Below are 144179 nucleotides of genomic sequence, written 5' to 3'. Positions count from 1 at the left end.
GAGGCACGGCCACACCTTAATAGTACAGTACTTACATAGCTGGTTCCCGTTAACGCTTAAAATGAACAGAGCTACTGTGAGTCATGTAGTCTGATGAGCAGATTAGATCAACAAATAAATTACTATTAGTTCAAGTTCTTTTGTTATCAATTCTATATTGTATATGTGCAGAAGACACAACACAATGACAACCAACTAACACAAAACAAACAGACAGTTTGTTGAATCTGAACTTGTTGCCAATGTTTTATGCTTAAATGTTGATCAGTTATGTGTTCACCTATTGGATAGTTTTGAAGAGGCTGTATCCTTCTCTGCAGGTTTGGTTGTGGCTTCTGTCACAGCAAATGAAAACTCAACAGGGTTTACCACAAATTCAACTGAATTTGATAGTGACGGAAATTATTCCACCACTGTAACACTCCTCAACACCAACGCCAATGTCACCAGAACCACCGACACCATTACCGTCACCTCCACCAGTACCTTGAACATCACCGGGGGCAACAGCACCATCCCACCTTCAACAACAAGGCAGAAAGGTGAGAGCTATTATCTGAACTATTTATTACCTGATGCATGTACCCATAAGTGTTTCAAGATTCCCCCAAACAATTCTTTTGACCCTTATAGCCAGTCCATTCATCATCATGTCTTCTTTGTTTTATGATTGTTCCTGTCTGCATCATTGTTTGCTGGTGGAGAGAAGGTCCTGGCGAAGAACCCAAAAGTACAGTTCCTTCGATCACCACACCTACACCTTCTAAAAGCAAAACATCGACCACCACAACAAAAGACAAAAGTGAGTTGAGGCTACTGATGGATGAACCATATTCTACAATTTGATAAGTCTGAGGATTTGAGAGCTTTACATTACCAAACATTGTGATACGGTGGGGATACACTCTTATTTACAATTCCAGTAAAACTTAAATTTATATGCCAGGTATATACAGCTGCATAGCCTGGAATAAGTATTTATAAAATAGCTAAAATTATATTTATCTTGAGTATAAACCCCTTTTCGCTTTATGCTCTGTAACAAGAACTAGATAATTGTAGAAACACAGTTAAACAGACCCCAAGGACAGTGAATACTAAACTTACTTCCTTAGGTGGACAGAAACATGACTTCAATTGAATGCCGGTGTTGCTCTGTTTCTTCTGAAACTGTTTGCTAACACGTTAGCTATATTAGCTTTGTTAGGTGATGTCACTGTTGTGTATTTTAGCTTATTTTTGCTGCCCCCAATTGCCCAAACAAATATCTTAATCCAGCTTTAAACCAGTTGAATATGTAATTATTACCTCCGCCAAGGAGGTTATGTTTTCGTTTCAGTTTGTCTGTTTGTTTGTTTGTCTGTCTGTCAGCAGGAATACGGAAAAACTACTGGCCCAATTTCCATGAAACTTTGAAGAATTGCAGGGCGAATACACCCAAATTATTTATATATATATATATATATAATTATATTTTTATTATTATTACACTTATTATTTTATATTATTATTACACTGCATTGCCATTATGAGATAGGGCATGCCTTGGCAAAAGTCTGCGCTCTCCAAGTCCCCTTCTAGTTTCTAGCCCTAGCCCTTCTGACTGTATTGAGAACAGAATGTGACATTTGACTATCATTAGCAGTTTTATACTGACATCCCAACTTCATATTCAAGGCATTGTTTGATGTCAACTTTATTTTTAACAGGCACCATTGCTGAGCCAAAGCCGGCAGCGAAAACAGGTGACATCACTGGTAAGTTACAAATGATACCAAACAACCTATGTTTGAGACTGTAACCGTAGCCTACTGCAAGCTTGGTCATAAACAGTAGAAATATGTCAAATTGTCTTCATCTTCGTAAACATTTCAGGGGCGGCGGGTAATGTAGGCTTGGGTAGGCCCTAATACTCCATCCTGCAAATATGGACAGGCAGCCATCCTTGGCGCCATATAGTGACAATCTGTGGGTTAATTCTCACATTATTCACAGACATTTAATGCACCCTCACTGGCCAGAAGCAATCCCCACCCAAGTCTCGGTCATGATTACACCAATGCATGTAGATAAACCTGAACACTAAATCAAACCCACAACATTAAAACCAAGGTAACATAAATGCACACGCAAAACATTAACAGAAGTTAAGTTAAAGCATACAACCCCCGTGTATTCCCTGTATTACCCTACTGCTTTTGTCGCTATGACCACTTTCTCCACCTTTAACCTTTATTTACGTCTTTTGAATGCGCCTCTGAAGCACTGTGGCTGTCGGTACATGATCCGTTCTGCCTGCACGATCCGTTCTGCACATGCGCAAAATGTTCGCGCATTCACGCGCGGTTGTACCGAGGATAAGACCTGCACGATCTGTTCCACGCTAGCCTATGGCTAGCCTCCACCGGGAAGCTAACGTTAGTTTAGCTAACAGCTAATTCGACTAAATGTCGTAAATTATATTTGTCAACACTGAGTCTGCTTCACGTGGAGAGTGACCTCACAGAAAAAGTCTAAGCAGAAGAGATAACTGATGCTTAAGATGCCAAAAACAAGCAGCGCAGATCATATCCTAGAGAGCGGAAACGAGCGCATCCTCAGAGCAGTTTTACCAAGGATCATGTGTATGCGGCCTAGGCTATCTGAATTTACCTCCCTCCCACATTAGCCTAACCAAACCTCCACTTCACCTGCCGCCTATGCATGAATTACATTACATTACATGTCATTTAGCTGACGCTTTTATCCAAAGCGACTTACATGACTTATATGTTAGAGGTCGCACGCCTTTGGAGCAACTATGGGTTAAGTGTCTTGCTCAGGGACACATTGGTTGATGCATCACAGTGGGAAACGAACCTGGGTCTCCCACACCAAAGACGTGTCATATCCACTGCGCCATCACCACCCTATCAGTCTGGTTAATTGTATTAACATTAATGTTACCCTCCTTCAGGCATTATCATCCTAGTTGTGATCATCGTCATAGCGCTTGTATGTGGAGCTGCCTGCTTCTTTGCACGGAAGAGAGGAAGGGTAAGTAGAGTAGCCGTTTGTTTCCACTACCAAATGGGAAATAGTTCGGCATTTTGGGAAAAATGCTTATACGCTTCCTTTCCGAGAGTTAAAGCAACACCAAAGATTCTTTTGTACCTTAAAATAATGTTTCCAAAATCGTTTCAGTGGTTCATCAACTCGTAACAGGGTGAACGGCACTTCTGCATTCGTTTTGTGGCCCTCTATCGGCTATAACCGCACTATGCAAGTTTGCCAGATCGGGTAGCGGATCTGTAGTTCAAATGACAGTGGTAATGGACAATTCCGCTTCCAACCTGTAGGGGGACCGAAGAGGAAAAGTGTTTTGGTGTTGCTTTAAGGTGCTGACACACCAACCCGATTATCGGACGTCGGACAGTCTGGTGAGGTTGGTGACTCGAGTCTGTTTGGTGTGTTCCGTGCCGTCGTCAGTCGGAGGAGCCATCGGCTTTAATTTGGGCCAATTTGACTTTTGTCGATCAAAAAAACAGACAGATTCAGCAACTGTATAGCCTATTTCTCGCTTAAAATGTTTTCAGAAACATGTTTCTGTGAACTATTTTTGTAAAATACGAGATCGTATTCCGAACGAGCCACTATTATGGTCTGGCTTTGAAATTCGGGAGAAGCCAGACCCACGTGATGCGTTCGTCATTTCCATCATAACCATTCATTTTTTGGGCGACAATTCAGATTAGTGCCAACTGCTGTTATGGCGCACGCGCAGAACGTACGCTCAAGTTGGCGTTGCTTCGGTGTGTTCTGAGGCACTTTTTGGACCGATGGGAGCCGAATGATCAGTCCGACCGCCTTTTCTGCCGACGGTCGGCCGTCGGGTTGGTGTGTCAGAGCCTTTAAATGAGAAGATACCACCCTCTTGTTTGTTTTCTAAATTTGAAACTACCACCAATAGACGGTTAGCATAGCTTAGCATAAAGACTGGAAACAAGGGGGAACAGCTAGCCTTAAGCTTACTAATTGTATTTTTACAGATACACAACCATGTAAAACCATGGCATTGTTGGTACAACAAGACTGTTAATTAGTGCACTATATAGGTGTTGGAAGAAAGGTTTTTTCACCTTTACACAGAGCCAGTCTTCATGCTAAGCTAAGCTTACTGGCTGCTGGCGGTAGCTTCATATTTAGCTTACAGACATGAAAGTGCTTATCAATTGTCTCATTTCCCAAAATGTCGAACAATGCCCTCAATTTTGTGGCACTAATATGCGTGTGTGTTGTGAATCCCCTTTTCCTACAGCGCTACTCTGTCGACTTCACTTCCAGACCGGATGAAGCCAACATCCCTCTCAGCACTATGGAGCCTGAGTTGCCTATTGATACTGTATCTCAGAACGGTCAGTCCAACACACCCACATTGTATATCAACTACAATGTTACACACATATATCACATTAATAAAAAGAAAAAAAGAAAAGCCTTACAAATCCAAACAGATAGTGCCATTCTGTTGTTGCAGAAATATTTTAATTCCCTATCCATGTACTCTTTTCAGGACTGCAAACCTTTGAAAGTGCAGAAACTACTACAAAAAAGGAGCAAGAACCAGAGGCAAAACCGGAAGTGCAGGAGGAGCAGAAAGGTGTGGTGTGCTAATTCTCTTCCTATTTCATCAAGATCAGTTAACCTGAATAAAAGGAAGTACAGTTTGTGAGCTCTCTATACACTAAATTAACAGTAAAGACCTGCAGGTATATGGAATATTTAAACCTGAATAGAAAATGTGTTTTGATTCAGCACAGGAATTGATTTGTCAGCCTAATACAAACATTAAATAAAATAATGTTAGATTTTTACTAAATGTCAAGTAGGGTTGGGCGGTATCCAAATTTTGATACCGTCAAACCTCCTCCCTATTTTACCACAGTATACGGTATTACCGTGACTAATTAAAAATTATGACGTAAGGCTCAGACGGCGTCACCAAACTGTTGGCTTGTGCACCGCTCAGAAACTGAATATCAAACACTAATACTGAAACAATAATAACATAACAACAACTTACAAAAAAATACTTTCTCCTCCACACTGTCACGTGATGACAACCACACATAATTACATAAATTATATTTTGTGGAGTGCAAGCGGGGCAGACGTGTGCTGGGGGGGCAGCAGCGCGTGGACAAACTGCTGCCGGTTGGCGAGGAAAATCCTGTCTGCCTCCACAGCCAGTGCCCGATAGTCTCTGGAGGAAGAGAGGGGGGAGCAGGCCAGTGCGGTGCGCACGGGTGCTGGAAGCTTCCGCAGGAAAATGTGGGCGAAGAGGAATGAGGGATCCGCCGCGCCCAGCACAGCCAGCATCCTCTCCATTAACTCGGACGGCTTGCGGTCTGCTTTCTCCAGCTCCGACAGTTCAAAGAGTTACAACAGGAATGTTTTGAGTACGTACTTGCCGTTAGCCAGAGGAGCCTCTAACAGCGCCATAGCCCTGGCTGTTGTTGAGGCATCTAAGGCCGATACCACGTGGAAATACTTTGTAACGTCCTGTGTTATTCCTCTCAGCTGGAACTGGGCCTCGATGTTTTAAAACCACGGCCGTGGGTTGTGCTGCCAAAAGTCCGGTAACTTGATGGTGGCCGCGTAGATAGCACCGACATTAGCTGCGCCGCTAGCAGCGGCCAGCGCCGCCGCAGCAACAGCATTTTCACCACCATCGTTGTTTGACATAATTCAGCCATTAACCCGGAACTCGTATATCATAACACCTCTCCCTTACAGGTACAGTACCTTGGTGAATGTCTCTTTCAGTCTTACTTGTGGGTCACCACAATTTAATATTTAATCCTTGTCTCCTATATAAGTGCATTGCATTTTTTTTAATGACGGTATTGAAACTGATACCGTTGCTATTTTTAGACCCCGTGGTATACCGTATTACCGTATTACCGTATTACCGCCCAACCCTAATGTCAAGCAACTTTGTCAAACCACAAGATGTTTATTGATTGTGAGCACAGTTGGCGTGAATTATACAAGTACATCTGAAATTATGCACAGCAGCCTGACTCACACAGGGCTTGTGCAAATTAATTCACACCACAGGAAATTTTGAAATATCTGTGACAGAAAGTGTATGCACAACTGTTGCCACACATTGTTTCCTTATTACATTGACAGGGGAGAAAATGTGACCTGCAGTACTCATGTCTACCACTTGGTGGAAATGCAAGCCAAGTTAACAAATTACCAGTTTGTCATAACTGCACCTAACACCTCCTATTACAGGGGTTGTTGAGCATTTTGTCATTTTGCCATACAAAATTCTGTGTAATTCAAATTCTGATAAAAACTAACCAAAGCATTCATATGCAGCATGTAAGAAAATGTTGAAATGATTTAAAATCAAGATATTAGGATTACTCCCTCTATAATCTGTATACGTTCTGTTACATTTGTAACTAGAAAAAGCACAAGTGCTTATTCTTGTCTTACTGTTTTGACATTTTCTTTTGTCTGAGAATGAATAAGAAAGGATTTCTAATCATGCACCTGGATTTGGTATGGCTGTTTTGATTCAACCTCGTGTCAAGAGGAAGAGTCTGATTTGGCTGATGATGACTGCTTGCCCAGTGCACTCACTTGTTTTATCTCAAGTGTTCCAATTAATGAAGCGCACGCTGAAGAAATCATCCTGACGCTTGGCAAATTGTAAATTACAAAAATCTCTGTGACGAGAATTCCCCCCAAAGCTTATCTTCTGCAGCACTGACTAGAAATGTGTGTGTGCGAGATAAGATAAGAAAACCACCACAATGCTGTTTAACACAACCTCATCTCACAACTTCGACTTCATGAAAACACTCACACTGTCTCCCTTCGTCCTAATGAGCCCTTTGGTAAAAATAATTCTTATGTATATACATTTAATGCGACTGTAGTGTATTAAGCAGCTTTTTATTTGTCATTTTGAGATATGACAGTAATGAGAAGCATGTTTAAACCACAGAATGAGATTAGCATGAAAAGAAGTGTTACTGAGGATTTGAACTTGAACTGAACTTAAAGCAACCAGTAAGTTATTAGATTCATCATCACTACCCAGAAAGGTTATAAGGTGACATTTGCTAGCTGTACATAGTAGCTACAACATGGCTGGTCTTTGACAGTTTATACCAAGGGATACAAAGGTGACAAAAGAGGCAGAACATATCAGTGGTTAGTCATCCTTTATCAGGATTGAGCGCTCTTTTGCAATTCAAAAATATTTCACTGCTGTGTCACTTTCTGTGGGTTTAGTGCAAATACATCTTACTCTTTCTATTCCTTTATTTAACCAGGCAACAGTCTCATTGAGATTATAATCCATTTTTCAAGCTATGTGCCCAAGAAGGTGGCATAAAAACAGTTACAAAATAAACAGCCAAGATAAACAGCCAATGAAAACGGACACACAGAAGAACATACAGGATATCCATTGAGGTGCACACACAGGCGTTAGTTTTCTGATGGATATTTTCATTAGTTTTGCAGGTACTTGGTCATATACCTGATGATGGCGCTCGATGAAAAGCCAGGGGATTACGTTATAAGGATACATCCTTTGGGAACTATGGACATCTGTACCAAAGGATGGATTCAAGGCAATCCATCTGATAGCTGCTGAGATATTTTAGAGAGTTCCATGGTTTAACTGACTGTGTTGAAAAACTCTGGATAGGCACTGCACCCAGCTGTTGTTCCCCAAGTGTTAATTAGTGAGCTTTAGAGGAGCAGGAAAAGCAATTTATTTTATGCTTTGAAGAGACCCAGGCTAGAAGTTTCCCTCTGCTTCCAGTCTTTAAGCTAAGGTAACTGCCACCTGGCTCTATCTCAGTACGTATGACACAGACATGAGAGTGGTATCGGAACTATTTCTTTAAATATTGTATTTTTACCAATGACCTTTTACATAACAAGTACCAACTTCACATATCCAGTGTAAGTATACTAAAGGAGAATGCTAAGCTAACAGTCAGGTCAAGAGTCCACCTGTGATAAAGCGTCTGGTCATCCGCCATAAACCAAACAGACATCATGATTTCCTGAAGATTGGAATGACACCCGAGGAGCCTTCCTTCTTACTCATGGCAGAATTATGTCTAGAACAACGGTCACCTTCCTCTCCCCTTCATCTCTGCTTTCCCTCCACCTAACCCCCCTGTCAGAAAATGATGGGGTTGCCCTACTTTCCCACAGCCTGCAACAGCTGCATGGCTGTGGCTCATTAGGAACTGGCCAGTAATCAGCCGCCTCATTACCAACATGGTGGCCCCCTGAAATGCCTTCGCCCGAGAGAAATCTCCCGCCTGACTGTCAGAGAGGGCAAAACCACTTCAGGTTATATGGGTGGAAGAATGCAGTGAACCAAATATCAAATCTGCAATGTCATAAATGTTTAAATGATGTCTCAACAACGTTGCTCAATGAATGTATTGCAACAGTCTTACCCTTTATTGAAAAGGCATGACATACATGTTGGGTTTTTCCAGTTTATTCCATTATGACTCAAATTGGGTGTTGTTTTTATTTATCCACATATTGTTTTCACTTATACAGTATGTGTCACACTATAACTGGATTCCGAGGAAGAAAAACAGTATTAATGTTCTTGAAAACCACTGAAAAAGCAATGTGGTTTGCTTTTGTTGTCCTTCACAGCTGAGGCTGATAAATCTGTTGTTGATGCCAGTGCTGAGTCTGCAGCTCCGGACAAACCCAAAGAGGACGTTGTTGAGCAAAGTCCCCCAGCACCTGTGGAGCCGAGTGTGGAGGAGAAAACTGATGACGAAGGTGTCGTCTCCAATAAGACCTCAGCGGAATCACTGAAGGAGACAAATGAGAACAACAGCAACAATGCTGACTTCAGTCAGAAGAGAGGTTGGTATTTTCTTACTATCTTTTTCACAGTCCCAGCATACACTCATCTACTGATTATACCGAATGGTCATCCTCTTAGGATTGAAAGAAGACAGCGGTACCCTATGTTAATACTGTAACGTTTGTTTACTGTGATAATTTACTGTAGACCATGCAAGGTGGTTATGTTGGCAGAATAGTAACAGAGTGACAGCTCCATTTCTATGTTCATATCTCAGTTCCAACTTGCTGCAACATCATTCATACATCACTTATTTCAACACATTTTCCGCTAATCGTGTGACAAAAAGAAGAACTTACAACTATGCAGTCATTCACACTGTTCATTTCCGGTGTATACCTTCTTCGGTTTGTTTGGAAATTTACTTTCTTGTGCAACATTTAAAGATCAGTTCAAGTTTGTCTTAATGTATTGCTGCCATACACATATTGGAGTTGTTGGTCCCTGTTTCCTCTCCATACTGGCCGTAAAATGATCTCTCCTCTAGTAAGGATCATAGACTGTAAGGATTCTTTGACTATTCTGTCTGGTTGACAGTATAGGAAAATTATCAGGCCACATTGCAGCAGTTTGTTGTTGAGTTTAACATTATGATTCGCAGCTCTAAACCAGCCACTGTTAACCCCTTGTTTAAAAAAAATATATAGATTTGAAGAGGAGCAACATCTTCTGGGACGTTCCTCTCGATTGTCCGGTGTGAGACATATCGCCTCTCTGCCCCTAAACTGTTCTTCAGGAACTCGGTAAGACCACAGTGGACAGACACTCTGCTGCAGCTGCTTCACTGCTCAACTAGCTCAGGTGTTGGTAAAGGGGAACCCCACCCTGAACTGCAGGTCCACAGACCTTGTGTACGACCACTGGAAGTGCTTACAGCTTAGTGTTACAGCTTCCCTTCCTGAATTAAGATATTAAAAATAGAGGAGCCATAACCATTAAATCTAAAATTATGAAGTGCGCTTGTCCCCAAAATTGTAAATCACATTACAGTCTGACATCCAGTAGTTTATAAATACACACTGGAAGCTGCTTCCATAAACTGAGCCTCTCTGCTGGTTGAAGAAGTCAGTATCACAACATACAGTATATCATTCACACTGTTACTACTTTTGATTGTTTCTTCTAATTGATTTTTTTAAATATATTTTTGTGCGTTAAGTAACTACAGGTCTGACAGTAATAACAGGGTCCACTTATTAGCTTTTTCCCAAACTATTAACTGCCTTTCACGGTCTCCATCTTCATTATGACGTGAACAAAGATCCACTCTTAGGTGATGACACATGATAATAATAATAATAACTTCATTTGTATAGCACTTTTCAAATCAGCGTTTTAAGTGCTAATGATGGCAACTGAGCAAACTCAATCCACTGATGGTAAAGATCATTAGTGGGCCTTGAGTTCACATCTTTATTTATTTTCTTTAACTATTTCCAGGGTCGAAAATGGATCTATTGCTCATCTATAGGTCTACATGCTAGATAATTATGAAAAAGCAGTCCCAATCCTTTATGTTATTAATGCATACCACATCCTTTCTACCAATATCACCCTTTAAACCACACTTCATTCCTTTTTTCTTTCTGGTTCCTCCTGCTCTATCTTCCACTGATGGATGAGATTCCTCTCACACGAGTACTAACATGGGCCCTCTCAGTCTAATCATCATGTGCTTCAGGATGTAAGGCCCATACCTGCACCTGCACTCCCTCTCTCTCACTATCTGCTCAGAAACACTCAGGGCCGAAGCCTGAGGCCCGAGGAATTCACACCGCTCTTAACAGCTGATGATAAGCTCACATCTGAGAGGCTAACCGCTCAGATGCTCCGTGTTAGCAGTCACGGATCATCTCCGCTCTCACAAAAACACCAGCTTCAGAAATCCCAAGCATCTCCACCTCAGCAAAGGCATTCAGTGCTAGTTCTTTATCTCTAAATACCTGTTCTCATAGAGAGTGGGTCTTCAAGATAACTAAAAAGATCACTATGACATCTAATGAGATATGCATACGTGTTCAAAAACACCCTTTTCACACATTTTATCTTGTCATAGTAGGAAAAAAAAAACAGGGGTTACCAATAACATTAGTGATTGCTCTGTTCTACAACAGTGTCTCATTATGACAGTGGATCAGTGAGCCAGGATGCACAATACAAGGACCCTGAAACTAAAGCTGCTAAATTGAATTCAGTTGTCATTAATTTGATTATTCACAACTGTGCTTTTAGTACTGTGTTAATGTCAAAATGCCCTTTGTGAAACAGGGCCTACTATCTATATTACTTACTTTAAGTCCTGTACAAGACTACATATTATAAAATATATACTATATAAACCAAAACCTTAAAAAAACATATTTACCTAACCCATACCAAAGGGCTTTTGTTGTCTAAACCTCACCACACACAGAAGGAAGTGACCCAATGTTTTCTTTCTTCATTTCAGTAAAGTTAACTATGACATACAATGATATAGATTGTATGAACTTAAAACAAATATCACAAAACACGAGGTTAGGGAAAAAAATAACCATTGTCTTTGTGATTTGTGGTCTCAAATAATACCTGTTCCTGACAGCATAGCGCAGCAAAACCTGCTGGTTAGTTGTCAAACATGCTGATGATATGGTTTCAGTTCTTTGTGCCTTATACAAAACGACTGAAGGTGAAGATGTGTAAACACTCGCTGTATTCTGAAATTCAAAGATGACACACTTTTCAATGCAAACGACCCTCAAATTCATACAAATGTATCTTTAAACCCTCATCTGAGTAAATTGTCTTCTGTGAAATTGTACAATTAGTTTTACTGGAAGTTCATTGGAATCTTCATTGGATTTTAGATTGGGATTTATTCGTCTGTAGTCCGGAGGTGATAATTAAACTAAAATTTATAATAAAATGCCTTTCATAGACAGCTGAATCGAGTCCCCGGCAGACTGGGAGACTGGGAGAAATGCTGTGGCTCTCACTATAAGTCTGCCTGTATAAGTGAACACGTGTTGTAAAACAATGAATAACACAATTTGAAAAAAAGGAGAGAAAAAGAAAATAGTGGACTCTTCACTCATTCCCACCTGGGCTGGGAAGTGATGAGCAAGCTGGAAACTGAAGTTGAAAGGCTGCTCACTATTCTGTAGTTGTGGACAATGGATATGAGCCGACAGCTCATAAACTAAACCAGCATAATTAGACCTGGGAATTCACTGTGTTATTATCCAGTCAGGGCTCAGCTTTCATGTTTGATGGCCAATGTTGGAGGAAACTGTCTGTACCGCCTAGGATGACTATTTCACAGCGAGGAGGAGGCAAGTTAAAAAGAGAGTGGCAAAGTGAGATTTAACTGTGTGAGACTAACAAGGGTAGTAGTTAGCCTGAAGCCGCTTGTTTTATTTGCACAGGCTCTTTTTGGAAAGGGGCTGCTGGTGCTGGTTCAGAGACAGATCATGGAGCCGTAGAGGGTCAAGGATCTGAAGCTGAAGATTTTATTTTGTGTGTTACTCATGTTGTGTGTGGCTGTAGGGTCATAATGAGGCCTAATACTGGATGTTCTTTAAATGCTCAAGATAAACAAAGACTTAAAATATGAATTGACTCTTTATAGCTTTTTGTCTCCTTTTCCAGCTTCACAGTAATAGCAAAAGTCATAATTTCCTTGGGCGACATTGCAGGTGTAAACACAGATTTATGGTGTGCAGGATGACAATGGTGCATGCGGTGAATGAAGGATCTTTATCTCAGTAATAACAGTGAAGGGAAGCTTCCTGCTTCTGAGGTTTGATGTGGTTCAGACTGGCAGGTCAGCCATTACACCTGGGCAGCTTTACAGGAAGGAGGGGACTGTCGGAAAATGCAGACTGAAGAAAACAGCTGGTGGAGGCTGTTTCTGCCCCTTCCTTTCTTGACTTCCTACCACAAAACATCAAGTTTGGGTCAAGAAATTTAAAACTTTGTCGTGAAGTTGTGAAGATAGCTATTAGACTTGCATCATTAAAGGGCTGCTTATACTGTATGCTGTACATGCAGTTTGGAGGCTGAAGGCTGTGTGTGTCATCACTTTTTTCATGTAAAGATTTTGTTCTTAAACGTAAAGGATTAACATTTTACAGTATTTAAATATAGTTCTCATTATAGCATTTAAAGTTTCTGGTGCATTGGATTACAAAACCTTTTCAAAAGTACAATGCTTAGTGTGAACAATGTCTTTCTTAGCTACAATATAAAATACACCCAACATGGATGACATGTAGACATGTACTTGCAGTTTGAAGTGAATAGGGGCTCTTTGATAGCACTTCATGTTAAATTATTTAAGTGTTGATGGCATGATGTCAGGGCATTAGGGGAAAATGAATGGCAACAGAACGGTGGACAATTTTTTATAAGCAATATTCATGTGTAAATATAAAGTAAATAAGACCTGATATGCTATATCCAAAACGAATGTTCAATAATTTGATAACCACTTGTTTCTTTAAAAAAAAGCATCGCCACATAGACATTTGGTTCATTCACGTCAGTGTTTTGGGATAAACAATGATACTCAGACACACCCTCATCCTGGCAAACACACAACAGCAGCCATTCATAAAGAAATATGCATTTGTTTTGGTTTATCATTGTCGACCTACAAAGTTTTGTAAAATGATATACAGGGCTCTACAGAAGCTCTGATATAAACTGTATGTAAAAAAAGATATTCTATTTATACAAGTCATAGTTACAGGAAAAAATGAAAATAACTAGAAATTAGTAGATTTTTTATTTATTTTATTTTACGCACAAATAAATAAAGAACCTAAAGCCAGTAGCCAGTTAGCTTCTTCTTCTTTTTTAGCATTCATTCTTTATTAGGGCAGATAGAGGGAAAGACATGCAAGGACCTTGGGCCAGACTCAAACCCAGCAGCCAGTTAGCTTAGCTTAGCATACAGACTGGCAGGAGACAAAAGTTGCAGAAGATCTTTGGCAAAAACAGATCTGTTGGACAAAGGTCAAGTTGAACAGAGGGCTCAGTTTCACTTAAAGCTCCAATGTATAAGTAAACAATATTTACGAGCCATTCCAGGCATAGAAGTGAGGGTTATTGGACAAAATATAAGGATAATAAATCTTTAATAAAGTCTTTGACTTCTGAGGATGCCAATCCCTTTAACTCCCCGTCAATTTATTAGAAACTCTGCACCGAACAAATTGGGGCGAGGCGACGAGCTGTTGTTTTGCAAACAATTTAGGTGAGTCTGCCCCTTATGAGGTTATGGTGTGCTTTTGTAAATAAAATAAAATAAAAGGCTCAGACAATGACACATAAGGTCAATGTGCTTGTCTCTAAACGGAAAACAATGCAGAACTTTTCAGCGCGATGTCATTAGACATGAACAACAGTCCCAGACCTTCCTTTGTGTCTGAATGCATACTGTATGTTGGCCTCACAGTTAAGCTTCATGTCCCATGCCTTTATCAAAACTAGAGTGTGTGTCCTCCTCCTGCTTCGCTTTCTTGACCTGCAGAGGCTTCTGGGTTGAAGTCTTTTCCAAAGGTCATAGGTCAGACAATCCTAATTAAAGGGTACATAGTAACTGCAGGAGAATAATGTGGCCTTGATGTCAAAGTCAACTGGCTCACATTCTTTGCCTGTCATTGAGCAAGTCTCTGCAGAATTGGATGTGTAGCGGCTGCTGTGATGTGTAGCGCAAACCAGGATACATTTCAACAAAGGCCGCTGCACATGACCGAACCTGAAGAAAATGAAAAAAACAATATTTCCGAGAAACATGGAGGGAGACGTGTAAAATTGCTTACTGGTTGGCCTCACCCAATTTTTGTAGTATTTTATATTCACGCATGCATGCAAAAGTAAGTGGTCACTTAAAATCTTACATCTACTTTCCCTGACCTACATCGTTTTATTTTAAGAGATGTCAAATTATGCTAGGCTTTGACCTTCCCTATTCACACTATGGACATTTTACAACTAGAGTCACATTTTCTAGATTCTTTCTTTTTACTCGAGTCCATACGTAGACAGGTGGCCCGCAAAACATTTATAGGTCTTAATTTAGTAGTGCATGTTTCACTTCTTTACACCACGCTGCTCTCAAAGAAGAAAAAGGAGTGAGGTGGGGGTTACATAGTGAAAACAATTTGTAGAGAACACAGAAATAGAGTTAGCACTCCAGTCACACGATGTGAAGTCACAGTTGGATAGTTCAATCAGGAGAGACAAGTGAATGAAGTAAACATGAATGTTCATTATAACAGATACGTAATATGTAGGGCTGTCAAAATAACGCGGTCATTTCGATTAATTAATCTGAGAAAAATATATGCGTTAAAAAAAATTAATTAAAGCAGATTAATCCATTCCATATTGACGTTTGACCCGGAGCCGTTCTAGCCACCATTCGACTGTAAAATGAAGGAGGGAGACGAGAATGTGCTGCCTGGATCATTAACTGGAACATTTACTTGTAAAAATCTTCTTCCTGCCAACCCTGGCTACCGAAATCTGGTGCCACTGATATGTCTGCGCTTCTCTCTGATGCTCTGAAACAGACGATACAGGCAACACAAACACCGCTGCATGTGATGCTAGTTAACACTATACTCGACAGCAGCTAACATTAGCCTACCGCTAGCTAGTAGCTGGATTAAACACGGTTAAAATGCTGACAGCTAACGCTAAACGGTGTAAAGTTTGACTGTGTTTTACTGTAGAGGATTCAACACCAGTATGTAACAATCTGCAGCTGCCGTTGGAAAAACAACACAGGCGGTGCGTTCAATGACACTGGTAAACTACAGCCTCGTGGTGCATTTGAAGTTATTCTAAATGTCCTTTTCCCATCTGGTGGTTGTTTTTGTCATTCAACAGCAATTTACTAGTGAAATAAGTTATTGTTATTGTTATACATTATTATTAAATCATTTAATTTTGACCATATGGCCTTAGCAATAAACAAGCCGTTCTTTAATGTCACTGACTGTTGTTTAGTACCCTTTTTTTTCTTTTCTTTTTTTCTTTTCTTAAAAAGTATCGGTTCAGGCACCGTTAATTATGTATGCGATTAATTTCGATTAATTAATCAAAGAGTATGTAATTCATTAGATTAAATTTTTTAATCGATTGACAGCCCTAGTAATATGTGATATTAAAGTGACTATATGTAACTTTTAAATGTTTCTGAAACTGTGTAGTGTTCCATCTGATGATCATAAATGATCTGTAACAGCAAACGAGACTAACAGTGAAAAAAACGCTATTTTTATATCGTTTTTATTAATGCCTCTGCCCGGGTCCGATTTTTCCCGCAAAGTCACAAAATGATTTACGGCAGGTAGACGGCGCTACAGAGCACACATTCTGAAGGGTCACAGATTTCGGCTGAACACCAGAAAAGCCTGTGTTAGTGAGTATGCCGGTAAAAGGTAGCAGGAGATGTCTTTATGTAGGCCTATTTGTATTTTTATTTTATTTTAGAAGTTGTTGTAGTTATGGCTGATAATGGGTGATGAGGCAGGGCTATCACAGAAAAGAAGGAAATTAAACGTAGAACAACTAAAAGCTAAAAGGGAAAATGAAAGAAGACTGGCGAAATCCGAGTCACACTCAGTCGGGCTTTCAAGAGATGGAGACAATTATGGGATTGCAAATGATTCAAACACGTCCCCAAATTGGCCCTCAGGTATGTTATATGTCTATTTCATTCATAAAATAACTTTACTATTAACCCACTATTTTTTTTCACTTGTCCCCCTGTACCTGTGTAAAGTATCCTTGGGTTTCATGAAATGCGCTATATAAATGTTAGTTATTACATTGGTTGCTACAGCAATCTCTTATTGCTTTGGCTCGTGACACAGTGACAGTGATACCCTTTTTAGCTTACATACAGTACATCCAAAGTAGGCTAAGTTACCGTATACAACACTTACAATGCAACGATGCATCTGTAACGTACTCTCTTATTGTAAATGAATAATTATCTGTCTGAGCAAAACATTCATTGCAACTATATGACCTCCCCGTAACGCTAACTCCTAGACCTTTACGACAGCAAGCGTGGTAAAAACACTACTGCTTTTGTCCAAAGGGGCCGCTGAAATCAACACAAACTGAAAGTTACATACAGCCACTTTAAAGCTAGCCTGGTCCTACCATACTCTCATGCATTTCATTTGTACAGACAGTCTGGCCACTCTCCATTGACAAGTGTTAACTTCCTTGAAGGCGGGTACTCTGTTGAAGTTTAAAACTATTGGATCTGCCCAGAGCCACTCTCTGCCATAACCAATCACTAACGTTTGGTCGTGACGTATGTCATGCGCATGTGCAACAAGAGGGTAGACCGACAATAACTATCGGCTTATATTTAGCATTAGCATCGCTAGCATTAGCCTTAGCCAACTCCTTCACCGCTAACGGAGCGAGCTGGAAAATCAAACTTTTCCTTAACCCCGTGGGGAGGAGGGTCACAACATCATGGCCACCAACAAAACTCAGCAAAGATTGTTCTTGCTCGGGCTTTAACTTCTGGATATTCAGCAGCATTGCCACAACGGACCGAATGGCTTCGCTCGCATCTTTCTAGCGCACGTCCTCAACGTCATCGTTCTCAGCCACTCCCTCTGTTCGCTGATTGGTCCGTCAAATATTTGGCCAGAGAAAACCCAAGAATATACCGCAAACCCAGATGGAGTACTGAAGGAAAATGAAAATTGAGCAGAAGTACGTAGGAGGGCAGAGCCAGGCTACTTTAAAGCTACACTGTGTAAGAATTTCTCACTTCTAGTGGTGAAATTGTATATGACAACCAACTGAATATTACTTTCTAGCCCCCCCCATTCCAAGCGCGTTTTAACTCCTACGGTGGCCATATTATTCCAAGAAGTACGACTTCGTCCGTGAGTGTTCCTTCCAGTGTAATAATAGTTTTACTTTATTTTGGTACCATTTCATTGCTAACATCAGCTATCACGTTCCCAAACATATGCAAGCTAGGGTTAGTAAAGTATCAGTGCTATCGTTATTCTGTATATTGTACGAGATTAATAGTGTATGGCAATGTTTACAGCGTAGGAGAGAAACAACGGAGGTTTGTGTTTTTAATATATATTTCTCTGAGCAGTGTGAACAATCATGTCAATGAAACAAAAATTAGCTCTTAGTATCTCCATCGTTTACACGCAGCTGTTCTAGCTGTAGCTAGTCAGTGTTACAACTCCATTATGTGAGTTGTCTGCCAGGGAAATCACGACACATATGATTACGTTGATGTTACAAAGTAGACAATCCTTTTTCATCAACGCGAGGAAAAGTATGCTAGACGTCGTTCTAGCGTTATAGTTAGTAAAGCAACTATAAAACTTAAAATTTACACAAATAGGCAGAATAATCTTTTGAGAAGAAAGCAGGCAACTTATGAGCCACTCCAATATTAACTTTGGTCTTGTTGCTTTGCCTGTCGTGTTGTCGTTTTAATAAAGCGCGAAAGGCGGAGGTATGTCCCTCTTTGGCTAATGTATTTTAAAGATGGAGGCGCAACATGGCAGCCGTCATTCGAGCGAGTCGCTCGTATGTATTCTGAATGATTCTGAATGGCAGATTCTACACGTACGAGAATACTTTGATTAGTTGGTGGAAGTAATTACACATGAATGAGCACATATTTGTAAAAGAACAAAGGGGGTTTTGCTAAGAAACAACTCAAAAAATTACACAATGGAGCTTTAAGTCTTGGCAGAAAGTCTTTGGCACTTAGACTCTACAGAAGGATTTGTAACCGAGGGGCGTCTGCCTAGTTACTAATGCTTTGTTCTTTTTTGCAACTCACATTCTGTATAGAGGAAACAGCTGTCTAGTTTATGTCGAAGTAATGACAAGTTACTTACTGAAGTTTGGAAATGTGTCATGATGATCAGTGCACAGGCCTTTTAAGCCTTGTTAATGTTGCTGATTCCCTAGGGACAGGATTAAATGAACATTAACATTAAGTTGCAGAGAATCAAGACTCATCACTTATTTCCTGTTCTGACTTCACACAAAATGTGTGTGTACAGCTTTGTAATCTCCATAATAAATCAGTTATAGGTTTATTTGTAAAATAAATTAGGTTGTAAGCTTGGATATTCATTAACAATCCTGAGTAAGCCAACAGATTTGTCATGTTTGAAATTTCAGAAATCAGAAATCACCGAAACCACTGTAAAAGTGAAAAACCACGCTGGTGGGTAGGACAGTGGGTTGTTTTTGCCAGCATGCTCAAATTGACAATGTTAAGGAAAGTCAGGTCACAAAAAGTGACTAAAGTTCACTCTCTAGGGAGCTTTAGTATCTGTACTAAATGTGGTGGCAACCTATATTTGTCAAGATATCTTAGTCTGAAAGTTGTGGACTGTTGTACGACTGATTGACCAACAAATGTTTCCGTCCTTATAGCCAGGCCACTAGTTTGCTCTAAAAAGATGAACACAGCATGAAGATGCAACAGCTTTCATGTCCCAGATCCCAATGCAGCTGCCTCTCTCAAGGACCTGCTGCGACTCCAAACCCCATGAGGTCTTCGGTAGTAGGAACAGTTTCCTTTCTCGCTGTCCTCTCCAGGCTGGTTTAAACATTCCTGGACTGGCTTTGTGCAGTTGGCAGGGCTGCTGTGATCAGGAGGCCTGCTGACAGACGGACGTTCATTCACCTGCTGGTATCGCCTCTGGCATAGACTCCACATTCCTCAGGCAGTGTCAAACTGTCGGAGCCACACCATGGCTTTCTTACATCTCTGTCTCTCATCATTCACACACAGTTTAAAGTGAACTTCTGTGAACGTTCCTAAAAATGTTAAAACTTTAGTTTCCTTTTTGTTTGATGTTGAAACATTCATGTGGACACAGTAAAGATTGTTATGAAATCTGCACGTCAAGCCTGATTGAGTATGTTCCATGCTATAATACACTACCAGGCATTCGTGGGTAGCCTACAAGGTAAAAAGCTGGCACTGGTTAAGACTTATGCAAAGCTGATATTCTAAATTCGATAGGGAAGGTCATCTCATGATCATTCGATGTTGGCACCTCGAAATTGGTCAGTGCATCCTTGAGAAATATGTGGCTCGAGCAAGTGGCAACCTCCGGTGCTGAAAAATTAAACCAATGTGGAAATGCCAAAAACTGCAGTTCATCAAGTGGCCACTTGAGGCTGGTTCCAAAAGGGAGTCAATCCCCATAGACCCCCATGTTACAGTAAAATGCCCAACTTTACAGCGGAATTGAACATGTTTACAATCTATTTAGCTAAGTTTCCCCGTTCATGACAACTGTGGGTGGAGGAGATTATTTGTTTTTATAATTTACCCCTTTAAATTATATTTAGGCTTAAAGTTCTGCATAATTAAGGGCGTTCAGAGGTCTTTCGAAATCTACTGATTGCAAAAATTGCAAACGTTTACCGTTTTAAATGCTGGTGTGACCGGTCCTTAACCCTGACCTTAGGCCCAACGTAAATTTAGGATTTAGTTTTATACATGTTTACTCTTTTCCATGAAATTCTGTGAACTAATATTCCAATCATTTACAGCTGAGCCATAAATCCTGTTTTGCTGTGAACAACATCCCTCTTTCTAGTTCAGGAAACCTAACCTGGGAGTGATCATCAATCCGTCAGGTCTGATGCATTTTATCGCTCCAGTTGTTCCGACTTCTGTTTTTGTGCACACCCCTTGTCATGTCAACACCATCAATAAAGACATTCATCACTGCACATACATACAAGTTTTAGTTCAGTTGAAACATGATGTAATGTTCAGCTGTGGAGATTTTAATGAAATTAAGATTTTAATATCTAACTTATTCTTTTCTCTTCATGAAGGGCTATTAGAAACTTTTCTTTAGATTCCAAATTAAGTACAAGACAGACAAAGAAATGTATTTAACCTCATGTATGGTTTTCACAAGGTGTCATTTGTTTTACCTGAATGACATTTGTGGATGACTAAAAAGGATGAACATCCTTGCATGGGATTCAGTTAAGCATTTTCTTCCACATGACTCAATCCCCCTTGGAATGCCAGATCTCTCAGCAGCTAGGTTTCACTATAGTGGCTAACTGGTCTCCACAGATCCCTATCTATCCCTGTGGCTCAACTCGGCATAGCTGTATAGACTAAGATCAATGCGAAGTCTTACCTGCAACCTGAACCTCAGTCGTCGCATTACTGGTATAAAACCAAACTCCTTTATATTGGATGCAATTTAGATTAACTTGGAGCATATTTTAGGGGACAAAATACAACTTTAAAATATACAATTGGTTTAGAATTTTTGTAAAAGTGCAACGGACCAATTGGCCCATATACCTATTTAAAGTATCAAAAGTATTTATAATTGAAGACTGTAAAGAGTCAAAAGTAACAGTAATAGATCCATAGATTTACCCTCCCTGTCGTGTTGTCACATAATGCTCAGGGACTACACAGTTTTTTGCAGCCACTTATTGGTTAAGCAAAAATCACACCAATACATGTGAAGTGGGATCATGTCAGCTATCCTTTCCCTCAAACAGATGTTTCTCCATATAGGTCAAAGGTCATGGCAAAGGCCACATAAACGTGGCCAAAGCAGAAGTTACAGGTGGAAAAAGCAGGTGATTGCAGGATGCGTGACTGTGGGAGAGGATACATTGTTTTCATTGTTCTGTGCCTTTTTTCTCTCTTTCAGATTGAAGAAGTAACCACAGTGGAAAAGGACACGTCAGTTCATACCGAGTGAGAAATCTAATTGGCTGTTGGCTCCTTGTTGGGAAAAAAAATTATTGTAACATAGCAGCTTTTTCAAAGTTAAACATCAGCTGAGCTCAGCTTTTTAAGTATTTTACTGACTAACTAACTAGACAGACAGACAGACAGACAGATAGACAGACAGACAGACAGAAAGACAGATAGAAGTCCCCCCTATTTTGCATGTATAAACAGTATATGAACATATACATTTTTAACAGGTTTATAACACACTATGATGTAGTTGTAAGCAGATATAAGTGTTTATAAATGTATTTATCAACTAAGGAGGGATTCCTCTCCCAGCACAGATGGGGAGACAGACAATAGAGGCAATAGATGTTGTGTGAACAGAATAGATCAACATAATACAATTACAATATAGACAATTCATATGACAAAATGATACTTAAAATGTGAACATATATGAAAAAGATGAATCCAAAAGGATGTCAAGCAGCAACCAGGTGTCACCAAACAGCCAGAGCCAGAGCCACACAACCTCCTCTCCACCATGTAACCTGGAAACTGCTTGTAAATACTATATAGGGGGACTTAAAGTCAAGTGTTACCAGTACAACTTTACAATATGGTATGGTTTTAAGTTGGTTTTAAGTTGTTATTAGCTATCTTATTAATGGTTTATAAAAATGTAAATAAATAAATCCTGTTATAATGCAATGTAAGTGTATTGTAAGTGCATTGTATATTTACTGTTAACTCCCCAACCAATACATCCTACTGTAAATGTGGACTATTTTCCCTGTTTTATGGTCACATAACTATTTTTGGTAAGCATTTGTAAAATAGTATTAAGAATAAGGCCGAGAGAAATGCTGTATTACTGTTACTGAGTATAATCTTTGACATTGAATGATTTACCATAACTCTGTGGCGTATCATCTGTTTCCTGTGTTTTGATGGAAGTTAGAGCAACTACAGGGGTCAAAGGTTATATGACGCAATTGACAGGCAACGTCTAATGCTCCATGCCATAGATTAAAATGACAGATTTCTCTGGGTTTGAACATTGTTGAAAACATTTGGGATAATGTATGTACACAACAAAACAATATAGTTATAGTCGTTTTTAGACATATTAATGCAGAAATTTTTCATATTATATCTTTAAAGTTTTTGTTATGCTGAAAAATTGCTATTATGTGAATGTCATTTGAATGTATTAAAGAAAAGTATTTTAACTGTGTCCCATATGTTTTTGGCATTATTTACTATTAGAAGGCATTTATTTCAAAGTTTTTATAGTGGTCTTGATCAATCTTTATCTCAGAACTACTTAATTAAAATAATTAGGAAAAATCCAACCTTTAAGGACACCAATTTTCTCTGAATGAATAATGTATCGTAAATAAATAAATGTTCTTCCTTAAAATACAGGGGGCATAAGTAAGTACACCCCTATGTTAAGGGAGGCAGGCAGATTTTTATTTTTAAAGGCCAGTTATTTCATGGATCCAGGATACTATGCATCCTGATAAAGTTCCCTTGGCCATTGGAATTAAAATAGCCCCACATCATCACATACCCTTCACCATACCTAGAGATTGGCATGGTTTTATTTCAGTTAGCCTAATAGCTGGTTTGATTTGCATTGAGAGATGATTTTATGGAAAGTACCCCATGCCAATCTCTAGGTATGGTGAAGGGTATGTGATGATGTGGGGCTAGTTTAATTCCAAAGGCCAAGGGAACTTTATCAGGATGCATAGTATCCTGGATCCATGAAATAACTGGCCTTTAAAAATAAAAATCTGCCTGCCTCTATGGGAATTTAACATAGGGGTGTATATACTTATGCCCCCTGTATTTTAAGGAAGAACATTTATTTATTTACGATACATTATTCATTCACAAAGAAAATTGGTGTCCTTAAAGGTTGGATTTTTCCTCTTTTTTTATTAAGGCATTAAGATCAATTTCCCAAAGATGATTTTTTTTATTCCTCTTTTTAGTCAACTTTAGCATGGGTTCATAAACTTATGAGCACCACTGTATTTATAAACAGTACATACTACCCACTAAAATGTTGGCATAACAAAACATAATTAAAAAAAATAATTATCAGGTCAATTTGCATTTTGTTTATTCCACCATGCTATCCCTGCTGCTTCCCTGCTGACTTTTACCAACTGTTCTTTTAGTTTGTCCCCGCGTCATTTCACTGTAAGTGCAAACATGAGCTCCAGGTGCAAACACATTTAGTTCAAAGTGACAGTGTTAAAAGACAGGAATCCCCCGAAACTGTGCTGCACACAATCCTGGGTCAGTAGCTGGCTTTCTGATTTTGGAACCGCTGTTGTCTAGTAGTAGTAGACGTGTAGTAAAGTCGTTATTGGTGCTAATTCAACCTTAAAGAGAGACTTGATGGAGGATAAACCATATTTTTATGATGTTATTTGTTTCATTTCTTTTTACTGTGGTTAAGATAAAACAATTATCCACTATTTAACACACAATAAAGCACAATTTACTGCTGTGGGTGGGTTGCAGCTCATCACTGAAGGACGTACCTATACATATGGATCTAGATTCCTCTTTAATTTCACAAGTCATATATTTTTATAATTTCCATCTACAGTGATGTGTTGCCCAGTGTTTGGGTCTGATCCAGCTGCTATATCCAGCCTGTTTCTAGGGGCTTCCGCTCTCCTTTAAAGACAAGTGATAGCGCTGGCCTATATCAATCTGCCCGCAGGATGCATTAACCCACCATTAAGCAGATGAAATGTTGCACTGAGCCTGCGGTGCAGCAGTGACGGCAGGAGCGGATCTAAAATTTGTGTGCATACCCCTCTAACCTGACCGCAGTCATGGACACCCTGCACCAAATCATCCAGTGCAGCAGAACACAAACCTGTTCCTCCTCGGAACTGGATCCAAATGTCTCAGGTCTCAGTATCCTCTATTTATACGCTGTGTATATTTACAACAGGCCGGATGATTAGGATGCTAGTGAGTAGTGAAGAGAATGTAGGGGCAATTTTCTTTGGCTATTCTAAGGAGACAAGAAGTATATCAGGAGTGAGCTACCTCTCTGATGTCATAGCTTGTTTTCAAAGAACCTGTCAGAGCTGCTTTCCTGAGCTATTTCACATACTGCAGTTGATCCTTCAAAAAAATATACAGCTATTTAATCTCAGTGAAATTGAGATCTCTATTGCAAGAGAGGCCAGCAAAAGGAAACATACAGAGAGAAGATCATCATCAACATCAATCGCCAATATCTCAACATATCTGCTATGTATTTCATTATATCTTGCAAAGTAGTGGAAAGCTTTCCAAATTCAGCATTAACCCGCGGGGTTTCTGAAGTTAGCCTGTGTTGAGATCTAGCCCAGTGAACAGTAGTTTTAAAATTGAATAGAAATGTAAAATATTACAGTAAATTATAAATTTCAATAAGAGTATCCTCATAAATAAAAAGCATATTACATAGTTCTCTTCTTGTTGCTTTCAAGGCATGGACTACTTTTTCAAGGACTATTACATAAATCTCTTCTTATGAAACATAAAGCACAATGATGACCTGCATCAGGAGAGCAAAATGTGAAGGTATCTATGATGGTCAACTGCAAGATGGGTTTTCTGCCCTCGAAAGAGAAAGATGCTTTATTCCAATACGAGTGAAACGTCTGATGCAGGAAGATGAGGTTTTGGTGTTTACTTGATAATGTATCAAGATAGTGGGGGAGATATAAACTAATGCAAATTCATTTCTACTGTGGTTTAAATGTATTACAGTTATTTTCCAATAGGCACGTTGGAGGTAGCAGTTTTGTCTCATTAGAATAGCTCTGATGCTGGAGAAGTTTACTGTAAGTTAACATTCTGTATTGTCTCCGGGCACAAACACACGTCTTCTAACAGTAATACACATCAAGGGTCCTGCACAGCTGGACTGAGCTGCTTATCAGCTGTGTGAAACGTTTGAGATGCTCTCAGTGATAAGCGTAATTGGCACGTTCAGAATGTGAAGAATGACGATTAAAATCGTTGCCTTTGAAACGAGAAAACAGCCATTAAAGCTTCTGTCAGTGTGCTAAAGTGTGGAACGTTGTAATGATTTAAGTTTATTGAGCCATATTTCCTGACCTATAGCTATTTTTTTTAAACATAAAGCTAAATTGACTGGTCATAATTATTTTTCATATATTCTTCTTTTCATAGTAGGCTATTGAGTATTGTTATGACTGTATAACCGACTTTCCTCTTGGTTGGCGTTGTACTATTTCTTTTCTTTTTTCTTGAGTCTGAGCAATGCTTAAAATGCGCAACGGTGCTTTGAGTTAAATGCTAACATTAGCATGCTAACATGCTATCAGTGTCAATGCTAATATGCAGATGTTTAGCAAGTATAATGTTTACGATATTCACCATCTTGGCTTCACAAGTTAGCATGCTAACATTGCAAATTAGCAGTAAACACAAGTATAGCTGGGCATAAACCAGTGATAAACCAAAATACAGTATGATGGAGCTAGATGGAAAGCTAAACTCGTAAGTTAACACACAACATTTAGATATGATTAACGTATACCTTTAAGTGGACGAGGCTAACTTGTTAGCAAACAGTTGTGTATTTAGCTACACATCCAGCAGCCGCGGAGCAACATTATCATTCATTTGTCATGTTTGTGGCCACAATGTAAGTCTAATAATCACTCAGTTTTAACTCAGCTATTGGTCTTTACCAACTCCTGAGGGAAATATCTGCCTCTTTATGCTTCACTGTTCTTCAGCTAGTTGCTATCTAGCTAATTTTGTCTGTCTAGTGTCTTACGTTTGATGAACAGGTAGTGTACAATCTGTTTTTAGAACTTTTTCAATGAAAACGGCTGGCTTCTGCGGCCAAAATAAATGCTATACCAAAACAGTTAAATTGCAGGCTAAACAGGCTAAACAATGAGTTGAAATTCTCTATACAGAACTGTATAGCCAAGTGTATTAGCCTAAGTATAAGTACTTTATTTAAAGAAAGCATCTTTCTGTGGATTTAACAAAGGTTATGGAGATGAATGTGGCTTCGTCGTGATAGACTAACAAACTGCACCAAGAGGAAAGAAAGCAAATCCTGTCTTCTCCCTGTTTGGTTAGGGATACAGGGATGATGGGATCCACTCTGGCTTTGTTTTCCATCTATCATAAGGTCATTTGGCTACTGCCTGCTGTCATCATTAGCTCCCCCCTGGATGAAAATTTTTTCCTGAGTAGCGGGGTCTGTCTTTGACCCAACTTCTCTCTCTGTTTACCTTAGATGCTCATTAAAGGCATGTAATGTCTTTGATATCTAAACTGAACAAAGTCAAACTAATGGCTTAATGAATGCCATGCCGCAGCTCGTGAACAGACACATTTCAGAAGCTGTTTTCCTTTCTGTATCAACCGATCACCTAAAGCAAGCTAGGTAGTTTCATTTCTCATATGGCTCAGGAATCAATATTAGCATTTTCTCTTTTAAAGGATTTCTTTGATTCATGATCCATACCAGACTTTTTAGTCCATTGGTCTTGATATTCTGCAGCACATGGCTTCACTATGGGAAGAATGTGGGCGAAATCCAGGAGTAACAGAGTATAAAAAGCTTGGTGTGTTTGTTTCTATAGTTACACCTCCCGGTGTGTGTGTCCCCGTTTTTATTCTTGGCTGGTCAAGTGAGGAGGGCAAGATTTATTTAGAGGATGCAATGAAAAGTGTGATACAGAATGCCTGGATGGATATGGCATCTCTGCTATTTGGCCCACACTTCAGGGAAGGTTGCTGAGTGGTTCAGTGTTGTCCTTAAAGCATTATGATGTCCAATAAACAGAGAAACTTTTACAGAATAATTATTTCAATTGTTATAGTTACAGTATCACATTAGACTGCATGTATAATTGCTTAAAGGTGTCCTTCCAAATATTTTCCCACAACAGATTTTCAATCGTGCATTATTGTACATTAGAGAGATTATTATAAGCACTTTTCATCAGCGCTGAACTTGATGAATTTACAGTTGTATTTATTTATTAAAAGTGGATATACGATTGATCATACTATGCAGTAATATACCATCACTGATTTAAGTGACAAAAAGTTTCACAAGTTTCAGAAAATGTCAACCATTGCATTTAGAAGAACTGTGTAAAAACGTTTGAGCAATGTGCACGGATCACTTCATCGAGCGTCAGGCCCAACTCAAAAGATGATCCATAAAAGGCTACTAGGTATTTTTATCTTAACATGACCTTGTGCACCATACTGAGTACACATTCTCACATTCTCACTGCATCCAGTATGACTGCTTGATTTCTATATGCTGTGCTGTGTCAGTGTCACTGCAGAAAAAAGCCTTTTCAATGGTTATCCAATCTTGGAAATCCATTCCTTTATTATGAAAGGGTCTATTCAAATGTATTTGATGCAGGCAGAAAACTTATTTTGTTTGCCAAGAAGATGTATTAGAATCAGAAATACGGTTCTAGTGACACAATAAATGTTATTTTAGCAAGGATAGGTGAAATTGAATTAATTGAAGAAAATACATTAAATAGGCTTATATTAAGCGAATGCCTTACTGCCAGGGACCAATGTGGACTTTATACAGGATTAAGAACTAAGACATAGGTAGAGAACTCAAATCTCTAAGTATCTGAGCAGTATTTTGAGCTGTGTTGTCTTTTCTCTCTGTGTGTGTGTGTGTGTGAGATCAAACAGTGTCCATGCACCTGTCCTGCCAGCTGATGTCAGGTTATTGTCCCTCTGTGTGGGACTAATGGCCACTCCGGTGCCGAGGTGTCCCACTGACATGACCTCAGACACACAAAAGCCTTTGGAGGATCATTTCACACAGGTCATGTGCATTGTCTGATTATGATGATGGTGATAATTAACTTAGCATGTTGTTGATTATTGAAACCTGGGTACAAACTCAAGTACATGCCAAGTGTATTGCATTTTGTATTGCAACAGGAAGAAATAGCCCACAATAATTGAATAACATTGTACATGTCACCCTTTAACTGACAGTAGTAAGAGTTGAGTTGTGCACTGCCAAATGATTACCCTCTACACAAGAATAGTGCTGGGATGCCAGATTTGAGCTTGACAGAGACTTTGATGGTACTGCAATTAGTAATTGCTTACTTCATTCACATATCCATCGCCCTCTGAAGCAGTGTGTGAAATCACACAGGTCAGTGATGATACATTAGATAGCTGACTTCAAAGTGACGTTTTAAACCACTTGTGGAAGTACTTGACCAGAATTTAAGTACACAGCATTTACCCATTACAATTAAATTCTTATGTGCACAGTCATTTTCAAAAGTAATGCCTGAAAAGAACAAATTACATATTGTTTTAGATGTATTTAGAAATAAAAGGGGAGATTAAGAAAATCCCACAAAAGCACTAAATCTATACTTATAGATTGTCAAATTTGTTTAAACTTAAATAAAATATACAGACAGTGACTTGAGATGTATCATCATGTACCATGTATTTGATTACACAGATTCCACTGAATTAGGTTAGTTTTGCACTGGATTTTATCCCCCACCTTTTTCAGAAGGAGGACGGGAGAAGGGTGGGTGTTGGTTGGGGGGTAGCACTTTCACAGTCTTGTCCAATGGTCTTTCTTAAATTAGCTATGGGGGCAGGAGGCTCCCTCCCTGCCCTGACAGAGGGAGGAGCCTGCGCCTGTCACTGTCTACTGTTTCATTATTACCTGCACAGCCTTGCAGCATTCACCACACTTGTGTCTCTGTGTGGCCACATAGAAACAGAGAGAGACAGAGAGTACACACTCCAAGGCCCAAACCATCACAGAGAGTTTTCTTTTTTGATGCTTTTTCCCCACTTGGGACAGGAATCTGCCTGCTACTGCTGATTTATAAAATAATTGCAAGGCAACTAGCAGTGGATATGGCTGGTTGTCTGCAAAGTTCCACACTTTGTCAAAAGTGGGAACTTTTAAGATGCCTGCTTGTGACATTTGCTCTTAGCTTCTGTTTTGCCACAGTAGACGCAGACCCGTTTGACCTAGCTCACCTTTATCACCACAGATCTGGACCTAATGAAGACAACATCATCATCGCTAACAATGGGATCAGAGTTCCTTTTGGGAGGTCTGTGTTTCTGGACCCTGTGAATGACCTTGTAACAGAAGTACAGCCTGGTGACCGCTGCCACATCACAGTTTTGGACAATGACCCACTGGCCCAGAAACCTGGGATGCTGACCCCTAAAAAATTCCCTTGTTCATTTGGACCAGATGAAGTGAAATACACTCATTTTGGATCTCGGAGCCCCAGCAAGGATCGTGTGAAGCTGCAGCTTCGTTATGACTCCCAGACAGACTCAGTTATCATCCCTTTCATGCTGGAAGTGGAGGTGGTTTTCCAGCAGCTTGAGATTTTGACCAGGAATATGCCCCTTAATGTTGAAAAGCTAAATGGTGACAGCAACCCTATTGACAAAAAAGGTCTGGAGTTTTCCTTTGAGGACGGTGTTACACAGTGTAAGACTGCCACTCTGGTCGGCGCTGGAGGTCTTCCCAGGTATGGCACTCTATTTAATAACCCCTCAAATGGCCAAATGGTTGACTGTGATGAGTTTCTGAAACAGGGCATTCGCTACAAACACACAGCTAAAACCAACTCACCTAACAGAGACTATATTCCAATGATGGCAGAGCTGCAGGATAACGAAGGCAACACCATAATGCAAGAGCATTTCCAAATGATGGTTAGAATCAGAGAGGGTGCAGAGAACACAGCTCCTAAACCCAGCTTTGTAGCCATGATGATGATGGAGGTGGATCAGTTTGTGATGACAGCTATTACAAGTGACATGCTGGCTGCTGAAGATGTTGAATCTGATCCAGATGATTTAATCTTCAACATTACTACACCGCTTAGCCCTCAGCAGGGCTATATCATCAGTACAGATGATCAAAATCTGCCAATCACCTCTTTCTATCAGAGAGACATCAAAGATCTTAAAATAGCTTATAAGCCACCCTCAGAGGACTCAGAAGTAGAGAGGATTTTCCAGCTAGAGTTTGAAATTGTAGACACTGATGGTGCTGTGTCTGATACATTTGCTTTTATGATTGTGGTGAAGCCTATGAATACCTTGGCTCCTGTAGCAACCAAAAATACAGGGCAGCTATTGTTTGAAGGGCAGTCTCGAGCTCTATCCAGTTCCCAGAATTTAGAGATTAGTGATGAGGATAACCTGGAAGATGTGAGAATAACTGTTGTTGATGGCTTAAAGCATGGAGACCTGACCGTGCTTGGCGCTCGCAGGAAATTCTTTACACCTGCCGATCTAGACGCCGGCATTGTGTTGTACCAGCATGACGGCAGCGATACCTATAGTGACAACATTATTTTTAGAATGACTGATGGCAGTAGTGAAGTGGAGTTTTTGTTCCCTATCACTATTGCTCCCACTGATGATGAGCCGCCTATTATCAATGCTAACACTGGGCTGGTGCTATTCAAGAACGAAGTCATGCAGATCTCTCCCTTCATCTTGAGTGCCTCAGATATTGATTCAGAAGACTCCACCATTAAGTTTATCTTGGAAGCGCCCTACTCAACTGTGGGGGAGCTCCTGCTAAGGCAAGTGGAGCCTCCCTCTGACCCGTCTCTCTGGAAGTTCAGCGAGACAGATGAGATGTTTGAGCAGGTGGTAACTGAATGGTTTCAGCAGGATATTCTTGATGGAAAGCTGTTCTACCGTCACATCGGACCCCATAGCACCACCACTGTGATTGATCAGTTTGTGTTCCGGGTCCAAGATGATAATGACCCTCCTAATCAATCTGGCGAACACATCTTTACCACCAAAATTCATCCTGTTGATGACCTTCCCCCAGAAATCTTTCCGGGCACCACCCTTCACATGACAGTCCAGGAGTACGAGCTAACCCACTTCAAAAAGAAATTCTTGTGTTATAGTGATCTAGATTCAGATGACAGGGACTTGAAGTACACCATCATTAAGCCCCCAACTGACACAGATGAGAACAATCCAGTCCCCTTAGGTGACATCGTACTGACTGACAGCCCAGACACGGTAATTAGAGAATTCACACAGGCCCAGGTTAATCACCACAAAGTAGCTTACAAGCCTCCAGACCAGGAGCTGGGCATCACTCCAAAAGTGGCTCAGTTCACATTCATTGTGGAAGACACTGCTGGTAACACTCTAGATGGACTATTCACCATTTTCCTACAGCCAGTGGACAACAAACCCCCACTTATCACCAACACAGGGTTCACTGTTATGGAAAGAAGTACCTATGTCATCACTAGGAAAGAGCTGCATGCCACAGACACGGATACAGATGATGAAAATATCATCTTCACTGTGACCCAGATCCCTCGGTTTGGGCAGCTGCAGTATTTGGGGATCGACATGGCAAATGGCGAAACATTCGTACTTGAAGACATTGCCAATGGTCGCCTTACTTACATACACAGTGGAGAGGAATCACTTAGTGACGTGATGAAGATTGATGTCAGTGATGGTTTTCATGAGGTACCCATCACCATTAAGATCACAATCGAGCCGGTTGATGATGAGACCCCCACAATTATGCTCCCAGCCGGTCTGCTCGGAGCATCAATCGATGTACTGGAGAATGGAGCCACGGAGATTACAAGTAGTGTCATTCAGGGCCGTGATGAAGACACAGATGACCTCATCCTCACTTTCATTGTTGAAGAGCCTCCCAGGCTGGGTGAAATCCTGGTTAATGGTGCTCCCGCTGAAAGATTCACCCAGGAAGACATCATCAATGGGGCAGTGGTGTATGCTCACACATCTGGTGAAATTGGACCGGTCAAAAAACATGACTCTTTCAACCTTACTCTGTCTGATTTGTCAGAGCAGTGGGTCGTTGGCGGCAACAAGGTCCAAGGTGTGACAGTTCACGTCACCATCCTTCCTGTTGACAGCATTCCACCTATTGTCAGTGTTGGAGAGCAGTTTGTTGGACTCGAAGGGGAGAAAAATGTCATTACTTTGGACCACATCCAAGCCGAAGATATTGACACTACCAATGACGATATCTTGTGCACCATCATCGTCCAACCAACTTCTGGTTATGTGGAGAACATCTCCCCAGCCTCAGGCTCTGAAAAATCCAGGGCAGGGACAGCCATTACTGCCTTTAGCATTAAAGACATTGCCCTCGGCCACATATACTATGTCCAAAGCATCCACAAAGGGGTTGAACCTGTGGAAGATCGTTTCACCTTCCGTTGCTCAGATGGTATTAACTTCTCTGAACGCCACTTCTTACCTATAGTCATCATTCCAGCCAATGACGAGAAGCCGGAGATTTTCATCCGTGAGTTTGTGGTAATGGAGGGCATGAGTCTGGTCATTGACACACCAATTCTGAACGCAGCTGATGCTGACATCCCTGGGGATGAGCTGCACTTTGAGATCATCAAAAAACCTAAACACGGTACAATAGTTCAGCAGCTCAGCACTGGCACTGTCCCTGTGGAAAAATTCAACCTGGAACAGATCAAAGAGGCATCCAACATTGTCTATGAACACGATGACTCAGAGACCAAAGAGGACAGCTTTGAAATCAGACTCTCAGATGGGAAACATACAGTGGAAAAAACAGTTCTTATCATGGTTATTCCTGTTGACGATGAGACACCAAGAATGGCTATAAATGATGGCCTTGATGTTGAGATTGGAGAGACAAAAGTCATCAGCAACAGTGTTTTGAAGGCCACAGATCTTGACTCTGAAGACAAAGAGCTAACATATGTTGTGCAGTACGGCCCAGGCCAAGGCTACCTTCAGCGTATCAGCAAGTTTGGTGATGTTTTAGGTAATATCACCCTTGGGATGAACTTCACACAGGACGAAATCGACAAACAGCTCATCCAATATGTACACACAGGCCAGGAGGGAATCCGTGACCTGCTGAAGTTTGATGTCACAGATGGCATCAATCCCCTTATTGACCGTTACTTTTACATTAACATTGGAAGCATTGACATGGTCTTTCCAGATGTAATCAACAAAGGTGTGACTCTAAAAGAAGGAGGGAGAGTAACTCTTACCACTGACCTCCTCAGCACCACTGACATTAACAGTCCTGATGAATTCCTTGGCTTTAGCATCACAAGAGCACCTAGTAGAGGCCACTTAGAGAGCACTGACCACCCAGGTGTTCCCATTTCCACCTTCACCCAACTGCAGCTTGCTGGCAACAAGATCTACTACATCCACACCTCTGATGATGAGATGAAAATGGACAGCTTTGAGTTTGAGGTGACAGACGGTTACAATCCTGTCTTCCGTACCTTCAGAGTGTCCATCACTGATGTAGATAATAAGAAACCCGTCTTGACAATAAGCAAACTGGTTGTGGAGGAGGGAGAAAGCAAGCTCATCACGCCATTTGAGTTGACAGCTGAGGATCGGGACACCCCAGACAACCTATTGCGATTCATAGTCACCCAGGTGCCAGTACATGGGCAACTGCTTTTCAACAATACCAAACCAGTCACAACTTTTTCCAAGCAAGACCTAAATGAGAACCTTATCAGCTATAAGCACGATGGCACTGAGACCAGCGAAGACAGCTTCTCCTTCACTGTCACAGACGGCACTCATTCTGATTTTTATGTCTTTCCTAACACTGTGTATGAGACACGCAAACCCCAGATGATGACCATTCACATTAACACTGTGGACAACGGTGTGCCCCAGATTGTAGTTAACAAAGCTGCTGCCTCACTGAAGGTCCTCCAAACAAACCACCTGGGCTTCGTGATCACCAGCAAGGCCCTTCGAGCAGAGGATCGCGACAGTTCCCAGAGGGTCCTGAAATACATTGTGTCTGAGGCTCCTCTGCATGGCTTTATCATAAACACTGCCCTGGGCAACGACAGCATCAAGACCTTCACACAAGGTAAGCCAGTGTCACACTAAAATCTCTTAACGCAGTTTTGAAAATTTAAGCTGCACTTATAAATATTTTATATTAACACTGGATTAAATCACCATATGTAATATGAAAGAGGATATTTACCACCTGACTCTGCAGTAACCCTAACTTCTACATAGCATTTTAGCTTTTTTTACTTCTTTTGGTTTCATGGCCTACAATTTAACTGTTACCACTCTCACCCCGTTCCCAGCTTTTGCAGGCAGTGATGAGAGTTTTATTAAAGCTTTAACAAGCTCTAACAAACCCAAAGTTAAGACAAGAAATTCACTGTCAAATAATCAAATAATACTTGATTGTATGAATATAATAATACTATTAATAACAGTACTAATATGACTGCAACTACTACTAATAATCATCATCATAATAACTGTAGATTATAGTTCTGTAATAGATATTTCTAACTTATAGAATATTTAGACTTTGCTTAAAACAATTATGAATGCTTCAGAACACGTCTCCTATGGCCCACTTTAATTGCAGCCTAAGGGTTGTAACTAAAACCTTGTAAAAGTGGCTTAGTCGTCACAGCTATCTTACCTAACGTTTTCAGCTAACACTCTATCTCTCATACCATATCAACAGCTGATATCGATGACATGAAGATCTGTTATGTGCTGTTGGATGGGAGCAACGCCACAAGTGATATCTTCTACTTCACAGTTGAAGACAAAGGTAGGAATCCATTAATATATCAAACTTGCAGGCATTGTCACCAAACTGAGGACCATTACTTAGGAATAATTTGCCCGAAGGCTGTCCTCAAACTTTATCTGTCTTTTAATGGCTTCTTAAAATTGAAACTTCCTGCTCTCTGTCAATCTCCCAAGTGTTTGCATCACAAAGACTTAAGGCAGTTGGCCATGACTGACACCCAGTATAGAGCCACCATCTCTTTTTACCCCACTGGAAAGGGTAGCAGGTTTAAAGGACAGGGTCAAAGGGGACCTCAGCCAAATACTGACTGTGGGTTGGTTAAAGTGAAAGAGCTGGGACTACCTCATGCTCTAAATTGTACTGTTAAGGAACAATAGGATCCTTTCCCTCAGGACACTTTTCTGAGTTTTCAACTGCCCCCCTTTCATCCTTTGCTTGAAACTTGAAATGTGTAAAGGTATGCATGATGAGCTTTCTTCTTGGAGTCAGTCACACAAAAAACATGTTTCAGTTTGGCCTTAAAAATGTAAATGTGTAAAAATTAACAATATTTTATGAATGTTGTGATTGTAGGAATACTGGGAATTTCTGCATAACCCACTCAATGCATTCAGTGGGATTCAAATGAAGAGATTATGTTTTCTAGTCGCCATTTTCTGCTTTACAAGCCATCAACATCCAATACGGTCCTTTACATTTCAGTAACTCTGCCATTTCCTGAATATTATATTTCCTAAAAATCATAAAAAACCCTGTCATAGGAGCCTAACTTTTAAAACATTATTAATATCGATAGGTATAACATGACAGGTCAGTCGTCTTCTCATTTAACATATCTGTGAACATGTTCTTATCCCGTTTATCCTAAAGAATTCTCTTAAATGCACCAGATATGCTTGGTACAGACATGACGGTATGATGTATAAGCTCTGTGGCCTGTCACCTCTAACTTTTACGTAGATTTACATGAACAGCATTATAAATATAGCAAATGCAAAGCAATAAAAATGCAACAGGTGGCCTTTGCCTTTTAAGCATCAGCTATAAAATACAAAACAAGATTTGGAAATGCAATCAATGCGGCAGGGAAAGTTTGGTCTATAATTATGCAGGATTGAGGGCCATGTTGGTGATAATACCACCATCACCATCAGGGCCATTGAGATGGCAGGATTGGGAGGATGTGTTTTTTTTCAAATTACTGTCTTTTGTCAGCAAAGTGAAGCCTCTTATTAGCCCGACTGGATCCTAGTAATTAACTTTTTCCCTAGACATAAGTGAAGTAGATAATCATTTTTTAATGAGGGTCAGTAGCTCTGACATTGATTGAAATAGCACAGCTGTTATTATTCTTAATTCTATATTGGTCCCCAGTATTGTTATTAATGTGCCTTTACATTACATTTGTGACCTATTAATCTGCCTGAAGCAAAGCTGCTTAGCTTTTCTGTCTTTAAGTGGAGGTTAAACCAACGGAAGGGAACGCAAAGGCTTCAATTAGCTCAACAGTCCTTTTTCTGTTTGCTTTCATACGTTGTTTAAGCTTCCAGCCAACTCAGCTGAACCAGGTGCAGCGGTGCAGGCTGGGACATAAAACAAAACCATGTTTCTACATGAACCCAGTTCACATGTAAAGGCCACAGACAGTTCACACCACAACAAACCACACACATACATAGCCACACATACACACAGGCAACAAATACACAGGCACACCCGAAAAAAAAGATCAAATAACAGATAAAAGCAATTTAAGCCAACCGGTGAATCACTAATGTGAAGTGTTGAGGGGGTGACTCCTGGGGGAGGTGGCATTATCCTGGACATGAAGGGACATGCAGGTGGAGAGCACGTTGTTGGTCAGCCTATCTGCTTATAAATCTAAGTAGGTGAGCTGTTTGTGTGGGAAGCAAACCTCGCGGCCATTAGAGATTTGCACCCAAGATTATCCCCTGAAACTGGTCCCTGTCAGCACACCCTTTCCTAATCCTAAAATTTGAATGGAACTGAATGACTTATTTTTAAGTTAAAGATAAATGTTTGCTCACACATAAAACATAAAACGCGATTACAATTCATAATTCAAAAGTTTGAAATAAATCCAAATAGTGGCTAATTCTTTGGTGATTTCTCTGTTGTTTAGAATATTTTTGAAAATGCACTTAGAGAAGAGTGTGACAAAGAGCAACAGAAAAGTAAAGACAGTCCTTTTTTCTACTCTAAATCATTCTGCTTCCTTGACATAGCATTTCCAAAACTATTTAGCTAAGTACATTCTTATGTTTAACACAGCTTGAGTGTCACCTCATTTTAGATAATACCCCTCCGATGTACTGATATGGGCAGCTGCTTAAGGGTCTTAGCAGTCTTTAAAAGGTACCTGCCACTACATGCACTGCGCTGATGCTTCTTCACAAGTCAAGAATACACACACACACACACACACACACACACACACACACACACACACACACACACACACACACAAATAAACACAATCCAAATCATTAATGTAACTTATCCTCTTGGAGTAGTATAGCAGTTTGGCATACCATATAAGGCTTAAATGCAGCATGTTACATTTATGTTTCTGCAATTGTGAATATGTATGTGAATGTATGTAATCAGAGGCTTGAATGTGCTGTGTGTGTGTGTGTGTGTGTGTGTTTGTGGCTAGGCACAGCTGAAGTGTGTCTATTAGTGAGAGGTCAGTAGTAGACATTTAGTTTCACACCAAGAGACCTGCTGGTCATTCCATACTCTGAGGAGAAAGTTAGTGTAGCTCTTATCAAGTCAGGAAACATTAAGCAGGCATTTTGGGTTATCGGCCCTTTGCAGAAATGTGTTGGAGGTGCATAAATCATTCACGTGACAGAAGCAGAAATAACAATGAGTGAACCTGAGGAAGCTGCAATGCGGAATGGAGCCTTTGCTCACAGATGTGTGGGTTGTGTACGAATAAATAAGTTACTGTAATTAAGTCAGACATATACTCCCATTTTACACTAGCAAATATTAGTCTATATACATCAAAAAAACTATTGCATTTAGGAAATTAATGAAATCCACAGATCCTAATTTTATATGTAATTAAACATATTTACTGTTTCATAATTTATAACACATTTAGCTTTATCTCATGAAGTCCATAATTCTAGCAGCATTTTATAATTTCCTAAGAAGCTTATACATGTGATGATCTGATGAGCCACAAAGGCCCTTATCTCAGAACTCAAACAGTTTTGGTGTACTATCTGCAGAGAGAGATGAAGGATTGACTAATGGGCCGAGAAATTCTCACAAAACAGTTAGGATGACAAACTTAACTGTCTTGTCCTGTGGCAGTGACCGTAAAAACAAACTATAGTTCAACTTGGGTAATTTTTTCTGTCTGCTGGAAATTGCTATTGGAAAAGCAATAACCTACATGCAAATGACCAGGTCAGAAACTCCCTACAGCCATTCAAAGTGTAGGCAATAAATACTTGTTTTTACAAGTGGATACACAGCTCACATATATCCTTGTCCATAAGGCATGGGCCCAGTGAGCCACAGGTTAAGTGAAGAAACCCTTATTTACTGTCAGACGTGTTGAGACGTCTGACGTCTTAGGACGAGGATAATATATTTATGTCAGATCTTTAGACTTTGGAGTGTACTGGTCTACAGAAACACTGCCTCTGCTTGCCAATCTTAGGTGCAAGATTGCCTCAGATTTCATAGCAGTACTAATCAAACTCAGCTGATTAACAGATGAGAAAAAAAGAAAGAGCAGAGCCTATACATTCAGATAAGTTGACTCGGCCTCTGTGCTCTTTCCAATAGCAACAATATAGTCTTCCAGCTCTGGAGAGGGATCATAGACCCCAGTGGGTTGAGTGTTATGTGATCATTCAGAGCCGGGAGAGGAATGCACTTCCTTGGAGACTCCAGACTCCAGGGCCACAGACAGAGCAAGGCCTGGAAGTGAAGTGGTATCCCGAGCAGACAGGTGTGTACGTGAGAGGGAAGGCTCCAGGGGGATCCCCTTTCAAAGCCCTCCATCACCCCACTCCCAGCTCCGCAGAAATCCAACCCAATCTCAGATAGCCCGATAACCTGTAGTCTTCCACTGCGGAGGTGCCTGCTCTGGAGGGGCACTTCCCCAGAGGGTGCAATGAAACCAAGAAAGGAAACATTTATTAAAAAGAGGTAGAAAATGTGAAATTTGTGTACAGTGCAGTGGGTGTACTCTGTTGTACAGTAGGACTGCATGCTGACTGACACAGCCATGTTACACCCCTACTTCCTAACTGTGTTTTGGGATCTTACATGTCACCCATGTCAACAGTCACCAGGAGATTTACTGGCTAATGGTGCCACAGTCTTGGCCCCCCTGTGACTAGAAGCTGAGGCCTCTTACTCCCCCTCCACCACAACCCACTCTGTTGTCACTCTCCTTCTTTCCCCTCCTTTAAGACCCCTTCATGGTAGTACTATTCTTTTTCTTTGGTGTGTTCCACTTTTTGACCTCTTCTCCATTTCTTTCCCTTTCTCTTTCCTCTCAGAGGTTTCCCCATATCCCTTTCAATCAACCATGGTATCACCTTGTTCTCTGTCTTTCTGTCTCTTTTTGTCTTTTTTTCTTCAGCCTTGATTTATGGTGGTTGGAGGGCTGCAGGGGTGAGGAGTTATGATGTACAGCTATTCTTATCTGCTCTCATATGGCAAAGCTGTTGCTGCTCCTAGCCAAGCTGTCATTGAGTTACTCGCTTTCCTTTCCTTGTCCTTCTTTTTAGCCATGTTAGCGGCGTGGCTCTCTTGGGATGGCAACTGTCGGATGTCAGTCCACCACTTTTGAATCAGATTTGTTAGAAACCAATCATGGTTCCATGGATGGATCCATGGTGACCATAGGATGTATCCTACTGACTTTGGTGATACCATGACTTTTCATCTTGTGCCACCAGGTTGACAGTTGTGGTTTTGACTGAAATAGCTTGACAACTATTGGATGAATTGTCATGAAGTTTGCTACAGACATTAATGTCCGCCTCAGGATGAATTCTAATATATTAGGACATCCCTGAACTTTCCACATCTGCACATTCTGCCATGGTACACATTTGGACAATGTTTATGAAAGTCTTTTTGTTTATGTCTGCCTTTTTTGCATCCTTATTTATCATTCTACACATAATAGTCTGACAAAAGATTCCCAGTACCACATCTGTTATGTTATTAGATTTCAAGTGTTGCAAGCATCTGTCACCATATCAAGTATGTGGCAAGCAAGGGTCAAAGATGTGGCTCTCAGTCCCTGTCAAATTATGATTTGTAACATCCTGCGATAACTTCACTCCTGAACTGAAGCAGCAATTGAGCCACTGGGATGTGTCAATTTACAGCACATGCTGTCGCTGTCCGGATGGAATGATAAGTTATTAATACATATAATCATGCAGCATTCCTAACATGAATTCTTTGGAACACAGAGAGAAAGCTAAGCTTTCACTATTTGAAAAATCTCTTCTTACACTTATTAAGATGTTAAACAATCAAAATAAAGAAACATTCTTCTGTTTTTATTCGCGTTTGACATCTCCATGATTTAATAGACCATACTTAAAAAAAACAGTGGCATTTAAATACCGAGCTGACTGGAACCTCCCCAGTATTTATATCAACATGATTAATGAGGAAATGTAATAATGGTGATGGTTGTCACCTGATGAGGATATTCTTAGAAGGTTGCTCTTCCTTGCATCATGCTGGTGAACGTCAAAGCCTCATACTGACCTTCCTCTTCAGTGATGTCTCCGGCCTGGCCCACTATTCACTGCATCTATGTATGGTACAGGGCAGGCAGCACTGCTGTGTAAATTTGAGCTGATAAAGAATGTGCTGTCAAAAGACGCTGCTGCAGGAAAAATCTCAGGCTATAATGTCCTATGTATGTTTTGAAGTTGTTTTGCAGATATTAGATACTTGAATTTTTCTGAAGACCACTCTTTCGCTGAGTCATTCTGCCATGCTAAAATATTTCACAATTTCACATCTTGGTGTTTTCTGACACTGACTTTTAGTTTTTTTGTTAAATACTGCACCAAAATACCTGCATGTGTCACATTGTAGCAGGCCACTATGTGACTTACTGCACTAAAATAAGTAGAGCAGCTTTTAATGAAGGTTTGAAAAGGATCCAGTTGCTCTCACTCATGCCGTAAAACAGAAAAACATTATCATACTCCTTAAATATTCATCCCCTACCCTTGTCAGTGGTTAGCATCAATCACATTGAAGCTAATTTATTAAATAGCTGCTAACAGGGACATTTAGGAACACGTGCGGCCTATAAAACTTTACATCCCAGCAGAAATTATAATGATTGTCAGTTTGAAAAGCTAATGGAAATGTGAGCTGAACCAGGCAGCTACTGTATGTATTGGATTTGATGGCCAGTTTAATATAGTATGTGTGTCATAAAAATTGTAATAAATTAGCCCATCCATCATGTCGAAAATCTATTTTGACTTTAATGTTTGCCACTATTTTTCCCGCAGGCTTTTAACTCATCTATTTTGAGCATATTTAAACCATTTTCATGTCTTTCTAGTCTAGTTGTTGGGTTTCCTGTTGGGAAGTCTGGCTTCTTGATTATTCCTTGATTTTCTTGAGACTCATGCCAGCTCCAGCCTCAGTGTCCGACAGCATGTATTAAAAAGAAGTTGGAGAAAGGGAGATTCCCCTCTCTTACACTGGTGTAAACAATGTGGAGGCAGGCAGGGAGGCATGCCATGGTGGTAGATCTGGCCCACCCAGACTGTGGCCTGCTGTCCCTCTTCGTTGTCCGTCCCCTCAGCGAACAAAGCCGACATAGGGAGGAAGGGGACCATGGAGGGGGGAGGAGGTTTGTGGAGTACAGCTGTCACTCTGCTCCACCAAATCTGGCGGGAAGGAAGAGAGAGACACATAGACGGACAAAGACAGAGAGACAGAGCAAGATCTGTGAATGAGATACATTCAATTCCCTGGGTAGGCTGAGAAAGAACTAGGAACAAAAAAGGATATTAAATTGGCAGTAGTTATTCTAGTCAAAAGTAACCACATGTACTGCTTGTACAGCAAAGAAACAGCACATGTTGACCACACAGTGTAATAAACCCACTGAGTTCAAGGAAAATGGCAGATGTTACTTATTCAGTGGTCTCCTCAGGCCTGTTGGCTAAAATGTGGTGTGGGCATTCATTAGGTTCTGAAGGTTATTTGCCTATTAACGAAAAAAGGAAACTTAATATATATACGATTGAAGGATTATTGTTTACCTTGGAAATTGCAGTTTGACAAACAATAAAGGACAAGATGAGCAAACTATCAGCTGATGCCACAAGATGTGACTGAAAGCTCTGGTGCATTTCCAGTAAGATAGGCTATATTGTGCTAATAGCTGTCTCTCAAACCAAAAGGAAATGTAATGTTTAATTATAGCAATGACAATGAGTAAATTCTGTTTTGATTACAATTAAATTACCGGCAGTTAAATTTTGTTATATGATGACCATTTGTGCATTTTCATTATGTTATTTCACATGTCATGTTACACCTTTGCCTCCAGTTCACATGCACATATCAGGTAGCACTTTTTCAGTCAAGTTTTTGACCAAGTCAGGTTCAGGAGTCCCTCATCAGTATTCATATATTCTTGACAATATGTTTGACTATTTCCAATAAAATGAACTAAACTAAAAATAGTTTTAAATCTAGGTACAGCAGTACAGAAACATACATCAACACAACTATGACAAACAAGTGCTACATTATTCTAAATCTCTTAAAATCCATTTTTGCGTTCACTGGTGTCTGTTATTCAGCACAATACCAGTGCAATAATTGTGTTCTTGTCTCATTCATAAAAACTCCATTGTTTTACTCCTTGTGGTGATGCAGAAACTAAAGCTGCCTGATTGCTCGATGCCAAAACATAGACAGCTTTTTGTCTCGGCCGTGTTCATTTGATAATCCTCACAGATAGCTACTGACTAAGCTTCTCCTCATATCAGCTCCAAATAGGGCCTGTTGCCAGGACATACTTTCTCCAGCCCAGAAACAATCTGATAATTGTAGTTCTTTTTTTTTAACTGTACATCAGGCCACAACAAGGAGTCTTCTAGTCGAGATGTGGATTTCATTCCTTCTTGGTTTAACAGGTTCATGACATGTGAAGCAGTGCAGATTGAGTCTTTATCAGTCAGGAGTTTATTCAGAATACAGTAGCTGTGTATAGTTGTTTCTGCACAGAATAAAACCAAGTCCTACTAAATGTTTTCTAAAATTGTCATTTTATGCATGTACTGTTTAAACACCTAAAGAATCTGGGGCGAGCAAAAACAGACATGATACATGTTTCCTGTATTTTTAGCCATGACAGTTGGAAACCTGAGCATGGAGCCTGGTCAAGGGTAGCTGTGCCCACTGGGCTCTGCTGCCTGCCTTTAACCAGGCGTGGGCTTCACTACTGGAGTACATGCATTCATATGTCCGTCTGTGTGTGGAAGGTGGCAGATAGAAGAAGTATTACTGCAATTATTTGAATTTAAGATCGTCTTTACTCTACTCATGCCAGAAGAGATGTGGTTGAGTACTGTCATTGTCCCAGAAAATCCACTTGTTGCTATCAGTTTCATCTGACCATGCTTCTGTGAGTGGGGTCTACCCCTGTGGTGACTCGGTCTGGTTTGGCTTCAGTGTTGACATGTGGGTTTGAGGAAGTGGCCTCCTTCCCATGATGAATACGCACTCTCAACCCCCCTGTTTTTTCATTGTCCCCAGTCACATAGCATAAAACAGCAGCCTCTTTCTTCCTAACTGAGGCAAAACTGAGCTCAATGCTGGTTTATTGTGTGGACAGGGAGAAGCTCCTTGCCATTGTTCTCTATTTACGTTTTATTCAAGCTTGAAAAATGTTCTGTTCACCTGTGTGTTTTATAATTTCTGAGACATGTATTACACTTAATTAAAAAACTATTTGCTTAAAAAAAAATAGAATACTGTCCCACCAAACTGCTGAAGGTTTCTTCTGATCCAATAAAGTTTCTTCACTTCTCTGACTGCTTTAGCAGAGTTAGGTCAGCAGGGCCGCTGCCAGTGTGACCAGCCATGCAAGACTAAAGAGAGACCGCCCGCTCTAAAATCTCTGATCCAAAGAACCACTGAGCTTGACTCATTTCACATCAGAAGTCATAGGTCACTAGGCTCTTCTCACTGAAGGAAGACATGAGGGCCTTTTGTCCCTGTTGTTAAAAAAACATTCAGATTATGTAGCAGAACCCATAATCTTACATATCTCTGAAGCAGCCAGTTTCAAGTCAATGACCAAAACTGAGCTGACAGTTTGAGGGATTACGTGAGTCATGAGATAGTATGGATTAAGGACAGGATTGGGTCTAAAATTGTGGATCAGTGGCAGGTGACTCTGAGCTTTGAGTGTTTTGTTCAGATGTGTGTTTTATGAGAACGGCTTCTTTCACAGATGATAAAGAGGTACTAAATCAAGATGATAAAGAGGTACTAAATCAAGATAAAGAGGTTCTAAATCAAGTTTATAAAGTGTTAAATGATTCAAACAGAGTTTGTCACACAATAAGCTGTAGTGGGATAACGGAAGGCTGTAGTTTAAGAAAGGGGAAAGTTGTTAGTATGTCTTTGTGGTCACTAATGGAGCAAAAAGAAGCCTCACTGCTCTCACTTAAACTTCACCTTGTTCAAGAGGGAGAGCGACAGAGCGTGGACATGATGGGGTGACACAGATTTACAAGAGGCCAGCTCATTAAAGAAACCATACTATGGCAGAAATTTTCCATAAACAGACCATATATATCTATGTTTGCACATGCCCCATTTAGAATTTAGAATACGAAACAGCACTACGCAGATGGTGGATGTGAATTGGAGGAAATGAGAAGAAAGGCAACTCTTTTTGAGGCCCGGTAAAGTGAGGTCTAGGAAAGCCCTGGCATTAAGTTATCATGTTTCCCTTCCAAAATTAAAATGCCCCTTTTGATTCCTTGTTATCCCTAAGCCCAGAGCAGATTGCAGTTTATATGCCTCACTGGCTCCTAACATGAACAAAATAGTTTCCTCATTGTACTGTGCCGTGGAGGAGGTCTGCATGAAGCATTAGGCAAGGCAAGGCAAAGCAAGGCAGCTTTATTTGTATAGCACATTTCAGCAACTTTGAATTACCCTGTTGCAATAAGCTTTTTTTCTGTCTTTAGGTGGAAACAAACTAAAGCCTCAGCCATTCCGGCTCAACTGGGCCTGGATATCTCTGGAGAGGGAATACTATTTAGTGGATGAGGACGCCAAATTCCTGGAGGTCACACTCAAACGCAGAGGCTACCTGGGAGAAACCTCCTTCGTCAGTAAGTGTTGACAGTCTTTATATTTTAAATAATGACTAATAATACTAACTATATACTTTATATGTATGTACTATCTATAGTGACTTTAACTAAGATAAGATAATTGTCAGGGTTTCAGAGGATGTAGGACCCAAATGCAGAGACGGACAGGCAGTGTGAGCTTTGAGGATTTAATGAACAAATAATAAGGTCCATACTACCAAAAGGTGTCCTGAGAACAGCAGGCAAATTCAAAAATAGGTACAAGCAGAATCCCAAAAACAGGAACAGGCAAAACACAGAACAGTGACAAGAATCCACTGACAAGGACAAACGAGAAACACCGAACAGCAAACAATAATCCGACAAGAGACAAAGACAGAACAGAGACTAAATACACAAGGTAATGAGGGAACGAGAGGCAGGTGACACAACAGGTGGAACAAATCAGGGTGGGGCAGAACAATCAAAAAAGGCGGGAAACAAACAAAGACAGGAAGTAAGCTAGACAAGACAAGGGAGACAAGACAGACTACAAAATAAAACAGGAAACAGAACATAACAGAAAATCACAATAAGACAGAACAAAATACCAAAACCCTGACAATAATATAAGATAGATAAACCTTTATTGTCATTGCACATACAATGACCCATACAACGAAAATTATGAGTGCCACAACTGTAGGTGCATTAAAGATAGTAAACAAGATACACAATAAACAGCTAAAAACAAGAATAATTTAAGACATAAAAAACACTGGACAGGAAAAATATTCCACATGGTGATGGTATGATTATTGTAATATTATTGCGGTATGATAAAGGCATGTTATTGGTTTGGATCTGTGTTAAGTGTTCTGATGGCCCATGGAAAGAAACTGTTTTTCAATCTGTTTGTTCTGGATTTTATGCTCCTGTACCTCCACCCAGAGGGAAGCAGGCTGAGCTAAGGATGTCATAGAGATAGAATTATTATATTCATGGATTAGTTATAGTAAGAGTTCTCAACAAAAAAGACATTTTATGTTTCTTATTTTTCTCTGGTTTCCTGTCAGCAATAAACTGATATGATGATGACACTACACAACATGCCCTTATTAAACTGACAGTTTAACAAAGGATTATTGCCACCTTAAACTGTTTCCTTCAACTGTATTATGTTATTTATGTGCCATTTAAAGGGCCAGCATTGCTATAAAACATCAGCATAACCCTCTCATTTAAAATCTCTGCAGATTCATGTTAATCTGCAGGATGTCCTCAGTATATCCCTACACTTAAACTGGAGATAACTCCAAACCAACACTAATAACAATGTTTTGCAAATCTTTTGTCTTCTTGTTTGACTGGTGCTCCATTTCCTTACTTGTCTGAAAGAGGTCTGATTGAGACCACATATAACCTTTCCTGGTAAAGGTCACAAGGAAATGTCAACATGCTGGTCTGTTTGGCTGTATCACGCTTGCATGTGACAGATTTATGACAACATATGTTACCAACATGTCCACTTCTGTCTTTGAAGAGGCAAGTAGATTGTAAAGGAACAAACAAGTAACATTATAGATGCAGATTGTATAAACCCAAGAAATGTGCTGGAAAAATACATGTACGTTGACTTTAGTGGTTTTTGACAGACAGAATCCATTCACCACACCTACTGGCCTAAAATAGGGTTAGGGTTAAAATAAAAGATGGTAAAATGACTTCTGTGTTTTTTTACATCAGACAGAATCCATTCACCATACTAAAATAGTGCTCGCACAACTCTCATAGCTACTTAAATCAGCAATTAAATCTCTTTTCACTTGGAGCTACACACATGTACATCTCTGTCCTTCAGGTATTGCCACCAAGGATGGGACAGCTGAGAAGGACAAAGACTTCCGTGGCAAAGCCCAGAAGCAGGTCCAGTTCAACCCCGGCCAGACTACGGCAACCTGGAAGGTGAAGATCTTCACAGACCAGGAGTTTGAGACCTCAGAGACTTTCGAGATACAACTGTCAGACCCGGTCATGGCTGTGCTGGAGTTTCCTGACACCGCAACAGTCGAGATTGTGGATCCTGGAGATGGTAGGAATCTAAGAATCAAGTTTATTTAAACAAAGCATCACCACCATAACTGCTGTCTTTTTAATTGAAAGACTTACTGTAAATAGATGTATTATTGAATGAGAGCAGTTCTTATATACGGCTTCTCATCATTTGTGTTTTCTTTTCCAAAACAGAATCCACTGTCTACATTCCTCAAGCAGAGTTCAAGATAGAGGAGGACGTTGGAGAGCTTTTAGTGCCGGTGCGGCGCTCAGGAGATGCCAGCCAGGAACTCATGGTTGTTTGTTTCACTCAGCAAGGTGAGATTAACCTGTTTGTAATTATTAGGGCTGTCAAAATAACGCGTTAATTTCGATTAATTAATCTGAGAAAAAATAACGCGTTCAAAAAAGTAACGCAGATTAATCTATTCCATATTGACGTTTGACCCGGAGCCGTTCTAGCCACCATTCGACTGTAAAATGAAGGAGGGAGACGAGAATGTGCCGCCTGGATCATTAATTGGAATTTACTTGTAAAAATCTTCTTCCTGCCAACCCTGGCTACCGAAATTTGGTGCCACTGATATGTCTGCACTTCTCTCTGATGCTCTGAAGACGATACAGGCAACACAAACACCGCTGCATGTGACGCTAGTTAACATCGAGCACTCTCATTGGAATGTACGGGGCTTCCCGCCGAACACTGTATCCAGTTCTCTTAATACATCCATGGTTAACACTATACTCGACAGCAGCTAACATTAGCCTACCGCTAGCTAGTAGCTGGATTAAACACGGTTACAATGCTGACAGCTAACGCTAAACGGTGTAAAGTTTGACTGTGTTATACTGTAGAGGAGTATGTAACAATCTGCAGCTGCCGTCGGACAAACAACACAGACGGTGCATTCAATGAAACTGGTAAACTACAGCCTCGTGGTGCATTTGAAGTTATTGTAAATGTCCATTTCCCATCTGGTGGTTGTTATTGTCGTTCAACAGCAATTTACTAGTGAAATAAGTTATTGTTATTGTTATACATTATTATTAAATCATTTAATTTTGACCATATGGCCTTAGCAAGAAACAAGCCGTTCTTTAATGTCACCGACTGTTGTTTAGTACCCTTTTTTTTCTTTTCTTTTTTTACTTTCTTAAAAAGTATCGTTTCAGCCACCGTTAATTATGTATGCGATTAATTTCGATTAATTAATCACAGAGTATGTAATTAATTAGATTAAATTTTTTAATCGATTGACAGCCCTAGTAATTATTGTTTTATAATTATATAAATTTATTTTTTATTATATTAAAGTAACATTCTCTTTATGTTTGTATAACCTTTTCTCTTTTGCATCCTATGACTTTATGCTGCTAGCAACCCAACAATGACAACTGAAGTTGAATCTCCTGTCCTCTCTCTGTTCCCATAATTCCTCAGCCACCGCCACTGGCACCATACCCAGCACTGTGCTGTCCTACTCTGACTACATCACCCGACCTGAGGACCACAACAGTGTGCTGCGTTTTGACAAGGATGAGCGGGAGAAACTCTGTCGCATCATTATCATTGATGACTCCCTGTATGAGGAGGAAGAGAGCTTCAACGTCAGCCTCAGCATGCCTATGGGCGGCCAGGTGGGCGCCAACTTCCCTACCGCCAAGATCACCATCTTGGCAGACAGCGATGATGGTGAGTGAAGTCGGTGTTGGATGAGCTTGTTCCATTCTCTCACCTCAGAAAACTTATAGATAGATGTGGTTACAGTGCTACTGACATCATGGTGGCAGCTGTGGGTGATCTTGTTGCTCAGAGCCCCTTTGATGCTCTATTTTGCCATTTTGGTATCTGCACACTATTAATCCACCAAAAGTGCACAGGCGGCGCAATAGTCGCCGAAACGAAAGCCCTGGATTCTGTACTTGCCTTAGTGGCTTTACAGTATTTTCAGGTCCATTACCCTTTCTGTGCCTGGGTCTAAAGCTTTGTTTACACACTCTGCTTCATTTATCCACCATATTCTGTCTGCCTGAGTGTTTAAAACAAGATAACAATAGACAGGTGTTGAGATGGAGAATGACGGCCTCAGTTGATGTTATGCTACGCTGTAGCCTGTCTAACAGATAAAAGGGCTTTAAAACCTCACTGTGCTCCTCAAGCGACCCCCAGTCCTCATTGGCATTCAGGGGAGCTCAGGGGAAACAGAGGGCATGCCTTTGTCTGCAGGGACCAAAAGGCAGGTGGTGGAGAGAGAGGGACTATTGTGCAGGGAATCCAATTGACTGGCATGTTTTTACTCTTTCCCCTGTTTGATGGTATTCAAGGCTACATTGCCTGTTTCTGTTAAGGCTCTGACACACCAACCAGACGGCCTAGACCTAGTAAACACAGAGCACGCTGTCGTCAGTCATTGTTTTCATCAGAGAGTGTTGATAGTAGTCAAGAAGGATTGTTGTTGTCATTACTCGCTGAACAGAAGAAAATACGATGGCTAGTAATAAGAAGATACTGGCGGTTTTCTCGTGCACTGATTTGCTAGTCAAGGGCTAGCACTCCACCAATCAGATTGGTCATTGAGTCCGAATGCCCACTGGCTGATTCAACACATTTTTTTTAATCTCGAGATTAACATTCTTTTTGGTCTAGCAAACTTTGTCGTTTTTTTCACAGGCTGTTGCAACAACTAGTAACGTTAGAAAAACTACAACACCACACCGGATCTAGCTAGACCGGAAACAAAACAACAGACACACTTGTTTGGGCTTGCGAGCCGGCCAAAGAGTAGTAGATACCTGCAAACTAGTCGCCTTTCGGCGGAAATCACCGTTTTGAATGGGAAAATGTCATCCACGTGAATCGTGTAGATCCAAAGAGTTTTTATTTGGGTGGGGGGGTCTGAGACCCGGTGCTAATATGGCACTAGTGCCTTAACGACCGTTATCTACCGGACTGAATAGCAACGTGGATTTCTGTGCCTTATTTAGGTGCCACTTAAATGCCTGCGCTTCTCTCTGATGCTCCGAAAACGGACGTTAGAGGGAACTGAAACATCGCCGCACGGGACGCTAGTCAACACTATACTTAGCAGCAGCTAACGTTAACCTACTGTGACTGTATTTCACTGTAGAGGATTCTAACACCAGACTGTAGCTGCCGTTGTCTGAAAAACAACACAGACTCAGCCTCGCATCGCCAGCCTCGTGGTGCATTCAAAGTTATTGTAAAATACGCTTTTCCCATCCAGTGGTTGTTTTCGCAGTCTTGTGCTCCTTTCTTTTTGTTTTATATTTTTGAACATACAGAACAGACAAATACAATTGAACAAGGTGCTCGTTTTTTAAATATATATATATATATATATATATATATAGACACACTAGCACTTGATAGCACTACTTTTAACTTAAGAAGGAATGCAGTTTTTTTTAAAGCTATAAATCACTAATACATCATTGATTTGATTTGATCCATCAAAGAAAATGTCTTAACAAATTTGACAATTTGTAGCCCCAAAGTTTAAAAAAAATCCTTGAGGCCCTTCTTGTCTTTCTTTTTCTACCAGTAATAGCAGTCATTTTGTCTTCCTCACCTTTCTCCTCTATATCTCCAACCTTTCACTGAGGCAAATTTTCTGGACCTGCTTGTTATAGTGACAGACGTCCTCGCGGAGAAAGCATCCCTCCCAATTTGGAACAGGAGTACAATTGAACTTTATGTAAAAATAATCAGCGTGCATTCCCAGACGTAAAGAGACAAGAGAAGACTCCTCTGTGTAAACCTCTATTGTGGTTTTACTTCTTGGTGGGTCCTGAAGTAACACCCCATCATAAATCTGGTTCAGAGAGTGTGTGTGTGTGTGTGTGTGTGTGTGTGTGTGTGTGTGTGTGTGAATCCATCTGCCTGTCTGAGTAAACTTGTGGTTTGGACTCTTGCCAACATTGAGTCTCCATTGTTACTGTATTTGTTTGGCTCTTCCTCCCACTGATATTTAAGGTTACCATGTTGGCACTCATTGCCCCATATAACCCCCCTTCTCATTCTCCCTTGTACTAAATAGCTGCCTTGGAGGCGGTGAGGCATTGAAAGAGTGCCAGAAATCCATCCTTCAGCGTCAGTTGCCTGTTGCAGCATCTGTCGAATTCTAAATCTAGATCTGCAAATTCTGATTAAGCACCAATAACTGAGAACAACTCTGTGTTTTAGCCTATGGTCATCAAACAACATTTATATAGACAAAATAAAATATATCTGTGTTTGATCGGTCTAAAGTTAAATTACAATATCCCAAACTTATTCATTGCCACACACATATATATATATATATATATATATATATATATATATATACATTATATATATATATATATATATATATATATATATATATATATATATATACATGTCAACATCAGCCACAATTCAACTTTTCATTTGTAAGAGGAATAATGTTTGTTTCTTCTTTCAATTCTGTCTAATGTGGACAACTTTGGGGTTGCCAAATTGTGAAAAAATACTCCTGAAGCTCTTTAATTCATCAGGATTGATCAGGGTGGATTATTGCAAACAGCCTTTATTAATGAATTTTAATCATTTATAACTGCAGATTTGATAGTTTATTAGAAATGAGAAACCCTGAGCATTCATTAATATATTACCAATATATAATCCTGCATAATTACCAAAAACAAAGACATTTTTACACACATTTACTAATTACTACTTACAAACCCTTTATAAAGGGTGCCTTTTTTAAAATTGGCACCATAATTTACACTGAAAATGTCTCTATCTCTCTGTCTGTCTTTTCTCTTTCTTTTCCTTAGTTTATAGTCCAAAAAGCTTCTGAGTTTGTGCTGCTATCAGTGGATCTCTAAGAGCACTGACTGAACACAGTGTGATGAAAACACGCTTTATACAGAAGTGAGAAGAGATGAATTGACAATGAGTTCCACGGGTCTGAATTCTTGCCCTCTGCCTTGCAAAGTGGAGGGTTACCTCTCTGTCTCTGCCAAACCGTCGCCATACTGCTTATCAGCTGCTCTATCATCAGAAACTGGGAACATCCCTTCACTCATGCACACACAAGCACACGCCTTATTCTTCAGGTGTATCCTTGGCCCTTTGGCGTTGAGTTCAGACAGAGCTGTCTGGATTTAGATAAGTGGGGGAGGAAGGTTGAAGGAGAACAGGATAAGAGGGATGACAGCTCTCTTCCTGTGCTGAGTCAGAAAATTAGGGAGTTTGCTCAGCCATTCATGCCAGTTTGTCCCTGAACACGGCTCGAATAAAAGCTTATGTTGCTACACTATGTCTTTCCCAAAGAGCCTTTTGGTCTGACAAACAGCAGAACTGATGGAAGTACAATATTATGACAAAATGTAGTGATGATATATGTATTTCATGTGCTGTTTTGGCACTACTGGCATGGTTATTTCATCTAAAAAACGTGCTGGCCTCTAGAAATTTTGAAACGGCAACATGTCTTAAAGCTTTAGGGGGGGTGGGACGGTCACGGAAGGATTGTATCATGTGGACGCGCTGACAGTTTTGTTGTCATTACTTACTATAGCTTTAATCATTTACCTTTTGCAATTTCCTATTATTCCCAAATCCCATAGAGCCCTCGCTGTATTTTGGGGAACCTGAGTATGTCGTGGATGAGAGTTCAGGCTACGTTGAGGTCAAGGTCTGGAGGACAGGGACCGACCTGTCTAAGACGGCTACTGTCACTGTGCGCTCCAGGAAGAGTGAGCCTGTCTCTGCAGAAGGTAAAATCAGCAGTGCCACAGAATCAACGGCATTTAGCTATGATTTTGCATTACAGTGTTAGTTCATGGTTTCCTCTCTATCTGGCAGCTGGACTGGACTATGTTGGCATTAGTCGCAACTTAGACTTTGCTCCTGGAGTGACAATGCAGACATTCAGAGTGACCATCCTGGATGATCTGGGTCAGCCGGAGCTGGAGGGGCCGGAGACCTTTGACCTCGTGTTACGGATGCCCATGAATGCTGTGCTGGGAGAACCGAGCAAGACCACCATCACCATTAATGATACAGTGACTGACGGTGAGTGTCAAGCACACATACAAAATGCCTACAGTAACTTTAAAGTAGATTCTATATGATGTGAGTCAAGTATGATTGTTGACATTAGTTTAAAATGAATACACTGAAATATGATAATTTTGGTACAATTCTAGAAAAACATATTTTATTTTGATCCCCCTAATTAGCATTACATGAACAATTAAAACATTGTTTGAAACACACAATAATGTGTTTTTTAGAGGAAATGAGAATATTTAAGTATTTATTGATTCATATAATAAAGCATTTACGAAGTGATTATACAAATCCTTAGGTGGTTTGTAAATGTCCTGGTCAATGTCCTGGTATGGGTCTAAAGTTGCTTTTATACATTTATGAATAACGGTTTAAACTTAAGATATTACAAATTAAAATATCATATATATATATAATTTAATTTTTGGAATTATTTTAGATTTTTTTAGTGCAAATCACAGTCATTTGCTTCACTCAAACGCAGTGAAACTCTGGTAACAAACCGATTGTTGTCTTTACAGTGCCAAAGGTTCAGTTTAAGGAAGGAAGCTACAAGGTGGATGAGTCTGATGGGGAGGTAACAGCCATAGTGTACCGTAGTGGAGACATTAGCATCCGGTCCACAGTACGCTGTTACACTCGCCAAGCCTCTGCCCAAGTCATGATGGACTACAGTGAAAGACCCAATACTGACGCATCAATCATAACTTTCCTACCAGGTAAGGCCTTGTCTACCCCTCTTAATCTCTCTGTCCCTCTACATCCAGCAGCACTTTTCCGAGTATGTTGACCATTTTTCTTCAGGTGAAACTGAGAAGCCGTGTGTGGTCAGCCTGATGGACGATTCCGTCCATGAAGACGATGAAGAGTTCCGTCTCGTCCTGGGAACTCCCAAGAGCAAGTCTCCTTATGGAGCTTCTATCGGGGAGCAGAAGGAAGCGCTGGTCACAGTCACGGACGGGAAAGACAGTATGTACTTTACCAACATTAAAAAAAATTAAATGAATACAAATATTTCAAATAACCAAGAGAATGGCTGTATCATATAGATAAAACCATCAGGAATAAACGGTGGGTGTGGAAAATAAAAAATACCTCCCTTAAGAACTTTTGCTGAGCTGTCCTTGAGCAAAGCACTTCACTCCTGTGAAACTCTGGAGAGAGTTTTGTACCGGGCAGGCTACAAATATGAAGCTGGATGATGCTGCAAATAAGTGCAAATTAATTTGACATTTATACATCATAAAAAAAAAAAGAATTATAGAATCTGAAAAAATTAAGTATTTTGCTGCATCTAAAAAGACGGAATTGCCAACAATGGCAACTACATTTAAGTTTTGTGTGTTCTTCTGTTCTTGTAAACTACTCTATTTGTACATTTGAGAAAATAACTATGTAGATGTTGTTTTGGCTCATTTGTAATTCAAATGTTCTTCCTGTTCTAGAGCCCATCATCCGTTTCGCTGAGATCAAATACAGTGTACGTGAACCTCAGGTCAAAGGTGACGTGGCTATTGTGAAGATTCCCATCCTGCGCGTTGGAGACACCTCAAAGGTCTCAGTGGTGAGAGTGCACACCAAGGACGGCTCTGCAACCTCCGGAGAAGACTACAACCCCCTGTCAGAAGGTAAGAACATGGTTTGGTGGCCGCAAAGTGACGCAGTAGCTTGCACAGTGCCTCTTGATATGAATTTACATTGGAGGTATTTGGAGATGTTTTGATCAATACTCACATCACTGTCTCTGTGTCTAAGATGTTGAGTTCAAAGAGGGTGAGACGGAACACTTTGTGGAGATTGAGATCCTGTATGACGGTCAGAGAGAGATGAGAGAGGCCTTCACTGTACACATGAAGCCTGATGACAACATGGTGGCTGAAATACAGGTGACACGGAGGTCACACAGCACATACACACAAACAAATATAAACCAATAGCGAGTCCTACATGTGCACATGTACTGTGCTGCATATCTACACGCGTGAGCATGCACCCCTGTCATGGCAGCCTGTGCTAAAATAGCCAGGCAGCAGCTGGCATTGCTGTCAGCAGGCCTGAACCACAGAGTCTTATAAAAAGCCTTTCCCTCTGGAATGAGATGCTGAGGGGAATGTCCCAGCAGAGCCAAACAGTAGACAAACCTATTAACAGAACTGTGAGATTCTACCCATACACTCTACATTGGGCATGTACTGCTCACGTGACAAATTCAGATATGTTAGGTACCACAATTTGAGGAATCAAATGAATGCAAAGAAAGTTACTTTATGAACTTGACTTTAAGATTTGTATTTGTTTAATATTTATTTATTTATTTATTTACTGTAAACAAAAGAAAAATGTGTGAATCTAGTCACACATTTGAATCTAGAGTCAATATAGTGTGCAGTAACTCCTAAATAATTTTGATTACTCACTGATGTCCAGTGATCACCGGTTAATGAGACAGCGTTTGCACTTTGCACCAGTTGGGCTGCTTTCTCCGTGTCATATAGGCTGTGTGCGCGTGGGGCTGCTGTCCCCCTCGACGGCAATGTATAAGACGGGTCAGAACATGGCAACCGTAGTACGTCTTTAAGACCCGAGCTCAAGCTTGACGTGCTTCGGTGATATTTTAATTCGGCTTTACACAATGTGCATATGGCTTTCGACTTGTCTACTGAGCCGTCCGCAGAATTGTGTTGCTGCTGTCTTTCTCCATCATGCCTGCAGCAGTGATGTGTTACGAGGACGTATGGCAGCTTGATGATAAGTAACGGTGCGGCAAAGGGTCAAAATAGTAGCCTGTTAGGAACAACGCGAAGCCGAGTGAAGTGTAAAATAAATTAATAAATCACCTTAATTGCATTGCGATTAACACGTTAATGCTGACAGCCCTAATTTAAAGTCCTGAGCTAATGATGCATTTCCTCTTTTTGCTAGATGAACAAGGCCATTGTGTACATTGAGGAGATGGACAGTGTGGCAGATGTTACCTTCCCTGCCGTGCCCCAGGTGGTTTCCCTGCTAATGTATGATGACACAGCTAAATCCAAAGACAAGCCCCACCCGCCGAATGGATACCCTGTTGTGTGTGTGACGGTGAGTGCAATGCATCTGCTGCTTTTGAGAGCCACACACACCTCCAAATTTCTTTAATTTTTCAGTTGCCATCTGTCTTGTCATCCCTTGCAGGCTTGCAACCCTAAGTACCACGACTTTGACAAAACCGGTTCCATCTGCTCTGCGGAGAACATCAACGACACTCTCACTCAGTATCGCTGGCTGGTCAGCGCCCCCACCGGGTCAGATGGAGTGACCAGCCCCATGAGGGAGGTGGACACTAATACTTTCTTCACCAACACCAAGTCCATCACTTTGGATTCAATCTACTTCCAGACCGGTTCAAGGGTTCAATGTGCTGCCAGAGCCTTCAATGCTAATGGAGATGCCGGTCTGGAGCTGTCCAGTCCCATTGCTGTGATCAGCAAGGAAGAGGGTGAGTGAAGGACTGATGTGACAGCCCCAAATATATATTTGGTATAGAGTTCATTGGTTGAACTGACTTCTACCTCTTTGCAGGTATGTGTCAGCCTCGTATCCCAGGCACTGTTGGAGCTGAACCTTTCTCTGCTAAGATCCGCTACACCGGTCCAGATGACCCAGATTTCCCTAACCTCGTGAAACTGACTATCAACATGCCTCACATGGATGGTGAGCAGTAAAATTGTGTTGCAACCATTTATTTATTTATTTATTATTTCAGGACAATGCACATTTGATGAACATGTACAGCAGTACACGTAAAAGTGCCAGATTGTAGCCCAAGGGTAGTCCATTAGGTAGATTGAAATTACAATAAAAAGGACAAAAAGTATACAGTAGTAACATTTGTAAGTGTTAAGTGTAAGTAAGTGTTAAAACAGAGACAATTCATTAGTATGCTCTACTGGGATAATACGGTACAGCATACAGGTAGAGGTGATTATATGTTTGGTTAGCTTTAAGCCAGCTCTAAGACAAAAGATATACAGTAGTGACATTTGCTATATAAAACAGGGAGAAACAGGATGAAAGAAAAAGAAAAACAAGATAATTCATTAGTAAGTGTTAAAACGGAGACACAATTCATTAGTATGCTCTATTGGGCTAATACGGTACAGCATGCAGTCAGAGGTGATTGCACGTTTGGTTAGCTCTAAGCCACACCTTTACCTGGCTCTTAAAGGTGGCCAGAGTGGGACCTTCCCTTATAGTTGGGGGTAGTGTGTTCCATAATGCACTACCTTTAATAGATAGTGCATTATGGCTGAAAGAGGTTTTTTTAAAAGGAACCTCACAGTCCCTGTTAACAACAGCTCTGGTGATAGATGAGTCTATCTGTATTTAATTAACTCTAGCAGTGGGGGTGGCGCCAAGCCATGTAGTACTTTATAAATTAAGCATATTGAGGAAAATTTACAAAAATTATCAAAACTCAGTAAGTTATGTTTCTCTAAGATCTTGCAATGATGATAAGAGAAGTTTTTTATCTAGAGTTCAACTGGTTTTAGCATAGTAGAACCCGACATAGACCAGCTGGTGATGCAGTAGTTCAGATGTGAAAATATCATTGAGTGCAGGAACATCAGAGCAGTTGCATCTGACAGAGATCCTCTGATTTGCTTAATATTACAAAGATTAAATTTAATTCTTTTGGATATAATTTTAACATGATTTTTGAAAGAGAGTTTGGAGTCTATAATCACGCCCAAGTATTTAAACTCATTAACAACTTCCAACTCTTCTGTGCCCAAGAACACCCCAGATTGAGAAAGTGTAGTAGTAGAAGGTTGCTTCGACAAATATAAACAGTTTTTTTTTTGCATTTAAGATAAGACATTGACATTGATATATATAGTCTTTAATGTTCAGTAACTAGACAAAGACACAATAAATGAACAGGTTTTTGACTCTCAACAGGTATGTTACCAGTGATCTCCACAAGACCTCTGTCCAACTTTGAGCTCACCCTGAGCCCAGACGGCACACGTGTGGGCAACCATCGCTGCTCCAACTTGCTGGATTTCAATGAGATCCAAACAGGCCACGGCTTCATCACAGATGCAACGAAGAACCCTGAAATCATTGGCGAGACATCACCCTACCAGTACAGCCCGGTCATGCGCTCAGCCAACTCTCTGCGCTTCTACAGGAACCTCAACTTGGAGGCCTGCCTCTGGGAGTTCACCACATACTACGACATGTCAGAGCTGCTGAATGACTGTGGCGGCTCCATAGGTACCGATGGACAGGTAGGACATACATAAATAAAAACACTACAGAAAATCAAACATCCTAAAGGCCCCGTTAGACCAGCATTTACCGATCAGTGGATTCTCTCTGGGGTTGAAGTAAATCCATTAAACTCACAAAGAGATACTACTACAGATCCTACATTATCCTTGACAATGACTAATTTATCTCTTATTTAGGTGCTGAACCTGGTCCAGTCCTACGTCACCCTGCGTGTTCCTCTGTTTGTGTCCTACGTCTTCCACTCTCCAGTGGCTGTGGGAGGCTGGCAGCACTTTGACCTGCAGTCAGAGCTCAAACTCACCTTTGTGTACGATACTGCTATTCTGTGGCAGGACGGCATCGGCAGCCCACCTGAGGCTGAGCTACAAGGTATATTCTTTTAGACCGATGCTGCTCCCTGCTGGTGCTTACAGTCCATTTGTGAAGCGCTGTAAAACTTTGTTCTCTGTTCTCATAGGAGCCATGTACCCAACCAGTATGCGTATAAATGAGGAGGGACGTCTGGTGGTCAACTTCAAGACAGAGGCTCGCTTCAGGGGACAGTTTGTTATGTCTCATTCAGGTAAGAGGGCGGCGCCCACGCACACACAAGCCCTAAAACCAACCAGTGTGGTCATTCTATACAGCGACCTCCTATTGGATTACCCTGTGGCTAAAATCCTCTCTTCATCTATTTCTGGAGTTCCACATTAGGGGTCCTTCCTGTGTGAAAGTGCCAGAGGTCATTTCAGCAAATGTCAAAATGACCCTTTACAGTTAGGAAGCAAGTGGCACAAACAATGTAAAGGGTCACTCTTTAAATACAAAAGTAGACACTAGTTCTAGTTTGGACAAAATGCAGCTTTAAAGATTTATGACTGTCTACATGTTTGTTTTCAGGAACCAGCGTGTCATCCATGGTGATGTGTGCTGACCACCCTGGGCTGACGTTCACTCTCGCCCTGGTCAGGACCGAGCCCACTTACAACCAGCCCATGCAGCAGTGGAGTTTTGTCTCAGACTTTGCTGTGAGGAATCAAAACTTACCAGCTTTGGTGAAATGATCATAAACTTTACAGACAGTCTTAACATTGTTTCTATGTATTTGTGTGACTTCTAGGTGCGAGACTACTCTGGGACCTACACAGTGAAGTTGATCGCCTGCATTGCATCACCTAATGGGGAGTTCAGCATCCCTCCTGTCTGCCACCCAAGAGAGCCACTTACGTTTGACATGGACATTCGCTTCCAGCAGGTTAGTCTTAAGATTCCGACAAAAATCCCCTGGCATTATCTAGTTCTAGATTCTGGGTCCAAAGCAAAGAACACAGATGTTTTTTTTAAAGATTACACTGCAAAAATACCATCTTAACAATCATTAAGACTTTAATAACATGTAATTATTTCCAGGGCAGTTACTTTGTCAGGAAAAGTTTACAACATTTACTACAAAATATCTCAAGATTGGTGCCATCTGCCGCTTTCATTACCACCCAGAATATGTTCTTTGTACGGTAACTCTTGTTCTGTGCTCTAGGTGAGTGACCCAGTTGCAGCTGAGTTTAGCCTCAACACTCAGATGTTCCTGCTGTCCAAGAAGGAGTTGTGGTTGTCTGACGGCTCCATGGGCTTTGGAGAAGGAACTGATGCTGCTTTTTCAGATGGTACTGCAACACTGCCACCTGGTGGATTTTAGTAAACATTACAGCTGAGAACCATTTACCTTCTAAGGATCCCATGTTATAGTGCCACTTACCATTTCATCTGTTCTTTGCTTCAGGTTCCATGATCTACGGTCGTGTGATGGTGGACCCTGTCCAGAACCTCGGTGACTCCTTCTCCTGCAGCATTGAGAAAGTCTTCCTCTGCACTGGAGCAGATGGCTACGTTCCCAAGTATAACCCAACCAACAAGGAGTACGGCTGCCTGGCAGACGCTCCTTCTCTGCTTTACAGATTCAAAATCCTGGTAAGATGCAATAAAACCACAAAGACAATACTTTAAGGTGTTGTGAAGGCCAAAAGAAAAGTAGAGGTCATTTCTGATTTCTGTGTGTTGTTCTGCAGGACAAGGCCCAGCCAGAGACTCAAGCTACAGTATTTGGTGATGTTGCTTTTAAGGCCACACTGGCTCAAGACACACCTGGAGGTCTGCCTTTGGTCAGACAACCAGGATCAGATGGCTTCTCACTCTCCTCATCTCCACTTTTCCAGGTCTGTATAATTCTCAAATTATGGTATATTCGTGCATTGCATAAACATGTACATACAGAAGAAACAGACTCAAACATGCATTTCTTCTGCAGGTGGCTGCTGGTCGGGAATGGTTCATCCACACTATTTACACAGTCCGCTCCAGAGAAAATGCCAACCGCAACATTGGCAAACGCAGTGTGGAGTACCTGCATCACAGCATGTCCTCTGTTGAGCAGCCCGAGACCTCCAACATGGCCACCCACCGCCGCCGCCGTGCCGCCCCTGCGCTTTCTGACCTTGGTGTGGCCCAGGACATCGGTGTAGAAAACAACCGGGGCACCAACATCCAGCACATCGCTCTAGACCGAGCAGACCGCATGGTGGTCAGCCAGCGCCAGCCCTGGTCCCCTAACCGTGACCCCCTCCTGGACCGCCCCCTGCTGGAAAGTTCTGGCAGAGAACTGGCTGACACCTCCACCGTGCCCATGTTAGTGGGCCTCGCAGGTCTGATCCTTCTCATCTGCCTCATTGCCACCATTGTCATTCTGCTGCTGTGGCGCAAGAAGAGGGAAAAGAAGACCCAGTTCCCTCCTTATACCACCTCCTCTTCTTCTGCCTACAATGGCTACAGCCAAGGCCCAGCTGGCATGTGGAGCAGCTCAGACAACTCTGAGGTCTAGATGTGGACCCCCCTTCACCTCAAACACCTGCCCCCTATTAAAAAGACTATGATAGTCTCCTCCACCATTGTGCCTTCAAAGCCCAACTATTGTAGCACTGAATAGAGCCCAGTACAACCTGTGGACAGCACAATATGTCAGTGCTTAGGGCCTATATGCAGAGAATGCACCAGAGTTTTGGGAGGCTTATTGATCTCTGATTATGGTTAGTTCTAGCTGTAATGTACTGTAGGTTTTTGCCTTTTTTGCTTAGAATTGCGTTAGAATCATGGATGTACGAAGAAGCCCCTCACAATGATTCACCTGCTTCATTGGTTGCCAAGTTGTAAAATATCCCACTTTATCCAGTGTTTCCAAATGCATGAAAATCCCAATTTAGTAAATACAATTATTTCACATATAAAAAGGCAAACATTTTAAATTTCATGAAAGAAAATTATTTTCTATATTCCTCCTTTAAAAATAACTAGTTTACCAAGTTTTTTTATTACTGTAATTCACTGTGTTCATTATTTTGTTTTGTGGAGAGTAGAGCAAAATGGGTTGAATGTTAGTTGAGCTGACCTTAATGAATGATGTGATACATGATTTTTAGTATTGATATTTAACTGTTGTGCTTAAAAAAAGCCTGCAGTATACCTGCCCACTGCTGAGTAACAATACCAATATGGTGTCATTGAAAGGGATTGTAAATGTCATTTTAGTCATTTGAGAATGCAGAAATCTTTTTTTTGGTCAATGTGGCTGTAATCAGATGCAAAACTATCTGTGTATATATCAATGTAAGGCTATGAAAAAAGGTATTACTACACCCTGGTGAAACTTGAAAAAATTATAAACTATACTATATTTCTGGTTTGTCGATCAAGTCCTGAAAAAACAAGCGTGGTATAAAAGTTATAATTATTCTTCTACAGGTATATTTTAATGTGCCGTGTGTTAGTAGACTTTTATGGCTTATTCATTTTGGTGTCAAGTTCAAGAGTTTGGATGTATGTACACTTCAACTGCCAAATATAAATGTCCTTTTTTGAATCAGTGTCTTATTTACCACACATTTTTAAAAAACGGGAGGTTTATTTGTGACGTTCAAAAAGACATTTTCTACTTCACATAGGAAGATAAAAGAACAAACGTTTTCCTAAAAATAAAAGGGTACATATTGTTTCAAGCAATGGAATGTGGTACAACCAACAGGCATAAATACATTTATTTCAATTAAGTACTAGTAAAAAAAGGACTAGCAAACAAAAAACTAAACCAGCACAGCTGCAGTGTTTAGGTAAGTGACAACAAGGCAGGCTTGTAAGGAGCACTTCCCAAAACGTAATACAACGAGTGTCCATCAGGTTTTTTTTACACAGTACATTATCACAGCCTGCAAAACAAACGGATATTAGGACTAACGATACTGGAGCTGGCCGCATCCCTCAAATTCTGACATTGTATGCAGTAGATTAATGTTGTGAACAGCTTCACAACTTGAGCTTTTTCCTGCGTCCACGACCATCTGGGGTTGCCTCTGACTTCCGTTTCTGGGCCTAGGTAAGAGGAGAAAATTATTAGGGAAGACTTCACAAGCGTTGGCTTACCAAAAAATACCCAGCCCTAGACAAATGTTACTTTGAATTTGAACAACCCAGGTAGCATCAATAAACAAGTGGCTTGCTTCCTGTAATATGAGATTTGTAACTTACTGAGCCACTCTTTGGGCCTCGTTTCTTCTTCTCAGCCTTCTCCCTCTCCTCCAGCTCCATGTTCTCTCTCTCTATCAGTGTAATCAGGGTGTTGCATCGCCTCTGAAGCTCCTACACAAACACACATCACCGAACATAGTTTATATTTTTAGGCAACGCTTTTATAACAGCATCCACAATATTAAAGAAAATACAGGCGAAATCCTACAAAGATGCCAACACTTACCATGGCAGTCCTGGATTTGAGGAACCAGTCAAAGCGGAACTGAGGAGAGTTGCGTATGCACTGACGCAGCTCGTCATACACGCTCTCCTTGTCGAAGCCCAGCTTGTGGAGCATACAGATAAGGAAGCGGTCCTCCTCCTCTGTGTAGTTCTTGCCTTTGTTGGTGCCATAGGAGATACGGAGCTGATGGAAGGGAGCCTTGTAGCGACCAATCTGGGCAAGGAGATAAGAAACATTGAGGGACCGTTAATTGATAAATCAGGATGAGCAGACAATGTGATGAAGAGACAGTTAAAGGATTAGAGCAAGATTTAGAGTTTAACTGATTAACACAATGCTTAATGAGATAAGCTACTGAAGTTGTTTAAACAAGAAAGGATAGCCAAATGGTCGACAGCTACCTTTGAGTCCAGTGCTTTCTTGATGCTAATCCTTCTCTGGATCCTGGCCTCTCCTCTCTCTATCTGGGCCATAATCTTCTCGATGTCCTGCAGCTCATTACAGCGCTCCCAGAATACAGCTGAAGGAACAAACACAAACATGAATTCCCTAAATATGCAAAGAAGTCAAGCGTTTTGGATTGCCTGCGGAATATAGGAGAAGTCATTACCAGAATATTCCATGACCTCCTCTGGAGTTTTTCCCTCAACTTCTCTGGCAATGTTCTCAATATCATCTCTTCCCCACTTCTCGTTGGCTTTGATGAACTGGTTGAAGTCACGTTTGTTCCAAATAGTAAATCCCTGCAATGAAGGTACAGTTGATCAAAATATGCCCAATCTAGACCCAGCAACAAAACATTTCATTTGGACTTGCGGCATATTAGCCATAAATGTATTGCATTTAGGGGGGAATGACCTGTACCTGTTGCAGCAGGTTCTCCTTCTCCTCCAGTTCCTCCTCTGCGAGAGCCTCAGCCTCATCGATTTTACCCTGCTCTTCTTTCTGGAGCTGAGCTGAATTTGGCATGTCTGGATTACGGGGAACCTAAAAGGACACAGCCACAGACTGACTCAGAGACATTTTTGAACACATTCCTACTCCAAACCAAATGCGTACAAATGATCCGTTTCTCATGTGGAACACATCTCGGTACCTTGTAGCCTATGGTCTTTCTGTAGAACAGAATTTCCTTTTCTAGAAGCTCAAAAAGACGTGGAGGGAAGAACTGGAAGTCCTGCACATTTGGCTGCTTGGGGGGACGAGGAGCCTGGGAAATGGAGTCACACAAAATGTTATGACAAATGATATGCCTCAACCAGGACAGCATGCCATCCATCATAAGAGCATTGTAATTACACATTCTCTTGCATTAATGCCTTATATCCTAAGGGTGTTGGTAGAGTGACCGGTCCCTACCTTGGGTGCTTTGGGCTCACTGACTCGCAGAGCCTCTCTGAAGTAAGCATCCACAGCGTAATTGGCTTTCCTTTCTCTCTTGGGTGGCTCGATCCAGTTGGTAATGACCTGAATGAAAAAGCAAGAAGGGAAACAAGGTTCCAAGATTCATGTTGTGGGAATTAAAGACTGCTGATTCGTTAGTCGTTTTACCTTTTTCTTCTCTCTATAATCTTCTCCTTCGAATGTGTACACACTGCTGTTCTCTGTGTCCATGGTGAAGTTTCTCAGAGTACTCTCACCCAGTGAAGACAGCTTCTCCTTCATCTCCATGGTCTAGCAAATGACAAGATCAGTGTTAATGTTGTGGTAAATATATTTATTAAAAAAAAAATAAAAAAAACTGGACACAAAAAGGCATTGATTTTCTCTAATGCATCCTGACTCACCTTTCTTTCACCTCTCTCCAGGATTGCATCAATGTCATCATCTGTGATCTCACTCTCTTTGGAGGCAAACACATGTGTGGCACCGTGGCGGATGATGGACAGCATCTCATCCTTGCCCAGCTTGTTTGCGCTTGGATCCACAAGTCTTCCTGTTAAACACATAGAAGTCAGCTTAGTCGCTTACTCCAATCTCCTTTTGGTATTTTCTGTAGAGTACCAATTTTACATTTCTCTGAGACCCATTCTGTAAAAACACCTCAATTGTGAATACTGCTGAGACAGGAAAGAGGAGCTACCTTGCTGGATCACAATGGAGTCCAGGCGCAGTTTCATCTCGGCCCTCTCCACAATCCTCTCCTCCACTGTGTTTTCGGTGATGAAACGAAAGACGCGTACCTGCTTCTGTTGACCAATCCTGTGAGCTCGGTCCTGAAATAAAAAGAACAAATTGGTCACGTCCCCTGCATCTGAAATCAAAGTTCTACAGCAACCACTGTCATTTTTCCAGGAAACACAATCAGATCCTGTGACTCCTTACTACTGGATAAAGAATGTGAAGTTCAGAGTTCTAACCATGGCCTGAAGATCGACTTGGGGGTTCCAGTCCGAGTCGTACAGGATGACCACATCCGCTGTAGCCAGGTTGATACCCAGTCCTCCAGCTCTGGTGCTCAACATGAAGATGAACTTAGAGCTGTTGGGCTCATTGTATGCGTTGATAGAGACCTGAAAACACACAAAAAGGTATATTAAAAAAAAAATTAAACTTGTTTTACTAAACTCATCTTATGGTTTCCTGAGATGAATGGCGTCAAATCGGTCTACTGAAATCTCTCATGCAACATTTTCCGATACAAGATCCAAGCACCACACCTGTCTCTCCTCGTGCGGCGTCTGGCCATCCAGGCGGCAGTAGCCATAGTTCCTCCACATGCAGTAGTCCTCCAAGATGTCCAGCACCCTGGTCATCTGACTGAAGATGAGCACACGAGAACCTGGAAGGAAGGAAAGACGGTAGAATTAGTCAGAGGAATGTAGAAAAAAAAAAAAAACAGTCCTTTCACACTTAACTTTAACTGTTTTTTTATATCACTTTTATTGGTGCAATAACATTAGTACAAGTTTAAAACCAGCATTTTGTCTTTTTTTGTGTAATTGAGTATTAAGATTGTTGTTGTATTATTTAACTTAAAGTGCTCATATTATGTTCATTTTCAGGTTCATAATTGCATTTAGAGGTTGTACCAGAATAAGTTTATGAGGTTTAATTTTCTGAAAACACCATATATTTGTTGTACTGCACACTGCTGCAGCTCCTCTTTTCACCCTGTGTGTTGAGCTCTCTGTTTTAGCTACAGAGTGAGACATCTCACTTCTGTACCATCTTTGTTGGGAGTCGCACATGCGCAGTAAGTACTGCTAGCTAGTCAGTTGCAGAGCATGAGGTCGTGCCATGCTAGCAGCTAGGTGAGCATTATAACGTGTGTTACAAAGTGACGTACGTTCGTCACGGAAGTAAAGGCTGGACTACAATAGAGCTGTTTGGAGCAGTTTGTGAACAGTGTTTTCTCTGGAAGATGGTAAGTCTCTTTGGGCTTTTTCACTTTGTAAACCTATTACATGCACAAAAAAGATATATAACAATAAAGGAAAGGGGAAAAGCCAAAAAGCATAATATGAGCACTTTAAGTAAAAACTTTGAGTACTTCTTCCACCACTTATGAATCATAAACACAGGTGTGTTTTTTCTTAATATTCTACATTTTAAAAGATTCTGTAATAGAAACACTATATCTAAAGATGACTAAAAATTACAGCATGGCCATCGACATACCCTGATCCTTCATCTTGGGTAGCAGCTTGTCCAGCACCACCATCTTGCCACTGTTCACCACCAGGTGGAGGTCAGTCGTGTATGGGGGACCCGGCTCGGCCCCGTCGAACAGGTACGGGTGGTTGCAGCATTTCCTCAGCTGCATGAGAACGTTCAGCAGACGCATCTTGTCCATCTTACCCGCCGAGTTCAGTATGTCAATGTCCTTCATCAGGATCTTTGTGTACCTGATGGGTGATGACAAATTAATCATCGCATACTAGTGTACAAGTAGAGCTGGACAATATATCAATATTATATTGATATCGCGATATGAGACTAGATATCGTCTTAGATTTTGGATATCGTAAAATGGCATAAGTGTTGTCTTTTCCTGGTTTTAAAGGCTGCATTACAGTAAAGTTATGTCATTTTCTGAATTTACCAGACTGTTCTAGCTGTTCTATTGTTTTCCTTTACCCACTTAGTCATTATATCCACATTATTGATGATTATTTATAAAAAATCTCATTGTGTAAATATTTTGTGAGAGCACCAATAGTCAACCCTACAATATCGTTGCGGTATTGATAGAGGTATTTGGTAAAAAAATATCGTGATATTTGATTTTCTCCATGTCGCCCAGCCCTATGTACAAGTTTATGGCAGTATCCAGTTTATTTTAAGCTGTGTAGAACAAAGAAGCTTGGGACAAATTAAAGCTTAACTTACCACTCTCGCTGCATCTTACTCAGACCCACATACATCTTGATCTCTTTTTTCGGAAGCAGAGTCTTCTCTACGTCAGCTTTTATACGACGAAGCAAGAAGGGACGCAGAACCTACACAAAAAAATGGCAAGTCAAAAGAGTGCTGTAAGACCACCTAAAATGTACAGAGATTTGTAGGAAGTTGACATGAAAAAAAAAAATTCAATGCTTACAGTGTGAAGACGTTCAACCAACTTTGTATCACCCAAGCAGTTGTTTGTGTCGAACCAGGAATCAAAGTCCTTTGGGAACAAAAACTGTTATTAGTACCAGAGTACAGAGCACTTTTCTTCTAAATAACAGACAAGAACCACATTGGTATTACTAAGGATTCCAGCTTGAAAGTGGGTTTATCATCTAGTGAAAGTCCCTGTTCATCTTGTGCACTTCTGGGCAATTCTTACGTCTGCTGAGTTGAAGACATCAGGTAGCAGGAAGTTCAGCAGAGCCCACAGCTCGTGAAGGTTGTTTTGGAGGGGTGTTCCAGTCAGCAACAAACGATTGGTGGTCTTAAATTCTCGCACGATCTCTGATAGCTATGGGAAATAAATTGCTTCATTAGGAAATCCTGTAAAACGCTAAGTGGTTTTTGACATATGTAAATGTCTATTTTGTTTCAGTGGCCGTCTCACCTTTGATTTCTCATTCTTGATTCTGTGGGCTTCGTCAATGACCAGGTACCTCCAGTTGAACTTCTTGAACACTGCCTTTTCAATGATGAGCATCTCGTAGGATGTGACACACACATCCCATTCTCCAGGCAACAGCACATCTCTGATCAGGGCATTCTGAAATTGATGCAATTTGTTTTTAGTGTTTTAAAAGACAACTACCAAATGCTAAATGCTAAAGTTGGCTGTATCCTTCAGTGACAGATTGTCTACCTAAAAAGGAATCTTTTGCACGCTGTTGACAACTCCTTGCTCCCCATTCTGACCTCCACACACACAGTAAGTAAAGTCAATCTTTTTTAACACAGTTTTGCTGAGATGCACATTACACACATCCAATACTCACTATCACCCACCAGCTAAACAAATCAAATAATCTAAAGTGTCCATAAATAATGCTGAAAATCAAGCTGGTTTTACTTGAAATACATGCAATTTACATCAGTTATTTGGTTTGGGTACATATCACTAAACCCAAACCAGAAGCCAAAATCACCACAAAACATTCAATCCAAGATCAAAGCGTAGCGGTCCAAGTACTGCATTGCTGTGATCACAAACGATGACTCCACACATAAACCTGACTTGCCGAATGAAAAGTAGGTCTACTATGCTAAGATGTTGTATGGTTTGCAAAATCATTCCCATTGTAAAACAAGCACATTCAAATTGAAAAAATAGGGAGCATTACAGGATGAAATATCAAATCATGGTATTTCCAGTTCCACTGAGCTTTTTAGACAATCACAATGTTCTGATGCAACTTACTCTCTCCTCTCTGTCTCCGATCAGGCAGACTGCACGGAGCGAAGGCACCCATCTCTTGAACTCATTCATCCAGTTGTAGAGGGTGGACTTGGGCACCAGCACCATGTGGGGACCAGGGATGTTTCTGTAGTGCTTCATATAACCCAGCAGGGAAATAGTCTGCAGAGTCTTCCCCAAACCCTGAGAAGCAGCAGATTGTGTGTGAGATGGAGCAGTAGATGTAAATACAACAATATTGCAAGATTAAAAAAAAAAAAAAATACAGTTTAGACTGTGAGAAAGTACTGACCATTTCGTCAGCGAGGATGCCGTTGATGCCATTCTCGTACAAAGAGATGAGCCAGTTCAGACCACGGACCTGATAGTCTCTCATTTTTCCTGACTTGACATCTAAATAAGAGACAAGGAAACGCATTATCATCGTTTCTGCACATCATATACACATATACCTTCCTCTCAAGCCTAAATCATTGCTTACAGGAGGGAGAGTCATCAAAGCGTGTGCAGACATTAGTCGTCTTGGTGCTCTCGCTTAGAAGCTCTTCGTCCTCCTCTTGCTCTGTGCGGCGATGTCGGTTGCTGTTAATGCACATAAAAAAGGAACAATAAGTCATGATCACAATGTGAGTAAACTTCCTAAAATGAAATCAATCTGTATGTACTCACTCTCCGGCAGAGAGCAGGTTCTGTTTCTCATCATTCTTGATGCGAGGACGCCCTGGCTTCATCTTCAGCGGGGAGGTGGGGGTCTTCTGTGCGGCTGGTTGGATGAAATGAGCAAACAACTCTGTTTGCTTCAACAGGTACTCAAATCTGTTGGTCCGGTCTGTTTGCTACATACACAGGAAGACAGACTTGTTAACTTATTTTTCCAAGAACCGAGTGTTGAGCCATGTGGTGATAGCTATAGTAAAAGTCTCCTTACCACTTTCTCCTCGTAGCCCGGAGCAGGTACTTTCTTGGATGACGAGGAGGAGGCATCTTGTCCATCGGGCCCAGCATCTGAAGATGACTCTTTTCCAGCATCTGAAGAATCTGACTTCTCCTGAGCAGAAAAACAGTAAACAGAAGCAGTCTTGTTTAGTGGCTATCTCATATGTATCCAACAACATCCGACAGGAACAGACTAGACAAATTGCTAGCTCTGTTCTGGTTGCTCTCTGGACCAAACAGAGGAAGTAGGAAAGAGACGAATGATAACAACAAAAAATCCTGGCTTTCAATAACAAAATCTTCCAACTTCCCCTACAGTAAACCCTAAACACTCTAGGCAGCTCTTGGCAAGTCGTTTACCTTGCTGCTATTACCACTGCTCCTGTGGGCCAAAACAACTGGATTGCAAGTCAATCGCAGTGCTCAACCTTCTGCACTACTGCCTTTGCATAATTGGGCACACTTCACACTCTTTGTTTTTACTGCATTTCACGTTGTATTTACTATTTATGTTAACATGTATAGTGTTTCGCACCCTTGGTGTTCATATTTTACTTTGTGTATAGTAGGAGATCATAATGTACTGTAGTACTCTAGATATTTATGGTTACTTATACTATGCGTATGTTCCTGTACTTCTACTGCGGTGACATTTGGATCAATAAAGTTTGTTTTATTTTATCTTATTCCAACTGTTGAGCTGCACACCTGAAAACACTTCTATTAATAAGGATATTAATCAACACCAGGTGCAGTGGAAGGAAAGTTGCAGGCATGCAGCGCTAAAGCAGCAGCATCCTCGGTTACAAAAGCCTTTGCTGCACTGTCCCACTGAAAACAAAGACGCGGACCGGACAGCTGAGCATGGGTGCGTGCTGCTCGTTACTTTTACAAGGTTTTTCACAAGCCTTATTACAGTCACAAATAATTTACGGAGTACATCTAGCCTCGAAGTAAACAAAAAGTACGCTGGGACTTTTAATGTGATGGTCGATGGGTTGCTAGCGAGGCTAAGCTAGCTAGTAGTGTGAGCGCTTATGAAACAGGCTGGCCTTGCTAGTGCTCTGTGCTGTAACGTTAGCTTCAGTCCCAAGTGAATGGGACCGAGCTGTTGTTGTCGTGAGCTAGCTAACAATAGCCCCTCCGCGGCGATCTAACTAGTTAGTTAGCTCAAACAGCCCGCGTTAACATTGACAAAGTAATAGTTTAACGTAGCCGAATTTGAGGAACAAGTGGGTAACGTCAAGGGACCGGGGTTACCAGAGTTTCAGACTTGTGTGGCTGGTCTATGATAGATGTACGCGGTGTTGAGAGGAGACAATGCCCATTTTTAAAACATCTTACCTCTGCTCCTCCGGCTTCTTCAAGTTGAGTCTGCTCTTCGCGCTGTTCCACGCAGCTCAGGAGTTCGGACATTTTTATCGAATTTCCTCTTTCGATTCAGATATAGCGTCCGTTATTTGGTGCCTTATGTGACCCCGTATAAGAGCCGTTGAAGATTTTCCGAACTTTCTCGCGGTAAATGAGAACTATCCTGCTGTTTATAATGAAAGACACACCGGTTGGTCACAGGCAGCACATTCCCGCTAGCAAGATTTTTCTCGAGCACCCGCGTTCGCACAACCCGGTGTGGGCTCTATCGCGAGACTTGCTTATGCTGCCTTTACTGGTTGTTGGAAATGTTGCAACTCACTTGGTTTCTTCATACAGCTTATTTCTAAATGGCACTTAATATTGTGTGTGTAGTTACCCAATTTGTCTGTACAAAACAGTCTTTACTACAGTGCAACCTACAGCAAGTTATAACATCCCTTAAATCTCAGATGGAAGGAAGGAAAGTGCAACAACAAACATATCAAGTATGTCAAAACCAATTATATTATTCTTGGTAGAAAGTTTGCTGGACAACACGGATGCTTTGGTTTGGTTGAACCAAACCGATTATCAATGTAAAAGTAAAAAGAAATCAGTGCATACATTATAAAACGACTTTATTTAATTTCTTGCTTGAACCAAACAAGCTCAACATATTTGTGTAAGAGAATGTTATGTTGATTGGGTTTGTTACATTTGCCAAGAAGATAATTATTTAACAAGTTTAATTTCTAAATCCTGGCTTGATTTAAAATAGTGACAAAGTTAATACTCAATTAATATACCTCAGTATGGTTAATTTAAGTCAAATGTACATGTACTGTACCAATATCCTGTTCATGAGTCAACTGAACATACAAGCATGCTTTGTTTTAAATACATTTTGTAAACACTTTTTGTATATATTAAAGATATGTTTCCTGTACATACAAATTAATTTGCTATAGTATATTAATTGCAGGGAGTGCTTTCCTATTTGTACCCCTATAATTACAACAGTTTTTTTTTTTTTTTTTTTTTTCAGGAAATCTGAAGTTTCACAGCAATAGTAATAGCCTACTATTAATATTATTGATAACAACAACAACAACAACAACACTGCATTGATTATTTTAAGATGTCCATCAATCCTCTCAACCCATTCTGTAAAAACCCTATTTGGGCATTGTCCCTAGGTAAACTGATCATGAAGACAAGTCCAAATGTGTGATTGATAGGCTGAGATTTAGTGGAGCGTTATCCAGCATGGCTTTCATAAAAGCTGAAATAAACTTGGCCAAATAATATTTCATGTCCACTTTTCTAAAACTCCCCTTTTTAGTTATTTAAAGGCCTACTGTACATTATACTGTACACAATGCATACTCTGCATCCAGTCTTTCTACATAGACTACAGTATGTTATAAACATGCAAATTATATTAATATAGTTATTTTATCAATGTTACATTGGTTTCCCATTATGTATGATAATATGTATTATGCATAATACAAATGTATCCCTAAATATATTTTGCACATACTCACTTTAATCTGGAATTTCAGGTTTTTAAATTTAAAAAGCAAAATATATATCCGAGTCTGTAATGTTCCCAGGGACACCAAAAGCAATACTGCAGAGTTCGTTTGATAACCGATTTATTTTCAACCAAAAGCCAACTTCGCCCGAGACCTCTAAAGTGGAGATGGACAAGGAGCATTGAATGCAGCACGTCAACTGAACAGAAAGTGCCCAAATATCTTAATAAAATTAGAAAGTGCCCAAATATCTTAATACAAATTTTACCACATTTTATCTTGAGATCCAAAATGTTCAAAAACACCGTTTCACCAAGAATCACAGATTTTATGACTCAAAATTCAACAACCATTTCACAGGCACTGTTAAGACGAAAATTGCTTCACACAAGGGTCCTACCAACTTCTCTGTCCATAGGAATGACGTCGGTGGAAGGATAATCAGCTGATTCTGAGCGATGAAATTAACCAAAATAACACGGTTTTATCAGTGAAAAGACGGTTAACATCTACCGACAATTGAGGATATTCTGGTCTGACATTGTTGACATGCTTTGTTTGGGTAAGCATAGATCGTAAAGCTTCTGTATCGCGCTATTACATGGCGGTATTTATGCTAAGTCAGAGGAACCTAACGTTACTCAGCTAACGTCTAGGCCTGTTTTGTTGCTTTGTTCGTTTTTGTTGTTGTTGTCCTCGTCGAAGGACGTTCGTAACAACTATCGCTATGGAGCGGCTTAGTTGTGATTAATATTTGAGCCATGTTTTTACTGTATGGAATGAATCGTTAACGTTACAGCTAGCGTTAGCAAGCTAGCCGCCTGTTACCACACAAGAAGCAGTTAGCGGCTGGTGCTGCTGTGCTCCTGAAGCTGCCAGATAATAGTTAAAACATCAGATGTGAAGTAATGTTAAATACGTTTAATATATTAATTATTTCGTTGGTAGGGCAGAAAGCTAATAGATGATGTTGGACTAAGAACACAAAAGAGGAAAATTACAAAAATATAATATTATACTTAGTTACCCGTCAAAACCTCCACAAAGAAAATGATGGCCAAAATTGAGACAGTAAATCTTTGTTTAGGCTAGGTTAGCTTCTCGGCTTCAGTGGCGCTCAGTCTATAGAAATATGATCGATGTGTAATAAACAACCTATTTTGCATTCTATGATATTTTTTTCATTCACAAATTTAACAATCAAGAAAAATAATTAAATTCTCAAAGTAAATATTCAAGCAAAAATGTTCAACATTTTCTGGTTGTAGCTTATCATTTGTAAGGATTTACTGCTTTTCTCACATCATTTTTTAATTCATTTTTTTAAGGTTGTGGACTGTTAGCTGGACAAAACGAACAATTTGAAGGCATCGCTTTGAGCTCTGGAAAACTGTGTTAGGCATTTTTCACTATTTTCTGACATTTTTTGTAGTAAAATTGATCAGTTAGTTTATAATTAGTTCCTAGTTTAAATTGAGTAGTCAAAAATTTGTTGTGTCCTAGCTTTATATCAAAACAATTTGTCCCCTGTCTTCTGCACTTCATAGATGTACAAAATAAACTGTAATTATGATGTGTGATACTTTAAAGGCCCAATTTTCAAATGATGTAAAGCATCTTTTTTGCCACTATAGTCACATCACTGTAAAGTTTGCAAGCGCTACATTCCAGTTGCAGGCAGCACATTAACGCTGAGTACACATTGTCTACCTTTGAAAGCTTACAGTCTGTGCACTCAATGAATGCGTGGACTGTAGACTGGTAGAAAGGAGCCTATGCACCTATGGACTTTTTTTTCACACCAGCCATTTGACTTATCATAGGAGGAAAAGCACAGCTGTTACTAATAATATTAACAAGAGCTCTGTTCTATCTAATACCCCTGTAACCCTTGACAGCGAGCCATCATACAATACCAGGACCCTGAAACTGAAGCAGCTAAACGGAATTCAGTCATCATTAGTTTTTGTACTGTTGACATTTTCTACTGTGACATGTCAAAATATCCTGTGTGATATGTAAATTCATTAAAACGGAAAATGCTACCTGTGATATATTAAATAAGGCCCACACATTCATTTTACCCCTAAGTATGAGTGCAGAAGATGTGTGACCTTTTTTTAACTAGTGTCGGCTAACTATTTCCTCATTTGCCTCCCACAGACCATAATCATGGACAAGATTTTGGAGGGCCTTGTGAGCTCCGATCACTCTGTTCCAGTGAAGAGGGCCATTGTGAAGAAAGTAGTGGAAGCAGCAGAGAAAGCGGTGACAGAGGAGCAGTGTCAGGCATTGTTTACTCTCACCACCCGCCTCATCTTGCTTGGTGAAGATGCCTTTCAGAGACAGATCGGCTTCCAGGTTTTGGAAGCCTACGCACGTTACCACCGCCCAGAGTTTGAGCATTTCTTCAGTAAAGACTTTGTCCTCAGTCTTCTCCAGCAGGGCTATGGCCCGCTGGACCGCAAAGACCCAGCCATAATAGACTACATTCACTGCTGCCTGCGGCTGCTCATCAGCTGTCCCTCGGTGCTCGAGACCTTCAGCGTGATTCAGGTGGAGGTTTTAAGGATGGTGTGTGAACGTCCGGAGCCTGCTCTTTGTGCCCACCTGAGCACTTTGCTGTCAGACTTTGTGCAGTGCATCCCAAGGGATAAGTCGGGTGTTTTGTTCTGCCAGCAGCTGGTGAGGACCATCAGTTACTTCCACTGCTTTGTCAGCCAAGAACGGGAGCTGAGAGAGTACGTAGGTCAGGTGACTAAGGTTAGCACACTGCTGCAAAACATCTGGAAGGCTGATCCAGCCACACTGCTTCCGTCACTGCAAGAAGTGTTTGCCATTATCTCTTCCACAGGTGAGACTCCTTCCTTCCTTCCTTCCTTCCTTCCTTCCTTCCTTCCTTCCTTCCTTCCAAAAGTATCTTATTTCATACTTGAGCACAAACAACCTTCATGGTAAGTTATTGGGACACGTGAAATTAAATATTGAAATTATTTATTGGGAATAACCCCTTGAGATGAACCATCTTGTTTGCAAGGGGGTCCTCAATTAGGTACAGATGTCCTGAAGAAGCTTAATATATGAACACATTTGGATTTTATTCATAGATTTATAAGTCTCTGCCTACCAGTAATGAAAAAAAGAGTATAAAAAGAGTATAACTGGCAGCATGGACCCATGACTTATACCTCTGTCTCTATAAATATTGGCATTAATACCAGGGTTGTTAGCACATGATTAAGCACCCGGGAACAGTTACCGTGGTTCATTTTGGGGTTTCTTAGGGTCCTGCCAATAGCTGACTATGATCCCTTGGCTTAGTTTTCTCATTTGTATAGGTTGGATTTTCATCCAACAATATCCAGTATTATTAGCACACTGATTATGTTCAGTTATTTAACCTCACTTTACACACTTGTCATTGCAAGCAATGGGTCCACAGATTTAAGGAGTGCATTTTCTTAAAGGGCAATATTAAAAAGCATTAGCTGTGAAGATGTAGCTGAGTTCAGAATTTTTCACGCTGCAGTTCTTTTGTTGATGGTTAATTGTAGAGATGTCCTGAGCGTACTGTGCAGTGTTGCGAGTGACTGAGCTGTGGAGCAGCACAAAATAAACAAACCGCAGGCAGCAGTTTCAATGAAATAGCCACACTGACAGTATGCATCAGTGAGCGATGTGAGCAGAGCCGCTTTGGGTTAAAAGGTCACTCTGCCTCTATTTCAGTGACATTTTTCAGGTGATCTGGTGTTGAAATCCTGTCCCAACAACAGATCCACAGATATTACACACTATAACATTAACATCAACACTACAGAACACTATGAATACTATTGCTGTAAAAGCAATTAAGATGCATATTCATTTTAAAGTAAAGTAAGTGTGCTTAAAATATAATCTGCAATAAAAAGAACCTTTGTGAACCTTGGAATATTTGAAATCAACAACAGTGCTGTCTAATTTTTGAGGCTTTAGTTTGTGGTGGTGTTTGCTCTGCATTATATCACAAGGTGTTTCTGTCACGGTTGTAGAATTTAACATTTGTACTCCACTTGCTGTCCACTGACACAAAAAGAAAATGTGAGATTGTGTAATTATGTGCCATTTCCACTTGGATTCATTTTTTGCAGACCCCTCCTTTGACCCATCCATTTCTCTGGCCAGTCTGGTTCAGCACATCCCCGTCCAGATGATCACAGTGCTTATCAAGAGTCTCACCACAGACCACAATGTCAAAGATGCAAGCATGACTAAAGCACTCTGCAGGTTACCTCTCACATCTAATCATCCAAGATGAATCTCAGTATAAGTTTACCATGTTTATGCACATTATTTACACTCCACCTATTTCTCTCTCTCTAGGATGATTGACTGGCTTTCTTGGCCTCTGGCCCAACATGTTGATACCTGGGTTATCGCTCTGCTGAAAGGACTGGCTGCAGTCCAGAAGTTCACTATCCTCATCGACGTCACTCTGCTTAAGATTGAACTGGTTTGTAGTGAGAACTCATTTTGACTGATTATGGAGCTCAGGAAGCTTTTTTTAAAGCTAGACAAATGTTAAAATGCAGTTATAGTTAAGCTGGATCGTAGTAATGTTTCTTAAAGATATTTTACCCAGAAATGGTAAAAAGACTCACTTGAATTATTGAAACAATTCCCCCGTTTGTATGAATGTATTAATGACAAAAAGATCTTTTTATTTACCTATAGGTATTCAGTCGTCTGTGGTACCCCATTGTGCGGCAGGGGGCGCTAGCTGTGCTCTCCCACATGCTGCTGAGTTTCCAGCACTCTCCTGAGGCCTTCCATTTGGTATGGGATCTCCTGCCGCCCTCCTCACACAGCCCATGTCCCTCTCATATGGCCACTTTATTGGTTTTCTCATTTTCTTCTCTTCTGGCTTAAATAACTTTAAAGCTGCATAGACTTCTTTTCCCAGAAGCCTAGGCTTGTCGCCGCTCTCCCTCTAATGATGTGTGAGCCACTTAAATGCCAAGCAATGGCCATTGAGTTGGCCAATTTCATTAGTATCTTAAAACAGTAATAGTCTCAAAAATACTGAGCAAATGAGACTGAACCCTCTTTGGGGTTCCTGATGTGCAACTATCCTCTGGCTGACCATGCTACATATTTGTATGATTAATATTAGCAGTACCTTCCAGCATCACGGCGTCCTCAACAGTTTTCTCTTATCTTCATCCCTCACCGTCCCAGGTTGTTCCACATGTGGTGCATCTCGTCCAGTCACTGAGGACAGATGGTCTCCACACCAGCAAAGCGTTCTTGCTGCAGTTCACTGAGCTTATACACTGCATGATGTACCAGTACTCCGGCTTCCCTGACCTCTATGACCACATACTAGAGGCCATCAAGGTAAAAGAGCATACTCTGAATGTTCTCATAAATATATATTCAAGAAAATTATCACCACCTACCTCAGAAGGTCATTTTTTTACATTGCATAAAAAAATCAAAAGTTTTAAGACTTTACTAGTAAGTGTGCTCTCTGTCCAACCATTTCAATTTGTTTTCTCAGGATCTCCCAAAACCTGGAGAAGACAAGATCAAGCTGGTGTTGAATCAAAGTGCCTGGACGTCCCAATCCAACTCATTTGCCTCGGGTCCTCTGAGGCAAGTTGGGAAGTCTGAGACTGGTAAGACTGGCCTGGTCAACCTGGGGAATACCTGCTTCATGAACAGCATCATCCAGACCCTCTTCATGGCCACAGAGTAAGTTGTGTTTGCACACAAACAGACTTGTTGCATTTTTATATTTGTATATTGAAACATAAGGCATAAATATGGACAGTCTGAGTGTAGTTAACCTTTTTGTTTTGTTTTTCTCAGTTTCAGGCGGCATGTTTTATCATTACATATAAATGGTTCCAACACACTAATGAAAAAGCTCCAGCTGCTCTTTGCTTTCCTTGCACACACTCAGGTTAGTGTTGTCCTGTGTAGTAGATATAACAGAATATTATTACTGATGACAACAACAACTGATGACACAACGACTCTGTGGTGCATGTCTGTATCCTGCAGAGGGCAGCATATGCTCCAAAAAACTTCTTGGAAGCGTCCCGGCCTCCCTGGTTCAATGCCGGCTCTCAGCAGGACTGTTCGGAGTACCTCAGATTTCTTCTAGACAGGTACAGTCGCACAAATGAATCCTAATAGCATTGTGTGAACTGATTGTATTCACATGCTTCCAAACTTTTTTTTTTTGATTTGTCACAGTTCTGAACATACAGCTCACAACCTTTGTTTACTTTTCTGATTTGCATGCAGCTTTTCTTCATGAGCTGTGGAGTTTGATTTTCATGATATTTGAATCTTGTTCAATGTGTGGTTTGCTGTGTTTTACAGGTTTCATATCCCATGCAATAAATGTACATAGTATGACTTAAAATATTCAGTTAGTGTGTCAATATCAACACAAATTTGCTTTTTCTATATTGTTTCCCTTTGCCAAATGAATGTAATCAGGCAAAATAATATGTTAGTGTGTCATTTGTGTGTCACTTAATGCATAATGGAAAAAATGTAATAAAAGAGCCTTTGCTCTTAAGAACACGTATAAAGCATTGAGTGTTAAGTGTGCATGACTGTGGCTTACTGATGTAAACTGTAATTTATTTAGAACTAAATGATGTGACTAAGGGCTTGTTGTATAGAAAGAATATACAGTATGTGGTACACTTTCACAGCCCTGGCACAAATTAAAATCAATGTACTGCTGTATTTTCTCTAATGTTGAGTGCTCCTTGTCTCTTGACCTCAAGGTTACATGAAGAGGAGAAAACACTTCAAGTCCTGGAATCAGTTAAGCCAAAGGTTCCCCCCCCTGTTGACTCAAGCAGCAAAGACCCAACAGGTCAGACTTCTCCGGAGAATGGTGAAGAGTCATATTTGACTCCAGCAGAGAACAAACCTGAGAATGATGGGAGGACTTTGACAGAGAGGATGTTTGGTGGGAAGCTGATCACAGGTATTCGCTGTATGCAGTGCAACTGCATCTCTGAGAAAGCGGAGCCTTTTACAGACCTCTCTTTGGCCTTCTGTCCTTCTGCCACCTCTCAGGGCAGCTCTCAACCCGAAGGGCCCTCAGAGGAACCCAAGGTTCTCTGTCAGGGATCTGTCAATGGCGGCAGTGAAGTTCCTGAGCCAGGCTTGGCCAAAGCCCCAGCTAGCAATGTCCATTTTGTGCCAGTGACAAATGAGCCTCCTCTCTCTGTGCCTGACCTGGTGAACTATTTCCTGGCTCCAGAGATCCTGGACGAAGAGAATGCCTATTTCTGTGAGAAGTGTAGCTCCCTCCAGCGGGCAGAGCGGACCATGAAAGTGGTGTCAGCACCAGAATACTTGATCCTCACCCTGCTGCGGTTCTCATATGATGCCAAATGCCATGTCCGGAGAAAGATTCTGGACAATGTCACCATCCCGCCACTCATGAGACTTCCAGTACATGTCCCTTCAATGCCTACACAATGTTCCTCTACTACCTCTTCTCCTCTGCAAGTGGATTCTCCTGAGAGCAGTGAGAATCTGGCCAAGAAGCTCAAACCATCTCAAAAAGATGAGGAGGAAGAGGAGGAGGAGAGGATAGATGGATCAGAGCAGATAAATGGAAGAGAAATGGCAGTCCACTCAGTGCCATATGTCCTCAGCTCAGTGGTGATGCATTCTGGTATGTCGTCCGAGAGTGGCCACTACTATTCTTACGGGCGCAACATCAATGGCGCAGATGGAACACAGCATCCAGCCAACCACTTTGCCCTCAAGGATGATTTGGGGAATGGCCAGGCCGAGTGTAGCCTCTCCACTTGCTCAGCTCTCTCAATTCCACCTGAACAAGGAGACACACAACCTAATAGTGGCCAGGAGGCAAGGGATTGGCTGCTGTTCAATGACAGCAGAGTGACATTCACATGCTTCCAATCAGTGCAAAACATTACAAATCGCTTCCCCAAGGACACAGCTTATGTGCTGATGTACAGGAAACAGGAGCTACCAGGGCAGAACATAAATGGCGGACTGATGGCAAATGGAATGAGATTGAGTACTGAGCCTCCCCTGCAGAAAGAACTATTGGATGCTATTATCAAGGACAACAAGCTGTATTTACAGGTATGTGGGGGTGAACAAAAAAAACACACTTCTCCCACATACAGTCATTGTGTTACCCATTTGAAATCGCTCCCTATAAATGCTACAAATAAATGCTAGCCAAGTGTGAAGTGATTAGCATTAGAGCAAGTATTTAATCTGCTGTTAAGAGGTTCGTTGGATATTTTGGGTGAAACACTGCTTATTTTTCATGCTTCAAATGCATTTGACGCATAACTTCATTACCACTAACCCCTCTAAGCATGAGGTTATTATGAAAGTCGAGGGCTGTACAAGATTCTCTCAGGTGGAAAGAAGCTGAGGGAAAACGGACTGTACTTTTACAGATGACTAAAAGCCTGCAGAGTATAGGATTTCTTTTGACTGAACTTAAAGTCAAGTCTGAGCTGTCCTATTATAAGACATGAGGTGTAATTTCACGAGTCGTTGAACTGTGGTGTGTAGAGTTGACTTTCCAGCACACTTGTATAAGTGACTAAAGTAAATCACCTCTAGAGGGTGCTGTAATAATGTTAAGTGACAACAACACTGAATCAATGTCAATCATTTGACGTGTTAGCTATATATTTTAATCCTGTTTACACATAAAATAATCAAACATTTCTCTTTACTCCATGCTGCTAATAGGAACAGGAGCTCAACGCTCGGACCCAGGCTCTCCAGGCTCCTTCATCCTCCTGCTCATTCAGGCCCAACGGTTCAGACGACAATAACCCACCAGGGAGCTGCGGCCCATCTGGTGGAGGGGGAGGGGGAGGGGGCTTCAATACCATTAGTAGACTGGTCTTCTGAAAAAATAAATGCGGCAGGAAATCCAGATGAACTGGCACTAAAGGGCATCCTGAACTGATCATACCATAGATGTGCTTATAACCTTATGAAAAGAGCACTGCAATTATTTATAAATGCACGCACGCGCGCGCACAGCATCTGCGTGATCCTAGATTTGATTTTGTTTTGACTAAAATAGATTTTATACCACTGTTTCAGTCATTTGATAGTATTTGATTTGTTTAGATTCTTTTTTGTGATCTCAACATTGTAATCAACCATTAATCTTCCAAATGTCATAACTGGAGGTGGATAATACTTATTGGTGCAAATGTATTATCTCCCTTAAATTACATAGTAAAATAACGATCCACTTTTGCATATATTGATAAATATGTGAAACTGGTCTAGAAAGGAGGAGTCTAGAAAGTGCTCATATTATCTGGCTTGTCCGAGTGTTTATAATATTACCTCACACACAAACATATGCACATACATGCATGTGCAGTGCACAGTACAGAAAAAAAGCATTTAACTGTAAGATAAACAAACTTTTTTTTTTTGATTGGTCACAGTTCTGAACATACAGCTCACAACCTTTGTTTACTTTTCTGATTTGCATGCAGCTTTTCTTCATGAGCTGTGGAGTTTGATTTTCATGATATTTGAATCTTGTTCAATGTGTGGTTTGCTGTGTTTTACAGGTTTCATATCCCATGCAATAAATGTACATAGTATGACTTAAAATATTCAGAATAATCATGGAATACAAAACTATATGTGGAAAATTGAATACTTGGGTAATCTCCGAGATAAAGGCATTTTCAATATGAATATTTAATGCTGTCCTCCCACAAATTGGTTGTGTCATCTACAGAGAACTATATTACAATTGTTTAAACATATTGACATCTGTTTGACAGCATATTTTAATGTATTCCTCTGATTTGATCATTCAGGGAGACTTTTGTGTTCATGCTGATTTAATGTGCCTTTTGATATTTAATGCAGATTTTTAAAGGGGAATTTGTCAGGATGCACACCTCAGCTGTACTGTGTTTATATTCATAATGGCTTCATTTGTCCCTGCAGTAAAAACAACCCAGTATTTTTTGTATTGTCTTACTTGACCTAAAATAACCTGTCTGGTTAAGTTATTTAAAGTGGTATGTTGGCAAAGGGGTGGGCGGGACTAAATTATAAATGTAACGCCAAACATGACGATACAAAGAAATGATGAAGATGAAAGGAAATTAATAAATTCTTAATTGAGTGAAGGCAAGACAAAGAACCCGATGGTTTTCTGGAAACTTTAAATAATTGCTTTGGAAATGAGCAAAACACCAAAGTAATGAGTGTGTTAGTATGCTCAAGCAATGACCAGCATACCTCAAATTCTGCGTGACCTTACTTGTCACATTTTCACTGCAGAGAATATACTGACCACTAGGAACCATCTTTGGTTTCTTGATACGTCTTGATTTTTTTGGTTTGGATAGATCACCTCCTGTACATCATTTATACTCTCATCACCAGTGCCAGTTTTCTTTTGGGAGCTAGATCTAAGTGTGGCAAGTTGGATTTTTATTAATTAAATGCATTCAAAATGAAAATGGTTAAATGTTAAATTTAAGTTATTGATACTGCGAACCTCAACAATTCCACTCCAAAACATGTAGATTTTTAGTATGTAAGCGATTTTGTTGATTAAAAAAATACAGAACTGTTTATTGTTGCATTATTCATCAAAACAAGCACATATATCATGTTTTTGCTTTGATTGCAAAAATATTTTTGCACAAATGGAAGTGAGTATTAAAGCAGTAACTGAAAAAGGAACTGGGAAATCACATGCAATCATACATACGGGATACTTACTATTCCCAGGGGCATAGGACAAAATGAGTTGTAATGTAGCAATAGCAAATGTGTCATTTATCACTAATTAGCAATTGATATGGTAAAACACTGCAGCAGCACTAAAGCTTTTAAAGGGCATTTGGGAAAAACATGAAAGATTCTCAATTATTAATCAACCAAACCATTACACTTTTCTCCTCACTTGTTGAAATGTTAACTCTTGGGACTGGTATGCTATTATATCTTCTCTTTAAATCTGATGTCATATTGGGATTTTATCATTCAGAAAAATGTTATAGGATTTATAGTTACATTAAGTGCATACAGTATGTACAATATTCTTTTGGCATGTACTGACAGTAAATAAGGCCTGGTCTGTTCATCTAATGTGGCTACAAATGAGTTATGCACTGCGACTCAGATGTCCTCAGTTGAACACATTGATGCTGTGTGAAGCCCACATAAACGAATGATGTGCGCACCAGCAACAAGAACACAATCTCTAAGACATACCAATTTCATGAAAGCTGATGCACCAGAAACATGGCACATAAGCTATTTGATGTTGCAATAGACTGTAGAGCTATGGTGCCATGAAAAAATATGAGTTAACTGGAATTGGTATATTGTGTCTACAGCCTTTAATTGTTCCCTGTTTCTTCATCAATACCGAGGCTCCTAAAAGATGCTATGTACAATGGCAAAGTCATTAATCATAGACTAACAGAGAACATCCTTTGGGGGAAGTGTTTACCATAACAATAGCATTCCAATAAGATTCCTCAGATACCATTCTGAGTCCACAGGGATCACGCCTTTGCTAGTGGATTAGACTAGTTGTGGATGTTATGTTGAGTCCAGTATATTGATCAGATATGGTAAACTAGATCAATATTAACCTTATGAATCTAATTTTTTTGTGGTGTTGTACAGTAGCATAAAACACTATTGATCTAGCTATCTTAGAAAACTGTTCAAATAAAATAATCATGTGCTGACCAAATGTAGGCCTATCTCAGATATAAATGTGTAGTTATGTTTACAAGTTGAAAAGACACAACATATTTGATACTATAAAACATACTCTATGTACAATTCCCTTTTAGTAAAAAATCCTTTATGCCACAGAAAATAAATGCCTACACAAGAATACGTAAAGGAGTGCACGGTCCTTCTACTATTCTACTAACATAACATGGTTTTTATGGCGAGTTTTCTTTAGCGAATAAACACGCATTATGGATAGTGTAGTTTACACGTGTAATGCTTTCTTGGAACCTCTCGGTTCACACTGAGGTGGGACCTTTCTTTGTCTTTTCTGCAACTGTCTGAGGCCACTTTTTGTATTCACCCCGAGGTGCATATGGCTTTATTACATCATGTTTCATGTATCAAATCGCCCTACAGTCATTTGTTGTATTTTGGGACGGAACCAGTGATTGTTGAACTACACGTCCCATGGTTTAAGCTCTACAGTTTTCCCTGCACGCCGCCGCCTCCCCATTTCGTCTTCTAAAGTAGCTAGTATTAAAGCGAGCAGAGCTACAAGAATGAGACATCCGGTTGTAACGTTCAAAACAAACCTCACAATGACGAACATCACGTTGATGGATCATGTTGAAGGAATATGTTGTGTTGTGTGTTGTGCGTCGTAAACAATATATATTTGTTTTTGTTTTGTTTTAATAAAATGTCCATCTTAATTGGCAATACTAGTCATAATTCTGAAAATGATGAACAAATGAGCATATAGTTAGCTGCCAGATATGAACAAACAGAGACTAAAATAGCAAATTTACAACTACTAGGCTACTTATTTAACCTAAAATTGTACGATAAATATAGCCTATTCGATAGCCGTCGAAACGTTGTGGTCAAGATAAACATTTATTTTGAAGGAATTCCTAAACATCCGGTCTGTTGCCGTAAGCTTGACACTGCCATGTTCCAGAGGAGGGTGAGTTCAGGGAAAGACGGAGCCACCCTGTCAATCACAATTAAGGAACCATGGGAGTAAACTGGTGAGGAAGCTCGGCGGAACCACTGTGTTTACCGTGAAGATTGTTTTAATTTGCGCAGAAACTACAACTATGCACCGTTACACTGTGGGACATTTACATCTGATCTCGCCAACTGGGAATCGCTCCACTTTGACGGGAATTAGCATGAGGCGTTACATATAACAACAAAAACTTACCGACTCTCATTTGCCTGCGCCTATTTTTTTGCCCCCACAGCGTTCCAGTTTGAACAAAATACACAAGTCATCGTTGATATTTGTACAAAAGGCGGTGCCGCGGACGGTTTATATTAACTCCAAGCTCAGGATATACCAGCTTATTTGACTACAATTCGTAAAAAAAATCTGGTCTTGTCTGTGAGTCGACTTTCGAAGAAGGAGTGACGGTATTTATCGCTCTCAAAAACACAAAAATACTACACTTGAACTTTTTTATATTTCAACTTCACAGTTTGAGCTTTGTGTCAACGTTTTTTTTTTTTCAGGTACAAGAAGACACTCCCAAAAACAAACGAAGCCAGATCTCTCCGCACCAACTCCAAGGAGAGCAAGAAAGGAGCAGATATGAGTGGGGGAGATGTAGTGTGCTCAGGGTGGCTGAGAAAGTCTCCTCCTGAAAAAAAGTTGAGACGTTACGTAAGTGCACTTTATATCCTATTTGTTACGTTGTAATAAAATAACCCATAACACAAAATATGCCAGCTCTTCCTTGGACACTTTTCATGTGCACTGTTGTGCGCAGTGACAGACATGTGTAGGCCTCATCTTGTGTGCATTTCAACAAATACGTTTTACCATTTTCTGAACCTGAAATGTTTCGTGACTTCTCTAAGCTCAGCTTGCCTTGTAGTCCCCTACAGTTAGAGTGGCTTTACCATGAGCAAAGTCACTCTTACTATTGGTATGGTTTTGCTCAAGGGCACTTCAACAGGGCACGTTGTTGTTTTTTTTTGGGACAAACCTACCACCATACAGCGATCCAATCTCACAGCATAACCTCAGAGCATTTGATTTTGTTGGACTTATTTAGGCCTATAAGTACACACAATAGTCAATAACACAATCCATTGATTACCTTGGGAAGCAATGCTTGTGCAGTCACAGTCAGTACCTGTGTCATAGGTGGGAGATGTTCATGCCAAGGGTTAAATGATTTCGAAACAACTGCGGAATACATCAAAGGATGACCACTTTCTTGCAAATTTCAAAAAGTGCTGCAAAAAGTTGTCAAATGTGCATAATGAAGTGTTAGAGTAGTTTTGTAGTTTGGTATATATAATTCACAGTTGAGTTTGGTTTTGGGGGTCATGGTTTGCGGTTAAGTTCAGTATGGCATTGCCAATTTCAACATGATTTTTTATTTATTTATTACAGTGAGTTGTAACTGTTTAGTATGCAACCTTCTGCTTATTTGTTGTTCGCTTGGACAAAAAATGTCATCGCCGACAGCAGCGCTGATGCAAAAGCAAATAGCTTCAGTAGCACATGTTAGCTGTCAAGTCTACATGCTTTCCTTGTGGATCAGTGGATATCTCTGTTATTGATATTAGAATTACAAGGCCCGCAACTTGAGAGGAGGGATGTTTTCACAGAAACCACAGGTCCAATGGAGTGTTTTTTCTGAAAGCAATAAAACTAAAATCTAACCACAAAGACAGGATTTTCACAGGGCTTTCTCACATTCATAACAGAGTAGTGTCTGATTTAATTAGTTCACTACCTAATTATAAGCATCTTTCTTGTGTTAGAGTATGCCTTTATGGGTGATAATCACTCACAGCTTCATAATACTGACGGAAGTTGACATCTTATTTATCATTTGTTGGAAGAATCAGCCATTTTTTGTGTCAGAGGTTCAGTATGTTGTGATGAGAACTTAACGTTCCCTCATCAGGACGTTCTCATTTCTGCATCACTTGAGATAATCTCCGAAACCAAGCGTTGACTATGATGTCACAAAATTGTTGTTTCTCAATAGAGTAAACAGCCGGCTGGCGGAGTACTTAGTTGTTCTCAAGGGGGTATGGCAACTAGCTACACCAGTTTTATAACCATTTTGTGGACACAGTAGAATAGCCAGGAGGCCATATCCAACAGTATGTTTGGAGGGGCATGGGAACTGCTCTGATGCTGGTTTTATAGAGAAGATTTAGAGTGGTTTACGGCTGATCAGCAAACTACAAAGCTGTTTGTTTTTATAATTTTGACCAACAACTATGGTCTTTTGTTCTAGCAGCTTTTTATTGTTGAGAAATTCTGCATTATGAATTAAGGGTTAACCATTAAATGCCAATAAGTTAAATATGGGAAACATGGGAAGCCACTTTTTGGCAGTTTTAGATACCCACACCACCACCATCCCATTCCCTTTTATAACTAGATTGTTAGGTTTATCATAACAGGTGGTGATGCACATATTAACAAAGAGTTCTGCAGTGGCCCAGTTCGTTTGTCTACATATGGTGAACATATACATTATATGTTACCTTTAGCACCTTGTAAAGCAGAAGTAAAGTCACAAACATGTATATTCACATTTCAAAAATTCCTCTTTTGGCAATCCCATGAGCTGCCCGAAATTAAATTGAATCTAAAAGTATGTATTAACAGAACAGTGAGTGGTTGGGGCCAGGTTCCCTGTGAAAGATCATAGTGCTTGGTCACATGAAGCTATGTAATCCACGAAAGTGCTGACTATCCTTTTTTTGGCAGATGACAAATTGTTCAACTGTTTACAGTCTATGTAGAAATTCACCACCAGCTGTTTGAGTTGATGCCCCAAAATAAATAGAGAAGTTGATTCTTTTTAAAAAAAAAAATAGGAATCATGCCAGTGCTAATGAAGCATTGTGGCTTCAGGCTGGTAAGGATTAGTGGGATCATTTTAGGGCTGAATATAGGAATTGTTTTGGTCTTTGAATGTAAGTTGTGTTGTGTGTTTGCGGTTGGTGGAAATCATATGATGGGGCCTGTTGGCAAAGCTAGGATGGCTTGTGATTACCGCTCTGAATATCAGCCGTAGTAAAATCTTGTGGTTCTGTCAGATGATGCTATCTTCATGTCACAGGTACGTAGACTGAATCAGATTCTCGGTAATGTCTCTTGAGATTAAGACCACTACAGTTTCCTATCCTATGAGTTAGTTAACTGGATTCACCTGGAATTCCTTCAGCTTCAGCTCTGTCTCTCTCAGGGAGGAAAAGGTAGTTCTGTTTGGCGACACGTAGAGCACTCTGTGTTGTTAGGGTAAACATTTGGTGGTAGGTTTAGTGACTGAATTGAATGAAAGAAACAATAGGAATAGAAGAAAACACATTACAATAGTATATGAACACGCCACCGCCTTCAGCTCTCTTTTATAAGCCCCATCTCCAGGCTGAGCAGCAGCAGACTAGAAGCCAGGGGCCCCTGCTTTAACCACTCAGGGCAAAGTTTGCCCCTGAGGCTCTGCTGCTGATTGGTGGAGCTCAAAGGTGAAAGCAGTTCAGCAGACCTGCTTGCTTACTCTAACCTGATGTTGACCAATGAGGTGAGCTTTTTATTGAAGAGGATCAGCGTTTCACATTTTTTTTGTTTCTCTTTCTATCCATTCCGAGTGACAGATCGACCACGGTCGTTTTTCTTCCGTCTCTTAAACAACTCAATTAACATTCAATAAACAGAATGCAGCCTTTGTTTCTTTTTTTTAAAGATTATTTTTGAGCATGTTTCCGCCTTTATTCGATAGGACAGCTAGGTGAGAAAGGGGAAGACATGCAGGAAATTGTCACAGGTCGGATTCGAACCCTGGACCTCTGCGTCGAGGCATAAACCTCTCAGTATATGTGCGCCTGCTCTACCCACTGACCCAACCCGGCCACAGATTAATTCATTGTTACAGTAAGAATTCTCTGTGAAAACCACAATTGCCTTTTTTAGGACTTTTCCCAGCCAGAGTTTGTCAAAACTGAATCCTTTGTGGTTTTCCATTTCATTGACACTGCATTTTCCATCTGGTTCTCCATTTCCACTTTCATTTCTCTTACCTTTCAATCTGTGAATTTCTGACTGGTATCTTCACGACATCTGCAGTGGGTTATCAGAGGGACCTAAGGAGAAGCAGGGATGAAGTTGCAAGGGTGTTTTCAGCACCACTCTGTTAGGAGAAAGTGTGCATGTCACAATACATTGCCTCATGATATCATATAAAAAAGAACTGATGTGTAATTCGGAAGAAAACTGAAACAGGATTAACAGTTAATTTGATTGATGGCATGTCTACAAAGGACAAAAAATACACATCATTATCTCATATCTTGGTGGCAGCAGTACGCAGCAATAATTAAAGGAATATGAACCACAGACTTACCGATACTGATATTAAAGGCATACTATGTAACTTTTCCCTCTTCGGTCCCCCTACAGGTTGTCTCATTGGAACTATAGCCGCGCGAGCTGTAGTTCCAATGAGACAACCTGTAGGGGGACTGAAGAGGGAGAAGTTACATAGTATGCCTTAAGGTCCTGACACACCAACCAGACGGGCCGACCGGCGGCAGAAAAGCCAGTCGGACTGATCAGTCGGGTCCCGAGGTCCAAAAAATGCCTCAGAACACACTGAGGCGACGCCGACTTGAGCGTACGCTCTGCGCATGCGCAAAACGTAATACGTCTCCATAGCAGCAGGCGGTGCTGCTCTGTATTGTTTCCATTAACAGTCTGATTATTTCCCAGAAAATGAAAACCGGCAGCTGATTGGACGAACGCGTCACATGGTTCTTTTTTCTCCGGAAATTCACAGCCTGACTGTCATGGCGGCTTGTTCAGAATACGATCTCATATTGTACTAAAATAGTTCACCGAAACGTGTTTCTGAAAACATTTTAAGCGAGAAATAGGCCATGCAGTTACTGAATCTGTCTTCATTTCAGATTGACAAAGGTCAGTTTAAAAGATTTTCGTCAGATTTTGAGCGGCTCATCCGCTCCCCATTTCCGGGTGAGTCCCGACTGCCCTGTCCCCGACTGAACATGTCGGGTCGGCCCAAATGAATGCCGACGGCTCCTCGGACGGCCGACGGCACGGGGGACATAGAACAGACTCGAGTCACGGACCTCGCCAGATGGCCCGACGCCCGATTATCGGGCTGGTGTGTCTTCTCTCTTAAGGTTGGCCCACCAACCCGATTTTGTCAATGTTGGTACGGTATGTTTACAAGTGTTCCCCAGTCTATCGCCTAAATACTGAAATACCAATTCATCAAGTGAAATGCTTCTATTTGCTTTTGCATTTATTCTCCATCTTAGTTTATTGCAAAGAAGTGTGCAACACAATGAGGACTAATGCTTATGTTTGAATAGTTTGGTATATGTAAAACATAATGTTTCCGTTGATCAGTGCATGGTTTTCAGGAAGTCCTGGCTTTAAAAAAAATATATATATTTTTAATTTTTTCATCACTGTGGTAAATATGTAAAATTACAGTGATATTGGTTATATATAATTCCTCAGTTCTTTAAACCCACTGCACATAGCTATATGGACCATTATAGTCCCTGTATAGTCCATTGGCATGTACCCACTACAAACAGATAAGGATTTTGTTGTCCAGCCCTTAATAGGGCCTCAGTGCTGGAGCACAAGGCTGCTGGGTAGAGCGGAAGAAGGAAAATGTTGAACCCTGAAGGTCCTCCTCTGATGGCTGTAAAGGGACACTGAGGACATACTCCATGCTGAGTCTTCTCAGCTGAGGGAAAATACATTTACCATATACACCACTGTGGCCATAAGCCAATACTTCTGTCTGTGGCTCACTGGGAACAATTGTCATTTGCAGAGTAAAGAGAAATATGTATGCAACAAATGTCACAGGGCGGTTAAACAAAAACAAAGCCATAGCTCTCCGATTAAGTATAGGATTCATTAAATCTGCTTAGCAAGTGGAACAGAGAACAAACACTCACTTTCTGTTAAACCCCCACCCACATGCTTGAAGAAACAAACAAACAAGCAAACTGAACAGGATGCAACAGAGGGGTACTGTGCAGCATTAGCCTCTTAGGCTAACAAAGAAAAATTACTGGACCGTGTCCCGGCCGCCACAGCGACTCGGCTCTCCATGTGGAGCGAGCAGACTACTGTTGTGTGATCTGCCACAGCTTGAAAATGGATTGCATGTGCCATTAATTATTTAATGTCCATTACAACAAATAGCCATTAAATATTCATATCTGTGCTACTACAATAGTTATCCTTACCGGCCCACTTTTGTCCCAGACACAGGCTACCGTCATTGTGTTATACATAGGTGTATCAGTTGCATCGTAGTCAAATTGGTAACCAGCATGGTTTCAAAGTTACGCTGTAAGGACTCACAAACATGGGGACAATCTGATCAGTAGATTTCATCTTACAGCTCTTTGATTCTCAAAGTAATCATTTTATCGGCAGAGTTTTGATTGAACGCACTGAGAATGTTTTTTTTCTCTTCAGTTGTTGAAATATTTTACGAACCGAACTGGTGTTTAGGCCTTTGTTTCAAAACACAATAGAGGTGAACATGATTATGTCTTGGTTTTCTTCTAGATATTTATAGACCATAGTAAGCCTGAAATCATGTTGCATCACAAAGGAAAACACAGCCACAAAAACAAAACGGCCAGTAAGAGCAAAGCCCTCTGAAAGTTGGCAGTGCATAGCATTTTTGTGACACATGGTAAATATGTCACCAGTGTTTTGCAGCCTCACATACGTGAGATTATGTTTGAACTGTGTAATGAACATCAGACGTATCTCTATTTTACAGTATTCTTGATTATACAGTATGTGTGTCCATCTTTATGTGACAGCAGTTTTGAGAGTCTTGAAAACATGAATTACACACATATACACACCAATCACTCAGGGGGGCTATCCAGTAAAGATAGATAGACCAAATGTATCTATTTTGGATATCTCATTGTTTCTCTGTGGTCCTTCCAGCATTATTTTGTAGTCCCAGAAATCTTTGTATAAACAACGCATATGCACAAATACCATGCATATGCCATTTCACACACAAACTGGTATTTATAAAAGAAGCATGTGTGGTGAGAATCTGTGTACCTCACGCATACTTCAGACCAGGTGTGAAATGATAAGCGGAGAGAGTAGATTAAATATAAAGTAAAAGATATAGTCTTATAATAAAATATTGTTTGATGAAGCCATTGCACACCCCGGCAGTAGAAGGCAATTTGGCCTGGGCGGGGGAAGCACAGTGCCCAGCTCAGCCTGCTGGCTCATATACAACCCTTATTGTGGGGTCACTTAGTTTTACTCACAGTTTAGTAATATTCAATGCTGTACAAACTGCTCTAAATTCCAAATGGCAAGTTCATTGGGTACCCAGCAATACACCCGCCAAGTAGATTGGATAAACGGTTTTCAAGGTATTTAAAAGACCACGACCACACACACACACACACACACACACACACACACACACACACACACACACACACACACACACACACACACACACACACACACACACACACAAAGTTGCTGGCTTTCATAGATAGAATATCTGAGTTTTATGCATCTGTCCCCTGGTTTCTTCATCTCCCTGCTGACTCTGTTGCAGCATTTATAAATAGCATCTGGCAGGATCTGATTTGTATATTTCTTGTAAATTTATAAATTCTATTGTACTGTTATACATTACATTACATGTCATTTAGCTGACTCTTTTATCCAAAGCGACTTACAATTGCTATATATGTCAGAGGTCGCACGCCTCTGGAGCAACTAGGGGTTAACTGTCTTGCTCAGGTACACATTGGTTGATGTATCGCAGTGGGAATTGAACCCAAAGGCATGTGTCATATCCACTGCGCCACCACCACCCTATAATTATACTGTATACTAGGGCTGAAACGATTACTCGAATAATTTGATTACAAAAAAGCTTCGAGGCAAATTCTCTGCCTCGAAGCTTCGTTTAATTCCAATCAGTCGCGTTATGCGGCCCGCTCCGCTCAGAGTCATTGTTTCACACGGACCGTTATTAACGACGCACGCAACATTCAGTGGGGCGATGGCGGAGAGCCAAGATACCAAAAAATGTCAAAGGTTTGGGATCATTTCAAACTAAAAAAAAGAAGGTGACAAGGTACAATGTGTGTACTGCAAAGTAGAACTTGCGTACCACAACAGCACATCAACTATGATCCAACACCTGAGCCGAAAACATCCTGTTGTTAATGTCAGCTCACCAAGCCCAGCCGACACAAGGTAACGTATTGATGTTAGCTTAACGTACTAGCGCTAGCTAGAACGTGCAGTATTTTTAGCGGTTGTATCCTAATGTCGTGAGTTGATATGACTAGATAGATGGAGTGACCTATCTTTCCTACTATATAGCCTTTGTTCTCGCTCAGATTCGCTGGAGTGATCTGTCTTTTCAACTACATAGTCTTTGTATGACGGACCTGCCTTCCCATTGGTTGAAAGACGTCAACACAATCTCGCAAAGCATCATGGGAGAATTATGCTAGACTGTAGCACGGAGCTAGCGGCAGTAATGACCGAAAACGTGATAAATTATGGACATCAAGTGGATAAATCTAGGATGTAAGAGTTTGGATTATTGCTCAACAACTCCGAAAAAAGGCACAACTTCCAGGCTGGATAGAAAAACTCCTCTGAAGGCTAAAAAGACACCAAAGACACCCCCGTGATGGCTAACTCCTTAGCTTTTAGCAGGAAAAATCGGTAAGAAGCTACGTTTTATAACAGTTGTGTAACTGCTATAAATCATCTTATGCTTTGTATGTGGGCTTAATTGAATCATAAGCTTTCAATTGTTGTGTCGCATGGCTGTATATTTTGAAGATTTATTGCTTTATAAAAACGTTCGTGAATGGAGGTTACAGCGACACCACAGCCACACAGTGTGCCGTCCACGGTACAGTGATCCTTGAGAGGTTAAGGCAAAATCATTTTTTTATCCGATTACTCGATTAATCGATGAAATAATCGCTAGAATATTCGATTACAAAAATAATCGTTAGCTGCAGCCCTACTGTATACTTTATACTTAACAGTATTTATTTTTCATATTTCTTACTGTCCTTTCTGTTTTTATTCTTTATATGTTGATTCTGATTGTGATTCTGATCTGGTTGTCTGCATCAGAACAATACAGATAGTTTGGTAGGCACAACAATTATATCAAACTAATCAGCTTTTGTCACGTATACTGTTCCTTTCACATTAGATCATCTCTTGTTCATCATGTAAACTAGATACGCACTTTCCATGCAGATTCTTGAGCAATGGCTCTGCTTTTCAAACAGCAGTAAACCATTGTTTATACCAGCAGACACCCATTTACAGTTTCAAAATGAAGTTAAAGATGATTGTTTAGCTGCCATCTTGTAAGCTTCTCTATCAACAGCTTTGTTAGAGAGTTTGCTGTTTGTGAATTTACTTTCAGCTGAAAGTTAATGATGCAGCAAATAAGGGAGGAGGGGGGGGGGGGTGTGGCAATGAGAAATTAGCCACGGGGTATAAATGTTCAACAAGCTGATTATGCCATTGTTGAAATATATTTGCATGCATACTGCTAGTACATCATAATAAAGTCACTCAAATTTTCAGGAAGAAGAAAAATGTTTCAGTACACACCGTTTGCTTCGTGAGTGGCGCTATGTGCAGATTATGCACACTTCCCTCACACATGTTTGAATTACATTTTTGTATTCTTCCTTTAACTGTGTTTGTTGCCTTAGTGGAGCACTGAGATTGTTGGATTGAATTGGTAGGTCAAGGCTGACATGGAGCATTTTGTAAACAGATGTGTCTTTTTTTCGCCTGGTGCAGCTGTTTACTGTCCTGTGTGCCAAGTCCACCAGCAGCTTGTGGTGCGACTAGAACTGGTTCTCATACAGACTTTCCTGTTTGAAACTTGGGAACAGATTCTGAATTGTGTTTTCTTTTGGAATATGATTCTGCTGAGTTGTAAAATGATCCTTTTGTGCGGTTTGTCACTGTGCCAAGTCGAACAGTTTCAAGTGCAGCTATTATTAAATGCAGATGACAGATACCTCTGAACTATTTGGCAAGGCTAATTGTACACATCATGTGTTTTTTCCCTTTGTGACTGATCAGGACGATTGTGATATACATTGATGTGACATATTATAACATACTATATACTATATATACAGTGTATGTATACATTTTATTTTTTTAAATCAAAAGTTTCACATACTTGCTTTACATTGTTTCTCATGTTTCAACTGTTGAGCTAATGACACTAGACAGTGAAAATAGAATGTGTCATAAGGCTGCTTTCTATTTCCAGAGTAGATTTGTAGTCTGTTCTGAACATAAAACAGGCTAGAACACAGATGGCCAAAGATGGTCTACACTAACCAGACAAAAAGGCTGTAGGGATCTCTGTTCCTGTGTCGTTTTGAGGAAAAAAAAAAGACAAAACAAAAGTTGGGCCTAATTTATGATAATGTGCATTCCCTGAATTCTTGCAAAGCAGGGGAGATTTCTTCAAGACTAATGTTGGAGGACTATAGATATGTATGCAGTGACATGCAGGCCGGGCTATAGCACAATGAAAATTGATAACTTTGTCATCATTGTTGAGGAGAGTGAAGAGAAAGCAAACGGGATGAGAAAGACTGTGTGTCTTTAAGCAACACCATTAGGCAGCCTCCAGTGAGAGCAGCTCTCTGTTCTCTTCCCTCTTTCTTTCCGTTCCCAGTGCTTCTTGGCAGGCACAGACAGCAGGAATGTGAGGTTGCTCTGTGCTCCTCTTTGCTAGTCTTGCTGGGGTGTGAGCGCCTGGTCCTGAGCTGCTGCTGGTCGTTTAGCTTAGGCTAGGATGGGCTGGACTGCACTGCACTACACTGTAATGCAATGCACTGGCCGATTGTTGTTTCTGCAGCAACGGGAGGGAAGAGGAGCCGCTCCCTGGCGCCCCAGCAAGGCATGGCCGCCCCTTCCTGTGTGAGGCGCTGATGGCTACCAGATGGCGGGTGAAGGGAGAGGAGGAGGGGTCCTACAATCTCCCCTCTTTTTGTTCTATTTTATTTATCCTTTCTGCCTTCATATTGTTTTTTTTGCTTGTATCCTTCACTTTTCTCTTGCAAAATCTTTATTTCTTCTTTACCTCATCTTTATCTTTCTCTGTCCTTTTTGCGTCAACAGCTATTTGTTCTCTTAAAAAAGGAGGATGAAAAGGAGAGTGATGGTGAACCTGATGTTGCTGGCATCACGGCTATGTACCATGATGTGTTTCTCTAGGTGTTAACATACCCTGAGACACAAAAGATGACTCACTTGTGATCACGACTCACTGAAGAATTAAAGTATACTTTAAAAAGCCTATTCGTGACGCCTACTCTCTTTAAAAGTAACATTTTAACATTAGGCTTTATTGTCACTATAGAGGTCTGCACACACCTGTTAAGCAGGAGCTGAGTGGATGTGTGGTGCTTGATGGGCTTCAGCAAGAACTCATGAGAACTGAGCTGGGTGACCAGTTGGCTCACTCTGAAAGCCTGCTCCTCACCAACAGGAGGCCCTCTAAACTCACTGCAAAAGGAGACCACTGTCACCTCTTTAGCAGAGTCTCCAGGGATACGTACATGGTCACAAATGATTTAACACACCTTGCTTGATGGAATTAGCTCTAATTGTCTCTCCCTCAACTAGTTTTAAAGAGACATCAGATACATTGCATGCTAATGTTAAATTGCAACTTTTTGCCTATAAGAGGACTCGTAGAAGAAGTTGTTGTTTTTTTTTTAGAGATTATTTTTTGGGGGCTTTTCCCTTTATTTGAAAGTGGATAGACATGAAAGGGGGAGAGAGACGGGGGATGACACGCAGCAAAGGGCAGCAGGTCGGATTTGAACTCTGCGCCGCTGCAGGACTCAGCCAACATGGGGGCGAACGCTCTTACTGGGTGAGCTAGAGGCCGCCCCAGAAGAAGTTTGACTTAGAGATGAAAAATAAGCAATTACTGTTAATGTAGTTTGTCTCATGAAGCAGAGTTAAGATAAGATCCACCTTTATTAAACCCTGGTGGGGATATTCAGTTGTTGCAGCAGTACAACAGAAACAACAGGAATAAATACAGATAAGTGTAGAAAGTAACAGAAATAAATAAATAGAGGTTACTATTACTAAGTAAGCTGGATATGGGAGTATAACATAGGAGACCTAGGATGCAACTAATTATTATTTTCACTGATCTGATAATTTTATTCTCTATTAATTGTTTGATCTATGTTAGAAAATAGTAAGAAAATTGTCAATCACAGTTTCCCAGAGTTGACATCTTCAACTGTCTCGTGTGTAAGAACACTAGAATATATTTATATCTGGAATCGAAACAGAAGCTTCCAGATGCCTTGTGACCTAGGTCTTTAAAAAAAAACTTCCTCTTTGTGGGGTAGTCTTAGCCTGACAAGCCAGACCCACATCAAGATGTTGGGTCTGGGAACTCACCATTGACAGGGCTCAATCCGAGGGGCGGGATAAACGGTTGTCTTTCAAATTCCCTCTGCAAGCAATAGGATAGCGCTACAACCAGCAACGAAGAAGGTAGTGAAGCTAGTTGATAGATTAAACTTTTTCCGTATCCGGTCGGCAAAACTCCGAACACATCTTCCTTTTTTAAGAATGACTTCAGTGCTGTTCTTTGTTCTTTTCTCAAAGAAAAGCTTAACTCCAAGTACTACTTCCAGAAGACCGCTGTTCTCAGCAGCAGCAGCCATAAGCCCGCCCACCGACTCTATACACGATGTGATTGGCTTGACTAGAGTTTGGTTTTTCCAGCTCGCAAGCCAACGGAGAGTTGCTAGACTGACCCTGGCTGCAAATTAAATTTGCTGCCGCTAGGGTGCGTCTAGATTTCTAGGCTAGGGTAGTCTACTTTTTAGATGGGAATTTATTTATTTATTTTTTACAAATGTGAGATGTCAACAACAAAAACTTCAACTGTGTCAAAACTACTAGTTGTGCGCCCAAGAATGATATAGCAGATGCAAGATGCAGACACCAAATTATTCCCATAAAGGTTGTACAGATAATTTAAAAGCGACTTTCCCAGGGAACTGTTGTTGGATTCCCCTTGTATTCCTTAGAGAAGTTTAGTGCTTCAAAATGTTGGATGATTCGCGTGATAAGGTTTGAGGGAAGCTTTTGAAGGTAGAAATATGTGCGACTGTATCTGTTCACATTTAACTCCAAAGGTTCACCTGTCATTTCCCACAAGCACACATGCAGCTGGCACTCTAGTTATGTGGTGCTGTGTGATCTGACCCCAGCCGCTGTGTCTGCAGCCCCTTAATATAGCCCACTGCTGTCATGGTAGTTTTTGCCCCTCTTCCCTTGCTCTGTGCTGCGTGCGCACCAATATGTGTGCACGTTTGTCCCGGCCTGAGCACAGGCTTAGTTAGAAAGGGGGGCAGGTGTTGGGGTGTCAGCCTGGAGACCAGATGCGAAATATTGCTACTGGCTTGTGTAATTTCCCAAGTTACTGTGACTCAGACAGGCCCTCAATAAAATATATGCTGTCTGTAACTAATTGCCTTTAATTTCTTTTTGTTTGTGAAACATCTAATTTCGTTTTTTTAAAAAACAGTTTCTTTGTGTGCTTTAGAGTAGGAATCCTCAGTAGAAACCAAAATGGACAGATGAAGATGGATTGCTTTTTGCTATTTACTACCGGTCCTGTTGTGGCCACCGTCCCTGATTGCATTAGGGTTACTATGGTGCTGCCCGATATCTTTGGCCTGGCCTTAAGCCAGAGGACGTGGTTAAACTTGCACACATGTACACACAAACACACACACACATGCAATGAGCGAGACAGAGATGCAGCAGACCCCTGCTCTCAGAGAGTGTTCGTATCCAGCCTGATTGGAAGCTAAGAATGTGGAGGACCTCCTCCCCATGTCCACCTACTTTCTTGGCATTTGTCTGAACTTTCCCTGGCACTCTGCTCTTCTTTTTATGCTTATTGCTGGTGTGTCTTAGAAACCTCTGGAATACTTTGACCATTTTTGTCTCAGCTCATGCCCAAGTCATTTGGATAACCAACTACTAACTGTTTGAAATCCAAGCAGAGTTCAAGGTTGGTAATTTGTATTATTAAACTTACAATTAAATATTGTTAAATATAATTAATATTATAATATACCAAATTCACTTGTTTTTTTGCTTAGGTCATATTGGTAAATACAAGCGAAAATATAAATGACAAAATTCATAATTGTAGAAAATTGCGGTCTGTAAATAATATTTTTTTTCTGTGGTGTAGGCCGTTCTGCCCAAGATTGTGTGCCTTTTGTGATCAGCAGGTTTAGTTACAGGTGTTCATTGAAACAGACACATTTGTAATTTTGCTGAGATTTAAGGGACAATTGTGCTTCATGAATTATAGCATCCTCAACATCTGTGTTACATTTGATGATAACTTCCTAAATAGTACAGATTGCACTAGCTGCTCAGTAGTGGCACTGTAATTAGAAAAGTCTGCTTTTGTATTGAATATTTCAAGTCTCAGAGACATCCCAAACCAGACCTTGTGTTTCTTGGCTAGTTCTTATTTTTTGCATGTGATTTGGTGTATATATATGCCACAGTCTCTGTTTTGCTGGGATAGTTTTTTTTCTGACCTGTACTCCTTGGCTGGACTGCAGTGTTTGACTGTGTACAGGCCAAGAGTGGCTGAAAGGAGAATTGTTTAAGCCCCTCTCGTCAGTGGTCAAGGAACAGCGTGATCATGTGAACCAAGTCTGCCATGCCAAAAGAATGTGTTGAATTCTAACGATGCTGCTTTGACATGTGCATGTGATTCAAGAGCAAGAGCTTTAGATTGGGGAGAGCAGAAGAAGCAGAGAGAGAGAGAGAGAGAGAGAGAGAGAGAGAGAGAGAGAGAGAGAGAGAGAGAGAGAGAGAGAGAATGCAATGGATAAATGTGTTGAGGTTGTGGAGGAGCAAAGCACGCAACATTTTGACCTCCTGCTTATCTGGAAAAAGCAGTATTAAAACTGAAAGACCAAGACGACAGGGAGATACTGTGGGAATGTGATAAACTTGTTTTTTGGGGAGTAACATATCCTGCAGTCAGATGAGCTAGTCTTTATCTCTAGTACAGCTTTGGTTCTCATGGCTGAGAGTGGGCTGCCATCTGCACTCACAAACTGTCCGCAGAGTATGCAGATTGAATAGGGCACTGTATGAACAAGGGTAATTAAGACACACATTTGAGTCTGGGAATCATCATCAGCAAAGATTCCCATTAGTTATATAAAGGAGCCACAGTAATAAGTAACACTGAGTTTCTGTCAGTACGTTTCTTTATTAGAGCAGCAGTTAAACATGAAGACAGTCAGATAATTGTATCTTTATGAGCAGCTGATGTCATTTGACCAGGAAATCATTAAGATTAGTTATTTTGTCATTTCCATGCATCAATGTGACAGGGATATCCTTTTATCTTTCTTTGAAGTGAGCAAGAAAAAGTTTTTAAAAAGCTGAAGAAATTTTTTTTATGTACATTTATTGACAGGTTTACAAAATTAACAAAGACTGGACCTGATGGTTTAAGCACAATGCACATAATGGATGCACAACCTCCATTTCTCCATGTGCTAAGCTTAATGTTGTTTCCTAGTCTGTAGGGTAACAGATATTGATTGGTGACCTGGATTACCCATGCCACCACAAACCAATGTAAGTGCATTTTCACCACACTGGAGGAGCAATAACTATGAATTACAAGAAAGCGAGAAAGACACTTAAGTAATAGAGCAAATGTTGCCCGATGATAATTTGTGCTTTGGTGATCTTTCGTGCGCGCTGCCTACATTTTTATTCCTGTCATGAAGACGCCGTATTTGATTCTGATTTGTATTGTATTGCTGTATATATTTGCACTTCTTATCATTAGCAGGGTTTATACAGAGTCTTTTCTTCCCATAATAATCAGATTTAAAGGTCAGTCGGAATTAGAATACCTCATGTACAGAACTGGAATATTTTGGGAGCAAAACCAAACCATTTCTGTCAAGGAGGTGTAATAAACTACTCTGTTCAGTAGATCACATTTTATCAGGTAACTGCTTACTCTGATTAATCCTTTTTTTAAGATTATGTAGTCTTTCTTTACATCATTGAACCCTTAAGTTGAATATTGAAGCTTTAGGTTCACATAGCTCTCTGTCTACTGTAGTTCGTGCATTTCAACACCATTGGGTGTTTTCTTAGTGGTGTGTCTTTTTCATGGGAACCAGCTTTGTTTGAGTGATGTGTACAAATTTTAAAAACTTTTTAGTTTTGTGTAATGGTGGGTTGCTCATTTGCTACCATTTCTGCAGATAGACTAATGTGATTAAAGTGGTGCTTCAGCAGAATACACAGTGATGACGATACCAAGCACTCACAGCATGTTTACCTTTTTCAGCTTTTTCAGTTTGGCAGATTCAGTATATTATATATGTCAGAAGCATTCATCTTGCTGTGGATGGAGCAATGTACTGTAATTAGGGCTGAACGATTAATTGCATTTTTGATAATATCGTGATATGTTAAGACGCGATTTCCTAACCGCAAAGGCTGCGATTTGGTCACGTGACTCGCAAGAGCAAATCAGTCTCCACACGCAGAGAAAGCATCAACTTAGCACGCTAACGCTACGCCGTACCTTAAGCAGATTTCTGTCATTCGAACAACTCTGAGTTGTAGTTTAAAACTTGTACAGCCATTTTAATAATAATAATACATGCAGTTAATGGATACAGGCACGCAGAACTGAAGGCTCAGTTAGCAACGATTAGCTCTGATTAGCGGTTAGCTCCAGTTAGCTAGCTCCGTTATAAAGATATGGAGTGGAGGAGACTGCCACGGGGAGGGGTAACAACTAGACTCTGATAAATGACGTTCTGGGAGCTTTCACAGCAGTGTGGCTGCGTTGTTTCAACAGTTTTATTAGTACAGTTAATCCCACGGCAACACCAGCAGCAGCATGCTACTACTAACGTAACGATAGCCTCTCTGAGAAAGTGCAACGTTGTGACGCTGTCATGCACGCGGCACGCAAATTCATGAGGGGAGGGAGGGGCTGGAGGCAGCTCCTTTGTGTGCGCTGTAAAAAAAATACACCGTTGTATATACTGTATATACTATATTTTTACTTATTTAACTGTCTAGTAAAGTTCAAAGACACTGTTTAAAAAGTGCAATCTGCATGTTTACATATGTTTATTACAGTAAATGATAATTAAATGTAAATACTACTAAGTGTGGTAAAGCCAACTTTGTTTTTATATTTCTACAATCTGCACTTTAGTTTGTGATTTGTTTCTGACTTTCATATGAATGTTTACACCAGGCTTGGTCAGTGCTCAATATACTACTGTGACTGAAGTAGTTAAATAAAAGATGTCATTCATATAAATTCATGCATCACCTAATTTCATCATCACATACAGGCCTGGCCTCCAGGAAAGAACAGTTTGTTTAATCTATCTAATCTTGTGTTGTTCATACTATACAATGATTTATTGCTTGTCTTTGTTGAATAATACAGAAGACAAAGAGCTTAAAAAATAATCGTGTATTGAATCGCAATCGCAATATTTTTGAAATAAATCGCAATTAGATTATTTTCAAAAATCGTTCAGCCCTAACTGTAATTCACATTAGAGTGGCTCAAAGAGGAAACTGCTGCTGTGACACTGCGGTCTGTTACTTTGTCTTACTATTAGCTGAGAAAATATTAGGGAAATGGCTCAAAACATACAATTAAAGTGCCTGAGTATTAATTATTTTTTTTCTTTTAGCAATGTCCTCACCAAAAAAAAAATCAAGTTTGTTTGTGAACATTATGATGGAAGGCTGCATTTTTGTGTGGTTTTGAGTTTTCTGATATAAAAACAGAGGGATGCCGTGGTGAAGACTTTTTGGATTGGGAATTGTGGTTGGTCAAAGAGCTCATTTAATTTTTTAAGTAGATAGATCCTTAAAAGCAGTGAATGCCTTATGGATATGGGGTTAACAGTGCATTCAAAACCTGCCTTTTGGCCTCTCAGTAGGCAACAGTACATGCATTAGATGGCCGTAAAACTTATAATGCATGTATAAATGTGTTCATTGGGCATTACAGAATTGGTTGAATAACATAATGGTTCAGACCCTGAAAAGATTAGAAAATTAACCCTTTTGAGAGAAGCTGTGTGTGCAATAAATGGTACGTGCAGGTGACTTAAGTGCAAATGAGTGCAAGCTGTTAGAAAAAAATCTCCAGGCATGCAAGCACACACCCACAGAAGCCAACCCACAGCTGAAGAGACGGGAACATGTTTAAAAATGCTGACATTGTTTTTAGGGCTGTTTGCGTAATAGCTGAGTTGGAAAAATATTTTGCATTGTTACCTTTGCTGCCTGTATTGTAGGCTTAAAATGAATGTGTATGAGGGATTTCACACATTCTTCACTAAATGTGAATCACTGTGCGGGAATCGCATGAACACACATGCAGCAGCACACAATCGCTGAGGTATGTGTTCACACCACGCACATTCCCTTTCAACTGAAAGTGAAGCAGTATCATCTGAATGGGACAACAGAGAGTGGAGGTGTGTACCAGTTTCAAGGGACTGGCTGAAAACGGAGGTGTGTTTGGTGTGAACTTAACATGCCTAGGCATGCTCAAAAGCTCAGCTCGTAGAACAGGACACCAAACATGGTTAATGCAAGTACTAAGAATAAGCATGTTGTTGCAGCAGTACCTGAATTCATGACAGCATTCACTAATTTCAATTCAATTTGTCTTTCCTATTAATTAGATGATTTCAAATAGTTATTGACTTAGAAACAAAGGTGAAATCCAGTACTCTGCTCCTGCTATAGCATCACCTTTTATTTAGAAAAACTGGACCTTCATCAAGAGTATCCTTGATGTATACTTAATATACTCTTGATGAATGTCCTGAGGGACCGAAATGTTAGTTTTTCTAAATAAAAGGGGATGCTATAGCAAGAGCAGAGTGCGGGATTTTTCCTTTGTTTCTAAGTTGATGTTATCGTCCAACGCACCTGCACAGAAGAAATTTTTGGATGTGCGAGTCTGAGTTTTTTCTTCAAAAAATAGTTATTGACTGAAATAACTGGGAACCTAAATTGTACTTGAATCTTGTTTAATCCATATGTTTGCTAAGTAACCAGGTGTCATTGTTTTGAATGCAACACCACTGGCAACACAGAAGTGCATATCAGAGTCCATTTCCTTATCTCTGTGTATGGCATCTCAATCCATTTCCTAGTGGATGGACTCCAGCAAGAGAGGAGCTAATCAGATAATGTCTAAGGCAACCTCTCACTGGCCACTAAATTTGATTTGGAATAATTTTCATTGGACTGATTGAATTAGACTGCTGCTGCTCACTGCATGGATAAGGATTGGGTTAGACACACACAGAGTAGACTTACACAGTATTAACAAGGTACCTACTACCCATCTTTTTTAATCTTATTGAATTGTAATCAATCAAAAAGCCTTAAAATATATAAACTACACTTTCTGTTGCATCATTGGTGTACAATGCTTATGTAGAAAAATACATTTGAACATGGCCTAATTTAACAAATAATCCACACACTCACACATAAACACATATTACGCCCACACACTCACCCACCACAGATGCTTTTCAGAACTGACTACGGAGAAGTCATCCATCTCACCATGCAATGGTGCCCCTACAGGAAGCAGTAGAACCGTCATGAGTGTGCCGCTCAACCCACAGCCTGCTGTAGTGTGAAACCCTCTGCTTCACTGAGAGCTGCAAGTCTGAACCACTGCAGGTTCTTATTAAAACATTAAATATGAAAAATATCTCAGAAGGTCCATATTCATAACAATATAGATGGACCTGACTTGTGCATGTGCAGGAGTGAATCAGAAGCCACAATGGCAATTCAAAGTGTGATGGTACACTTTTTAGTAAGTGGGCACAGCTTGTTGAATAGTGGCTGATATTTTGGGTTCTACCCACCTATCTTGGGCCGGCGTATTGTAGGTGTACTGTAGTGTAGAAGCGGTGTGTAATGGGGGTTGGGGTGGGCAGTTGTTGCCAGGGGAGGTGGTGTGTTATTTTCAGTCCATTGTGTCTACTTCCTGCGGGTCAGGGGTTATTGGAGCAGGGTGTTGCAGACTTTACGGAGTAAAGAGGAGGGGAGGGAAGTCAGCAGGGTAGGCAAGAAAGTGGCCAGACTCAGTCGACAACAGTGGCTGGTCAGCAGCTTGCTTACCTTGCTTCTCCCGCAATGTTTCTCATTTTTATCCGTGCAAAGCTTGGACTCTTCAGAACCAGGTAAAGAGCCACGAATTGCATTTCAATAACTGGTGAGCTTGTCATTAATTATTTGTTTTTTCTTGTGATCATTTGAATGTTGTTGTCAGCATTTCACAAATATTGTTAGCTTGTTTCTCTCAGCAGAAGGTTGGAGACAGACTCAACTATCAAACAATTATTCTTCAACATTAGTATGGACATTTGTTTTGATTTGATTTTGTTTGCGGCGATTGATAGCACACCAAAAAAATGGAAGACAGGAAGTGGGTGGAAATTTGATGACTCTTGCATAACATGAACGCCATAATGGTGGTTGGTGTCTGGGGCATAGTGTGGTCAAGAGCATCGATAGCTGCACTTTGATTTAGTTTTACTGTGCGATTAATCCGTTAATCATAGAAAAATGCAATCATAAAATAACAGCCTTAAACCAAATGGTTACAACGCAGTGTATGGATGGCCCTACGTGTCAAAATATGATGGTATTTCTCTATTAAATCCTATAAAGATAAGTGCGAGCCTTGCCTATGCAATGAAATGAGGACCATGAGTGCGGCAGTGACAGCTCTTACGTGAGGAGAACTTTGACTTTGTTTGCAATATTGCATTTGAATAAGAGATCTTGAGGCCACAGCAACCCAAGAGAGCGAGCAAAGTTCATTCTCTAAGCATAACTACTTCGTCTTCTCTCCCAGCCTTTGTTCTGCAATCAGGTCATTTTTATGTTTAGCGACAGGCTCAGTGCTGTGTTGTGGTTGTGCCCATGTATTTTATTGCTTATTGTTATGCTCCTGCACCTGACAGTGTGTTGATATTTATTATTTCATGTAAAGACATCCAAAGCCCTTTACCAGCGTGTCTACGGCTCTTATACAGCAATTTGAGTGCTACATAATTAGCTTCACTCTGTTGTATTTATTATCATTAAAACAAGTATTAATATTACAAAAGAAGACATTCATTCCTACAGTTTTGTTTTACCCAAATGCTTGCTGTTTTCCTACAAATTATTATGACAAACGGGTAGCACACAGGATACAGTGTCTTTCAAATTTGGCCTGGACTATATATCAACATAGCTGCAAACAAGGACATGTTTGATTGTTGTTTTAGTGGAGGTAGAGTGATGCTGCTATATGCAGTAGGTCGCTTAGTATCATTTCAGACCAAAGAGGATCAGTCCCTCACTCACAAATTCACATCAGATAGGGATTCCTAACCATTTCCTTAAACACAGGTCAAACACGTGAACACAAAAAAACGTGCTATATAATGTGAGCAAATCATCAACTTTGGTTATTGAGTTTTAAGAGTGCAGATGTGATTCCTACTCTGCTTTGTTCACTCGAAGCATAGATGGTAACAGTATTTCAGCTCAACATGTGTAGGATTCCCTTTAGAGAGTTCTGAGTGTCCAAAAGGAAAGACAGACTATCATGTTACCTCGTTTTGGGGTCTGAATCCCATCCCCGTTTTCTTGACTTGACTTATGAGACATAGCTGTTGCAGCATTAGGTAAATGTTAATTTAGAAGAGGTTCTAAAGTTAGCTCCCGACTGACCCCCAAACACAACCACAGTGACAAAAGGAGGCAAAACAGGAAATCTTTTTGCCCACAGTGTGTGTTGGGAACAGATGACCAGGAAGATAAAAAGCGCTAACAAAGTGGAAACTTCCACTAAGGGATGTTATTTTGCCTTGTATGTGTTTTTTCTCTCCTTTTCTGTGCTTCACAAAGCCCCATGTTTCCTGGAAAACACAGTAACATGTAGTTGGTTTAGTTTTGATGAAAAGGCTAATACTGTGAGTGCTGAACAGTTTCCTACATTATACGTAACTACTGACGCTTCTGCGCACCCTCAGTCATACATGATGTGAGGTTGTGTTAATGTTTAAACCTTCTCCCTGTAAGTTAATGCTTTACCTTGTGAGCACGGTTTCAGTCTGAACCCAACCTGTCTGAGAGCTGTGTAGTGAGGCCAGGGGGTAGCTGTTTTTTTTTTGTTTGTTTTTTTCAGGGGGCTTATTGCTATTGGAGGTGGAAAATGGTCAAATGTGGTTGGTAGAAAATCCATTGAATTATCTCAGTTTTTTCTAATATGTAATGTAAATAAACAAGACCCACCGCACTCAGCCACGATGCTGAACTACGGATCAGTCCTTCGTGCTCTCATCTGCTACATCTTCCCCACCTTCTCCCTCTCACTCAATCCTCTCTTGGTCTTTCCCTCCCTCTGTCTTGTGGATACTCTAATGAATGATATGGAATGATTACTTGACTGAGTTCCTGTCCCCGCCCTACGAGAGTTAGTAAAGCATCGACAGCAATTACACATTTGCCTGTCCAAGACATTGGAGTAACAGCGGTGCCGTGGTCCTGGGCTGTATGGACCATAGAATTGGTTGATGAAAATACCTCTACAACAAAGCCTCAGAGACTATAATACCTGCTGCTTCGGTTTGATTCGGTAAGCATTTCTATTTAAAAGAATTTTGTGGAAAAAAACCTGAAGTTTGATAACTGTTTAAACCTGGTTAAGTATTCCAGAATGTGCCTCAGTGTAGAAGTTTCTCAGTCAGAATATTTAGTTTTTGATGTTAAATAGTTTGAAAAATCCTGACATTGTCTTGTTATTAGGCCATCTGTGAAAGCCCATAAATTAAAAACACCTGTTTGCCTTTCAGACAGTCTTTCATGAGAATGTTGGTCTTTGTGTGCGCTGTTTGCAAAGATAGCAGTATGACTACCAAGGTCTGTGTTCTTTGGACAGTTACCGTAGATTGTTAGGGCTGGGGTCAGATGGCGCCTGGCTGGGTGAGAATTTCACAGCTGCACATGAAAGAGGAGCGACTGTGGGATAGCAAATTGAGGGTGAGAGCGAGGGATTGTGTATGGATGATGAAGGGAGAGAACTGGCTTGTTTTGATCATAGGTGCTCCTTATGGATCAATACACTGTTGATTAGCATGCATATAGGATACAAGCACGCTAATGTATCTACCACTCTCAGGAGGGGCTATTTATGTAGAGACAGCTGCTTAAAGTTGGATGTTTAGAAAGGTTGCTTTCGCTTTCTGACTTTGAAGCATTTGGTAATATCGGAAAGTGTTAACAGAACTGGGAATAAATTGGGCTATTTTTATCGCACACACACAAAATAAGGCGCACATGTACACTGTCTTTACATTACACAGCATATGTCAGTTCGCCAGTGTATTTCTAGGAAAGTAGGAATGCACAAGTGTTACCTCCATAGTATATGCCCAGCTGCATAAAACAACTGCTCTGTTTTTAATTATGAGGCTAACTTGTAGCCTGTACAGAGGCTGATGCTGACTCACATTGCTGAATTTGTGTCTGTAAGGGACCCCGTTTACTTCCTATCTGGTTGTAGAATAATACAATATTATAATATTTATGATTGTTTCATATAATCGTATCTTGAGGAAAATCTCACGTTGTTCACAACTGCCGTGTCTAAACGAATGATAAGTTGAATATTTCCACAATCTGTTGCAGCATAAGATTTTAATGTGTTTGATTATGATCTTGTAAAACACTACTAAAAAGCCACTTAAACCCATTGATGAACATACTTTAAGTTTCACCTCTTACCATCTGTTATCAGATAATGTTGCGAATGATCACTATATCAATGTTGTTCATGTTGTCACCCCTATTTTACCCTATGATTCAAGTAGATGATCCAAGTAGATAGATTAGAAACTAGTTTAGTTTACATTTTTTAGGACTAAAATGTTCAAGCTGGACACTGGCACAATGTGCAGCCACAGAATGAGGAAGTTAAAATAGTTAGTTACATGTGTGTTGTTGTTACTCCTCATTTAGTCCTCTTGTGATAATTTAGACAAAACATAAAACTAGAACATGGATAAAGAGGCGCACATACAGTGTATAAGGCCTTGGTGTGTTAGTAGGTTAGTAGTTGGTCATTTGCAGTCCATTAAAAATGGATGTCTAGTTTCTTAGGAATTCTGGATTGTGAGCTTTGGTTCTTCTGGAAGAATTGAGACTTTAGATTCTCACTGTTGTGTATCTGACCTGTGTGGGAAGATGGGGCGCTTGCACACAAAGCAAGGATGTGATGTTTCAGTTTAACAAAGATTTGTTATTGTTTTCTGTTGGAGAGGAGAGAAATGAAGAGGGCTGACTCTCACATGGGAGCAGTGCTATGAGGTGGACACGGTTCATAATTGATACGTACAGAACCAGTAGGGAGTTTACAATTTGGGCTGTGGGTGTTTGTCAGATGGACATGTAAGGGTTCAATAGGACACACACAGTCACACCTTAGCTAGTTGCTGTTACTTCAATCTGTTTGCCTGGGTAGTCCTATCTTTAGCTTGTTCTCACTCTGTCTTTGTGTATTTCCTCTCCGGTCTCCGGCCTCAATCCTATTATGGGTGCAAGGAAGAGAAAAAATGGTTTATTTGGACAATCAATTTTTGTCAGTTGTTCTCCTGGATACATTATAACCGTACAGGACAGTATACTTTTACAGTAGTTTGCTGTTGCCCCAGGTGTGCTAAAGCATTATCGGTAAATTAAATGTAAATTAGAGTCAAAATTTGGTGGACACATTAATCAAATTATGGCTGATTTGCTTAATTGATTTTTACAAAATAATTGCCCATCCACACCTCTGTTGTTGAGAGTTTAAGACTGCTGTGGTCAGGGTTAAAAAGTAGTTAAAAGTACTTCTGTTTTTGCAGAAAGGTGGAGTCTGCAAAGCTCTCATGCATGACTTGGGTTCCTTAGGGCTACCTGGCAACGTCACTTGTCTTTGTGCTGAAGAACGTGTACGTTGTTATTACAGAACACCATGACAACATTGTTACTGAAATGTTCAAATAGTTTATGTTAAGATAGAATATAAAGTGCAGAGGACTGGATTGCAAATGAGTGCCTCAATGTTGAATGGAAATCTGGGTTTTAAGCTGTAAGCCCTTCTTATCTCTTGACTTAAAAGACCTCCAGTCACTGACTAGCTATCTTTGCAGCATTAGTAGAAGTGTCAGGGGTCAGTAGGCTGCCAAGGGAGAGCTTTTGTGAAGCAGGCATGTAGAGGAAGCTGTATGCTGTGGCATCTCTGACCTCTTTTATGGAGAGTGCAGATGGGAAACAGAATCATAAAGTCTCTACAGGAAGCAGAGGAAAGCTCAGATCCAGGGAAGAGGATGGAGTCTTCATATGCAACACTAGAAAGAGAAATACAAGGAAATTGTTTTGTATATAATTATGAGCTCCACACCGACCTTTGATTAGCAATTGTAATCTGGAGACAGAGCTGCATTGCTAGAACCATTAGGACATACAACGTGAGTGGTGAGACGAGACGAGTCTTTAAAGCCCCCATGAAACTCTTGTCTTTACTTCCTTAATGTGATGAATGTCCTCTTGAAACAGGATGTCAGTTATGGCATAACACAGGGAAAGATCATTCTAAATTAATGTCATTTAAGGAGAGAAAGGCAGTTGGACAGTCAAGGTAGTCTATTGATGTTTACCTCGCCACAATTATCGTGGGTCTAGGGTGTCATATGCTCTACAGACTTGACTTTCATTTTCACTTCCAAGTGTTTCGTAGTGTGTCATTTGTTTAAACTTGACTTGTTAAAAACCTGTGTGATCTCTCATGTTGCTCCTTGCCCTTCAGTCTAGAAGCTGTGTCAGGCAGGGTCACAGCATTCCTGTGGTTTTACAATTTACTAATAATTTATTGTAATTGTGGCCAAAGTTATAAAGAATAAGAGCTGGATTGTAGCAAAAATGTAATGACTTTATTAGTTAAATAAATTATTCCACTGCTATTTGTTGAAAGGGCACACCCACTTCATTTTTGTTAACTGAATGCACACCCTCCAGGCTGCCCTAGTGCCGCCCCCCTCTGATTTAGCAGTGGCAGTTAAGAGGGTCTGTGACAACCTGATTACATAGAACAGGAAGTCAGAGGAGGGAGAGGTCACAAACTACAGACACTCACACACACTGCAGCACATGATAAAGTCAGAAGGTGCAAAACAACAACAACAACAACAACAACAACACCACGCAGCACTCACTTATTCACTTTCAGTAACATACATTCTACAAGGCACAGAATGAAAACTGCTCCTGTGGATATACAGCTTGCAAGGTAGGATCACTGTTTTTCACTTAAACTCTTCGAAAAAGCAACTGTGGATAATCTGTAAACATTTGGGGAAATAATTGAATAGTCTTTTTTTTATCATGTTGAGCCTCTGGGTGCGCTGTCTCAGTCTTGGTGATGACGGTTAGTGTTTGAGCTAAAAGGTTGGCCATGCAAGATAACTGGAAAACTTTCCCCTGGAAATCGCATGCATGTTTGATTCTCTCTATGCAACATTTTTCTTACATACAGGTAGGAATAATCCCATAGCACCTATGCTGTGAGATCAGAGCAAAGTGGTTATTACTTCACCAAAGCTTGTTTAAAGCCTGAATTATCAATTCCCATTCGATTAAAAAAAAGAAGAAAGTAGAATAGTATAGGTGTTACCAGGATATGAACTGAATTGCAATTTACACTGCTTGGGTTTAGTTAATTTTAATTTTAAATCTGAACTAACAGTATGGCTATTATGCACCAAGAATAAACAGTACAACGTTCTTAATGTCTGAAATGGACTGAAATGAAATAAAGTATAGATATGTCAAAATCTTCAATGTTGTTTATAGCTTGTCTAAGCTGCAACTTTACATTTGTGGACATATTGTAATAATTAAAGGAATACAGATTTTTGGATAGTGTTGTTCTTTCTCTCCAATCAATTTTCATCTCAGCTGCATGCTTGTCTTTATTGGTATATAAATACATAATTATTGATAACACCAAGATATGTTAAAGACATTTTTCCTCCAGTCAAGTATCACTGTGTGTGCCTACTTTAGAGTCCAGTCACAGGTAAACATGAAGTCATCTGGAATTAGTTCTAGGTTTATATGCATATGGATCAGCATGTTTGTTAAGGTGGAGTTACGCCAGATAGTTATTTACTTAATTCATAGTGAATCAAATATTGCACTACCCCAACTGCTTTGGATGATGTCAGGTTGAGCAATGCATTGGGTTTTTCTTAGAATACTCCATCAAGAGTGTTTACTTTGAGGTCAGAGGCTGGTGGTAGAGTTGGCTGACTATTAACCACTCTCCAGGATGCTGGACCTCAGGCATTCACATCTTTCATGGAAGTCCCCTCTCCTTCCAGCAGGTGGAGGGCTGATGACGTCGGCCAAACAGCCTCACTTAGCCAAAGGCCATGCACTCTTACTTGTACGTTAACTGCCCTCTCTGGTGCTCAAGGATGTAAAAATAGCCGGTTAGCAAGAATCCCAGTCATGTCTCGCTAACAAAGACTGATTTATACAAGTTGCGGCACTAAACATAGAGAAGCTTTTGTCCCTTCCCTCCTTCTCCTTCTGCAGACCTCGTCACCAAAGCTGTGAGCGCCAAAACCTCTGACGCTCTTGACACTCCTCTCTTAGAACAGCCTTTGTTCAGCATAGTCCTGCGGTCCTGATAGTGAGGCTTAGGGAAGCACTGCATGCGTATTTGTTTACTGCATTGATGTCCGATTGCAGTGTCATGGAAATATTTTGTGGTTTTGTTTCTTTTCTGCGTCAGCAAATGCAATTATTTAATGTTCAGGTATTTTTCTCATTCCTTGATTTCTGTCTCCCCTGAACCCAAACATGACACATGACTGCCTCCATTTGACAGCACAAAGGGAAAGATGTGGTGAATTTATTTCAAGGCCTCGAATTGCTGTGGAAACGGTTTGTTGCTAAAAAAAAAAGTAAATTCGGTCCGCTAGTCACGGTTCGGGGCATGTATTTATTGTCCAGTTCATTTAGCCTTACAGATTTCAGAAAAAAAGCTTAAAATAAAGTTATTAGGGGGGGGGCTTCGATAATCTGGTGAAATCACAGTTGGCGTGGATGAGGTGCTGAGTGCCTCTGTCAGTCAATCTCCGTCTGCTGTATGGGAGCATTACGGATTTAGTGTTACCCGAAAATGGTGGGAAAAAGTGCTGGATAAAGCGGCGACTGTGTGCAAGCAATGTGCCACACGTGTGGCTTATGGTAGCGGCAATATGTACTACTATATGAGGAGAAAGTCAGATAGGAAAGAGCAACTCATTTTCCCCGCAGTATTTAAAGAGCCTCTTCATGCAGATTCAGACATGGCAATCCAATCCATAACTAAAGTATTGGACGGGTTTATAGCAAAAGATTTGCAGTCTTGGAGGATGCAGGATTTCAGCATATGATATGAAGTAATGTTACCTGAGCCGCGCTATAATAGCCCCTCTTGCTAACATTTCAGCAACACAGTGAATCCCAAAGTGTATTTTTCTTGCAGACGAACATGAAAATAAAATTAACAGAGCAGTGTTGTTTTGAAAGCAGTGTACAGTGCTGTAGTGTAACCTCTTACCGACTCATCCTTAATTATGAAACATTTCCAAGTCCTTAATGCATATTGACTCTTGAAGAATCAATTGTTCATGTACATGACATGTCTAAATAATTACAACTGAAGCCATTTTAACATTGTGGACTTAAGCCACTGCAACCGATCAATTGAGATTACAATGTCCTCTGATATAGCACAAAATAATTCATTTTATGTGTATTTTTTCCTCATAAACATGAAGTGAGATCACAGCACCTGACTTACATTTTTCTCACCTTGCTCTAAGAGTCCTTATTCCATCTAATGAGACTGTCTTGAAAAGTAGTCAGATAAATACTGACACTGGTTACTGTTGTATGTTTAATTTCCTGTGTGAGAGATAGACTGTGACTGTGTGAGCGTAAAGCCATTGCAAGTTTTTTTTAATGTTATATCAACTGACTGTAAAATGTGGTTTGGTTTGGTTGTGGCTATAAAATGTAGCTTTGTTGTGATTTCTGTCAGATTAAACAATACCACATAGTAATTTGTTCCTTTATCACCAAAATCTAGACCTTCTCTCCTTTAGTCTTTACCCTGCGCCTCGTCTCTCCCTCGCTCTATCCCTTGCACTGTTTTTTTTTTTTTCTCGAGGAACAAGCAGAGAAGCTGTCCTAGTCAGGATGAGTCAGTGCAGCTGGGGTGCAGGTCATTTACCCACAGCCCACTTAGACGGGACAGATGGCCCGGCCACTCGCATGCTGCTATGTGCTAACTATGCACCCAGAGTCTGTGAGCTAAGCTCATGCAATCACCTAATGGCTGAACTGGAGAAATATCTGCTAATGCTATCAAAACACTGATCTACTGTATGTAGAGATGAATAATGCACCAGGGCCTCTTTTTGTAATTTTGTTTCAGTGCCTTGTGTTGCAGATTCCACTTGGGAATCAGTGTGGGTTTTTATTGACTTTTTTTGTAATACACATATCCAAGTCTAATATAAATACTGAAAAATAGATTCTGGACTTTTAAATGAAGCAAGGAACCCTAAGTGCCTGTGTATATTTGCTGTGCACAATGCTTATCTGGTTGTCCGAATGCTTTCGAGGACTAAAACTGCATGAGACTCCCAAAATTGTTGATAAGTTGCATTTGATGGATGGAGGGTTCTTCAGTAACCTCTTGTTGCCAAAAAACATCAAAGTAGATTTTAAGTATGCTTGCATGTTGTCTGTGCAGATGCCTTGATTGTGTGCACATGCATACATACACTAGAGAAATGCCAATCTGTGAAGTCATAGGTTACCTAGGGTTTTTTGTAAACTTGCTTATGCAGTAAATTTGAAACTTTAAGTTTACTGTTTGATGAAGATGAAGCGTTAGCAATATATTTAGTCTCCTCTTAGGTGCCCTACAATTGTCTTTGTCAGTTGAAACACAAGTGACACGTTTCACATATTGTGCAGCAGCATTGTCAAAGAAACAGCACACAACTGTCCATGTCCTAAAGAGACAGTCTTGTGTAATGTTCCAACTGCTGCTGCTGCAGAAATATAGTAACCCACAGGCCTGTCTCAGTACCATTAGAGGTATGGAGGGATGAGTTTAAGTATGTAGTTTAACAGCCTGTAATGATGACCTGTAATGATGTACATTCGCATTAGCAATTAGTGCACTTAAAGGCTTTTTAGGCTGCGTTAATCTATCTAAACCATGAAGCACAATTAGCCTTTTAAGCGCAGTAAAACTGGAGTTGGTGGAGCTTGAGTGGTGTTGGCAGGATGGTTCACCAGCAACTAGTTTTACAAAGTTAGACTAATAGATTGGATCAAACTCTTGTAATAGAAAACCAATTTGGCCATGCACTTATTTTTAGCAGCTGCAGGCTAAAACATAGAGCTCATTTCCACTGTCTTTTTGTTCATGTCTTACTGCGTTCAGGAGTCTTTCCATGTCTTTAAGTAACATGCAGTGGTGCCATATTGTCTCATTCATTTCTGTACTTCTCTGGATTTTGGCATGACATGGTGCCAAGTAAGACTTCTAAGTCTAAATGCTATGGCTCATTTTATTCTTTGTAACTGGCAACAGGAAAAATACACTGAAACGTTGCATAAGCAAGAGCTATGGAGCTGTATTCGATGAGATTTTTCTAAGAATAGACAGATGGCTTTGACAATGTCTCTATCGATGCCAGTCAGTGTCTAAAAGGAATAGTTCAACACTTATTATCACTCACATATTCACTACACCGTTTTTTCTTGCTGGATACCACAACACTTGGCACCAAATGGTCGTTTTCCAAGTTCTTACTGTATATGCAGGACTATTTCTTGGCTGGCTGCTGGCTGTAGAGACAGACATTGTCTCTGAGAATTGCGGCCTGTTTCCCAAAATGTCAAACTATTTCTTTCAGAGACATTTGGAAGGTACTCATTTCCTGTTCTCTTACTGTGTTTGAATAAATGATGATGAGGCTGCTGGTTTGGCCTTTCAAGTTTTTAGCCAGATTGACAGTGTCATTTTGGTGTAAACCTTTCTTCAGAGACTGTTGGTGCATCCCTGTTTAATTGCCCCATGCTCCTGACATTGTCTTGGCCTTCTGGGTTGTAATGAAAAACCAAATTGATGTTTTTGTTTGTGCTTATTAATTATGAGAGCTTGAATGACCCAAAGTGTAATTCTGGCCAACCAGAATAAAGTGAGATGTCCTCTTATTACTAGTCGGTGACTGGCCTTCTGTAAGTAAGCATTATTAGAAATAAGTAGAAGTAACAGAAGCTTAACAGTGATAACATGTTTAACAAAACCACTGTCCTCAAGGGCTTTTGTATTGGATTACATTAGATTTCACTGTGGTTGATAATATTGTGTCCAGCCCCTGTAGATGCAGAGGTTGGTGCTGGATAATGCAGACTGTCTCTCTTCTCCATCTTCTCCTTTATTGTCCACTCCTCCATTATTTTCTCTCTGAAACCACATTAGTGTCTATTTTTGCATATTTGTCCCCCCCTAAGCACTTTACCTACTTCTCTCCCCCACCTTTGCCTTTGTCATGCTCCAGTGATGTTGGGTCGGAAGGCCTCTGACAGCAGCGTGACTCCACTCAGTTGGCATCTCCCCTCTACCCTCCCACCCTTCCTTCCCCTGTCATCTTCTTAGTCAGACCCTCAATGCCCCCTCTGTCTGGACCCCATAGGCTGTAGGCCCTGGGTGGGCGAGTAGAGGGTGTCTTCCTGTGTCTCCCTGCATCTTACCCTATGAGAAGACACTGGGACGCTTGGAGAAAAAAGGGGGGAGGGGGATAGAGAGGGGTTGGCGAGGACAGCTGCCATGCTAAGGGAGCCCCCACCATCCCAGTCCAGTATCGTCCCATGCCGTCCCATTCCCAACCCTGGGGCAGTGAACACTAGACTCCTACAAGCTAAAGCGGGCTCTGTGATTGAGTTTGTGTTGAGTGAACTGAATGGTTCAGAATCTGTTGGCGTATTAAGGAAGACTAGAATGGATGTATCCTGCAGTAATAAAAATACTGCAATCTGGCTCGGACCAGTTGGGATTTAACCATTGATTCGACACTGGCCATAATGGAATATACAAAACAAAAACCAGGACTAGATGCCTCATCATGTCCTTGATGAGCCCTGACAGGAGGTATGTAATGGTGGACAACTACTCACTATTTGGCAAAGGTCATCTGGTCATACTGTTCCAGTGTGTGTTTGTGGCATTGGGTTCAAAGTACTCTGGTGTGGTTTGGGTTCTGTCATATTGATATTCAGTGTCTTTACACACACTTAAAGAGAGATGTAGACTTAGACTTAGAATTATTCTGTTGGCATACGTTTCTGTTTGTTGCAAAATAAGGTGGAAATTGGTGCAGTCGATGTTTCTTTCAGCACATTTATTCTCAGTGATCCGGTTAACACATTTAGGTTTCTGCTGGAGAACCCTAATTTTACACATAAGCAGGTTTCCAACAAGTGTGGCACAAGAGCGTACATGCATGACATGTTCTCATAGTAAAAGCAATTCAGAGGGATTTAAAGGCAAGATGATTACTTGTAGCGGTGCGTCCTTGTATCCAACGTAAGTAAACCAAAGTGAAACAAATACTGAAATAAATGAGTCTCTATAAGTCTGTTTCCTCAGCTGAACTTTAGACTTTTACATTCAGACCCATTCGCACATGAGGAAAAAACTGTTGCCTCACTAAAAGTACCTGTTCTCCCACTCTACTGTCGGTCCTAATGCTCTTGCAAAAAAAAGAAAAAGAACACTTCAGGCTACAGTGCATATCACTAATACACTTAAAATCGGCCCACATTGGTTCAAAAATATGGTGGGAGGTAGAGGAGAAATCTAATTACTGACCAGCTGCATGTAAACATGGATTTTACAGTAACTGGGTTATTGCACTGCATGTAAATGTGTTCTCTACCTTCCTGTTCTCTGACTTCCTGCCTTAACCTGATTTCTTCCACTTTCCTGGTGTCTTGTGCATATAAATGTAAGTATCTGGATGCATGTCAATGAAACACACCGCTTGCATCGGGTGAGAGTGGCTCTCTATATGCATGTAGATGTGTTGGCCAGGTCATCAGGGAAGTAAAGAATTGTGTTATGCTGTTTCTTACTTTGGGTCGTTTTTTTGTGGTATAAAACAGTGCAAGTGTGCATAATTGTGCATGAGAAAAGCTGTGTGAAAGTCCACAGATGGAGGAGAGCTGCTCAAGCTACCACACAGCTTGTCATCCTAGAACTACTACTGTCTGTAACCATGCTAATGTGGCAGCGCAGAAACAGTGGATCCAGATTCTCTTTGAATCGCAGACCACTTCTTCTAACTGTGATTGACCCTTAACATCCTGTAACCTGTGGATTCACAATTTGATTTTCATCTTAAACATTTTTTTGTGAATTTCCATAGTTTATAACTTATTCTCAAATATTATGAGATGAATATATTTTGACTGTCCTGCTCCAGGAGTGAACAGCTGTTGAAACATCCTCTCTTCTGATATATTTTTGATTATTTCTTTGATGTACTAATTTTGGCCCATTACATCCTTTATACTTCTTTTTTGGGGCAGTCAATTTTATATATTTATCTTTTGTCTTGTCTTTGTTTTTGCTTGCTATATTTATCTTTTCTTTGTAGTACTCTCTGTGATAATTGCTTCCTTTTTGCATACTTTATGTGATTTATTTACTTGATTAAATGTTTGATTTCCTATATTCAGAGTATTTTTATACAACATTCTTTCTATTGTAGCCCCTATTTAATAGAGGCACATTTTATGATCTATCAGTGTTATCAATTGCTGTACATAAAGCTGTTTTGATTTTTAATTTTGCAGAGACTGCAGCCACCTTTGTGATGTTTGTCAAGTCGATATCAAAGAGCAGGCCAGGGAATATATACAGTATTCACAGTCTCTGAGATCAAAACATTACAATATTCAATGTATTGGAAGGTATCACTACATTGTGTGTATGTTGTATCTGTCTTCACTCTGAGTTTTTGATCCAACACTTGTAAAAGTTTTTTTTTTATGCGAGTGTTCTCCACTCTGTTTTGTTTTTTATCTCTTAACTGCAAGTGCTTTTAAAATGAACTACTACTCAATGACTTGTTGAACAGTTTTGTTAAACAGGTCTCACTTGCCTCTGTCTTCAGCATGTACAACTTACCCAGTTGTCAACACTCACACCCTGGGTGGGCCTGGCCTCGCTGTAACCTAAGCTCTTGGTCCTTCTGTTCCCCACAGGGTAACTTGACCCAAGATTGCTTTGTCATTTGCCAGAGAGAAAGAGAGAGGTTCCTTCTCCACACCCACTGTCTTTGTCTGACCAACACAACACAGACACATCAGTGTTGTTTTTTTGCACATTCACTTTAGCTTTTACGGTGTAAGCCTAATTTGGACTATGTGGGCATGTTTGTGATTATATAATGCAGTCCTTTTGAACTACAATGTGTGTAACATGTCAGTGTAGGATGTGAATAGTGTTTTCCTATTAACAGTGTGTGTTATTTAATAGTTTGTGTTTTTGTCCATGTGATTCCTGTATGTTTTTGTGCGTGCAGTTTAAAATTCAGGAGCTTTTTTTTTTTTTTAGGTCTGCTTGTTTCTTCATCCTGTTTGTAGAGGGAAATGTATGATGCTCATCATGCTGTCTCAGTCAGGGGCTTGGCCCACTAACAAAGGACACCCTGTGGATGGAAAAACAGCTAAAAGATTTTTAAAAATCCCACACCCACAGCATTGTTAATACGGTCAAAATCTTACCCCAAACAACGACGAAGCTTTAGTTTGCATTCCTCACACTTTGTTGGTATGCTTCCTGATCTTTCTGATGTCAGTGGTGGTTGTTTGTGTACTGGATCTTGTCCATCATTAGGGGCCGAGCAGCAAAGCTGCGTGGACCCTATTGTTTTTGTCTGTATTCTTCTTTTTTTTCTTCTTCATCTTCTTCCTAAGAAATCCATGTTCCAATGCATGAAAACTCACCAAGTCCAGTCCAGTCATATGCCAAACTTAATCAGTGCAATTTGTGTGCTAATTGTCCTGATGGTGGCGCTACAACAGCCATCTAAAATTCTAAACTTATTCATAACAAATCAACCGTACATGCTACAACGTTGCAACGTACGTCAAACTGTAGCACCAATAGAGAAGAAGCTATAATCTGCTTTAACCCAGTAGCAATTTTGAAGTCCATCACTTTACTTTTTGCAAAAACTGCAAAACTTCTAAAACCATACTCCTCCCACATTTTTGTTTCAGTTGACACCAAATTTGGGGAACTTCATCTCCAGAGAGTCCTCCACAAATTGACCATCCAGATTTTTGCTATATCAAAAATTGAGCCCACAGTGCATTAAAACATTTTACTGCATACAGTAGTGTAAACAAATTCTGCAATTTCTTCCAAACTAAATCTTTGATGTTGATGGAAAAACTTCACAACATTCGAACATCACTGTAGATTTGGTGCGCAAAATTTCTGAATTCTATCTCAAAAAGTGATTTTTTTTTTTTTTTTTTTAAATTGTGTCCTCATCGACTGTACACTTTGCAGTCAATGCAATATAGAGCATCTTTAAACATCAGTTTGGCATTTATTGATCTTTGGGAAAATAAATTACAGGCATTTTTTTGTTGCCTTAACCAAGTACACATATTCTCAGAATTTTCTAATGAGAAATACATTTTTTACAGTAGTTTAAAATTCTGCATTTTCATGCAAGCCTGCTCCTTGTCTACCTGGTGTTGCGATGCCACTTGTGACATCACCCAGATAAAAGCTCCCTAAGATCAGCACCTGCCTACGACGTCAAAGGTTCTGAGTTTGAGCCCCTGGTGTTGCAAGATGATCATACAGATGTCTAATCAGGCATTGTACTGTGGACAACTGCCCTGCATATTTTAAATGTGTGTCTGCATTAACACACCTGATTCTGATTAACAATTTCTGGCATTCAATTGATCATTTGATTATTTTTTTTGTACTGCACTATTCGCTTGGTGAAACTTGTACAATGTGTCCAACTCCATACATACTTGCACTATATAAGCAATAAAGGAAGTGAATCATTTCTGGATGGCTCTCTTATCTTCCAGCTAATGCTCAGACCAGTATTTTGAGCCCTAAAACAAAAACATTCAGCCTAAGTGCCATGCCTCAGCAAAATCAAGAGTTTATGACCTTCTTGAGTCTGCATTTAAATGAATCACTGCTGGATATGTTCTCTAAATAAAACTACAAACACCATGAGGTGAAACGCACAATCTAAAAACAGAACAGTGTCAGTGTAGTGCCAAAATGAATCTGCTTCTGGGTTCGTATTTATTTTTGAAGGCCTGAAAAGGCTTCTTACTCTCACTGACCTTTATCTTTTAAACAATAACATCAGATAAGACTGCTATGCATGATATGTAAACAAGTTCTGAAGCTGTATGGTTTGTCTTTTCACCCAGCTCATGAGTAAAATAGCTCTATATTTTGAATTATAGTGGCACAGGGGAAAGTTACAGTATAATATAATTCAATAATATATAAATCACAGTATAATTTAATTCAACAATATATAAATCAATATATCAGTGATAATTATCCCAGATAAGACGGGATGCAAGTGGTGTCCACTTGACCATCTCCCTAATGTCTTTTAGGGTAAATATTTGATTACTAAATTGTCCTTTATCTATGTACAGAGAGTGAAGTCATAAATCTCAGCTGCTTATGTCTTTTTCTTTCCATCTGCTATGCCTGAATTTAAACTTGTTTTGTGGTGCCTTTTTCTCACAGACAACAAATCCCATTTAAAAGAAAATACCCAATTGCCTGTTTCTTTTTATAGATTTGGTTATTGGCCCCAGTTAGGGTGCTAGACCAAACTATGTGCCTGTTGTTCTGGTTATCCCAGACATATTTCTGGCTGCGGGCCTCTTCCCTCTGGCCCTGAATATTCTTCAGTGAGGGCAGTGCAGCTGGTGGAGAATGCACACAGAGACACAAGCTATGCTAGGACACATTGGCTAAACTGGAAAAATAAAACTTTTGGCTGGCCCGTGGTCAGTCGGGAATGGAGCAGTCATTGTGAGAACACACCAATAACCTTTAGCCTCATTTCTCTGCAGGCATGGAAGAAGCGGTGGTTTGTTCTTCGCAGTGGGCGTCTGACAGGCGACCCAGACGTGTTGGAGTACTACAAGAATGACCATGCTAAGAAGCCCATCCGTGTGATTGATCTCAACTTGTGTGAGCAGGTATGGTTCCTTATTACTATCAGCCTGAAAAGTGAAAAGGCATGTTCCATATTTCTGAATATATGATTCATTCTTAATTTAAATTAAGTCCAATTTGAACTAATCCCAGTTTATGCCGCTCATGTAATCATGGTGTTGGGGATGTTTGCATTGAAAATTAATAACATTTAAGCATTTAAGCTGCTTTTTTCACCTAAAAATAAATAACAGTCAAACTTTTGAAAACCTGACAGGTTGTGCTGCTAATATTTTAAAGTCCTCAACTTTGACTTTTATTTATTATTGCTGAAAACTATGGCTTATATGTGTAACTTGAATGTAGTCATCAATGCAAAAAAATATAATCAGATAACTTGTTTTTAAGGCCAACAGTCCAAAATTCAATGATATTCAGTTTACTATCAAATAATACAAAGAGTGGGACTAAATTCTAACAACTGAGAAGCAGGAACTGGGGAATGTTTTGTACTTTTGCTTGAAAAATTACCTAAAAGATAAATCGCTTATCAAAATGGTTGCTTTTCTGCTGATCAACCAATCAAATCAGTGAGCTAATTATTTCAGACAAACTACATATCCAGTTATGTAGCTTTCTCTTTGACTGGCTAATATTTAGTCATCTGGTTTTTCTTCACTGATGCCATATTAAACTAAGACGTGTTTGTTGCTGCTTGCTTCAGGTGGACGCTGGGCTGACGTTTAACAAGAAGGACTTGGAGCACAGCTTTATATTCGACATCAAAACCATTGACCGTGTCTTCTACCTGGTGGCTGACACCGAAGAAGAGATGAATAAGTGGGTTCGCTGCATCTGCGACATCTGTGGTTTTAACCCCACTGATGACGGTAAGGATTAGCATTAGATAATTAACCACACATCACTGTTTTGCTAAAATGATAAAATATCAGTAACATCAGCTTAGGACTGCAGTCTACAACAAAGACATGCAGGGTGTGCACTGTTCAGAAGGAGGTGATCTGAGCCAGCTGATATACTGGTACACGTTAAAATATTTTACACTTAACCACTATGATAGTTACCAGCACTGTGTAGTATGTTAAAAAAAAAAAATTCACGGACTATTAAAAAAATGTAATATTATTGACCACACTTGTCACTCTTCAGCAATGATTGTGTATTTTACAGTATACAGTATTGATCTTGTCATGCACCAACACCTTCTATAATGTATGTAAATAAATTGAGGAAAAGCTGAATTCCTGTGTAGCAGTAAGCAAGTATATCACCAGAATCAAACAAAACAACACCATCACATCACAAGCTGATTACTTTACCTTTTATTGGTCTCTCTTTTGATGCCACTGCTGTGCCTCTCACATATCTGCCTCTTTCTCTCTGAAGGAGTTGGGTGAACTAGCTGAATTGTGCCAGAAGGCCTCTATTCAGCATAGTTCTCAGCCGAGATCTAATGATCCATGTGTTGATCCATGTGTTGTGTTGAGTCTCACGTTACCCTTGTTCCCAATACTGTATAATCAAAGCCTTGTGTGCCTGTCTGTCTCACCACCCGCCTTTCGTTCTTTCCCTCTTATCTGCTTCTCATTCTCTCTTGTTTGCAAACTCTTGTTCCCCTCTCTGTCTTTGAGCCTAGTTGCAAGCTTCGCTATTTGCATCTCAGTCTTCTTTAGTTCCCCCTCCACAGCTAAATCTGTAAGCATTTAAGTGTGAACTAATTTCCCTGTGACATATCACGCCACTAAGAGTCTTTTATGTGAAGGATGTACTTTTCGAACCTGGCTACTGAGTAACTGATTATGCTGCTCCGAGGTCGTCGTCTTCCACAGTATTGTGACTATGCCTCCACCTCAGTGCAACCCTGATAACAACATTCATGGCACCCTTTCAACACAGTAATTGGAACTGGCTGTTAAAACCCTGATGTGCACACAAACAGTTAGCCCATTCAAGGAGAAACTGGGTCTAAAGACAAATATCCTTGCAGATAGTCTTCCTCACAATTCTTATTACAAAAGAATGTCCTTGGCTCTCTTTTGCGCTCGCTTGCACTCCTCTGCGTGTGAGACCCAACTCCCAGTCTTCTGTCGTGTGTGGCCACGCTAGAGTGCTTCATGGCCAGATATTAGAGGAGAAAACATTAGGAGGGCCGGGGAACGAAGGCTCTGAGAGAGAGTGTAGGAGGTATAGAGGAGTATGAGCAGAGGGGATTTTCCCTTTTCCTGTATGAATCAGCACTTACAGCTTCAACAAACAAATGGGGGAAAAGGGGAAGAAGATAGCAGAAGAGGAGTGAGGAGCAAATGATAAACTGTGAAGAGAGAAGTTGACTTTTAAAGGAAGACAAAGAGGGGACCTTGTGTAAGATAAATGTCAGTTATAGAAGAGAGTGGGAGGAGAACTGTGAAAAAGTACAAAGATATGGAATGAATACATAGATGTATTTCCAAAGCATACGCATCAGCCATCTTGGCTCTAAGTGCAGTGCAAAAATCTGCTCGAGCACAAGGGTTTGAAAAGGATTCTGATATTTGTGTGACAAAGCAGAGACCTTGAGGAAATGCTGTCTGATAAGGAGTAAGTGGGATTTCGTCTTCAGACTTGTTTTTGAACAATTTAAGCTTTTCATGCATGTATGTGTTGGACGTGAAAAGAAGGATGAAAATGCTAATTCATGATGGTGTTTTTTTGACGAGTATGCTTCATCTTGGTATTAGCTGTCGGTGCCAGTGTCCATCATGTCCTTCCCCTCAAGCTGGACAGTGTGCTGTATTTGAAAAGGCTTGATTTCCCCCAGGAAATCCACCTAAGTAGGAAGTGTGGTTATAGATTATTGTGGCTCGTTGGATCTGTTAAAGGTGCAGTAGGTAAGACTTATTAAACTAACTTTCTGTCATATTTGCTGAAACTGACCCTATGTTCGAGTAGAACTACATGAAGCAGCTAATTTAAAAAAAAAAAAAATCTGGCTCCTCTGGCACCACCTCCAGCCTGTAATGCGATTTACAAAAATCCACCGCTCCCTGTTCAGATGCACCAATCAGGGCCAGGGGGGTGTCTAACTGCGTGTCAGTCACTGCTCATGCACACACATTCATTCTCCCTTGTGGAGGGAGGGGCTTAGGAGACAGTTTTGGGCTTTAGCAGAAAGGGGGGAGAGACTGAGAAGTTGTTGATGTTCAAATGTTTTGGCTAAGTCCTGGATCTTCACAATCCTACCTACAGCACCTTTTAAGAAGGGAAACCCGTGTTTAGCTGCAGGCTAACAGCTTTGATTTGGGTTTGAGCTATTCTAAAGAGATATCTGAGCTCTGTCCTCGAGTTGTTGTTTCATCAGAGTGAGTTGACACACATCAGCCGCTCAGGTTCAGATATTATAGAGATGTAAAGTTGATGTAGTGTCAGTCTGGTGACTGTAGACTGTTATGTTGGAATTGGGTTGCTAGGAAACAGCTTGGGTCCAAGTTTACTCAGCCAGAGTTGACATTGGCAAACACAGCTTACTGTTTACTTTCTGCCTAATATCATCTGTTACCAACATCACCTGCACTGTCTCAATGGGCTTTACAGATCCACAGTTGGAGCACGCCAGACTTCCTTGGATGATTCAGTAGGAGCCATAGGTTAACAAAACACAACAATGTGGTTATAATCCAACGTTACGCTGATAATAGGACCATTGCAAATGTAGACACTTTAGTTCAGATGTAAGTTTTAAAAAGAAATAGTTCCAGTAAAATAAGTCTGATATGTCCACTGTATTTAATGAAATACATCCATCCAGAGGAATAAGTCCAGCTAAAGTGAATGAAGGAACTGATGGATCCTTCAAACTAACATCAACCTGATGCTTTACATAAAGTGAATGTATGGCTGGTGATAATCTAATGTGTGCCTTGTACTGCCCTGATTAATTACACCAAAGCCACTGAACACTTTGTAAGCCTGATCAGTCATTCACTGACATCTGTTGAGCCGAGTCTGACAGTTCTCGATGGCATCTCCTCTTTTGTCATCAATTTAGTCACTTGATCACAGTCCAAACAATAATCTAACTCATTCATTATATGGCCTTTTGTTGTGTGAATGTTGAGGCTTCATTTCATAAAAGTGTATTAGGTCTTCTGTTGTTGGTGGAGGTGATCATTAATTCGGTGACAGTGGCCCACCTCCTCTGTAGTCATTTGTGGAAAACCTTTTATTATATAGTTTGATATACTTAAGGAGATAACAGATAAACAGTCTCGAGAGAAGTTAACCCCTGCCTTCTCGTTTCTCTCCTGCAGAGGCAGCAAAAGCTGCTCACCAGTCAGCCATCGGGGGCCTGGTGGTGGACACCCCACCACACCCAGCACTGGGTCATATTGTCGGTCCACCAGCGATGCTGTCCAGTGTGCCCCCTCCATACCAGCCGGTCAGAGTGCGTCACCTGGACTCTCAGTCCAGTTCAGATGAGCCCCAGGATTACCTATGGCTGGTCAACTGTGAGAGCAAAAAGCCTGAACCCAACAGGTGAGTTTGTTTGTTCATATATGTACAAGTCTCCGTATTCACTTTGCTGGAGTGCCACACTGTGACATAAGCTTCTCTCTGTATGTTTTTTCCAACCCATTTATTCTTTTTGTACATTTCATCTGTACTGCCACTCTCGTTCCTTGTCTCTGCTGTGTGGCGTGGTGTAGCTCAGTGCAGCTTCACTCTCCACTGGAGGGAGACCAGGAGTATTTGCTTCTGGAGGAGTGTGAGAGCAAGACTCTTCCTCCCCAGGCTAGTCTGTAAGTGGCCAGCTGGAACTGCCTGCCTGTGTGGAGTGCTACACTTGTATTACAAAAAACTAGACAGATCAACAGAGACACACAAACACTTCATACACTATGCTGTAGATTAACATGGTTTCTGTAGTAGGGCTGCACGATATGAGGAAAATATCTAATTGCGATTATTTTAACTGATATTGCGTTTGCGATATGATTCACGATATTGAAGGGAATGATCATGTTTGTATCCTTATTCTTATTTTCATTGACTAATATTAAATCTTAAAAAATGTAAATGATTATAGTGTGATTTCTGCGAGGATCTGTACCAAACAAAGATGTTTTCTAGTCTGTAGGACTTGTAGGCTTTGTAGGCCGGGATGTCTCTGCAGCACCACAATACTTCATTCAGAATGGTTTGACACATATTTTGCCTTTAACATTAATATTGCGCCCCTCTGCGATTTGGATATTGCACTAGTCCATATTGCGATTTTTTTTTTTTGATTTTTTATGGGCATTTCCGCCTTTTAATGATAGGACAGCTCAGACATGAAACGGGAGAGAGAGGGGGAAGACACGCAGGAAAACCGTCACAGGTCGGACTCGTACCCTGGACCTTCTGCATCGAGGAATAAACCTCTACACATGTGCGCCTGCCCCACCAACCGAGCCGACCGGCCACCCATATTGCGATTTCGATAAAATTGCGATTAATTGTGCAGCCCTATTCTGTAGATAACTTTTAGCGTTTTTGAGTGTTTGTTTTGTAACTACCCCTCCTTGTAGTTCAGAACCCACTGGGATGTGCTTTACCTAACACTATATTGATTTTGTCATTGCCTGTATTTACCCAACATCTAGCAAGTCCTTCAGTCCGGAAAAGATATGCTAATATCGCTAAAGGTGCCAAAGATTAGTGATATGATGGCTGTATATAACTTTATCTTCCTAAAGATGGCTTGCAGACAGTGCTGTGAAGGCTTACCATTACTGAGTGGATTTCTTAGCTTCCCTAAATTGTGGATAATCAATCATCTGGTGTATATGTGTATTGTCTTCTTAGAGCCCATGCTGAGTGTTCCAAGTCTACCTCGTCAGAGACAGACCTGAATGACAACGTCCCCTCTCACCGCACGCCCACATCCGCCACCTCCTCAGCTAAACACACCTCACACAACGGCTTCTTCCCACAGTACCCGGCGCCTGCCTCCGCCTCTTCCATCTACGACTCGCCTCCATCACACGGTGCCTCGCTCTCAACTGACGGCGGCCTTTACCACCTCCCTCGAAGCTACTCCCAGGACACTGTGCTGCTCCCAAAGTCAGCCTCTTCCCCTCCGGCCCATCCAGACAGCGGGGATGGCTCTGAGCTCTATGTCTTCAACACACCGTCACGGAAGCCCTCAATGGAGTCACAGATGCGTAACCTTTCCATCAGTTATGATATCCCACCTACACCTGGCGCAAACTGTACCTACCAGGTGCCCCGCACTTTGTCAGTGTCGACAGGGGTAGGAGGCTCAGAGGGTGGGGGAGATGTAGTACCCCCTCCCAGACCACCCAAGCCTTCGCTCAGTTCCACCTCAGGACCTCCACCCCCCCCTGCTGAGCGCTCACCTACGGACACCTATTGTGTGCCTCGCTCAGCATCAGAGACGGATGGAAACTACTGTGTGCCTACTAGTGCTGGGAATAAGGCTTTACGCAGCAACACTATTGGCACTGGGGACTGTTCACGCCTCCGCAAAGGTTTGTGTCAGGGGGAGTTTTTCTTTTGTCTTTTGTTGTTGGAGTGGATGTTTCCAATGCATTGGGAACCTGCTTTAAAATTAGACAGTATGCTTTATGGTCTTGAAATATTTAAATCAAAATATAATGTTTAATGGGACACACATTCACAAAGCCACTTAGATTTTGTGTGGAGTGATATTTTTCATCAACCCTATGCAGCTCTAATGTAGGCATTTGGAACCCTTTTTCACGTTCTTTTGATGGTTGATAAGAGACATCACTGGAGCTCTTGGCATGTTGTCTTCTAGTTGCAATCCCTTTCCCATTTACCCTTCTGTTGTGTTCACAATCCATTTAAATTGTAAAAAGCTTGAACACAGCAGATATTTCTCTGCAGATGGTTTTGGGGTCTTGACGATTAAGAGTCTTGGCGTTTAGGGAACTTGACGATGGTTTGTGCAGCAATTCCAATCACATATATCGGCTATGATACTCAGTTTTAACATTTGGGGAAAATAAATAAATAAAATTATATATATATATGTGTGTGTGTGTGTGTGTGTGTGTGTGTGTGTGTGTGTGTGTGTGTGTGTGTGTGTGTGTGTGTGTGTGTGTGTGTGTGTGTGTCCTCACTTGTGGACCATTACATGCCTTCTGTTGCATCACTGAAACCACAGATATCAGAGCAGCCTTCTTTGTTGTACATGTACTGTACTACACCGTCACTAACCTTGGGAGCATTGGTGTTGCCTGAAACAATATATTCTGTGTACACATGAGTTTTATGCCTTTTATAATAACACTTTAGTAAAATTAGAAAATAAAGTAAATCTTCTAATAAAATATTACATTTACAGCACCGATCTTAAATCGATACTAAACATCCTTTGTAGGAAGGCTTAAAATAGATAGAACACAACTTTCTGACAAGAAGAGAGAAGCTTCTGGATTAGGTATGGGCTCAACATAATATATTCTTCCACTTACTCCTCCCCCTTGTGGTGACAAATGTAATTACAGAAGTATTAGTGGCAAGATACGTGTTTACAAAAACCCAAGAGAATCTGACGTTTTTGGTGAAACTCCGTAGCCAGTCTTATCTGTGCTAAACACTTGTAAAAGCTCTCAAACTGTCATTGCACAAATTGGGAATATCCAAGGTTCATCAGTTGATGTTTTGTGTGAGTTCACATTGAATGTAGTCGAGGCTGTAAATATTTCTCCTAACATGAGACTGGGTTGAAGGATTAATTTTTGCTCTGCATCATGATGACAAATAAATAGACCAAGGTGTGCAGAGGTGTTAGGGGAACCAAAATGAAAATACACTGCAAGGAACTATTGAATAGGTAAATTATTTGTACTGTAAAAAGCACAGGATTTGTTCTGACCCTGTAATTTTGCTTCTTTGGAGGCAGTTACAGTATTTCAAAAGAATTACATTTCTTATTGTAATTTTTCCCTGTCATGGTCTTCCCCCACTTTGTCTCCTTCAGCTGACACTCTCATTTGCATCACAAGATTTTCCTAGCACTGCTGTGGTTCTTGTGATCATAGATGAAATACATTAGCGAGCGCATTACCGCCTAATGAGAATGCAAACAACTATAGTAATGCGCTACACAGTAGAGCCATTACATACTGTATAGCTCTATCCCCCTGAATAAAATACTCTGCAGATTCATGAAAACACGTACAGTATTTTAATTTAGTCCTGTGTTGTGTGTATCGTTGGAATTATGATAGAGCATAAATGGGCTTGAAAGCTTTGATATCGGAAAATATTATGTGCAGTGCGCTTTATTTACTGATAAAACCATTGAGTTTTAAATATCTAATCTGAAATTATGCCATGTATTAAAATTATATGTATATTTTCTAATTTAATTTGTTTGTTTTTTGTGCAGATTTTGGATCCCAGGACTGCTATGACATTCCTAGATCATTCCCCTCTGAGAAAAGCTGCTCATTTGACTTCAATGAAAGCTTCAACTGCTACTTTGTAAGTGTTGCTCCAAGTGTCATTGGTTTATAAATCGCAATTCTGTAGAACACTGGTGTGCTTTCAAGTAGTGGCTGACTGCTTAAAGATAACTTCTCGTGTTGTGACTATAGATATTTTGACAACCTTGATCGTAATTGTTAATAGAGACTTAACATTTTTAAATATGCACTGAGAAAAGGCAATTTTTCTACTTACAATAAAGTTCAGACTTTTCTCAGTTGTTCCTACAATACCCAGTACCCACTGCAAATGCTGCATTCCCATCTCTGCCCCACAATGCAGATTAGCATCATGGAGTAGAGATCAAAAAGCCTAGTGTGGCAGGGAAAGCCATCTACATAAATTATGGTATTCTGTTTTTCTATTGCTACCAGATAGGTCTTTTTGTTTATTTATTTTTGGAATTATACAACGAGCACAATGTTGTATGTACGTGAAATGCTCATTCAAAACAATGGCTACAGTCCTGTGTAATAGGGAATAGTCATTCAATTATGAAATGGCTACTGTTAGTCCCCAGGCCACTGCAGCAATGTTACTGTAACAAAGAATATAGATCTCTTTAACATTAACGCCAATGTTCAAGTTCCTATGTTACCTGCTGCTGCTGCTGTTTCAATTCCTTTTGAGTTCATCCTAAATTAATTAGCTACCACAGCGTTCCAGAATTGTCTCAGTGCTTTTGCCAAAAACAATATCCAATACAAAAATCGAGTGTGTGTGTACAGATGACTGCTCAGTGTTTACCGTGCTGGAGTGTTAGCACTTAGCACTATTTTGTAAAGATAATGTTGAACATTGTTACTGCTCCCCTGTGGCCTGAGTTAGAGGCAGCCTCATACCAGCTATGTCTGCCCCTTTTTTGTGAACACATATGCATGTCTTGTCTCCCTCAGAAAAACAAAGGAATGATGCCAGTGGGCAGCCAGTCCACAGAAGAGGTAGACCAGAACTATGTACCCATGAGTGCCAACTCCCCGTCACACCACCACTCAGGCAGTTTGTCGGAGCCGATGCACGAACCGAACTATGTGCCCATGACCCCAAGCACCATGGAGTTCTCATCCCTGGGAAAGCAGGTCCCCCCACCCGCCCACATGGGCTTCCGCTCCAGTCCCAAGACCCCTCCTCGCAGGCCAATGCTCAGTGAATGCCAGCCCCCACCTGTGGACCGAAATCTTAAACCTGACCGCAAAGGTGAGAGGACAACGGATGTGCATGCACATGTAGCTGTGACTTGGTTCATACTGTATATATTCTGTAGGTTTTTCCAAGTTCTTTCTGCGAGGTTGATATGTGCTGAAGTGTATTGTTGCACTTAACGTTCTTCAGTATGCTCAGCATTCACTAATGCACCAACTGACCATGCTTTGTCTAACACTCAGCTGCTATTCTCACAGTGCTTGGCTCATGGTCATAAAGCCACCTTCACAACATTTCATCATTTCAACCATTCTCAAAGCAGTGTCTTTCTTCAGCATACTTCAGATACCATTGTGAAAAAAAATGTGTTCTCTCATTGTGTCTCCCTTGGTTCGTCTGGTGTAATAAATGTCATCATCTTCTTCCGCGCCTGTCCTTGACCAGCTTATTTCACCTCTTGATATAAATTAGTTTAGTGGCTGCTACATCCTCTTACATCCAACACAGTAGGCGCCTTGTCAAAAGCACTTTTGTCCCGAGCTCAAGAGGCCTGTAGACTGTTTTGGAGGGGGCTGGTCCCTGTGCCATGGAGTGACCGAAGCCCGGAGTGGTCACCTCCATCCCCTTTGTTCCCTTCATCTGAATGGAGCTCTTTGATGAAAGACCTAATAGCAAGGGGAATTACAATCCAGACAGATTGAAAGGCTGAGTAATGGGCAAAGAGGGAAAGAGAATTGAAGAATGTCAGGGAGACAGGGGGTCATCACGTAAGCAAACCAAAAGCCAGGGCTGTTAATGTCACTGAAGTAAATAGGACGTGTTATGGAGTTTTACAGTTCCCAGTGGGGAATCCTCCTTTGCACCACTTTGGCCTTTTTCTGTGACCTATGAGTCAGTCATCTCCAAATTTGGCATGCATCATCTCTGAACTGCCATGACTAAAAGTTATAAAAATGACTTATGACTCCAAATCATCTGGATGCTATACTGCAAACCAACTAGTTTCAGGGCATTACTTACATTTCACAAAAAAAGCCATAACTGGAAATCTCCAGTGCTCATTAAATCTGGATGTACATTGTCAAACAGTGATTCTACACTGTCTTGAAAACTTGTGATTGTTTTGGCACAGGGGAGTACTCCTAATGCTTAAATTATGTATGTTAAATAATTTGTGTGATGCAGTGTATTGGACAAAGTTTATTCCAGAATATATAAACTCAAAAAAATCATAGCTGCCAGTATTCAATTACATTTGTATCCTATAGGTATGGACCAGTATGGTCTCTTTTGTAGTAATCTTTAGTTTTTCTTGCTATCTATCACTTCCTTTTCATCCTTCATCACATCATCATATTTAACCGTTTTCAAGAAAGCTAAGAGACAGAAGTGTAACTACTGTTTTCAACAGTGTTGAACGGTGATGACCCCTCCTGATTTGCCTTCCTCTTCTGATAGCATCGTGTTGATACATTTTAATGTTATGTAACACTTTGTTATGATTATTTGAAAGGTGCTATACAAATATAGATTATTATTATAGTTGAGAGCTAACCCACAATAGCACTGCTCCCGGTACAAAATATAGTGTGCTCGGCTGCACGGATGTTAGATTTAAGCAACTTGGATCTGCTTGCTGCTGTATTTTATATTAGAAACAGCACATAGGCCATAATTAAGCACAGTGAATTCAAAATATGGACACAAATCTTTTGGCAAATGTTTTTTGAATATTTGAAGTATGACATTCAGACTCAAACTGAAATCACTATTGAGAATCACTGACTTAAGATATGTATTCTTAAAGAGAGTCTAGTAGAGAGTGTGGATAAATACTTTTTTTTTTTTTCTTTTTTTTTTAAATAAGTAGAATATCACATGCTCTTTTTTTTGGGATATTATTAATTTCTTTATTCACCATGAGCCATGCAACATTCCTCTGTACTGTGGACTAATTCAACTCACTACCAGCTATGTTCATCTTCTGTGCGCTTCTCTCTCTGCTTTGGTTGTCTTAACCGTATGTTGTGAAGGCGTTGACATCTGTGGTCAAGGCCAGCAAACAGCTTTTACTTAATTACCACTAGGATATGTGATTTCACTGAAATTAATTTTCTTACTTTGAGATTGTTGCACATTTAGGTTTTTGCTCTTGTCAGCACTGCAGTAAAAAAAAATGTTGCGATCACTGTGTTAATGTAAAAGGAGCTACAGTTTGTGTCTCGTCATTAAGTTACTGCAGATTTGTATGCGCTCATCTCAACATGACATGGTTTTTCTCAGTGTACTCTCAGCTTGTACACAGCTCGTCGTGCATGCACAGCTGTGATGTCAGTCTTTGTGTGGGAAGCTGGGTGCATGGAGTGAGGTGCATGTTGGGCAGTATGGGTCTGCTGTTGTCATGACAATCATCTCTTGATAACTGTGCTGCAGAAAAAGGTGATTGGGTGTACGTGAGGGTGTAGTTTTGTTGTTCAGCAAAGTCTCGTCTTCTGCTTTGCACGGCAGGGCAGTTGTTACAGTAGGGCTTAACTGTTGTGATCACCCAAACCTTTATAATAAGCAAAGTCTTCTTTCACCAATTAGGTCAGAGTCCTAAAATAATAAGAGCAAAAGGTGTCGGTTTAGAGCGAACCGACTCTCAAACCGTAGGTGAATTCCCGAGGGGACGACGCAAGGGTAGGTACTCCACACTGAACTGTGATTGTGTATCTGAAAACTTTTCATTCTTTGACCTGTCCAAACTCTTCTTTATCTCGACTCTTTGCATGTTGTGTACTGTGGGGTTCCTCTTGTTTATCAGGCCTGTTGGTTCTATAAGAGATAAACTGTGTGTGAACCAGACTCAATTAAACCGTACCTTTCTAATATTTGCTGTCTGTGATTAGCACATCCATTCAGAGCTACCCAAATAGGTTTAAGAATATAACATGTGTCAGAGCTGTTGCATTAATCCAGTCTTATTATTTTAAATCCCAGCAGGAGGGGGTGAGTGTGCACTTGATGCACGGGGGATTGCACTTGATGCAGTTTTGGAGTCACAACATGCCTCTAAGAATAAACTACCACCTTACCTAAATATCCCCTCACTCTGATGGGACTACTTACATGCAGTCAACCAAATAACTTAATAACATTTCTTTCGCCCAAACATTTCTTTTGGTGTTTTTGTTTAATATATTGTGCTTCCAAAACACACTTTCAGATGTAGCAGCCCCAACAGAAATAATGTCACAAAACACTCCCATAGCTCCAGAAAGTAGTACATAAGTCTTCAGGAGGAAATTAAACAATGATATAATCTAATGAAAGAAAGAGAGACTTGGAGACATACTGTAGATGATCTCTCCTGTTTGTGTACTGGCAGTGTATTGGCAGTGGCTGTAGTTGATACTGCCGAATATTATTTATTGATTCATTAATGATTTTGTAATTTGTAAAAAAAAAAAAAAAAAAAAAAAGAGTTGCATTTCAAATAGCATTTTTAAATGTTTCTTTAAGATTTGTTTCTTTGTATTTGTTTCTTTGTATTTTTGAAGCACTTTTTGATGTATTTTTTAACTCTACTTTTCAGCTGTTTGTAATTGTTCTAAACAAGTACTGATACATTCAGATTCTTTTTTCAAAATATAAGTTTGATCACATTTACATTCATCATGCAGTCATTTGTTCCAGTCTTGATCTGCATTGGAAAGAATTACATGAACACAGTGGTTGATTGACTCCACATTATATGCACGTTGCCTGTCGTTGACCTTTGTCAGCCTTACATACATGTAGCTTAAGGAAGCGGTGACTGATTGGTATGTGTACCTTGCTTCAGGAAGACCCGCTCCACTGGAGATCAAACCAGTGCCGGAATGGGAGGAGCCCTGTACGCCTGTACGCTCGCCTGTCACACGGTCATTCGCTCGGGAGTAAGTATCTAAAATAATTTTCAGTATTTCTCATAGTTCTGCATTTTGCTTATAGCTAAGGGCTTGTTCACACTACTCTGCTTTTATTATTTTTTTTATTTATTTTTTTAGTTTCACTTCTTACTTCTTATTAGGAGGAGAGGAGTGCTTTTCAATGTTAAGAAAAATGTTACTTTTCAGAGGAGCACAGGGCACGGGACAAAAAAAAGAATTGCTATACTTCATCTCCAAGTGACTAAAGCAGCTAATGTTACGGAAACAGTGTGCATTGCCCTAACTGCTTGTTTTATTCCCACACAAAGATTTTCTTTTCTTTTTTTGTAGTAAAAATCTTATTTGGTGTGAACATTCCCTTTTGTAGTGGATACAATTAACTAAATAAGTAGGCACTAACACTTCATGCATTACTGTAGTCACCTTGTGACCAAAGTAGCACTGCTCATACAAACTGGTCTGGGATATGCCTCAGAGCTACATTATACTGAATGCAGTTTGTTGTCTTATCTGGGACGAGGTCTAGTTCTGTGCTTTGTGCTGCAGGGACTCCCTTGGCTGCAATGGTTTATAGCTGTGGCTCTTATCTGTATCATATTTTGTGCTCACCAGAGACTGCATTTGTCTGGAAGTCGGTGTGTAAACATTGTGAATGCTGCTCAGTCTCTCTAGGTTCCCAATGCCAACGAGACCCCCGTCAGTGCATAGTACGGCCTCCAGCACTGACTCTGAGGACTGTGATGAGAATTATGTACCCATGGTCTCTAATATGTCCACAGATGAACCAGTATGTAACACACAACTATCCTCTGATATACGAAGTTGCATGATTTTTTTCTTCTATTTTTAAATCGCAGATAATCAAAGCAACAAAAAGATGTGCTGACTGTCTAATTCGATTTTTGTTGTGATGTGTTTTTTTGGGATTTGTTGAAACCATTTTACGTCATTATATATATATATATATATATATATATATATAATGTCCAAAGACACAACAGATGCACCATAAATGCAGTAGAGTTTGTATGAGTCAGACAAAGTTTTCAGGGTTGAACACCATGCAACCAAGAATGTTAAGCTGTAATAGTTGTACAGAAAGTATTAGACATGAGTTCTTGCTCCTCTTCCCGAGGCATAAATTAGTGTAGACAAATTACTGGTTGCTGCAGACGGACTCCTCGACACTTCAACTCTTTTCTTTGCAGTTTCCTCTTGTTTTGCCGCTCTGCTTCCTTTATTCTCTATTTTTGGTCTTTTGCTTTTCAGGTCCTGTGTTCTTTGAAAAAAAGAAGAAGCTTGTTTTGTCAAATCAGTACCCTTACTGTAGTTCAAAAGATCCAGTCTTGTATTGGGCTTTTTGTTTTGGGCATTGGTTAAAATGTAATCAAAATGAGGTGTCTTTTAGTCATTCAGCAAAGCCTGTGGAAACAGGCACAATTGGCTAACGTACCCAGAATAATATTTGGTACATCAGCCATAGACTGATGGGATAACATTTCTGTCTTTTGGGATTCTTTCTCTTACAGTTTGGGTATTAGATGTATAATTTTCCTATTTTTCTTCCTAGAACAATTTAACTTTTTTTTTTCATTTGCTATGAAATTGTCTGCTGACTTCCTGTTTTTTTTATCACTCGTGTTCATTTCTTTCTCCCTAGTTCCTTATTTCTTTGGCTTCACCAGGCTCTGGCTTCATCCATTTTCTTTTTCCTGCATTTTTGTTCTTGACCATCTGCTCTTTCTCTTTTGTTCCTTTGTCACGGCTTCCTTCTCACTCTGTGTAGAGAGGAGTCCTTCTACTGCACAGTCCCCATCACCCCTGTTAAGAGGGAGGTGGAGGAACTTGACACCGTAGAGGAGGTGAGCAGGGTTGCCAGGTTAGACATGCATGGCCTGCCCTGTCAGAACTCCAAAGGTTACCCGTTTCAAGTGTTATTATTAGATCAGATATTCAGCAAGTGCATACTTTGCTGTGCTTTTATCACTCCCCAACACCCGCTAGAAAAAGTTTGCAGTGATTCTTAGATCCCATCACTTTCCTTACAATTAGTATGTCCTAGTTTTATCACCATCCTAGTTCTAATAACTCCACCCCACTTGTAGTTACAAATTAACACTACCTATAGGTCCAACATGTACCTTAGTGTTGTCACAATACCATAATTCTATCCTTATCTTAAATTTGATGTAATCACAAAGTGATGTCACTGACCCAGTGCTTTGTTTCAGTATAAGAATTAAGGAAAAGCACCATAAACTAAACAATGATATTGTTTATATTGTTCTTATCCTTCTTACATTTAGAGAATGTGACATGCACCAACAACACCAAGACAAATTCCTTGTATGTGTAAAAAAACGTACTTGGCAATAAAGCCCTTTCTGATTCTGATTCTGAATAACAAAAATAATAATAAAAAAGTACAAAAACCTTTTCAGAATTCATATTTAAAATATGTAAAAATCTGAGTTGCTTTGCAAAGTTATTTGTTTTTCATTGGATATCTTTGAAGCAACTAGAGTTTTAGCATGTTGGATTGGTGGCCATTTTTGTTGGCTGTATCAGCAAAATGATGCATTCATGCTTCAGCGAACAAACTGCCAGTCTGGTGCCTGTTTGATCCGACAGGCTACACGAAAAAATGTTTACTGATTAAAGAAATCTATTCTCTTAATGAAACAATGATCAACTTCATCTAAGTAGTACTATTATTCACTACTTGCCCCATGAATCCTCTGAAGTTGGGGTTGAATGCAGTTTGGGCTCGCAGAACATACTTTGTGAAAGTACCAACTTTTTGGGAAATCAAATCAGTCAAATCTCTTCCAATCTTAGCAAACAAATGTTGGTTATTGTGACAATGCTAGATTGTATTCAATTATGATCTGTTGTTTCACTGTCACTGCCTCAGTGTTCTTCTTCGGTCAATAAAAGCATCCTTTCCTGACTTATGTAGAACATGAAGCTTGGTGCCCCGATGACTGCTGATGGTGGAAGCAGCCCTATGGTGAAGCCAAAGGGAGACAAACAGGTGGAGTACCTGGATTTGGATCTTGACCCCGGCAAGTCTACCCCACCTAGGAAGGTAAGAATTTATCAGCCCCCACATTCTGAGCCATGTGTTCACAAGTCAGTTTACAGGATCTTTAAGACCGACCTTTTCCATGTTTTCGTTCTCCAGATAAAAAGCAATGGGACTGGAATGGCAGTGTCAGATGAGCGTGTTGACTATGTGGTTGTGGACCAGCAACGGACACAGGCCCTTAAGAGCACCCGGGAGGCCTGGAACGATGGCCGCCAATCCACAGAGACAGACACCCTTTCCAAAGGACCCAAGTGACCCTGTTGTCCCAACCGACATCCCACCCTCCAAACTGCCAAACCATCGGGCCTTTTACACTAGTGTAGGCTCTGGTTTGTGCTTTGGGACGGTCCAGCTGTCACGTTCCACCTCAGCAAGATCCTTAATGTTTAGGGCCAGTGGAGCTTCGTAGCCATCTGTGTTTAGTTTACGCTGCTGTCAGGTCTAGGGCAGCACTGTGTGTACAGTTGTAGGAAGGTGTGTGAGCCAGGAATAAGCTGCATGCAGTATGAAAGCAGGTGGAATGACTGGACTTGTCTTCGGGGTTTGACTTAAGCAGACTCACGAAACTTTGAACATTCACTGCCTCCTATATTGGATTACAGTTTGTTTTTTTCAACTTTCAATGGCCGGTGGGCTGATCCACAGTTAACATTTCCTTAAGTTATAATGCTATTTGTTATTTTGAAGTGTAAGTGAAATCACTTGATAACATGATGACAATACTTTATCAGTGCAACACTCTACTACTTAGCATAGCTGGTTAACTGTTGATTTTTCAGTATCTTCTGTTTGAGCGGAGTGAAGTTTCCATGGGCACTGGTCACAGGTCAGTTTTACAATTTTTTCGCTGAGTTGGTTTAAATTGCTGAAACTCACCCTGATCTGTGTCTAACGGAAACTTCAAACCTGATCCCCAAGATAACCCAGTACGACAGAATTTCATAGTTTTATTACTTTATTCTTTCAATGTAAAGGCAGTTGAACTTGTTCATTTTACATGTAACCAAGTGCTCAATGCAAGCTTTGGATTCACTCAAGGTTTAATCCACTGAACATGATTTGATTTCCATTTACTTTGTACATGGAGATGCTTCAATCTGTTATAATGGAAGTGCAAAGACTGTACAAAAGTGTTATGTATATAAACACGAAAAGTGTCCTTTATTTGTATGGAATATCCAGCGTGTTTGACTCGAAGGTATGTGGATTCTGCAGGGTAGAATCCGGTACCTGTCTTAGGTGGTATCAGGACTTGTGATTAATGAATGAATTACTGTGAGTTTTTAAAAGAACGTGACAGGTTTTCTATAAGTTATACAAAGGTATCAAACTTAGGCTAGAGAGAGAAAATCAGGTACTAATAATACAACTATCCATTTCTAATTTATTTTTCAAGTTATTTCATCAGGTGGATGTTGTGTCCACTTTTAGCTCAGTATTCTTGATTTATATGGAGGAACATTTGCTAAGGTCTATTAAAATGCTTAGTTTGACAAGCGCAAGCAATTATTTTCACAAGTTCTTTGATATTCCTCATTTCTCTCTCATCTTAGGTTTAATTTATTTCAAATTGAACTGGCATACAGTTTTGGGAAATTGACTGCCTCATGTAGTCAACTTGATACATTTTCTATAGACAGTGAAAATGTCTTTATGTCTGCATAAGTCTGTGCTTTACTAACCTGTGAACTCTCACTCAGAAATCCCAAGCATGTGCTACCACAAGATAAAATCATTGCTGTACATATTTTGCCATCAATTAGATTAACATGTATCATTTGAAAAATGTGCCTACTAAGTCAAATTCATTCTACTTCACTCTTTCCTCATTGCAGTCTCTTTGTGATACGGACTGCAAGGCTGATGATGCTTTATCTTTTTTTAATGAATCTCGACAGAAAATGTACATTTTAAAAGTGGACTAAATAAAATCCATCCTCTTATGTGTTGTCTTTTTTCAGTAGGATTTCCATTATGATGAGGGAATCAAAATGGAAAAGAGAAGTTGGGGAAATGAAATAGGAAGTAAAAATTCCAATGTTGAAGTCAGATTATGTCCTGTGCATGATGAGTGTTCTTTGTTTCAGTTTTTCTTTTCTTTCTTTTTAATCACATTCGGATTGAAAGATTGATAGTTAAACAAACTTGCAGGCATGCACGTGTCTTTTAATTCCTAGATTCTGTCAAGTGCAAAGTTTTAATGGACAACTAAATAATGAATATGATTTTTTTAAAACTAAATTTTCTAGACATTCTGACATCCTGCAAGTATGATCTTATCATCAGAATACTTGTAGATCAAACAACCATGTACATGTCTCCAATCGCCTAATAAGTAAGTAAACTGAACATATCCAGAGTTTGTGCATTTCTGGTTTCCCTTAAGACTTATATCCAGCTTGAACTAAAGTACTCCGACAGCTGAGAAATAAATATTTTTAACTGTCTCCCTAAACTAGCTTGTGACTTCTTAAACCAAACAAAGATGGCAGCGTGGAAGCGATCCATGATCTTTTTGGACATGGCCAAACCGATATGACTCGGTATAATATGAAATATAACATTCAGGAAAATTAGATCAATATAGTTGTAAATGTAATTCAGGTAGATATAGTTATTGAACAATTAAATAAAAACAAGCGTAGTAAAAACATAAAATAAAAATAAATTAAACCTAACTGAAAGGTAGGCAATGAATACCATTACATTTCTTTAAAAAAATCCTCTACCATATGAACTATACTAAACACTGCCTATTATTTATATTTTGGAAAAACTCAAAATATGTCCTGAATTCAATACTGAAAGGTTCAAATGCAAGGCGAGATTTTGACAATTTAGCTTTGTGGATGTGAAATTTTCCCAGTAGAATTTAATAAATTGACAATCCGCTGTAAATTTGGTAAGGCATGATACAAGATAAGCAAGGACTTTCACTTCCGGTTGCCATTTTTGTTTAATACGCCATTAAGGCAAAGCAAACAAGCAATTAAGGCTAACTCGTTACTTCCAGGGCGGGATTAAATTCTTCAAAGTTGAATGACATGATGCAGCAATGGATTTTTTGTGTTCCATTTGCATAGACAAATCTGGAAACGTCTTCAAAACAGCGGTAAGTGTTGTTAACACATTTTGACGTGTTGGCTTAACGTTATCTTATTGAGAAAAACATTGTCTTTGAAATGCCTAGCATTAGCTTAACTCACTCCTTCACGCAAATTTAAGCTGGCAAACGTTAATATAGAAGTCTCAAATGTAAAACAGAGACACAAACTGAACCGCCATCATCATGTTTTATAGGTTTGGTTATAAGGTTAAGGGCTAAGGTTAACTCTAATTAGCTAACGTTAATGAAAAGATCTGTGACAGAGCAAGCTTAGGTGGCCAACGACTAAATTAGTTGACCATTAGTAGTTCGACAAAGTGATGTTAACTCAAAAATGTACTTTTTAATTTTTTTTTCAAATTACAGATTAATTTACAATTTTAAGAAAAGCAATAGGCCTACATATTCATTTGACATTCTCTATTCAATTACCAGTATGCGTACCAGAGACCTATCCTAAATCCCACCACAGTGAAAGGACAATATCTGGAAACTTGAGCTTGAAAGATAATTTTTGACTTTGGAAACAGCACATTCATTACAACCAAACCGGTTGAAAGCCTCAGAAACACAGTATGTTGGACTTTGTGTTAACATTTCTTTTGTCAAATTT

The 144179-nt window shown here is 40.4% G+C and overlaps 5 protein-coding genes across 20 annotated transcripts in view; 4 read left to right on the top strand and 1 right to left on the bottom strand.

The window, feature by feature from the left end:
• The window catches only part of si:dkey-27h10.2 (protein let-653), a 22169-nt gene extending 462 nt beyond the window's left edge, over nt 1-21707 (top strand). The window contains exons 2-10 of one of the 3 annotated variants that reach the window (XM_031276927.2): nt 321-542; nt 710-802; nt 1710-1757; nt 2957-3036; nt 4298-4394; nt 4553-4639; nt 8695-8913; nt 9562-9657; nt 21625-21707. In XM_031276927.2, coding sequence (XP_031132787.1) covers nt 321-542; nt 710-802; nt 1710-1757; nt 2957-3036; nt 4298-4394; nt 4553-4639; nt 8695-8913; nt 9562-9614 — 899 coding nt within the window. In that variant the 3' untranslated portion in view covers nt 9615-9657; nt 21625-21707. The remainder of the gene's footprint in view (nt 1-320; nt 543-709; nt 803-1709; nt 1758-2956; nt 3037-4297; nt 4395-4552; nt 4640-8694; nt 8914-9561; nt 9658-21624) is intronic. The other 2 variants (XM_031276929.2, XM_031276928.2) reach the window with 2 other exon arrangements.
• A 7899-nt stretch (nt 21708-29606) lies between these two features.
• Nucleotides 29607-62977, top strand: frem3 (Fras1 related extracellular matrix 3). The gene is made up of 24 exons (XM_031276843.2): nt 29607-34635; nt 35260-35349; nt 45585-45731; nt 47554-47784; nt 47940-48065; nt 49189-49440; nt 53367-53516; nt 53605-53814; nt 54333-54530; nt 54616-54780; nt 55257-55439; nt 55567-55697; nt 56734-56892; nt 56986-57289; nt 57373-57504; nt 58753-59084; nt 59265-59457; nt 59546-59650; nt 59968-60095; nt 60188-60322; nt 60605-60731; nt 60848-61035; nt 61134-61280; nt 61373-62977. Exons 1-24 carry the CDS (start codon nt 29607-29609, stop codon nt 61940-61942), a joined length of 9432 nt encoding a protein of 3143 aa, XP_031132703.1. The 3' UTR covers nt 61943-62977.
• A 28-nt stretch (nt 62978-63005) lies between these two features.
• Nucleotides 63006-72251, bottom strand: smarca5 (SWI/SNF related, matrix associated, actin dependent regulator of chromatin, subfamily a, member 5). Its single transcript, XM_031276848.2, has 24 exons — nt 71952-72251; nt 70600-70719; nt 70341-70507; nt 70153-70253; nt 69964-70064; nt 69675-69854; nt 68868-69023; nt 68640-68771; nt 68409-68477; nt 68198-68307; nt 67487-67713; nt 66526-66647; nt 66226-66378; nt 65949-66081; nt 65653-65801; nt 65417-65539; nt 65225-65332; nt 64962-65075; nt 64730-64852; nt 64476-64608; nt 64267-64385; nt 63866-64078; nt 63640-63750; nt 63006-63483 (listed from the first exon to the last, which is right to left on the bottom strand). Exons 1-24 carry the CDS (start codon nt 72021-72023, stop codon nt 63418-63420), a joined length of 3102 nt encoding a protein of 1033 aa, XP_031132708.1. The 5' UTR covers nt 72024-72251; the 3' UTR covers nt 63006-63417.
• On the top strand, nt 71372-82530 carry usp38 (ubiquitin specific peptidase 38). 3 transcript variants are annotated; one of them, XM_031276845.2, is made up of 12 exons: nt 73888-74060; nt 74827-74892; nt 75662-76352; nt 77629-77764; nt 77861-77990; nt 78212-78313; nt 78716-78874; nt 79038-79231; nt 79349-79442; nt 79544-79650; nt 80284-81628; nt 82256-82530. In XM_031276845.2, exons 3-12 carry the CDS (start codon nt 75671-75673, stop codon nt 82418-82420), a joined length of 3114 nt encoding a protein of 1037 aa, XP_031132705.1. In that variant the 5' UTR covers nt 73888-74060; nt 74827-74892; nt 75662-75670; the 3' UTR covers nt 82421-82530. The 3 variants fall into 3 exon arrangements, with proteins under 3 accessions (XP_031132707.1, XP_031132704.1, XP_031132705.1); XM_031276847.2 differs by lacking the exons at nt 73888-74060; nt 74827-74892 and adding an exon at nt 71372-71475; XM_031276844.2 differs by lacking the exon at nt 74827-74892 and having other exon boundaries at nt 73785-74060.
• A 3647-nt stretch (nt 82531-86177) lies between these two features.
• gab1 (GRB2-associated binding protein 1) lies at nt 86178-142403 on the top strand. Of its 12 annotated transcripts, none has more exons than XM_031276849.2 (14): nt 86178-86280; nt 86765-86915; nt 123717-123845; nt 124526-124691; nt 128109-128334; nt 128505-128597; nt 129646-130331; nt 132221-132315; nt 133215-133515; nt 136048-136140; nt 137285-137378; nt 138036-138159; nt 140332-140460; nt 140557-142403. In XM_031276849.2, the coding sequence occupies exons 1-14, from the start codon at nt 86267-86269 to the stop codon at nt 140713-140715; spliced, it is 2460 nt and encodes an 819-aa protein (XP_031132709.1). In that variant the 5' UTR covers nt 86178-86266; the 3' UTR covers nt 140716-142403. The 12 variants fall into 12 exon arrangements, with proteins under 12 accessions (XP_031132709.1, XP_031132713.1, XP_031132719.1 ...); XM_031276850.2 differs by lacking the exon at nt 138036-138159 and adding an exon at nt 139159-139234 and having other exon boundaries at nt 86183-86280; XM_031276852.2 differs by having other exon boundaries at nt 86216-86665.
• The last annotated feature ends 1776 nt before the right edge of the window (nt 142404-144179 follow it).

This window comes from Sander lucioperca, chromosome 4, assembly GCF_008315115.2.
Source record: "Sander lucioperca isolate FBNREF2018 chromosome 4, SLUC_FBN_1.2, whole genome shotgun sequence".
Classification (NCBI taxonomy): Eukaryota; Metazoa; Chordata; class Actinopteri; order Perciformes; family Percidae; genus Sander; species Sander lucioperca.
This window is presented reverse-complemented; position numbering and strand designations above follow the sequence as displayed.

Excerpts from the sequence above, each read along its gene's own strand:
- frem3 (XM_031276843.2), top strand. The coding sequence starts at position 29,607 with ATGGCTGGTTGTCTGCAAAGTTCCACACTTTGTCAAAAGTGGGAACTT. Across the intron at positions 48,066-49,188 it reads TGTTTGTTTCACTCAGCAAG|CCACCGCCACTGGCACCATA; the intron begins GTGAGATTAACC and ends ATAATTCCTCAG. Across the intron at positions 53,815-54,332 it reads TAATGATACAGTGACTGACG|TGCCAAAGGTTCAGTTTAAG; the intron begins GTGAGTGTCAAG and ends TTGTCTTTACAG.
- smarca5 (XM_031276848.2), bottom strand. The coding sequence starts at position 72,023 with ATGTCCGAACTCCTGAGCTGCGTGGAACAGCGCGAAGAGCAGACTCAA. Across the intron at positions 70,065-70,152 it reads CTTTGATGACTCTCCCTCCT|ATGTCAAGTCAGGAAAAATG; the intron begins GTAAGCAATGAT and ends TCTCTTATTTAG. Across the intron at positions 66,648-67,486 it reads ACCCAAGATGAAGGATCAGG|GTTCTCGTGTGCTCATCTTC; the intron begins GTATGTCGATGG and ends CCTTCCTTCCAG.
- usp38 (XM_031276847.2), top strand. The coding sequence starts at position 75,671 with ATGGACAAGATTTTGGAGGGCCTTGTGAGCTCCGATCACTCTGTTCCA. Across the intron at positions 76,353-77,628 it reads TGCCATTATCTCTTCCACAG|ACCCCTCCTTTGACCCATCC; the intron begins GTGAGACTCCTT and ends CATTTTTTGCAG. Across the intron at positions 77,991-78,211 it reads CTCTGCTTAAGATTGAACTG|GTATTCAGTCGTCTGTGGTA; the intron begins GTTTGTAGTGAG and ends ATTTACCTATAG.
- gab1 (XM_031276849.2), top strand. Across the intron at positions 128,598-129,645 it reads CTTCCTCCCCAGGCTAGTCT|AGCCCATGCTGAGTGTTCCA; the intron begins GTAAGTGGCCAG and ends TTGTCTTCTTAG. Across the intron at positions 137,379-138,035 it reads ACACGGTCATTCGCTCGGGA|TCTCTCTAGGTTCCCAATGC; the intron begins GTAAGTATCTAA and ends AATGCTGCTCAG.